The sequence below is a fragment of the Pleuronectes platessa genome, chromosome 14 (genome assembly GCF_947347685.1).
Source record: "Pleuronectes platessa chromosome 14, fPlePla1.1, whole genome shotgun sequence".
Taxonomy (NCBI): Eukaryota; Metazoa; Chordata; class Actinopteri; order Pleuronectiformes; family Pleuronectidae; genus Pleuronectes; species Pleuronectes platessa.
In genome coordinates this window covers 9,292,111-9,406,699 of record NC_070639.1, presented here as the reverse complement: position 1 = coordinate 9,406,699, position 114,589 = coordinate 9,292,111, and the positions used below count along the sequence as shown (strand labels likewise).

Sequence of the window (114,589 nt, the reverse complement as noted above, 5' to 3'; positions counted from 1 at the left end):
AACCGCCAGACTTACAGCTAATTAATCAATGCATTAAAGGCCAGTGCTCAAGATTTAGGTGAAAGGGATCTATTGGCAGAAATTTAATATAAAATAATGTAAGTGATTTGTTTGATAGTGTTTAATCATCTTAATTGTACTAAGTGTTGTTTTCTTACCCTAGAATGGGCTTTATATATTTAAATACTTTATATACAGATCATTTGCGGGGCCCTCTCTATGTAGGCCACCGTGTTTGTTTTTACAGTAGTCCAAACTGGACAAACAAAACAACCTTTTGAATTTGATAACAACTGAAGAATATGACATGTTCTCTTTCATGATTGGACGAGGAGGATGAGGTGAGGGGTAATCAGCTGCAACATGCAAATGAACCACTAGTCTGCACTAAATCCTACATACTGAACCTTTAAGTAATATTTTTATTCAAAACAACATTGTATAGTTTTTCTTATTATCTTTTGTTTTCTTGTTTTAAATTGTTCTCTTTTTAAGCACTTTGTAACTGCTGTGTTAAAATGCTGCTATATAAATAGAGGTATTATTATTATTGTCATTATTATTATTATTATTATTATTATTATTATTATTATTATTGTCTGGTCCTAATACAGGCTACATGCCTTTCCCTCGTTCCTCTGCTCAGTAGCTGACATATCTACTTCTGTCGGGAAGGAATCAATACTAATATTCATCCACCTTCCCTCCTTTCTTCCTTCTTCCCATCCTTCCCATCAGGCCCAGTAATCCACCTTGGTTTCTCACTTTGAAAAAAATAATACAAAACAATAGGTCCTCTCACCGATTTCGGTGCTCGGGCCCTAAATATCGGTCCTCCCTGACTCCGCCCCTCGTTTTCAGATGTGGATGTTAGAAGGGGGCTAGCAACAATGTGACAGACAACACACACACACACACACACACACACACACACAGCTCCGACCAGTGGATAATATCTTCACAGAGAACAGAGCGAGCCGAGGCGGACCAAACCAGGGCTGCATGCTCGCTCTGCAACCAGACGAACCGGAGCTAAACATGCACCGCCGGGCAGCAGCCGAGGAGCGACACAGATTCTAGGTAAGTCTTTGTTCGCTCTCCCGCAGCCTTTCCACTCAGATCTGCATGTTCTCCGGAGCGCTTCGTGCAGCACAGGCGGGAGGACGTGCGCGCACGAATGCACAAAACGACTCGGTGTTTGAAGGATGTTTTTTTTTCTTCCCATCACCATCTAAACCTGCTGATGAGAAAATGTGACAGGAAAACAACAATGTTTTGTCTTAACGGGATCACCGTGTCCATCAGAGGGAGCTTGGCAGATCATTGAGAGTATGCGCGGTTCTGCAAGGTTTGCACCTAAAACAAAAAACATGGGTTTAACCAACGTGAAGGGGCGATGGTGCCACATGGAGCAGAGTTCACGGCTCGGCTGCAGCATGCCATTGAGTAGCTTGCAAGAAAACCAGGTTCCTGCACACTGAGGAGTTCATTGACAGCGAGAACAGTGGAAACAGGCCTGCACGCTGCTCCACAACTTGAGGAGAAGATGCAGAGGTGTATTGTTCCCCTGACCCTTCTGTGTTTGGCTCCATGCACATGGTGAAGCAGGGAAACAGGAACCACAGATTGAAAGAAAACAGGCTCCAAGTCAATCAATCAATCAATCAATCAATCAATCAATCAATCACAATAATATGGTTTGTCCTTTTTGGCCGCCTACTTAAATTCCTGTTGCCCAATAATTTTGGTGTTTAATAGGGGATAATTTGAGTCTTCAGCTTTATTATCTGCTCCTGTGCTTGTAAAGTAAATCACAGCCGTGCTGCCGTAATGTTGACACACTGCTCACAGAAATATGTTTATTTTGCAACACTACACCTCTCATGTCTTCAGCCCTGCTTCACAGATGGAGCAGGCATTTTTTTTGTTTGCAGCAATTCGATTGGAAAGAGCCAGATACAATCTCGGCTACAACCCCTTTTGTGTTTTAAATTAAACACTAAGGTGTTACGTTCCCAATCACCTGGGCATCACACAATGGAGGAGAGTAAATGCTTTTAAAAGCAGAGAAGCGGATGAAAGTGTCAAGGGCAATTAAGTGTTTTCTTTTTCCGTGGGGAGTGTGATGTCTTTTGAAGTGCAGCGAGTCGTCTCACATCAGCTCAGGGAAAGTGGAAGTTTGTCACTCCAGAGCTGTCTGGGATTTTTCTGGCAGACGTTGAGAGGATGCTGAAACTCATTACAGTAAAGAGAACACACACACACGTATGCCTTCACACTTCTCTGTAGTCCACTTGATTCAAAGGCAGGTCTGTTCTCCTCTATTGTCTTCCCTGTGCAGGAAGCCTAAACAGCCGGGGAGGAAAATGGAAATCTCCTCTCTGGGTTAACATGACATTGCATCAGAAGAGTGTCATTTTTTGTTTGTGTGCGGCTGCTGAATAATTATGTGCCCACCGGTTTTCAGAGCTTCTCGGAGGTTGTTGGGAGGATGGAAGTTGAATTTGGTGAACACTGTTGAAAGTATGCACTTTAAACTAACTAAGAATGAATAATTAAACATTGTCAGCACTAGTAGTAAATTAATTAAATGGGACAAAGTTTAACCAGTATAAAAATGTATAATTGTAGAAACATTTACTTCTCAAAGATGTTTTTGGCACTTTATGCATAGTTCTTATCACACTGATGTTTGTTCAAGTTTTTCCAGGAAGTTTGGTTATTAGTTCAATCGATGTGTTAACAATGAGCGGAAACTTAATGACTGATAGCTGGGACTGACTCACAAATGCAGACGTGGGTATCGGCCGTACTTTGACAATGTGGCTCCATCTTCAGATCACTACTTCGCAGACCTTGGCTCCAAATGGCATCCAATGCACAACATGGCAGCACCCGTATCCAGGATAATTGAGCTTCATTTTTATTTTTCAGGATTAAGTAGAAATACATTTTCCGTCTTATATAAAGTCTATGGTTTTCTCCCATAGACCGTAGGGCTTCTCCAAAAATGAAAGTAAAAAAGACTATGTCTGCTCACTAATATTTTCAAGCTTCCCAAATTTTACGATTAGGAACTTGCATGATACAGGACATAAACCATTATTCCCAAAAATTATGAATCACTGGAATAATGCAACCCATATCAAAGAATGGACCCTAGACCATGCAACACTCTCCGAAAACCACCATCTAGCAGAGGGCATTGTTGTTATGCAGCTCAATATGCTGAGGATTTTGTTTGTCCTTCTTAAATTCTAATCCAATCATTATTATTGTCAACATTTTTATGATATGGACAAATAAAATGGCAAAAATGGAGCACTGGACAGTCCATTACAGTTCCCCGCAAACAGTGTGAGAATTTTCATTCTCACTTTGTTGCTCTCTTGTTCTAGTGCAAACAAACACGTCAGTGGGTTGAAAGCAACTGTGTGGAGGTTGATTTTCAGTTTTTAAGCAGAACAGTATAGCAGTGAGGAAGTGCTGCTGTTCTAAAAACACCAACTGATTTAATACGTAATTGCCAAAAGTGATGATGACCTCAGAACGGGGTGAAACCTAATGATTGACTGCTCACACCAGAGGACGTCCGAGAAGGAAGCGATTTGAGGAACGGAGTGTCATGAAGATACAGTTCAACATAAATCCCCATATTTAATGATTGCTATATTCATTCAATTCCTGCGTTCGCATTAGTTAAAATGATACTGAACAAAATATGAAAATGTGCAGTTGCTCTCTGAAGTCTCACAGATCATTGTGATGGAGTGTTACTATTTAGAGGATGAGTCCCTAATGTCTGTTCTATGTTGCAGTATGGGGTCCATTAGGAAGATCATTTAGTGTTGCCGGCTGATGTGTCATGTACGTGTGTGGAAATGAGAATGTATCTGATCCTGATCCTACAGCATTGGTAGTAGAGTGAAAATATATTAATAAAGAAGTTTTGCCTTGTGGACATATTTGCATGCGCTATGAATGTCAATAAAGGACTGATGCACAGAATCAGAGGTTGGTCTGTTTGTCAGCACCATATTCAAACATTTATTCTAAATACTGGACCATTACAGGTCCGGAGATCCCTAAGCAACTGCATTGATTTTACCATAGGATGAAATTATGTCTTGAAGAAGTGTTTTAATTGTCAATTAAAATTGTTTAATATCTGTTCTTGTTGTTGCATTGATTATTGTTAATGGCAAATTTTGGTCAGTTGTGGGGTGCTAAAAACGTAATTGGTCTAACAAGTGAATAGTTGCTTGTTTATTTATCTAGCAGTTAAGTTAGCATTCATTTGATTAAAGCCAAACCAATGTATCAGTTGGCCTGTTACATACTTGCTATACTTTTTACGGATATATCGATATTGGTATTTATGTTTGCTAATATGAATACTTTTACTTAAATGATACACATTTCTGTTCATATTTTCAATTAAATTAGTTTTCTTAATTCTAGTTCCATATACTGTATTTTGTTGTTTGTGTCCTTTCTAATTATAGTCTTTTATAATAAAATGCATCGTTAAATTTTAAACTATTAAACCCCAAACATTATAGGAATAAGTTTCTATTTAATATATGAGCCAAGATATGTATTGGTCAGTACATTGGTGTCGGAATAAAAAAAAACTCCCCGAAAATTCCTATCTTCTCTGGCTCAAAATTGTCATGTTTCTCGTCACCTGGTGAATCCAATTTGATTATTCACCCTCTTTTTGCTCCGTTTTGAGTCTCCACCAATTCGTTACACTTTATATCTGGCTCTTACACTGTGAGTCGCCTCACTACGTTGATGAGCTCGTCTCTAACAGTACAGTGGGTCTTTCAGTGCCTTTAGAGGCCCCAGAAACAAAGCGATGAGTTTGATTGAAAGTGAAGTTTGGAAGCAGACAACAAGACAATGAACTGAAACAAAGCTCTGTAAAGCTATGGGGGGGGCTGCATATTCAGGCGGTAATTATTCAGATGCACACTAACAGACCAGACCAGCAGTTATCTGAGCTCAGCCTTCAAACGCTGGAGCTCTGGAGTCATCTAGGCCAGCTGTGCCGCTCACTCCTGGCCGAGCGTGTGAGCGCTCCGAGGACGGGACCCTCAATGAGAAACACATGGACGTCCAGGGTAATTAGCTGTCTCCGCCAGATTGTAAACTTCCTGAGCGGAGACATGGCTCGGGGTCTTGTTTCTGTGTGTGCTGCTTTCCTCCCTTTGTTGTGTCTTTTTGAAAAGGGACTTGGGACGTTATGAGCAGCTTATTGTGGCATAGCTTTCCTAGTTGTGCTGTTAGTCTGTGATGGTGGGCTTATGTCAGTCTGTGTTTAGAAGTAAGTGACCAGAGTTCAGAGTGATTATAGAGAGGTTAAGCTGTCTGAAAATGGCTGCAGAGCTGTAGATTAGTGCGCATCTCTGCTTGGTCAAACATCATTTTCTTCTCCACTAATACACCAGACAGGGTGTGAAATACGAATGGATCTTACCAGCATTTTTTTTTTATGCATTAATGCTGCATCTTTCTATGGCACTGAGTTTCTGTATATGTTAATCCAGCTCACAGTTTTCTTGAAAGTTTCCTCGCAAGAAACTGAAGTTGACTCTGAATCCTCAGCAGGACACCCGACCAGTCTGAAGTCGATCTGATGAGCATTCTACAATGAAAGCATTGATGTGTCTTGTTCTTAGCTTGGTGTGTGGAGGGGGCGGGGGGGGGGCTGCTTACAATAAGCTCATAAACATTCAGTGTAGGCAACTTACATTACCAAGGAAACCCTTACAGAGTGCAGTGTGTGTGTGTCAGTTGTTTTGTTTCTTTTTGTTGGAGTTGGCTTGTCCATGCTGTTGGTGTCTGCGTGATTGCACAGAAAGTCCCGTCACAGTTGAGGTCCCCCTTGCTTAAAATCCTGGCATGTCAACAGTGGGTCCTGCATGAATATGTAAGCTGCTTTCACACATGCACTGAACTCCAGATAATCTCCTGCAATTATCCGGAGGGGCCCTACCCAAGAATCGAAATATCCCAGTTTGTTGTTGCGGACAACCTCTGGAGTTTCTGCTGCCAGCTCCCCAGTAAAAATTCAGGATAAAGTCCAAGTGGGTCGATGTGAGAAAGCAGCAGGATATTATCCAGAGGATTCCCTGTAAGTTTCTGAAGAATATAAATGTCTATGGATGAACAAGAGGAGATTTCGGTAATAAGTGCTGATGTCAGTGTTGATAAACTGTAAAGAAAAACGTGTGATCTCTGCGGCAGAATTTATACGTTGCATCCTGTTTTCTGCATACTCTACACAGACGCCCCCTCCCCCCTTGTCTGGATGCAGAATCTCCTGCTGTGTTCTTCATATGTGAAAGGCAAACTCCAGGGAAGGGCCGGACCCCACAGAAGTCATTTCAGAATTCATCTCTGAAAATGGCTGTTACCTCCTTTTTTTCCCAAACTTCACGTAACGTATAGAAAAAGCAGCGTTAAAAACTTTCTCTAGATATGTTCAACCAAAACAAATCAAGTGGATACTGCACTTCCTTGGGTCCTAGGCAGTGCAGCAGCCGCATTTGATCAGATGAGCAGTTGTTGAGGGTCCACACCTACCATCAGAATGCGTCTCCACATGTGTCTCAAGTGACCACTCGTCATCTGACCTTACTTCCCTGATTCATATGCAAATAAATCATCATTGCTGTTTGCAACCGACTGAATATGTTGCTGTTCCTCTCCAGCTGTGACAGATGGGCCTACTGTCAGTGTGGGTTTGTGTGTGCTCTACAGTGGAAAAAAGATTTTATTCATTTGAAATATGTGGTGCTAAACATTGTTATATATATATATATATATATATATATATATATATGGCGGTGGCCACAAATAAAGAAGTGTAAAACTATTTTGGGTTTATTGGCAAGCTGGAGGATATCATTTTGAGCAGGTGGTCCTTCAATGTGGTCAGGACACTTTTGCATCGACAGAGTTAAAGGTCAGATGTCAAGAACACCTCCAAACGTGGTCTGAAGTGATCACATCTCAAATGTGTGATTAAAGCATCTTGGTTATGTCCACACCTGAACTTGACACTGTCTGATCGGATCACCCAAGATGGATGTGGACGCCAGGTCTGAACTCGATCTGTATCTAGACCAGAGAAATGTTGTTGGTCTTAGCTGGTCGGAATGGATTGAAGCTTCTTAAGCTTTATTTCTTTATTTCCTAGTTGTTAATGGGCATAAATAATGTCTCTCAATCTCTTCCTAGTTCAGAAACAAAAGGAGTGATGGTGTCTGATCATACAGTCTGATGGATACAAGCGTTGTAACAGCCACTAGGCCTCAACAAGCAGTTGACCGGATAGTCGTATTAGCTTCAAGTGGACTTTCTTTACCTTCTCACATCAAAGTGTCTGCGCTCCCAGCTGTATTTATGGAGCATAATGTGAGGTGAAGAGCCTCATTTCCTTTACAGGACCTTGCAGGCTGTATTTGAGAGGCCTCCGCACCGTGAAAGCCTGTCATCAAGAACTGCTGTCCTGTGTGATTTATCACAATGCATGTGCTCACAGGGTCAGGAGGATTCAACTGCTCCTGGTCCTGTGTTCATATCAGATGTCCTTTTTCTTAAGGTGGAAGTCCTTTTTTTTAAATGATACATTGGCACTGCTTTATTTTTTGACATTGAACAGCCCTTTGGTGTCTGATTTCTGATATTTGATGACTGTCTCTTGTCCCTCATACACGCTGAATGAGTCAGAGACTTGTTTTCTCTCGAGGGTCTTGTCAGAGCTGCTGGTTTGAAATGAAATGTGTCCTGAGTTTTGGTAATTACACAGTGCATGAACACTTCACATGGTGCTGTAATAGAGGGAGAGAGAGGGGCTAATTGATAGTCAAGTGACCTTGGCCATGTCTGTCCCTGTACCTCCTTCCAGACATGCTCTGAAGTGCGGATATTGTGCTTGTGAGAAAGCAGCAAAAAAATGTCCAGAATATTTGCAGCGAATAAATGTCCCAGGATGAAAAAGAGGTGCCATACATGTAGAGGGCACAGACAAAGATGTGGACTTGGAAAGACATATAAGAGAGCTTTGGGTGATCAGAACTGACACCAGTGTTGTTGTGCTGTCAACAAAAAATATGATTCTCGCATCAAAATTCATATGACATGTCCTGCCTCCTGCAGGCTCTATCCAGCCGCAGCCCCTCGTCTGAATTCTGAAAATTGCTTGTTGCTGTGTACGTGTTGAGCGATGTCTCACTGCTGTCTTTGTGCATTAAAAGCAAATTCCATAAGGTTCGACCAGAGTTTAAGTCTGAAAACGGCTTGTGTATGTGTTTCCCAGGTGACCGTTCAGTATTATTGTTTGGATGTCTGACCCTGTTGTGGGATCAGGTGTGAACTTTCTACAGCAGACGGACTGTGGCCACGGTGTATGAGAGACTTCTATCTCCCTGCTCCCCTCGGCCATTACTGGATGTTGCCGCTTCTGTAGGACGAGATTAATGAGTGTCTAAGCACGTCTTTGCAAAAATAGACATTTTTTGTTCTGCTGATACAATCAGTGCTGTGAAGGAGGATAGCGGGGGACAGGGCAGACCTAATCTTCCTCAGCGGGATCAGTCTTTAATGGAGTTAGGACTTTCTGGTCTGACCTTGCTGCACCTGGTATTACAGCAGCATGGGACCATCCCCTCATGAGCCTGATCCCCCCCACCACCTACAGAGAAGTGGGATCAAAGATGCCTTGCTTGTTTTTCTTTGATCCTTTCTCAAAATCGTGTGCTTGTGCGCGTGTGCTTTTTTCCCCCCGGCAGCAATGGACACAAGCCTTGAAACTGACATGATACCAATCGAACAGTAGATACACCAAATCATGGAAATGCGTGATAAAAGTTCTTCCAAAAACAAACTTAAAGCTGCTCTAATAAACCTCAAACGAGGGTTGATTGTGGAATGGGTCACTTGTCGTGTAGTTTGTTGCTAACCTTACCTAACCTGACATGCCAGATGGTTTGTGGAACAGAACCATCTGGGAAGGCTTCGTTGGCAACTGTTTGGAACACGGCAGGAGCTTTCAAAGAAATACTTGTAAGGTGATTGGATGAACCATCTGTCTATCACGGTCTATCCTGTTTGCCAAAGGCACTTCTCAGAAGAGCGGAAACATCTTGTCTTCAGTGCCATTCTCTGTTCTTTGCTCTTCTTTCAATAAGCGAATACTTCCCAGTTCTGATGCTATGGCAACATCTATGTCGATGTATTTAGGAGCCACCAATGTTGGTAACACTTACAGGCCTAGATGTCAGAGACTACAGTCCTGAATGTTTTACGAATAAGCCTGTTTGTGTGCAAGCTAAGGTTGGTTAAGAGGAGTGCTCTTAAACTCACTGACTACCTTAAATTAGAATTTAGTCTGCATATATGCTGACTGACTCCTGACTGACTTTATATGACCAGGATCGGGGAGGAAAGAGTTGATGGGGAGAGCTACAGTCAAATGAAAGAAACACTCAAGAGGTGAAGAAGGGGAGAGTCTCCGACATGCAGATGAGACGCAGAGTTCACAGCTGCACAGTTTGTCTGGTAGAGCAAAGTGTCTCATGTCTTATACTCAATTAACTCTGAAATATCAAGTGAAAAATCTATAGAGGTCTCAGCTGGACTAAGATGAGTTGTGTCAACGCCTGGCCACAATTCAGACTTGCAGATAGCTGCTGGTGGTTCCTCCGTCATAGGACACTGATCCGTCTGAACCACCACGGTACAGCCACAATCTAAGTGCTGAAGACAAGAACAGAAAAAAATATAACTTCCTTTTCATTCTACTTGTGGTTAGAATGTGCACTTTTACTTTTGGTTTCAAACCTGGTCTGTGCTTAGCTGTGCATCTAAATGCGTGCATGCACTTATGCGATTGCATGCCCTTGTGTACGTGATTGGCAGGCGTTCGGATCTCTGGAACGAGCTGTACTGCCTGCAGTGTGTTCTCAGCCCTGCATGCTAGGTGCCAGTGGTGAGGAGGTGGTCGACTTACTGCTGGTAGTAAGTCACAATTCCACACAAAGACTGGCAGTCAAACAGTAGTACAGTATCTGCACTCTCACCCTTTCGTTCACATTGACAGCGATGCAGGAGTGGATGCGTTGTTTATTATATCATTTGTCGGTATGGAATAATAATTAAATGACCGACTTAAGGACGAACGTTCAGAGAACGGTCAGTGGAGCGGTGTCTGCGTTTACATCTGCATGCACAGCAGCACAGCAGAATGTAGGTCAGAGAATAAGGCAGATGTGGGGGAAGGAGAGAAGGTGAGCCTTGGAAGTGAGGGGAATAGGAAGCCTTTCATTATGTCATGTTGGAGCAGAAGCAGGATCAGGGCAAGAGATATAGTTTTTCCCATTCGTTCTCTGGCACTCAGAAAGAGTGACCTTTGGGTTCTTGGTCACCTCTCTTAACAAAGCCCCTCAATAACGATATTTGGCTGTGTGGTCTGATTGCCTATGTCAAGGTAAAATTTCAGTTTTTATATTTTAATCAATGTTTTTAACTAAATCTTGTAATTTTGAGATATTGGGTGGAGATTGATGAAGGGGTACAGTAACCTATTTTCATTTCAACAAAAGGTTGCATCATAATGTAATAGAATAAAAGTGAAAGTAAATTAATAGAGGAGAGCGTGGCCTAGGGCATAGAGCGGGTGTTCTGCAACAAGAAGGTTGCCGGTTCGAATACCACTCTATCCCATCTGCATGCCTAAGTGTCCTTGGCAAGATACTGAACTGGGAAAATGGTCCCTTTTTAGTGTTCTAAAAATGTAAGTCGCTTTGGACAAAAGCGTCAGCTAAATGACATCTAATGTAATGTGTTCTGCATGTTACTGGTTATACAGGGGGAGAGTATAACCCAGATTATTTCCCATAGAATTTACAGACGTCCCCTAAACACCTCATGTGCAGGCTATTGATAGACACTAGCTTGGCAGAGAGGGGTTATGCAACATAACATCAAACTATAATGATATAACTGGAATTGTCTCATCCTATATTGAATTTGTATAAATAAATCTTTATAATGCTATAATGCCTCAGCTCTGCCTCGCGCAATAACCTGATACTTTTGTATAAAGTTATGTGTTATTATTAGCAATGACAGACGTTAAAAACAGAACAATTAAACAATTAAACTGTTTAACTTGATTGTTTTTCACAGCAAGACTGCTTTATATGAGCTCAGGCTTCCGGTCGTTCAGTCGACTGGCTTTTCTTCACAGCTGCACTGTGGAGTTTCAAGATGTGATTTCCTCTGGAAAGTGCCGACACTTCGCTGTATAATTACACATGTGAATGCAACGGCTCACACAATTCCATTGCTACGATTTACACATGTTCCATGAATGCCTCATATGCATGATAGATGCTAGCTTGGAAGAAAGGGGCTAGCATGATAATATATAACTATGACATGAACGGTTTAGTCTCATCCTATGTCTCGACTGAAAATAAATAATACCTTTTAAAAAATGCTTCCCATAATCCCTGTCCATAATGTCCATCTTATGGATTTTGACTCTACAAAATTTGCAGTGATGACAAAAATTCTACTTGATTGTTTTTCACTGCAAGACTCTTTATATGAGACGCTTTATATGAGCTTATCTGTTTTAGTCGACCGGCTTTATACTTAACAGCTGCGCTATTGAGTTTAAAGGTGTGATGAAGTGCAGCGAATGCCGGCTGTATAATTGCACATGGTGAAGTTTGCACAGTAATAACCTCATTTCCTCTGGGGGCTCCAGCAGAGTGGACCTGCTGCAGGGGCTTCATTTAATGAACAGTTAGTCTGCACATATGCCTTTTTAGTTTGAGCTCAGATTTCTCTCTGCAGCCCTGGACTTCAGATGATGATTCTGATGCAGCTTCTCTGCTCTTGTCTCATGTAACCACTCAAGCTATTGTCTCTAGATATGATATATGAGAATGTACAGGTGGTGCGTGTTGTACAGTGAAATATTATACCTTGCATTTGCTGTGTTTGGTAGGTTCATATCGCAGTTACAAAAATGGATCAATATCTTTATCAACCGCTGCATTAAGCACAGTTTTGTGACTGGAAACGTCAGAACTCATATGACAGGCACTTTTTAAAGTCTGAAAATAATACTGTCTAAGATTATTTCTATTAGTCCAAATTTTAAGACCTGATGGTAAAAATGGTGAAATTAATTGCTGCTCAGCTGCCTTACAGGTTTACACCTTGATGTCTTGTCTTGACAGTAATTTATGATCTCTGGTACAAAACTCTGTGTTAGAACAACTTTTTATTCAAACTTTGTATAAGAAAGATTTTAAATGGAATTTGCTCATTTGAAGTGGAATGTGTCAGATTCCATTTGTGGAGCGTAAACTCAACCCTTAGTTGATTTTTATTGGAAGATGTGAAAATAATAGATTGGAAGAGGAAAAGAACTCCAGCCAGTTAATTGTTAGAATTCAGGAACAATCTTTATGTTTTGAGGCTTTTGTTTCTCCCAAAGTCAGAAATTCCACTTGAGAAGCCACATGGAGTTTAATAATGGAGCCAACTGGGCTCATTATTTATTTTATCCATTATTCAAATCTACATGAATTAATTAAGTTGCTTTTAAATATGGAGGCAAACGATACTGCAGTTGTTTTCTCAAGACTGCTGCTCAAATAAAACCTTTAAAGTTAGATCTATATTTGGGGAAGAGTACCAAAAACGCAGTATAATTCAGAAGACGCAGCTCAAAATGCATGGAAGAAGTCACCATAGTCTTTTTTTAATGTGAATTACCCATTTATTAATTCATTTTGAATGATTTTGTGCTACTTATGTGGCTGCTACTCTCTCGAGTCTGTATGTGTGAGCAGTGTAAAAGGGTCACACTCAAAATCTTTTTCATCAATGTTTGGATGCAGCCACTCCCAATTCCAACACTGGTAAACTTTGGGTGTTAGCAGGTTTTGATGGACACAACACACGCTTTGATTTCAAACATACTTGTTTTCTGAGTTGCAGTATGTTTTCACAAGTGGTGTTAACCAATAAAAAGCACTTTGCCCAAGCTAGAGCTCATAAATAACTGGGCCCCAGTAGTGAAAATACAAACACCCACCCGACACCCACCTCTGTTTCAGGCTACATCCTGTTTCTAATTGTGGCACCTCATGTTAGACCTCACTGGCAAATCTCCTCATACATGGAGCTTGTGCTGCTTTTGCAATTTCACCATGTTCTCCTCTCATGATCCTGCGAGACTTGGCCTGGAAGTTCACAAATGAATCCAGCGATCCAAAATTGAGCCTGACGTGATGTAATGCCTGGAATTCCTAATTTTATCAGCCAATGCTAGCTTATCACAGATACATCAGTAAAGACATCTGCGTTTTCTTATACATGTTGACCAGGCATGTTTACGATACAATTCTGCACACAATAAGCAAGTAATGAAGGCAATATTTGTTGTATTCTTTGTTTGTGGATGTTTTTACTGTCAATGCTCATATTGACCCCCAAACATCTGTGATTTGATTTGAGTAGTTGCCATTTCTCCTGAAGTATACGTTTAGTTACTGAGAGCGTTTTCACACCTTTAAAGTCCTTGTTTACATATGCTTGATGCTGATTGGTCTGAAGACAGGCGTGTGTCTGATATCGTCTTGTTGGCAGTTCGGTGGGTACCAATCTTTGAATGAAGAAAATGAATAAACTTTTTATTTGGTTAATTTGGTTGCCAATGTACCATCGTTATGTGCAGACAGAAGAAAATGGGTTCTTACATGACCTGTTTCAGTCCGAAGCTCAATGGCGAGGTGGTTTAACAGGCAGTGTTAGACAAATAGAAGCTGTTAATCAGGCAAAGTGACTCGAGTGGAGCCCCAGAATCAAATTATAGAGCTGGAAATCGTCACAAACGGTTCCCTTTAATCTCTATTAGCATAACCAGACTCTGCCCACTTATTGTAATTGACGTCTATTTTCTGCTTAAATAGAGGCAAGTATGGGAAACATGTTCCAGTGAGCTAACTTCTACATTACCAAAGCCAGAATCTGTATTTCCGACAGAATCCTCTGTTTGCTTATTTGAGAATATTTATCAAGACCCCCTCGACCCCGGATCCTCAGCACTCTCAGGTAAAGTGGACTAAACCATTTTCAGTGGGATGCTTTGCAGCTGTACTCTTGTGACGGCTGGCAGAATTTACCTGGCAGTAAAATAGTGAGAGTTCAATACAGTCACCTCCGGCAATGCCTGTACTATAGACACAATGAGAATCTTACAGCAGGGAGCAGCAGGGCATGCTGGGTCTCAAAGAATAGGGCTTTTCAAAAAGGAAAATATCTTTAAATATACTGTGGTGGAAATTTATCTCGAGATGTGAAATAAAGAGTTGCCTTTAGAGTTTTTAATAGTAAGCTCTGCAGAGGTTACACAGTAAGTACGGCTGCTCACAGTGGAACTCCCCCAAAGTCAAAAAAGCAGGGTGTGGTACACAGTGGTGTTTCAGGAAATGTAGCATGAAAAATATCTGTCTGTGGCTATTGGAACTACCTTTACAGAATAAGTGCATAAACACTGTTTGTGGTCACATGTAACTTGGTAAACAGACAAGCAATTACTGTTGCTTCTTTTGCTGTTGCACCCTTCCTCTTTTCTGGTTCTGTTGTGGTTTTTAATGTAGGGGTTGGCTTAGATCCAGTGTTATTATCGTCAAGTTCCTATTAATAACTTAATCTGCACTCGGTTGATGTTCACTGAAAAAACTGAATCAGAGTTTTTTGTAGTTTCCTGGACTCTATACTTAAGATTAATTGACTTAGAGATAAAACATTGATAGCAAACAACAGGCTGCTTGATTCCTCTTCCACTATATTCTCTTAAAATTATTACTCTTTTATCATAAAAGTGTGATTTAGTTCGCGAAATCTCCGATTTATTGAGCTAAGTATCGCTAATACTCCCTAGTACAATACACTGTGGGGTATTCTATCGTTGTCCACCCACTTTATATTGGCAAAGGTAGACTTAATGTAGATGTAGAATAGGGCTAGGTGTGTGTGTCACAGCTTTTTCACCTGGAGACATGTATTCTTTATGTTTTTTAAAGAAGTTTTTTCTGTCACATGTTAGAAGCTTCATCAGCCACCCCCCACTCGCTTGATGCGATTCCAGTGGGGGATTCTCCTGCGGAATCTCCTGCCTTTTTGTGGACTTTACACTAGGGGACGAGGCGTAAAAAGTCTGCAGATAATTCGGAGGCTCTCCCTCGGACATTTGTGTTCAAACATGGAGAAACTCACCATTTCCTACATATAAACAGGGCAGTGTCTTATTCTGTCTATTGTTTCAATTGGGTTGATAAGGATTATGGATGTCTATATAAACGTGTTCAGTCAGGGAGTCTGGAGAACACAGATTAAATTTCGCTAGACTGTAAGTGGACCAGAGAACTAGCACAAATCTCATAATCTCATCCCAAGTCAGTTTTATGTATCGGTTTCCTGGTGTATAAACTGTCAAAGCTGATCAAGCTCTGAACCCTTTGCCTGAATTGGTCTACACTTATTGTACTTGCCAAATCACTACTTAAGTCAAGTTTAGAGTAAAAATTACAGGCATCACCATGCGCTGTACCAGGTATTTGGCCCGACCGCATGTAGCCTGGAACAAAACGCCCCCCCATCCCTACTCTTCCAGTGTAGACGTCACATTAGGAACAGAAAAGTGTAGATCTTTGTCTTTACTAAAACTAAACTGTGCATTATTGTGATTAAGATCATTACTTTCACATCCTCTCACCGATCTTACTGTGAGCTACGGGGGATGTAGCTGCTGCTACTCAGAAACCGACCAGTCGATGTAAACCGAAGTTGTAAACACTACAAATGTTGTATTTTATGGTCACCAGAATTAAATGTGGATTGATCAATGTAGTTCATCGACGTATTTTTACAGCAAAAAGTTTTACAGTTTTAAATAATGGAACATAAACATTGTTTCACTATCCCATATTCACTGGGATTAAGTCATTTTTTTTGTTTGGTCTTTAAAAAGACAGGTGCTTTTCATTCAGTCAGGCTCCTTTTTGTTCATCACCGCCTCCTGCTCTCTCCCAACAAGTCGTTTAGTTGTCCTTCGCTGTCTGGCAGGCGCAACGTTTCTATGTTTCTTTTTTTGTACCGTTTTCATTGTGTGTGTAGAACCTCACAAGACTGTCTCTGTCCTCCACCCCCGCCTCTCCATCTGTGCTACACATTTATGTTGTTTCATTGCAGTTACTGAAGCACACATCCTGATTGGTGCCAGGTGAGGCAAGCTAACACACACAAACACACACACACACACGCACACGCACGCACGCACGCACGCACACATGCACGCACGCCACCCCTCAGGGCACACACACATGTTCTGGGGTGTGTGTGTGACACTCTGCAGTGGGTTTCTTTGGAGTAGTGGTGCATATAGATGACATTTGCTTTTTAAAAACGCTGTGTTTTCCTGCTCATCTTCATTGATTGTGTGTGTGTGTGTGTGTGTGTGTGTGTGTGTGTGTGTGTGTGTGTGTGTGTGTGTGTGTGTGTGTGTGTGTGTGTGTGTGTGTGTGTGTGTGTGTGTGTGTGTGTGTGTGTGTGTGTGTGTGTGTGTGTGTGTGTGTGTGTGTGTGTGTGTGTGTGTGTGTCAGACATGCTGTTATTATTTCCAGGTGGTAAATGGCATATTTTCCACAAAGTAACGTTCAACCTCAGTGTTGTAGACATGTCGAAACTGCTACCCGGGGGATTAGTGTCTATCACCCAGCCCACCTCTCAGCCCGGAGGCAAGAACAGCCATAAGTTTACCGAAAGTAATCAGATGTGTGTTTGTGCAGATGTGCGAGCGTGTTTTTTTCCCACACTGTCTCTTCTCCCTCTGGCCCAGTTGCCCCATGCTGTTCTCCTCCTGCTTGACCAGGGTCAGTGGATGAGCTTTGGCCTCCTGTGTGGCCTCGGGGAGAGAGAGGCCTTGGTGTTTTTAAGTTTTCATGAAGACAGGGGGGAAAGCGGAGGGCTTCTGAGATCACCTCGGCTACTCCCTGCAGGACTCGGCAGCTCCACACACAGGAAGCTGTAATAAGGACTAGAAGAGGCTTAACACTCAGCATCGATTTTCTTTTTCTCTCAAGAGAAAATCCTCCACGTTAAGAGCCAAAAATGTATAATTACACGTGGATGAGAGGGTTTTATTCCTCTAATGTGAGGCTATTTAATGCTTCATTTATTCACCTTGATTGCTGTGCATTTCGCTCTGGAAGATGTCAGTGAACCTGACTTGTTGAGCACTGGATTATTATCAAAGCTGCAGGAAAAAAACAAGTTGGGCTGATAATGATTTGATGGTGTTTAAGTGTTGTCCTTAATTATTGTGGCACAGCAACAACTCGACTAAGCTACTCGGTGCGTCTCAGTGGAGCAGTGGTTGTTGTTGTGGTGACGGCTACGTAGAACTGGAGATTAGAAAATTAGAAACAAAAAAACGAAATGCATACTTGAATACCTGATGAAATGAAAGACTATTTATCTACTTATTATTTCTTTATTTATCAGGGCCCAAGCACCGACATATGTATCATGACCGCCAAAAAAAAGTTATTTATAATAAATTAATAATACTTTTACATGTCACTTACCTTCATGCAAAGATTAAAAAAACTGAAATCTTAATATTTGTAGGAGTTTTTAATACCCCTCTCCTCTTCTTTTATGCAGTGGAAAGCAGCCAGATTCTACCCTGCAGATGTGTTTTCCTCTTGTGTGTCTATGTGGGAAGTGTGTTTTCATGCTCCCGCCGCTTAATTCGTCCGTCTGCACTCTTGACCTCACTAATTTGTAACACTCCTCTTCTCAGGGTCCTATTATATCCTGTTGGACACATGGACATGAAGAAATAAAAGCATCAGCTCAGGTGAGTGTTTCAAACCTCCGCTACAAGAATCCACATTTTCTTCTTCATCCCTTGAGCTGTCGCATTCCTTTTTTTGTATTCCAGGCCCTCCAGCTGACTTCTGGGCTAAGCCCTGGCTGTGGGGCTTGGTTGGTGGTTGGCCAGCTGAACAGGCGTGTATGTGAGTGAGAGGTAATGAAGTCCAGTATGAGGCAGTGGCGCAGGCTAGTGCTGGTGGGAATGCTGGCCTGGGCTCTCCTCTTCCTCGCCCTCCTCTCTTACTTCCTGGATGCCCGTGTGGACGAGCCCCTGACCTCTGCTGGCTCCTTACTCTCCCAGCACCCTGACACACGTCGCCTGGCCTCCATACAAGCATCCCACCAACATCACGCCATCATGGGCTCCCGACCTGAGCAGGCTTTGACGTTAACTACAACCTATCCCGGAGATGAGCCAGAGCCTTCGGCCAGCTCCATGACCCCCGAGTCCAGCCTGGAGGCGAGCCGCAGCCCCAACAGTGCTCCCTATGCCGTCTATGGCAGCCAGGAAGCCAGCCGCCAGGATTACCTGGACCCCCAGAGCCTGGCTGCCTGGTCCTCCTTTGGTACGGAGAACGTGGGCTCTCACTCCGACCCTGCAGTCCCGAGTCGTGAGAGAACATCTCAGCTCAAAGAGTATCAGAACCATATTAGAGCCAAACGCCACCGGGATGGTGGGGAGGAGGAGGAGGAGGAAGAGGAGGAAGATGCGAGGGAAAACGAAGATGAAGAACTGGGAAACAGAATTAGCAAGAGAGCACGCAGGCGGCCCGGTGGCGACTCCACTGATTTGGAGGAATATTATTTCTCCAAATCGGCATCTGTGGTGCAGCGGCTGTGGCGAGGCCGGGTCTCCTCCGGCATGCTGAGTCCTCGGCTGCAGCGAGCCATGAAAGACTACGTGAGCGCCAACAAACACCACGTTACCTACCAGGGCGACCGCATGGCTGCCCAGAGTGCCAAGGAGCTGCTGTGTCAAATGAAAGCTCAGGCCCGGCTGAGGACGGTGGACGGATCGGAGCAGCCCTTCTCCTCGCTCGGCTGGGCTCGTCTTGTGCCATCCCTTCCGCTGGAACAACTGTACAAGCAGCAGAAGCAGAGCAGCTTCAAGACCTGCGCCGTGGTCACATCGGCTGGTGCCATCCTGCGCTCCGGACTGGGCAAAGAGATCGGTGAGTGGACAACTCAAAGAGTCTGAGCAAGGCCGACATTTAAGGCTCTGTAGAGAGAAAGCAATTCACTTACAGCATTTCTGATTTCATTCATGCATTTCATCATCGTTTCTTTTTCTTTCATCATTTATTATTTTTCTTTTATCTATGCAAAACTCCACTTGTGTATCGGCCACATTTAACAATTGAGAAGTCTGGCCTCTCTGGTGAAATCCATAAAAGGGGGTTTGAAGTAGAACATGTTTTATATTCTTCAAAAGTAAGAAAGATGTGTTTTTTTGTATCCTGACTGAGACTCAAGCATCGTCCAGACTACACGGCCCTACAGTCGACAGATGAAGAGATGTGTAATGACAGACAAGACGGAAGGCTTAAAAGAAGATAAAAGTTGAAAGGCTGCACACAGACCTTGGACTTCATTAAAAATTAAAAGCCCTTCTACAGAAGTTACTCTTCCCCTTGAGGTGGAAATGTTCTCTCACGTTATACCGACTTTAAAATATACTTTTGCTGAATGTCCTGAATGCTCTTCTGAGAAAACACCATGTGGTCTATGATTTTAGAGGAACATTAATTAGCAGATTTCTTATCAATCTGCCTGTTTAATGATGATATATCAGCCATGTACAGTTGTTACGTAGATCAGTAACATGCAAGTAGAAAACTTGGTGTCTGAAAAACAAAGATTTTTCACGAACCATTTTTCTCAATAACATTAAAAAGCAAAAATTACAACTTTATTTATACAGCATCTTTCTTAAAATGTTTACAAATTGCTTAACAAGGAAGATACTACACCAGAGATCAAATTAAAAATATAACTTTTAGATTTCGAAATATGACTCATGTCAAAATTTCGTCATGCTACTCGTTTACACTCTAACCCAGGCTATGTGTCGTCGCGCAGTTGGTAATTGTCGTATGTCGAGCTCGCAAAATGCTGTGAAATCTCCAATTGGACGTTGTTAAAAGTTAAAGATGTAAACATGTCTACATAATGCAACAAAGGTCAGAATGGTCCACATATCGTAATATGGTTATTGCTTATTGGGTTAAGTTCGTCTTATTCAGATTATTGTCTAAATCAGGTTTATATCTGAATATTTGTCTAATGAGAAAAAAAGAATAATAAAACAATCGCTGTTAGTTAGATGTTAATATTTCTCATTTAGAATTAGACTGTTTGGTCCGGTAAGTGAGACTTGAATTTAAAACTGTAAAAGTGGTTTCTTTACTAAATATATTGTGAAATGTTCAACTCTTGCTGATAAGCAGGAAACCAATATAAAAAGAAAGATTTCCGTTCTATTAGAGCTGAGCAGATGAAAATGTGCAAACTTCCTGCTTTTTTAATCAGCCAGGCAACCGTGTGGAGAGCGAGCTTACGCAGGTCAGTTGACTTCACAGTGATGAAGAATGGCAGTTTGATAAGAAATTATGGACGCATCGAGTGGCTGATGAGTGTTGGCTGATGATAGTAAAAAGGCCAAGCTAACGTCATCCAACACTGTGGAGGGAGGAGGGTTTAACTCCTCCAGCGCTGGATTCAGGGTTGCTGACGTTAACATGCGGCTGCTGTTTCCTCAGATAAGACGTGTTCCTCAGGCCAACTTTGGATTTCACATCAGAAATATTGCAGAATGTTTTTTCTGAAGGGGATAAAAATTCAACTCAAAAAAGAGCCAGCTGGTCTATGGGGGTGGTAGATTACAGCAAGTGTTACATTTACAAAGCTGCCTATAGACAGTGATAAGGCCAACAACAGACAGAATGTTAGGGCCACTAAAAGGAAAAATTCATTAAAGAATTAACCGTAAATTTAGGAGAATATAGCCGTTATATAATGAGAATAAAGTCATAAGTATCAAGTCTTTTATTGGCCAAGTATATTTGCACATACAGGAAATTGCCTTGGTGTGGGTAGTGCATAGGACATAAAACGACAACATATACATGTATAAACAAAGCATTAACTGAAAATTTGCAAAAGAGGAAATATTATCAAGTGGCGTAAATAAAAATAAGAGATCAATGTTGTACGATATTTGGCCATATGCGGTACTAAGGTGCAGTGAGATTTGTCATAAATTTACCAGAAAAAAGTTGTGATATTACAAAAATAACATCATGGTATTATGAGGAGAAAGCATATTTACAAAAAAGGCAAAAATTAACATGACATAAGTCGTAAATGTCTGAGAATAAAGATAAAAACTCATGTTATTTTAGGAGGAATATCAGAAAGTCAGCCGTAAATATGGATCAGCTAGTTCATTTTGGTCCAGGTTTGAAAATGTAGTCTTGCTCTATAAAGCTTTGAGCACAGTGGATTTTAAAGTTGAACAAATTTCTCCCTGCACCTGAAGTGATTTGTATTCCACTGCTTTTGTTTTTCTTTTTTTTGTCATGGCGTTTGCTGATTAACTTGTCAGAAAGAGTGTAAGCTGGGTTGAGTGTGTGCCTAGTGGGCTATATGTCTTTTGTGTTCAGATGTGTGCGTGTGCTTGGTTTCGAGACTTTGGCAGCTCTCTGGTTAGCAGGGAGAGTGTGAACTCGGTGACAGATGGCTCACTAGAAGAAAGCAGAAACCCCTCTGGTACGCGATCAGGCGTCTTCACATCTCATATAGCTGCCTTGGATTTGCTTATGAATTCAGATGCTCTGAACATACATGAGAACTAATTAGGACGGTTTATTCCTTTTTTTAAAATGTCTAAATAGCGACATTTTGTATTTCCCTAGAAAGAGAGGCCTGACACAGAAAATCGGATTAACCATCACTTGATCCTTTGTCACAGTCAGTCCTGGGAAATTGTATTTACGTATGAGTACTCCTTCTTAAGTAGAAATAAGATCACTTTAACTGTAGTCTATTAGAAGTAGTGTAGTGGTCAGTTAAAATGAGAAACCTTTGCTGTGCAACGTTTAAGATGAGGAATGTTAATAAATGATACCGGATGAAACTACTGAATTAAATGCAGATCCTGGCAAATATGTATTTGTATTTCAATGCATCTTCACTTTTAATGGACTCTTGGGTAGATCAGGGGTTATGAAAAACAGCAGAAAACTGGTGCACATTTCACTGACGATGGAAGTGAGCTTAGATTTTCCAGCTGAAGGAATCTTCCTCTGTATTTGAGTATTCATTTATATTAAATATTTAGTTTCAAGCCATACCCAGCATGCACCTGTTAGTCATGTAACACGGCGGGTGTGTTGGATTTGGGACTAGCCTGCAGCATTGTTTCTCATGTTTTTTTTAATATATTTTTACTTTGTCACCATTTAAACTTTAAATATAGTGAATTAATACACTTGAGCTAGAAATATTTATGAGTAAAACTACTTGCTTTCAAAAATACTCCAGAAAGTACTAAAGAAACCAAACTGTGTTATAGTAACAAGAGCAACTGAATAATGTCCACACCTGGCCACAGTGGAAGAAACATCTGGTGCCGTGTCAATGAAAACATAAGCAACAAACTGATCCGTGCACTCGCTGAAAGAAATGTTCTGCTTTCGTGTAGAACATTTTTAATCTGATGTACAATGCTCAGTTTTCTGCAACGTCACATACAAACCCACAAGGTGACTGTGTTGTTTGACTTACTCAGTGTAACATTTGGGTATTTGTAGTTATATTCTTAGCACCGGAGTAAAAAGGACATTTGACTCAGAATCACAGAAAGAAACCAGAGTGGCACAGAGGTATGCACAGTAGGTGTAAACCTATGCAAGGCCCAACAGTCCCCTTATGAAATCACGGATTTGTGTTTGGATCTGCACCAAATTGCACACACTCATAAATATTAGTCTCCCAAACATGCCTGACTTTTTTCATCAAGAACCATGAATTATTTATGAGAAATCAATGAGTATGTCGAAGAAGAAATGCATACAACATAACCTCCTCCTGAGGAGGAAAGAGGCTTTAGTTTTGGAAACCAGACCTTGTGTTTAAACTCTGTTGGTGTATCATCGTCCTCCATCATTGTTTGGGGTTTCTGTCCATTTGTATGATCATAAACACAGGAAGTGAATGTCTGCTTCACATTTTCATACATTCTCGTTTTTCCAATTTCTGACACACATATTCTGTAAACCACAGACAAGAAAGAGGCTTCAGAGTCAATATGAGAACACAGAAATGTTATTAATGACTACCCTCTCTGGGGGCTGTCACGTATGTCTGTAAGTCAAACAGAAGCAGGGTGTTGTTGGGTCAGTGTCCTCGAGCTGTTCGGTCCTTAACAAAGATTTTCTTGAGGATACTTTAGAAACTTAGCAGCCTGATGAATGTGTCAAATGTAACAAAGTGGATTTAATCATTACGGAGCCTCAGAGCGTCAGGGAAAGCTCGACTTTGTCACATTAATTCTCAGTCTCGGCTTAAACAGGAAATCAAAGTGCATTGATCTGTCTGCAGACCGCTGTCCTTCCCCTCACACTGCAACACAACCCAGACCCACGTGATGCAGCTGTGTAGAGGCCACGAATTCACCTCCATGTGCCAGTGAGAGATTCATACCCCCTCTTTTCCCTGCCAGTCGCAGGTTGGCTGACATTTAGATTACAGGGTTTCTCAGCAGCTGCAGCTCCGGGCTCACCGTGTGGAACCGAGCGTTTGGTTTGGTTTCTGGATGTGTGATGGCGTGTGGCTGCCATCATGTGGTGAGGAGACTGATCTGCAGACTCAAAACACGGGCGATGGAGAAAATATATGATTGTGTTGAATGTCCTCCAACAAATATTAGTGATGGTATTAATGCTGAAGTAAATATTTGATCTTTGATTATTATTTCTGGGAGTGTGTAATCCTGGTTTGTGATGAGTACGAATCTCTGAGTCTCTGTGATTGAAACCCCTGACTCTTGTCTTAGTTTGTGTTTTCTGTAAACGTTGTGCTTATTATGGCCGATGGTAGAACTGAATATAACCATTTTGTGTCTGTTGACTTAGTGCCCTCCAGTGGAAATATAAAAAAATGACAGTGTGGATTTGACTTGGACACAGAAATGAATAAGTTCAATTTTACTGCACCAATTATTTAATTTGAGCAAAACTATAATCACGTAAATAGTCTTTCATTTCTTTTTTCTAATTTTCTATTAGTTTGTCATTGTGCTATCCAAATGTTCCACCTTCAGGCAGACAAAAAAAGCAATGTATAAACAAAAGCATAAAAAAAGGTAGTGTCGTCTCCTCACAGAACTTTCTGCTAGAACTTATACTAACTACTACATTTAATAATCAAACTAGTTTTACTTGTTTTAATGTGTAAGAGGCCAAAAACTGAAAAGTTGAGTAAATTGAAATTGTTTTCAATGTTCAAACCATAATCTGAAAACCTAGAGATTTTTATTTTTATGATGATATAAAGTCTGCAAAGAAATAAAATCCAATATATGACATTTAATTTACAGTTATGTAATGTCTGTAGAAATCCAACAATTGAGAGATGAAACCTGAGGGTTTGAATTAGCTGCTTATGAATGACCTCATAATAATTACTCCGTTATCAACATTCTGTTATGAGTTTAATTTATTCATTTTAATTGATTTGATTTCTCAGTGATGATAATATGTTTACAGAGCAGTAAGGTTAAAGGGAACATTTACATGCTGTAGACACATTTTCAACACAAGCTATGAATAAAAACTTGTCGTGTGCCTTATTCCATATGTAAAGCTGAAACCCTCAAAACTCTTCAGCATTTACAATTTAGATTCCACCAAGGCTTCATCTGTGGATATTGGTGACTCTCTGGCACAGAATAGGTTAACGGGTCAGCGATGTTATTGGATCAAGGCCATTTAAAACCTTCAGTCTGAGTGCATCATGGGAATTTATAACCCAACATCATGGGAATTTATAACCTAACATGAAGCCGGTGAAAGGAGGTCGGGTAAGAGATATGATACCGTAATAACTGGAGTCATGATTGATACCAGCACAGTGAATTATATTATATTCGAGGTCAAACCAAATTTATTAGCGGGTGACAAAAGTATTTTAATTTAAAAAAGATCTTTCTGACTTAGACGAAACATAACCGGACAGCATTCATCACTACAGACATCGACTGCGCTTTGTTGTCCTATGACACTTTTGAGACATAAAAAGTTGTCTAACTTTGAAGCAATGGTGGGACATGACGAAGCACACTCACTTAAATACTATACTTAAGTACATTTTCATGTATCTGCAAGTATATGTACTTTCTAATGCACTTCACTACATAACATTGCATTACATGTTCACGTTATGTTTTACATTTCTAAAAGTAGTTAAATAATAAGCGGGGAATTTTTCCACCGCTCCAATCTGATTGGGAATGTAAAATAAGACCCCGCCTCCTTCAACGAGAGCCAAGGACGTCTGCGACAATGGATTCTTCCAGCGATAAATAATTATGGCAACTCGATTTCAGAAGCATCATCTGCAGCGTTCTTTATTAATAAGACAGTGTTTGACTATTATTGTATAAAACCTAATATACAGTCTGTACAGTTGAAGTAGTTAAAAGAAACCGGCTACACTCTGCAAGTACTTTTACTTTTAATTAGGGCTGTGAAATGATTAAAATTTTTAATCAAATTAATCACAGGTTTCTATGGATTAATCATGATTAATCACATTACCGATTTTCTCGGAATATTTTTGTGAAAACAAGATTTATGACATTTAACTTTTCTTTTGTGCTGTAACTCAGCAGTTCTTCAGCAGTTATCATTGCTTTTCCATATGGAACATTAATATAATCTTCATCCTAAACAATATTCGGGCTCCTTAGCCATTGTGTGGTTGAATAAAACTTTTTTTTTAAAAATCAAACAGAAATTATTTGAGCTTCTTAGCCATAGGATGGTTGACATTTTTTATATTTTTTGTCACACAACCATTAACCACACCATGATACAATCTAATGCCTCTAAAGGCCCTCTTAGCTACTCGGTCTTTAGCCAGTTGGTGAGGCAAACTCACTTGTTCAAATTCTCTGACAGTAAAGCTGACCGCTTCTTTTGCACAATGTGTCCTGCGAGTGAGTCTGGTTTGGCGCATTCCACTTGAACGCCCCTCGCCGACCAACACATGCTTCGCGTTGCGGTGGTTAGGCGGGTATTGCTACGGTGAAACGATAACGTCTTCTCGCAGAGTGTGCATATCACCTTGGTTTTACTGAATGTTCGATCTTTGTTTTTTTGGAACACGATCTTCCCGTCCAGAAGGTCCTCAGGTTCATCAGAATTATCCATGTTGTTTGTTTGTTTGAATGGCAGCTGCCGTCTGACTGCATGACGCCGGGTTCACACCGGACGCGGAAGCGACGCGGAAGCGACGCGGAAGCGACGCCGAAGCGTGGCGTAAGCGCTAATCCCTGGCGCGCCGGCGCTTGGCTGGTCACACCGGACGCGGTAGCGACGCCAAAGCGCCACGCATTACTAATAATATCACATACTTCTGCTGTTATCAGCCTGCAGTAAAAACGGCATTTAATAATTTTTTTCAAGCATATACTTACTTGTTGCTCCAACATTAACTGCAACAGCGTCCCAACATGTGTCTTTTTTGCTGTTGTCTTTATACAACATATGCTGAGAATCAACAACTCAAGTTACTTCTCCACTTCAATTATTAATTTAATGTCATCCATGTTGAAGAACTTCTCCGCTGTTAGCTCCGGTAAATGTCGGGTGTCGAGGGTAAATTACGTATTCTCCACTCAAGCCTATGTGGAGAATACGTAGCCCCCCCCCCCCCCCCCCCCCCCTCTTTTTTATCTTTATGACTGCTTGTGTGGCTGTAGTGAATGGGCAGAGGGGGACATTAAATAATGTGGTTGGTAAAAGTGGTAAATTTAAAACTCCAAGACAACAGAACGTGAATACAAAGTATGGGATGCATATTTGATCATTTATATCATATAAAATATGTCATCTATATCGTTTAAAATCATTTTTCAGTGTGTTTCCTGTCGCGATACGCTCGCGTCAAGCGGAAAAAATAGACTCGACGCCGAAACGATCGCTTCACGGCGCTAGGCAGCCGCGGCACAACGCTACGCTTCAGCCTCCGGTGTGTTCAGCGCTGCGGTTTAACATGGGAGTGGATGGGAGCCAGAGGATTGGCGCTGCGCTTACGCCTCGCTTCGGCGTCGCTTCCGCGTCCGGTGTGAACCCTGCGTTAGAGCGGCAACTAGTGCAGAGGCGGCGGAATTGGAAGGTCCTTCTGCGCATGCGTTAAATGCGTTAAAAAAAAAAAACGAATTAATCCTGTAATTTAACAATAACGCACACAGCTCTACCGAACTTCATTTTCTGTTTATTGTTAGTACTTTTCCTGAAGTAAAATGTTTTTCTCTACCACTGCTTTGGAGTAAGTGAAACTAGCAGCATCTAATCTGTGACAGTTTTATTAAGTTGAAAGCAAAACTATCAACTATCAACTGCATCAAATGTATAGGAGATCAAACAATCAACATAACCTTATTTGATTATTCACGTCTTCTCCGAGTCACAGAGTGTTGTAAAAATGTTGCATCTCAGTCACGATAACTGTAAAATTAATTTATAATGTATTTGTACATGTACCTCAACATCAGCAGAGCAGCAGTGGGCTCATGCAGGTTTAATCTGAGTGACCCTGATGCACTGACCTTTTGCATCACCTTAATACATCATCCTCTCCGAGTATGAATAATGCTTGTGTTAATGAGTTCCCTCTCACGGGCCACTTACAGCTGGAGAAAGCCGCAGTTTACTTGCGGCTTTTCAAACACGCTGACGTAAATGCAAAGTCAGCAGAATATCCTAACCGGTGCCCGTCGTAAATATTAAATATGAGAGAAGTGAGCTGTTGACCGGAGATCAGGTCAGTTCTTGATTGGATGACGCTGATATGAGCTTTGTGAATACTTTAATGTCAGAAACTGTGACGGTTTTATGAAACTTCTGAAATGTGTTTTTCTGCAGGTTGATTTTAGTGGATTGTTCAGTTAAACTTTGTAACAGTAAGTGGACTGGATTTATATAGAGATTGATAAAATAATGAAATAAAACCTTTTTACCGTTTTATTTGACTAACCCAATTTTCTGAAAAATGAAAGACTTCAGAACACATTCAAATCTTTCAGTCAGACAATCTTATTCTGTTATGATGAGGTTATATCTCACTTTTCACTATTTATACCTGTGGTATTTTTAAAATTTCTCTTTGAGCTGCAGCACTTGGCAGGTTCAAACCTGGAGGGCTCATCTGAGACGGAATATAAAGAAAATACAAAAAAAATAGTTTGCCAGCCCACTACCTGAAAAATTTAATCTAAAGTGAAGCATCACTTTATTTTGAAGGGTTTAAAGGCTGACGGGTCTTCAAATGACTGACAAATATTCATAGAAATATTTTGTAATGAACACGTCAGAAAGGCTGGATGTTATTGCCTGATGTAAAGTAAGCAGTTAAACTGGAGTCTGGCATTTGATTTATTCACCACATACAGAATTTAAATATACTCGTTCAATAACCACAAATATTATTTTACGAGATGAACCAGTTCATATTAAACATGTCTGCAGTCTCCGCTGATTAATAAACATGTGAGGATCTTTTATTAAGCAGCGTGTTTGTCTCAGCACTTACTGTTATTATGTGAAACAATTGTAGGCTAATAATTAGCAATTGTAGTTGTGTGTAAAACAGACTCATCTCCAGACCATCCATACTAATCAGTGCAAACATCAATAAAAACAATATTAAAAATATATGCAAAAGCGAAATTAATAGACTCTGAAATTAGTTAAATGAAAAAATAATGATCATAAATAAATACAAAGAAGAAATAAAATAGAATACCTAAAACATATGATGGTTTATAAAAAGGAAAACACAAATGAAAACATCCATTGAATAATGCATGTTCATAAACAAGCTTTGCTTTTAAGGAAATTTGAAAATCCATTAAAGTGGCCGTCGGGCAGCAGACATGTTTACTGTATCACCATGGAACCAGGGAGGGCAAACTGAATGACAAGCTCAGGAGCGCATGTTTCCTGAGTGTTGTCAGTCCACAGTGTTGTAGTGAATGTCAAATGATTCTGTAACAGTCGACTGATGTCCGTGATGAAGGAGAATCAGATCAGAAGGTGGAGCATCATCTATTCTCGTGTCAGATCAATAAGGAACTTGGGGTCGATGGAGCTGAAGGATTGACCAACAGACTGGCAGAAATGACAAGTTCCTAATTATTACTACAACCATCCGTCAAGCCGACAAGTTCGAACTGTGAAGAACCTTTTATAAGAACAACACGTGGATGTAAAACACAGGGTTGCTTTGTAAAAACGTAGACAGGATATTAAAGACATAGCATATTTAATTTTAGCATTTAAACGCCTCCATCCTGTGCATTTGGAGCCACAGTCTGTGCAGTGGCAATCAGTGGATGGAGCTGCATGAGTCAGTCTCAGCTGTCACTTTTACTTTTCTGTGTGGTCCATTTCCCGTCCACTAATTTGGAGGAGTTGGGTTTTTCCGACCTTTATTGCAGCCAACCACCAGGAGACTATCGAGAAGCTATGGTTTTATATTCGGGGAACTGACAGGTCGTCCATCTTTATATACGATCTACGGTCCGGAGAGTGAAGCCAAATACGGAAGTGACTTGTATTCTCTTGAAGGACCAGTAAAGGTCGACTCCATTGTTTGCAAAGTGAAGTCAGTTTCTAAGAAGACGATGAGAAAATGACTCTTACTTGATTTGTTCGGTGACTAAACATTTTTCCTACAGAGGTTATGGTCTCCATCTCTAGTTTGAATTCTTCTTCGATACGACGTGAAGGGAATTTAGTTAATCATTGTACCAGATTATAAAGTATGCTATGGGGGTGTAGATACCGTATGATTGAGAGAGAGAGAGAGAGAGAGAGAGAGTGTTTGTGTGCATGTGTGCAAACAAACCGTGGGCAGATTTGAGAGTGAGCGTCAGTGCATCTTTTGTGAAAATGACCTTGCCTTGTAAAGGATCAGAAAAGCAGCGCCTGTAAAAGAGGGTGGTATCAGGACCTTGACGAACTCTGGCTGCTGCGGAACATTTGATTTACAGATAGAAGGTTTGACTGGGCTGCATTTATTAACACAAGGACTGACGCCAAACCTCAGAACTCTCTAAATATCAAACATATACTGACATGTTACGAGTGACAAATGTATTTTAGGTATCTTGTCGGACCATACCCGTCAGTTGTATTCATATTTCCTGTATGCTGTTATAATAATATGTCTAACTCAAGGTCAGTTCGTTACCTGCTTCAAGCGCCGCGGTCTTTGTTTTGCCTTTCAGACACTCACGATGCAGTGTTACGATTCAATGCTGCACCTACAGACGGATACGAGAGAGACGTGGGGAACAAAACCACCATCCGCATCATCAACTCGCAGGTGAGTGGGAGTCGAACCTTGTGTGATGCATGTTAATGAGTCATTAATTAATGCAGGGCCGTTGAAACACTTGCTGAATATGGATCTGATGGTAAATGATGAAGATAGAGGCGACTTGTTGACAAATGGAAACCTCTTGTTCCTAGTCCTTATGCTAAGCTTTGCTAATTGGCTCCCGTGACTCCTCCCAGATTGGTTGTTGTGAGGAGATTCTGGCTGTGACGCTGGTTCAAATTGAAATTGTTCACGTCGTATATCCCTTTCCAGATCCTGGCCAATCCGAAGCATCGATTCAACACAAGCTCCATCTACAAGAACGTGACGCTGGTGGCCTGGGACCCTGCACCTTACACTGTCAACTTACACAAGGTAGGTTGATGTGAAACCACGGTCATGGTGAGAGGATGGGAAGTGTTCTAATAATGTTTATTTAATTTGAGGAGTGTTTCCATTAGTTTGCCGCTGCGCCACCGGAGCACAGTGGTCATTCCAACACAAACATACTATCAATACTTACCACCACTATAGTTGACCCTGCTCCTCCAGCTGCCCCCTCTTCGTCATTCTCACTGTCTGCTCGTATCTATCTCTTCTTCCTCCTGCCCTCCAAATGCCTCTGACACATGATTGCACGCGTCTCCACCAAAGACTGTCCATACAAAGCTTTATTTTTTATCTCTCTGCTGCATCCGCTTCAATTTTTTTCCTCCTTACAATTGTTATTCAGGGAATGATATGCTGCCACTATCCATGATCCACGTGATCAGGTTAATAAATCAAAAACTACATATTGCAATTAAAATTGATTTGCCTCGGGCAGGTGGCCTGCTCTCTTAATGATTTGAATCATCTGGATAATGTATTGGAATATTAAAACTGACAAAAATCTGTCTTTTCTTTAGAACCTCCATTTTCGGAATAGTCCTTTCAAATCAGCACGACTGCAACTCTGAGATTCCCGGAGATGCGGAGGCCTTTAGCTTGTTATCTCATTTTTCTAAAGATTTCAAGCATCATCGCACAATACAGCTTTTTCAGAAGCAGGTGAAGCCCTTATATGCCACATGTTGTACAGCCAACTAAAGAAAAGAGTTCAACTCATTGGCTAATTAGAGTATAGATGGTTCATTGTGAAACTGTGGTGGGACTAATTAGATTGTTGGGGGTCGCAACAGTGGAGGTAATTAATGGGAGGGAACCTGAAGCTGAACAAAGCCTCGATGACAAAGCACAGGATAGGAATAGGTTGTTGCCGGGTGATGGTTTAGTTTAATATTCTTTTTGGGGTCAGTCTGTCTTAAGGACGTACTGCTCTCATTTAATCTTATTTAGGAGGCGTGTTTGTTTATGAAGGGATAACTAATACTTACAAATTATATATAACATTATAATAAAAACAGTATTGCAGTCAAAATGGAGAACAATCAAAATATATTATAAATATAGGGTTACCTTTAACCACACGCTAATCTAGTTCCAAATGAATATAATGTGTATTTAGTATAATTTTGTAAACTAACTACCATACTAAAATACAACAACATTATTGTATTTACTGTAAATGGTACTTCATTTGATGGTATCTATGGAAACATTTTTGTGCGCATCTGTGCATCTCTACTGTTGCAATAGAGGTGATATAATAGAGTTAACAACAGTGTTAATGTATAAGAAAGATACATTTCAGGATGGGATTGGAACTGTTATAACTGACCTTCATTTTTATTAATACACAACACACTATCACATCACTTAGGGTTTGATTCATTGCGCAGGATCATATATGTTTATACAACATGTCGGAGGGTTAGAAGCAGGATTAAGGCTAACTTATGCTGCGTTTACAAAAAAGAGATTACCTCAGTTTTAAACAATGTAATGCCCACATACCTCTAATTTGTGTTTACATTAAGACGTGTGTTAAGTTGTGATTGTTAAGCAATACATCCTCTAGAGTGCAGCGTAGAGTGGAGTTTGACAACAAAGAACATGGCGACGGTAGGGGAGGATGTGATAATATACCTCTTAACAAACTAACATCATATAGAAGTCTGTAGTTTCTTACCACCATTGTTGAAATTTCTACCTCATGTGATTTGGTTATCTCTCTTGAGCTATTCGCTACACTGCCCCCTACAATTTCTGGTGGCACTGCTCCGTACGTCCATACCTGTAACCTTTCAGAAGAAATTGACAAATGCGTACAAACTGAGCACACGGACCGAATGCTCAGTCCCTTTCCATAAGACTATCTAACTTTGAGCATAAATTAGCTTTTATAGAATACATATATATATATAGTTAATGCAACAAAGTAAAAAAACATTGGGCAATTTACAGATTTTTAGATGATGATTAGGTATAAATGTCCCTGTGGCCATGGAAGCAATGGCATCTGTTCTCCTATATGCCAGCAGGCAGGTATGGAACATTTTGATTGATGATGTCAATGCTTTGTGGGGAAAAAAGACGGAAATTCTTTCAGGACTGTTCGGGAAAAATGTTCTCGGCAGAAAAAGAGACGCAGACCATGGCCTTTGTCTGTTAGCAGACGTTTTTGACATGCACAAAGAGGCCATATGGAAAAATGAAAGGGAAACACAGAAAACGGGCAACAAGAAGGCCCCTTCATAGAGCAGAGGTGTTGAGTGTTGTCAGGCATAAACAGAGATTTTCTGTGTGCAACATTGTTTTAAGACATTTTTGTTACTGTTGACAAATCAAAGCTGCTTCTTTTTATCAAACCAAATTGAGACATTAAACACAAAGATGTTCTGGCAGGATAATAAAATACATTTTCTTGAATCTGTTGGGGAAAAAGCCGACCTTATCCGAGTGGATCAGTGTGGTGATTATTTTATTAGGTCTGTTGGGAAGAGGCTCTGACAACAGCTTTTCATTATAGTGAGCCGAGCCTCTATCTGCTCAAATCTGTTGGGGTTTACTGTTCTTTTAAGATCGCACTGATAAGTCTGTTTGTAACTCATCAAGGAGGAGGGGGAGCCGGCTTCAACGCTTCTGTATTCACATGTGAAAGCCCGGAGGGCAGCGACATAGCCTGGCCAACAATCTTCTACGCCAGGGCTTTACCAAATGGTACACTTCTGTAATGATGGCAACAGTAATGGGTGTGTCTCATAAATCACTTTATTCTGCTGTTGGTATAAAGCAACAGCTCCCAAATGTTGGGTCAGGACAGGAGATGATTTCCTTAAACCAAGTAGAATTGTTGCTTTGTGTAATGAGCCTGCTCCAGAAACAACAACAACAACAATGGCAGCTAAATATTAGTTTCCCTATACGTTTGGTTAGCACTGCTATGCTATATCACAATTTTGTGCCCTAATTTTGGCATCACTGCACCGACATTCACAGGTGTCTTCCTCACCCAATATGAATTGTGTCGCAGCATTCTTTTCGGTATTTGACGGATTGTTGATGTAGACTATGTCGCAACCTACTGGCCCGCATGGTTGTTTGAACTTTTGTAGCTGTTTGTGTTCTCGTCTATACGCACATAGATTGTAAAATAAAGGTAATTGAATGGGGAACATAATATCCGCAGTGATGTAGACGAGGCTAAAGAAAGCATCTGATGTCATCTCTGTTCGCCTGCAGCTCAGACGCTTACAAGCCAGAATAATAATGTCTGAACTTTGGGTTGACGTTTGTAGAACATGTTCAACAGGCTCCCAGGAGACAGAATGAACTAATGTTTTGTTGTTATTTGTATATTATTGTCTATTTTGGTACATTACATGAACTGTGTTTATTTCCATTTTGTTCTGTGCACGCCGGCAGTGACTGTACGTCATACATAATTTATTTATCTTAATCATATAAGAGTTACGACAAAAAACGTATGTGAATAAAACATCAGGCTACGGCTTAACTGTGTAACATGAATACGAATGAAATGTAAAGCAGAGCCACAGCGACTCTACAACCACTCAGCACGAAGAAATATTGTTCTTTTTGAAGAGGAGTTATGAAACTGCCTCTCGTGGATTTGTTCATACTAAATTACGTTGTGCCTCTCAATTTCTTTAAATCTTGGTTTTTTTGAAAGAACCAGTTGTTGACAAATAAAACACAATGTGGATATGTTAAGTAAAAATAAGACTTGTATAAGAGCTTTGTTTTAGACAAAGCAAATTTTCTCCATCAGCTCTGATAAAAGATCTCAAGTTCTTCAGAAAGATGAATAAAATATGTTTATAGAATCGGATGAATGGATAAACATAGGACTGATTGGTTTTTTATCTATTTCTTTTGTTGTGTTCACTGAGCTTCTCGCAGTGCATTTTCACATCACATTTCCACCCCACGATCAATTTGATTGGCTGGTTGACGGAGCAACTATATAAGAAAATATATGTTGTGTGTTTATTTCATGTTTTTTTCTGGTCTCGAGTTTTGCGGTCCAATTTAGCACTTTCTCTTACAAACGTCAATCATTCACCACCGGTTCAGCTGTCAGGGGCAATTTGGGATTACTACAGAGGACAATTGGACATTAGAAATGGGGGAGACAAGAATCGAACCGCCAACCAACGGATAAGTGGAGGACTCGCTTTGAGTTACAGCTGCCTCGGTATAAATTTGTTGCTGTTTCGCCATAAATATGCTTTGTTACTCATCTAGATACATTAATTATTCCCTTGGGAATTGGTGAAAATGTCAAAATACGACTTTCGTCATGTTAAGAATTTCCTGGGTCCGCTACTTTATTGCGATGCCCACTCAAAGTTCTGTCTTGGCCCATGTCCCAAACTTTCAAGTGTCACGGAAATCTATTAAGTAGCTTTTGTATAATCCTGCTGATTGACAAACAAACCAACACGCAGGGGCAAAAATAACAGCCTGTTAGGTTTGTACAGTTTTGTACACCATTCTGCAGAATGATGCTCAAACCTTCAAATCAAGCCTCAGTGATTAAATACTTTCTTGAGTTAAAGGGGAACCACCTCTTCCAATGACTCCAGGGTTGTGCTTCAATTTCACCTTACAATTTAAATTTTAAATCTAATTGTCTCCTCCTTGTCAGTGGTACACCAGTCCAGACTACAACCTGTTTGGTCCGTACGTGGAGCACCGCAAGCTCCATCCTGACAAGGCGTTCTACATCCTTCACCCCAGCTATGTGTGGCAACTCTGGGATGTGATTCAGGGCAACACTCAGGAGAACATCCAGCCCAATCCTCCCTCATCTGGCTTCATAGGTCAGTACATGCATTAATATACAGTCTGTATGCATGCTGTGTGCAACTGCTCTGTTCTCCAGCCTCTGGAGTCTTATCATTTCCTTGCCTGCTCCAGGAACAGATATAGGAGCAGACACACACACACACACACATACACATTTGGTAAGACATGATGACATTTTTATCTTCAGTGTGCACAGGGACATTATTAGCATTCAGCATGGCTTTGCAATGCACTCCAAAGCCGACCGTCCATGCAGGGGGTGGTGGAAATAGCACCAGTCTTAGAAACTATACAGCATATCAATATCGACTTTGATTTTCAGACATTTCAATATCTTTTACCCCTGAAACAGCCACATAACAGAAAGCTTCAATTATGGCAGGAGTCTTGCCTCCAACAAGTGGACAGTTAATATCATAATTGATCGACATATGTATATTTTCAGACCCGATGCTCACTCTAACATTACTCTGACATTTGTGTCTCATATACAGTTCCTCTGGAGAATTTTCTGATTTTGAACAAACTGTGTATTTTGTACAAAACAAACAACCTACTATACTTAAAGTAGATGGTCTCAAGTGTAAGTGTTTGCTTTCTAGGTGTTTTGTTTTAAAATTAAAAGCTGTTGTGACATTGCAGTACAATTACCCAGAAACTGCTTATTTTAAGGCTCAGCAATCCAGCAAGGACTAACCAATTGTAGAGTAGGTATTTCAGATTTATAGCAGAACAAAACCTTTACATTAGTCTAGATTTAAATTTGTTTTGACTAATGGTCTCTGAGGTTCAGATAATTTGTTCTAGACCTGCACAATAAGAGAAAAACCTGCAATGTGCAATAACATTGTTTAGTATTGGGATGACGATATGACTTGCAATAAATGTGCAGATATTGAAGTGAGCGTATAAATTGTGCTCCTCAGCCACCACAGTCACCACCACATTGACCCCTATTTATCTGAGGGAAGCTGACAGCGAATGGGTTTATCTGATTGGTCCAAGGATGTGACTACATGGTACAGGCATCCATCTGATATACCTTAAGTATGCAGGTTTTCCCCTCAGGCTCTAGAGAGCTTATGTTTAGGGCAACGCAGTGTAGAGGGTCATAATTTTTTTTCAAGGAACAGGGTCAGAACAGAAATAAACAAATAAAATAAGCAGCAAAGTCTCTGCAGGACGTGAACTCATTAAAATCTCTCTGAAAACATTTTTTTTCCCAATTAAATCGTATTCCTGACATGAAAACTGTAAAAACACAAAAATCTGTCTCTATCGGCCATCTCTTCCATCCTCCTTCCTCTGCTGCTGATGAGCATTAATTGGGCAGCTGATGTCTCGGCCTGCAGCAATTAGTATACACGAAGACAACACATTTGAAGATGTGTAACAAATGAGAGTTGCAGCCTACATGCAGACATCTTTCCTTTTAGTTAACCAGTGCAATGCCTGTTGGTTTTTGTCCATCGCCCAACGTTGCGGCTGATTCTCTGTAACTGATCCTGGATGACGACTCTCTGCTACACAGGCATAAACATGTTATTGAGTAGATGTCATGAATGAAAATCCTATTGCGTGGTAAGGCTTAACCGCCTACATACTCATTAATAATGTTCCCTGCTGGAGCCTTTTGTGTATAATCTTGTTATGTTACCTACATGTTAAGCTAAATGTACTGTAGATTAGAACACTTTCTGATTAACTCTGATTACACAATGTATCTCTAAATTATTTTGGGCCTGCTGTATGAGGGGTTCAAGTTATAATTAGACAGGAACCCCCCAGCTCTCGAGAGCTTCTTTTTTTCGAGATTGTAAATACTCTCAAAAATAATTAGTTTCTTTGGAATGCGACGTATTGTTGTGTCACACAAAGGCTGTGATGTCTCTCAAACACACATTCCTGTCCTCATTCATGTGGAAAATGACTTGGTTCAAAGCAGCCTTGTGAATTCAGCCTCCTTAAAAAATGGATTCTGACCTCTTTTAAATGTTGCATGTTTCTTCTGGCTTATTTAACAGAGTTGAATGTGTTATTGAACCCTTAATGTATTTTTTACATTCATTTTAAGTTACTGAAAAATATAAGTACAATCAATATATCTATGTTTTGATTTGGATACATTTATTTTTTGCAACCACTTGACATAATACAATTTAGTAAAACCAAATAAATGATTTTTACAGTGTATGAACAAGAGCCAAGTTCCGTTTTCCACAGGAAATGAATGGGGAAGCACAGGTCGTCAATTGCTCCTTCTGTTAGGGTGACATGGCAACAAGGCCGTCAATGATCTGAATATTTTTAATTTATTATCTAGGGCAGAGGTCTTCAACAGGGGGTCCGTGACCCCTAGGGGGTCGGCGGAGGTACTGCAGGGGGGTCGTGAAATGTTTGATTGATTCATTTTTTATAATTTTTGATTTATTTTCTAACCAATTTTTTTCAACAAATTTAAATGTCTTTAAATACACAGTTACATGCATCCAACATATTGAGAGGCTGATTTCGAATTAAAATATGACGTGATGATCATTTACATTTTATTTATACCTCGACCTGAACAAATTATATCAAATTCTACAAATGTAAACCTTAATGTTCATCACTTCTGGAGATTCTGTCTGGTCTGACAGTTACATCCAGTGTCACACAGTGACAGCCACAGGCCAGGATTCAATGCAGCAGCAGATGCAAATCTTTTTTTACTTGTGAATAACTGCAGCGTAATCAGTGGCTTCTGTGCTCTGATGACATCCATCTTCCATAACATATTCTAACCTCCCCCCCTCTCCTGCTGTGCTCTTATTTCTCTTCCAAGTTCTCCCCATTTCTCTCCCACTCTCTAAATTGTGTCCATTAACGTGGCTGGTCTGACTCCTCCATTGCAAACCGCTGTACCTTGTAATCTGTCTTACTAATGGATACTTGTATGGTAACATGTCATCTGGAGGACCTCAGGAGAATAGGGTCCGGACTTTCTCCTGAGGTGTTCTTCCACGCATGCACAACGCAGCGGGAGATTCTCCGCTCATTTAAATCAACAAATCCTCCAGAGGATTCAGGTGCCGGGGGGTGCTGGATGTAACATTTTCATTCCACTTCGGAGATCACACAGACTCTCTCGAACACTTCTTCATTGTCCTCTGCATATATATAGGGCTCTTTATTAAGCCGGAGAGAATCCGTTTTCTGTTAAATTTTTTTTATATTTGCGTCATTCCCCTGTTACAAACATCCTCAAACTCCTCATGGACTTCATCCTTTTTCGTCCTGAATAGGCTTCTTGTATCCCTCATACTACCTCAGTGAATTGGCTTAATAGCTGCCACCATTTGCCAACAAAGACAAATAGCTGTGTGCTTTCTTTCTCTCTTTACTACCTACAATGCCATTGTACTGTCAAGTGGATCTTCTGCTTATATGAAGTTTCTGTTGGCTGCTCTTGTCCTTGGGCGAGGCGTCACATGCCAGAAAAACTGCATGCAGCTCTCATTTAGTGGCGTGTCATGTGAAAAGGTCCATCTATACAGACATCTCTGTAACCTTTCATTATTGGGGGAGCATAGATATTCCCAGATGGCTCCTGGAGGGAGAGAGAATATAGGAAAAGACAAGACATGTAAAAACCGAAGGAAACAATGGAAAAACATCTGTGACCACCCTGTCAAGGAGGACAAAAAAAGGGAACACAAGTCTGAAGCGGTGTCCCCTGGAGGAAACAAGCCGGTGACAAAACCGCTCTGTTTGCGTATCCTCTTCTTCTTTGCCCTTTTTTGCGGCTGCATCTCCCGCATGAGTAGTGCGTCAAGAAAGGCATTGTGTCGTCCTCACATTTGGCCCAGTGTGCAACGACTAATCTGTCAAGAGCCTACGCAGCTTGACACACACAGGATCCAAAAATAGGTTTTGATCAACAACAAGAGCTGTAATGAATGACAGGAATGACAGATGACAAGGATATACACCATCTTGGGCTGTAGCTATTTACACCCATAGGTGTCAACACTTGTAGTAACTTATCACATTTTCACCCAACTGATCTCTCTCCTCCTGTGATAAGAGAAACTCAAAGTAGATGATAACGGAGTCAATTGGCACCGCACCCTTTCATGTGAGACCCTTCCTTTAAGCTGTCATGGGCATCGTGGTCAGAGTCGTTTCACAGAACTAAAGCTCCACAATGGAAGCCCAGTTCTTCCTCTCCCCAGTGACACTAAAGATGTGACCAGTCCCTGCTACAGAGGGTAGAGCTCTTTAAAGTAAATGTCTTTCTTGGGCCACAAAATCTGATGTACCCTAAAAAATGAATGCACGAAAAAAATCATGCAACACAAAGAAACCTTAGCAAAAGACTGACTAACACACACACAAATAGGAATAAAACGCATTACTGGCTACATGCAGAATGATTACCTTCACAGTAAGATACACAGACTTAAAGACAGCCGCAGGTCTTTATGGGAGAGCTTCTGGGTATTTACAGTCAGAGCGGTACAGATGTTCGAAGAAGAGGCAGAAAAGACGGACCTTTCACAACAAATACATCAATCCACTTAAACACTGATTGCAGCACAAATCTATGATTGACTAGCCTTGGCATTTACAGCAGCACATTGATGAATTGACTGAACAGCAATAGAGAATAAACATAGGGTTTTTGCTCTGTGGAAATAATGAATTGCAAACAAAACACATCCTGGATTTAAAGAAAAGAATTTAGCTGCCGTAAAATATATATTTGAAATCATAGAAATTATAAAAGCGTTGAGGTTTGAATGAAATAAAAACAAATTATTTGAAACCTGATGTGGTGCAACAGGATTAATCTTAAAAAAACAAAAGAATACATTTTATGAACCATCAAACCTTTGAAATGTTTATAGAAACACATTTTTGTACCCTGTTTCTGTTATATACAGTAAATGTGCTTAGCAGATACTAAAAAGAATATACAGGCAATTTCATAAAAATGATGAAAAAACTTCACGTGTATAAAAACTCAAACGGAAAAAAGATTCTGTACTGTACAACACAAGCTCACATAAATTACATTTACTATCTAAATGCATTCACATTCCACTTTGTTTCACGCTGTTCGTGCTTCATGGTGACAGTGTTTGTTGCCCTGTTGTATTGAGGATATCCGGGATCAGGTCCTAACCCCTGGGGGTGTGGTCTGCTTGGTAGCCGTCGTGCTGCAGCCCTGGTTGATGGCGTCGGTGGAGATCTGCACTGTGCAGGCCACCGTGTTGCTGTAGACCCTGCGGTTAAGCTGGATCACCGTGGTCTTTGAGGGAACAGAGATGTTGCCGTTCTCCGATGACCAGTGTTTACAGTGAAAAAGAATCAGGAAACATCTGTAGAACTGCGAGGGAGAGGGAAAGAAGGATAATGTGAGCATAATGTGCCGCCCCACCAGGGAAGTATTGGCCTATGTTTTGACCGTGCTAGAGAGACTGGTGCTGGTACAGGTCTGAGCAGAGTTATTTCAGGCAGAAATCCTCCCTTAGTGCACTCCCATGTCCTCAGTCCACAGGTAGTGAGGATTTAGCAGGGAGGTCCGTCCCCTAATGGCCTGTTGCACTGGCTGAGCTGAGTAAGTGGCCTTAAACGTTTCATCATCGAACACATTAGCTGGAAAGGCTTCTTGTGTTTGTGTCGATGTTAGGGAATGAGTCATGATGTCATTTTTTTTTTCTTTTTCGGGTGAGACCTTTTCATCACCGAAGACCTGAGCATACACGGGACACGATAGTGAAAACGACTAGAGTTGAGTTTTGTAGGGGCACCTCTGTTTTGCAGTTACTTATATTACTTGAGTGCTGCTGTGTTGTTGTGTTGGCTTATCCACATGTGCCAAACACCTATCTTAATACCATCTTCAGGAAACGGAATAAAAAATAATCCTGGAGCCGCCTGTTTATTGACATCAGCTCAAAAATTGATAAGGTTCTTCCTTAGATCGTGCCAGTCAACCAAAAAAAAACTCATGGAAAACGTTTTCGTATCACCCAGCTAACAAATGCAGATAAAAAAACAACGTCCTTGACCTAGTAATGCAAATTCTTCAAAAATAATATTCCCAAGTACAAATGTTTAAAGAACATTTTCAATTCCACTGGTTTAATGCGTCCGTGTTGTAAAGGCCAGCTGATATTTTTTTTTAACGTTTTTACACTCAATCATTTGTTACCTCAGTCAATGAGGATATATTTGTATCTGCATTTGTTTATCCGTTTGTTACAGAGCAGGTTTATGCAAACAACTACAGATCAAATTAGAGTATTGTTAGGGGATTAAGTTTTTTTGGATTGTGAAAAGATGTAATTGTTAGCTGTTAGGAGATTCTGTCTACATGGTGTATGTATTAAGATGTATATGCAACATGTGGCCACTCAGCCTTGTCTGTGCTACATGTACTCTCCAATGGCCATTCTGGTTGAGTTTTAGAAAAGAACAAATTATTTAATATCTTCAAGGAAACAGAACATGGAGAAGCGTCTAACAACACGTAACGCTTACGTGACTCACGTGCACATTGTGCAAGAAGCATTTTGCTTGGTGTTTTGTGCTGCATGTTATAACAAAGGAGGAGGAGGAGGGTTGTGAGCAGAATAACAATCACCAGAGAAACAGATAAACAGAAATCATCTGCAAAATACAAATAAAGGAGGAATGAAGCACAACAAAGGCAAGGAAATGTATGTGGGAGCCTTAACAAATATTTGTGCTGGCAACATACTATCAGGCTGCACCTGCTGAGGCAGCATAACTCACTGACTTCATACATTATGTATTCACTTCTGTTTTTATCCTTATCTGAAAGAGGTATTTCTCAACATGCAAGCTCCGTGGTTTTTCAGCACAGTTGAACAGTAGCACTTATATCCGCATGTGTACCTGTGAAATCCTGGTCTTACTGCCGTCCTTGTCTTTGAACATTGTTCTGATCCACTGGGGATTTTGTGATAAATGCTTTTTTCAGAGGATTGCCTGTAGCAGATGCTGAGAAAAACTAATAAATGTGAAACCTGGGCAAGAACTCAATAAGAATATTAGCCAAATTGTTGAAAAATTCCTGTAACTCCCAACTACTCTAGTAGAGCCACAGCAGATCAGACTATGGTTGTGTTGGGAAGCTTCCAGGTGTGAATGTGAGCACACAGTTTACCCTTAAAGTAACACTCTAACATTTTTACCTTTTCAAAATAGCAGCTTCAAAATTTGTTTGATGCTTCACTGAACCTAAACTGCTGTTCTAGCTCTATGCAACTTTTGTGTGAGAAGAGTGGAACTGAATGAATGCCAGAATCAGGACCAGCAAGTTGAGGAGGGAAGCTGAACTGTAGATCAGTTAAAAATACCTAGAAGTCATTCAAAATCTGCTTTTATCTCCAATAGTCAGAGAGGAAATGTGAGGATTTATGAACAGGGTTTGGTGGATTTGTTACATCAGCAGCTCTTCAGGTTCAGGAAGCCGGGGATAATGGGTTAATATCCACTGTTTAGTTGTGTTTCAATTAACTGGGCTGGAGTTTTTTTTTCTCTACATAAAAAACACTTAGATGTTCAGACACCGAGCCCAACAGAATAAATAAGGGCACTGTTGCTCAGTAAAAGTTACATAATGTTGATTTAAAACAGAGGATACTACTCTGATGAACTCAGGTGGATTAAAGGGAAAGTTAAGAAATGGAATTCAGAGGCTGATGGATTCAGCCATCAACGAGTTTTAATGTAAATCATGAAATTATTTAATTAAATGTGAACCTCTGTCTTCACATTGCAGGAATCCTCCTGATGATGTCCCTCTGCGAGCAGGTGCATGTGTACGAGTACATTCCCTCCATGAGGCAGACGGACCTGTGCCACTACCACGAGCGATACTATGATGCAGCGTGTACACTGGGTGCCTACCATCCCCTTCTATATGAAAAGAACCTGATCCAGCGGATCAACACGGGCCCCGAGAGTGACCTCCGCAGGAAGGGACGGGTCACTCTCCCAGGCTTCAGCACCGTCAACTGTGACATCTGAAATATGAAACCTGAACCTCTTTCTCCTACACACACACACACTCTGGCCTTTTCTGGCTGACTAAGGGAGAAGTGCAATAAAACCACTGGAGACATGGAGACTGAAGCTTACAAGATTCAAATTAGACCCACGAAGAACATAAGCCATACCACTCCAGGGAGGGATCAATGCGGAGGCTTCAGAAAGAACTTGTCTTTTCATCAAGATGGTTTACTAGACCAGAGACTTCCAGGAAGAGTCTCCAGAATGTGGATATGAAAATTTTTCTCTGCTTTAGCTGAGCCACGTTAGCTGTGGAGCTGACTAGGGTAGCAACAGATCAGTGTTTTTAGATAGACACGTGAGTTTTCAATAACTGGGTGTGATTCAATGGTGTAAAATGTGTGTTTTTTCAATAGTTCGGGTGGTTCTCCACTTAGAGGAAATGCCACTGTTTATAACGGCGGATACTTGTGATTTATTTTTCCTTCTACTGGTCCAAAGGGTTGTGAGTAAGCTAGGACGTCATCCACACTGAATGTCACGAATGCAGCATTGTTTTTCAGACACACACACACAAGCGCCGCAGCAGCACATGCAGAAGAACGCGTCTCCAAAGAGACAGTCATGCTGTCACATCAGTCATGGTACTGTACATTGCTCTGTAGCAGCTGTTCCTGTTTGACATTCCTCTGGTATCGTCCTGTGCAATCAGAAGTTGTGCGTCGTCCTGAGGGGTTAATTTCACACTACTGACATGGTTACGCTTAATAACTAAACCACATTCCCGTGCATGTTAACTCACAATCGCCAGGTTGTCACTTCGGGCTCACGTGTTTCGGACGATTCCTCAATAGCCTGTCGGCCAGTTAAAAGCTCACTGGAAGGTGCCGTACTTCTGTTTCTATTCATTCTACCTATCGTCACATATTTTACTTTCTCTGAGGGCGTTTTTGAATCAATGTAGACAGGGCTGAAATGGATCTGCAGGAACAAACAGGTGCTCAGAGCCGCCGTAAACCTGTGCCTAGTGCTTAACTGACCACTTCCCTCGATTTGCCTTGTGGCTGGATCGAATACAGGCAGTACACACCGTGGCAGGACGCCGGTACCGTGGAGACTGGCTGCCATGAGATGTGCGAAGCAGTAGATATTGTTGAATTGACCTGTATCAGGGGTCTCAGCTCTGCCTCAGCAATCACCACCTGCCCCTGTTTTCTCATCGTCTGTTCACTCTTTTATTGAATGTAATTTTACCACTGTGTGGCCAAGCCCTGGGTGGCGATCACCACTGCAGTACGGTCTCTGTGTGCAGCTCGCTGCAGGGATATTTATTTGTCATGTAACAGCATGAAGCTCTTTTCCTAAAGCTATAAATGTCTCATATTTTCTGAATCCTCTAATATTGGTCCGAACCCATCCACAGCTCATAGCGGAGATGAAAAGAGGAATTTGAACCAGTATCATCACCAGATTTGCTTTGTCTCCAACTAGGACTTGTTGTATTTTACAGTGAGGCAGTGTCACACCTGCGACGAGCTCCAGAGATATTAGTTCAGTGTGGAAAAGAGGCTTGGTGGAGTTTTTCACTGCAAATATGCAGTCGGTCGGTCAAAAATCTTGCCTAATACAAGAGATTTTTACTACTAAGTGTAATATCTTACAAAATGTGCTCGTGCCATTGGTTGTGGTTTGGTGAAAGATGTTAAAACTTGTCACAGAAGTGTTGCTTTGAATAGTTGTATGACTGTTGAAGAAGGTAGGTATGTGTTGTAGCATGTAGATGATTCTGGGGTTGGTATCATCCAAAATCTGGCAGTATCAGTACGAACGCATTGTGCTGATACTTGAACTGTTTTACAAGTCGAGTCAAACCTGATTAAAGAAAAGAAACAGAAAGTTGCCCAAATATTTTTTGCCAACTTTTAATAAGTATCTTTCGGGGTGACTATTGAAACACTGATATTCTGTGTGTCACGATCTAGTAATTTTCTTTGGAAATTTGATTGAGAATCTATTTGTATATGAAACAATCGGACAATATTGAATAATTCCGTGAATTACATACCTGGCTAAAGATCTCATCACATTGATGCAAAATTCTGCCGATCAATTATTGCCAAGAAAGCTGTTCTTATTGATTTGGAGCATCTTCGATAATAATGTTAATGATCAAAGATGAAGCTGCTTCAGTAGAAATCGTGCGGGAATACAGTTGGCACAGTATATACAGTATAGAGGGTATAAACAAGTGTATATCATTATAATGCTTATAGGGTTATATCACCCTGGCCCACTTTTCTGAATGATGAGTTTGTCTCATTGTGATCAGAGTGCAATAAGTACAAAGGTTTGATACCCAGCCCCATTTTCATGTTAATTATATTATTAGGCATGTTCTTAGAAGAAAAAAAGGGCCAGACTAAAGTCAGCAACTGTCACAGAGGTTTCAAAAGGACAAACGGTTTAAGACAGATTTCCGCCTTCATTCACAACCATGCAGGGTCTCAGCTCTGCTGTAGGTTCTGAGATTAATATCCAGATGTTTTAGTGCTTGTGATTGTAACACACTGAAGGTGCATAAACCCTGAACATATTGTACATGTGTTTTTCTTAATAACTTTGATCACTTTCTGATGCACAGAGCATGCACGCCGAGATCAGGGCTAAGAGTCTTAAACTGTCTGTGCTGTACTGTGCTGCGAGTAGACACCATTGTCATTAATGTCGTGAGAGGAGATTGTACTATAAGATTTTTTTTTCTCTTAAGTGGTGTTTTACATATTTCAGTGCATGCTTTTGGAAAAGGGAGGAAGACGTTGCCAGTTGGGAAACGTTGAGGTATCCTATCAGAGGCGTAAAAGGATCGGGTTATTGTACTATTTTGTGACAAATTATTATACAAGAAAACAATAACGATACCTAAACAATAACCATGTTGATTATGAATAGGTGATTATTTCATAAATGAGCAAATATTAGCTGGAAAGACGTCACCTGAGTTGACAACACGTTAAATCAGACGCATGATCGATATTCCCAGACATCATCACAACAAGTGTAAATACAGACGTAGGGTCAATAGCCTTTTTACTGCAAGGATTATAATAAACTCCTACCACTGTCACACAAAAATTGAATTGTGTTCATTATGGAGAGTATCGATCATGCATTGCTCAGAGAGTCAAATTATGGTAAATCTGGCAACGTGGCGGTGGACTCACATCCAGCTGCAGGTAGAACTAGTTCCTTTGAAGCAGTTGAGTGAGTGGGATGCCTCCTGGCAACTCCATCACATCCTGATAAGGTGCCAAATCCTTTATTAATTATGTTTCAGCTGAGCAAGTTGAACTCAGAATGAGGTTTTTGGGAAAGCGCAGTACCTCTAAGGTGCTGCCGCTTCTCTCGGGACGCTTAAGATGGCGCGTAATTGAATTTTGATCCTCGTTACTGCTAGTATTTAATAGAGGACATGACATTAACTTTGACAAGTGGGGAAGTGGCGAGATGAGAAAACGCATTCGGAGACACTGTATTACATTTCTCTCTCTCTCTCTCTTTTTCTCTTTCTCAGCCTCCGTCTCTCTGCTCTTTACCCATGAGGCCTATTTTTGTGTTGTTATTATTCAATATTGTGGGAACCGCTGCACCACACACTGCCTCTGTGGGATTGTTCTACATCTCAATTTTTTTATTTTCTACATTTCCCTGCTGGGGCTTTCTGCGGTATTCCTAAAATGAAGAAGAGAAAAACAGAAAAAAGAAGCATCCATATCCGAATATGGTAAGAGTGAAGGTTGTGTTTCACTCCGAAAAGCCTTAGGGTGTTCTTCTTGACCTTGATTTGTCAGTGAATTCTCTTCTAATTACACTTGAATTAATATTTAAATAGACCATTTGTATGATTTCAGCTGTTGTAATTTGTCTTTTTTTACAGTGTAAATAAAGCTGTTGTTCATGTCAAACTGTCCTGGATTTTCTAAACTTTCTTTGAAAGATCACAGCTCTGCAGTCGACTCACCTGTTTATTCATAAGTATATAAATGAGAGGGTTGATGACCGTGCTGCTCTTGGCCAGTAGCGAAGGCACCACGCTGGCCACGGGACTGATGATGTTGGGTGGGCCGAACGTCGCCATCATGGCCACGACACCATAAGGCATCCAGCACAGCATGTAGCAGGCGGCCGTGGTCAGAACCATAAACAGTATGTGGTACTCTCGCCTCCGGGCCGCTGTCTTACGGACCTTACCCACCTGTGGACGAGAGCGTGAGAGTTTTCTTTATCAGCAAATTAATATCCATACACCGCTACCTTATTCACATTAATAATATTTCATGTTAAAATGCACATGGACAAGGAAATGTTTGAATCAAAAATCTTCAGAGAGGGTGCGAGGCTGGATTTGTTATTTACGAATATTGAAACAGATGGTCGTGTGATATTTACTATGTGCATCACATTATGTGACCTGGATACTGGATTTCAAAATGGCCCTCGGTGACATGAAAGAAATTTGCTTTCTCAGAGCATAAGCCAAATATTTTCTCCATCATCTGGGTTTGCCTCTACATCGTTGGCCAGCTGAACATTAGTGTTTCTAATTTTGGCCCCCATCAGCTCACCGGCTTTACATCGGGGTGATGTCACCCATAAACATGACTTTTCTAAGCTATGGGGAAGTTACAGTTACGATAAGAACTTCACTAAGCAAACACGTCACAACTCGGGAACTCAGAGCTTTAAAAAAATTCCAAAATCCGAGGTTGTGGATAGCACAAGAAGGTGATGTTCATACGGTCTACTTTTGTGACCATTGTGAAGACAACCCTTTTTAAAGTAATCATTACATCCAGCTTCAGTTCAGACTCAGCACTGAGGCTGCGCTTGCGTTGGCTGATTGCATCCTTTGTCTCAATCTCGTTAACATCTGACTATCATGCTGCCTTTAAAAACAACCTTGTGAGTTCCATTTGAAGGCAGCAAGAATAACAAGGTTGTGCAGTCTAAAGTCTAAAGTCAGGGGTGTAGAAGACAATCGTTATTCTTCCACAGGTGCTAACATGCTAATGTTAAATTAGCATGCTAATGTTAAATGCTAAAATGAAAACATCTTGTGTGCCTTGATGTCCAAACTCATAGATGTAAAAGTTTGCAGATTAGTCTTTTTGTTTTACCAGTCGATCTGGAGGTAATATCTGGTCTTGCGACATGTGTTTTGTGCTCGTTATAAATCTTAAGAGTACATGTGAATGTTTCGATTTGAGACACTAAACAGCTCAGGTGTCCGCTGCGTGTTTTATAATCGTACTGATAGTAATCTTCTTAAGTTATGAAGCTAACTTTTTTTGATGTTCATGTATTGCATGTATTTGCTGAGGGGGGATTAGTTTCCCTACTGCCCAACAGAATCCTTGGAGCTGCTCGGAGGAAAGAGCCTTTTGGCTTAATGTAAAACCACCCGCTAACATTTTGATATAGATGTTTATCTGTGAACAAGACAAATCACAGGCCTTGTTCTTCTATTAGCATAATAATGTAGAGCTGAGGTGTGACACAACATTTTTCAATTACTCAATATAGAAATGGACACGACTTTTCAATATTCTACTTGTGATTTCAACTCTTTGTGTTACTTCTTGAACCTGCCACACACTGTCATTATGAGTCAACTGGCAAATTTGAAGTACACTTGATTTGTGTAACTCCAAGAAGTGAAGCCTTTAAAATTAGTGTTGGTAGAACCTCAACCTGAAAATACATTTGTGTACAAAAAAGGGCCTAAAAATGTTATGGCCAAACAAAAACTCAGTGTCAGTATACATTTGAAAGTGGATGTTATTTTAAGCAAGCTTTAAAATAATGTGAATCTGACCTTCAAAAATGTAATATAATGTAAATAAATGAATATAGCCGAGGACCAAGGCTCTATAACATTCGTTTGATATTTCTGCAGGAATGTATAGTCCACCCCCCTGTGACCCGTAAAGGATAAGCAGTAAAGATAATGGATGGATGGATGAGCAATAAATGGCGGCTATGAGGGGAATGCTTTGTAGTATTAACCATGGTGTTTGGGCATATACTGAATCACTTTAATCATCTGGGCCTGGTGTTTGCAGAGACTTTGACATATTGAGATATGCTTTATCATATAAAGAAATTGCTTTCTGCCTTGTTTGTTTGTTGGTCAGGTCTATCCAGTTTGAATGGGCGGATCCTTTAAATCTGGCTGTTTCATAAAGCAATCAGAAAATGAAATCATCTTCTCAAACAACTGGTTGATGCACAGTCTGTTGACAGCAGTGATGTGATTCATTTCTCACCCGGCCCCTTTCAGCTTTTGATTTATTCCTTTGCTCAATGAAAATAATCATGCAATTTTAGGTTACTGATTTCCTCATCTGACATGACATTAACTAATTAGATTCCAAAATGTACTTCTGACAAAGGAGGGGTTAGTGTGTGATTTGTTTTACTCAGGTAATGAAAATGAACTAATTCAGCTAATGAGACTTACAGAAAAACTTCTTACTAATACCAGTGGCTACAAGCTGCAAGTGTCCGGCAACATGTCCTCTTCTTTCTTATAATTTGCAAACGTTATTTATTACGCTGTGTTTGTGTCATGTTCTAATAATCTCCAATTTGTATAACCCTTTAAAACTGGCGTTTAAAAAATAAACACTGGATTAAAATGACAAAGAAACAAGAGGATCTTTGAGGGGTTTATGTGCCTTGTTTGTGGAAAGCTGTGATAATCCCCTGCCCTGCTAACCCTCTCGGCTTTAAGGATTAAACAACCTAAGTCACATGAGTGCAGAGGATTTCACTTTCTTAATGCAAGCAAATTCATTACTTAAAACTCAAAACACTATCACAATGCCAACTCTAAATGTATGTGACAGAGTTTGGCGAGAGGATGTCTAAAAGTCCAGTTCTATAATCTCTTGCTGCCCACTGAGCTGGATCCACTTACAAAAAGATCATTCTACTGTGTCCAGGTCAGTCCATGGGTTATTATGTGGGGAACTGATGAATGCCACTGCATTCATTTTGTGTGTTTAAGATATTTTGTGCCTCAGTTACCATCATATGGTCCATCTGCCTCCGCAATCTCCCTTAAGCTAATAAGAGCAGCGACATCCAACCAACCAACATCCTCTGCAGCTGAGCAGTCTGTGCAGGAACAGCCACAGCTGCAACACTCTTTCATGCTCTTTTGTAATATATCAAAACGGATTATGTAACGAAGAGCTCAACGTTATTAAATACTTGTTTAATTGTTTACCTTCATTGAAACAGGTCTCTTGATGTGCATATTTGGGACAGACACAATATCATAGATAAATTAGTTGTACATTAACACACACAGTAATTTGGTCGTGGCAAGGGGTCGCTCGCCTGTAAAATACACAGAGCGCACATTGATTATGTATTCAATCTTCAAAAAAGTTGGGGAATTGCTCAGTAAAGGACTATTGGAAAATGTAGATGTGTTGTATGCTGTTAACCTCTATCTGCTCCCCTTTCTTCCAGGGTGTTCGGGCAAAAGACTTCCCCAGGGGGCACGAATACCTTTTCAATAGTTCCGGGAGGGTTAGACCAATCAGGAAGTGGGCAAAGGGGAAGTAGATCCAAACTATTGTTTTATGATATTTATTGGTATTTATCTCGGGATGGTTTGGTGTATAAATATTTCTTCACTGTAAATGTTTATTTTGGTAAGGGTTTATGTAAATATTTATTGTATATTTATACTGGTGGCTGAACTAATTGTGGCTGATTTAAATGTGGTGGCTGAATTAATTGACCGCAATCTGTATATGAGGCAGCCAGTCTGAGGATGTGGGTCAATGCTGTATCATCTGTGCACAAGGGGGAATAAAATAGCTTCAAGCCTGATTGAAGCGGTATCGTTTGTTTTTTCCTCTCTGGACGTCTCGACCACTCGGGCAATCTAACAGATCGAATAAGCACATCCCTTATCGAAAATTTTGATAAGTAAAGTCTAAATTTTACAGGAATAAAGTCTGCTTTTCATTTAGAGGGGGGATAACAGAGGATCAGTCTATTGCATGAACTAAAATAAGGATTGTGGAGCATTTTGTTCAGATATACTTTTATTTAACTTAATACTTAAAAAAGTAATTTGGCTCTTCAGCACCACATTATCGTAACTATTATAGGACTGTGAAGATATTGCTCAAGAAAATGTGTCGGTGGTTATAGAAACATCATATGTCTGTGAATTTGTTCTGGCTGCGCTGCATTCAAGTCTAATAACTGAGTGGATGAATGGCAGGTGTAACTTTTCTGTGATGGATCGCTCCTTGATTCATAGTCTGTCATCCAAACCCGACATTTGCTGCTGATGTATTGGCCTGGCAATCACACTTCATTATAACTGTGCTAAAAAATATCAATGATGTGGTGTCATCACATCATGTCACCTGTCAGCTTCTCTCACATCTGTGTGGGAAATGGTGTCTGAAGTGTCCCAGAATTTTACTATGATCGACAAGCTCACAATAACTTTTCCCATGTGGCATATAATGGGCCGAATGGCGTATTGGTGTATATATTCTAGCTTGAAGCTATTTCAGTTAGTTGCATGCACCACTGCAGTTGCATCAGCTTCCTTCACTGTGTCGTGTGAGGGACATACATTTCCTCCCAGGAGTGGGCGGACTCTCCCTCCAGCAAAGACACAGGGGCTTGTGCAGAAAGGAGCTATTTCTGTGGGCCTGGCAGAGGACTGGAACACCGTGCCTATTTTCTGAATATTTCCTGGTCCCCAGGAAGACCATAGCTTTCTTGAAACTCCTCCTCAGCCTGTACTTTGAAGAAGCAGGGCCAGCTGGTAGGGAGAGGCCAAATTCACAAAAACCTGGATGGTGCTCTTGCAATTTCCTGAGGGCATGCAAAGACTGTGAGGAGACTAACACTGTTAGAGATCTGGTTACATCACCCCTCAGACCAGCATCTGGTGTGTAGAGTTCTCCTCCCAAATCAGGCATTCATGCATCAGGCTTCCTTTTCTCAACTCATAGACCTTTGTGAAAGTGTGAAGACTGCGTGTAATACATTGATGATGCGTTTTATAATTCTGCTTCTATGGACACTACCCTGCACCTCACTAGGCACTGGAATTCAGAAACTGCAGTGATTTATGCAGGCTGCCTATAGGATCATTTAGATTTTGAAAATGCTCTTGCTTTTTCTGGAGTTGAACTGGGAAGTATTATTAAAGTATGACAAAATGGCATGAATCGCATTATGATCTCACAATATTGAGTTCAGTTGTGTCCAGGAGAAATAGGCAGGACAAAAAATAGGGATAATGTTTTATTCCTCTGGGTTTGACACCTTTTTGGACGACTGATGTGTTTCGAACTTTTGGTTCTTTAATTTTAATTTTGATTCATTGTGTTTATAGTCTTTGAACTTAATGCTTTCTTTGTTTGGTTATTGGATTTATTTCTTTTCACCATTATTTCCTGTTTTATTTTGAAAGTTCTTCCCTCTAACTTTACTTCCCTCATCTTTGTCTTGTTTCCCTACTTTGTTGATGACCTGCCCCACCTCCATTATTTCCCCCTTTGTCTTGTTAACGCTCTTGGTTCAGGTTCAGTTCCCCTCGTCAGTTTCTTTTTCAGTGTTCCAGTGGTTTCCTGGTGTTTCCTTGCAAGATTTTTACCCATTTATCATTTTTGCCTTTGACTTTTGGATACCTCTGCATTACTGACTGCATACTAGTACGTCAAATTATGGCTGTTCTTTGATGAAATACATTAATATTTTGTTTACAAATCACATTTATTCCTAAATTTATAAAAGAAATATCTACTTTCTACTGGTTGAACATGGCTCATAACGCCACCCAGTGTCTGAAACCGTCTCGGAACTTGCAGAGCCAATACTTGCATAAAGCCATTCATTTGAGATTTGGCAAAGATGTCAATGGTCTTGGCCACCATGAAACTCCTGAGGCAACAAACATCTACTTCATGTGACATTTCTGTTTCTGTGTGCTTTTAGAGTCCTGCAGAACCGAGATGACTTTGCTTTAGCAAGCTAATTGGTACGTTTGTGTGTGTTTGCGATGTGTGTGTGTGTGCATTTTGTAGCGATATGGCGGGACGTTTTTGGTAGTCCTAGCTCCACTAGCCTGCAACCGCGTTCTACAGGCATTTTTATAATTTTCACAGAGAGACCCTTCAGTTTAAGATTACAGGTGAAATCACACTTTAAAAACTCTTCATTTGATCTGGCCTTGTTGCGCATCTGCATGTTGCACATGACACATTTAGAGAAAAGTGGCATAAACACAAGCACACACACTGTCACTGTCTCTCTACCTGTTTGACTGCCCAGAGCAGCCTACCATAGCAGTAGATCATCACCAGGATAGGTAGACCCAAGCAGAAGGTGAACAGACAGATGATGTAGGCATGTGACTGGACCGTCTGAGACGTCCAGGATACAGAGCAGCTTGTCCCTGCCCCCTCAATGCCATAGCTGCTCCAGCCCAGTAGAGGGGGCACTGTCCAGAACAAGGAGTAAAGCCAAGAGCCCCCGACAGCCAGCAGGGGTTTGCGGTAGTTCGGCCCACGCTTGTTGTAAACTGTCAGAGTGCTATAGCGGTCGTACGAGAGTATCACCAGAGAGATCAGCGACACGATACCTGAGAAAGACAGAAAGGAGGAGTGTTAGTGGGCAGCAATGTTATTTGGCTCACAAGACACTGTACACCAAATTGCAGCACCGAAAAAAAGACTGTACACAAAGATGGAGGATGTGAAGGTTCCCCAAAGAGAATCCAAAGCATCTCAATCACCAGCTGCCTCCTCCATGTCACTGGACAGGACAAACCAAAAAGCCATAGAACACGTTTTTATCTAAAAGAAGGTTTCTGTAATTCCAGGCAGACTAGTTATTAACTAGTTCTGACATTTGGCTGTAGTTAATTAACTTGTATCTTGTAATGGCAGGACTTTGATACCACGGCTCCATAGCATGATTCCTAATGCATAGACTCTGCACAAGATGGCCGCATTCGTATCAGGGATGTTGGCTTCATTCCTGGGCAGTGGGAGGAAGTGGAGACGCATCCTTCATCTTTAAGTACAATCTATGGAGTCAACAGCAGCACTAGCAGTTCCGTAAGCTTTGATATTAATGCTAACAGTAGCATGCTAACATCTCTACAATAGAGTGTGGATACCCTGCCCCTCCATAACTAACAGGTTGGGCTGGGTTCATACAAAATCTTTCAAATGATATTCAGACTCTGGTCAGGTACAATCACATTTTCGGGGCCAGCAAGTTCATTTTTATACTGCCCATGCCTGTAAACTGTAAATTGCTTCTCTCAGGCTAAGAGGCTGATGCTCATAAGTTATAATGTTGACTCATTCAATTTCAACTTGTTGATAACGCCAGAGAAAAATTCAGGGGAAATGACCAAATGGATTACTACTCATTTTGAGGCAGATATTTATAAATAGCCCAAATTCAATAATGATAAATTTTGATTTTGACTTAAAAATTGAAACTGAGACTGAATCATGAACCATGAGGTTCATGGTGCTTAACACAGATTAGGAGGATCATCAAAGTCAGGGCATTAAGGAGCCATTCATTTCATCTCAAATTCTATCAATCAGTAAAATAATTCACGAGATTACATTACACTACACTAACTTTCATTTAGCTGACGCTTTTATCCAAAGCAACTTACAATAAGTGCATTCAACCATTAGGGTACAAACGCAGAACAACAAGAATCAAGAAAGTACAATTTTCTTCAAGAAAGCCAAACTACAAAGTACTATAGGAAAGTGCCATATAAGTTTTAAGTTTTTTATTTTATTCACGGTCAGAATTAGTCAAGAAAATCGCTGGGAAAAATGGGGAAAATGAATGTCCAAAATGTTGTCAGTGCATTAAGAGGATGTTGCGATTTTGAACTTTAACTTGCTGGTGTTGTACAAACAAAAGTCATGGGATCACAAATTATTCGGAATTCATCTTCAAGGGATTAATATGTCACTGCAATCCACCGGTTAGTTCTTGAGCTATTTCAGTCCAACTATGTAACTTTTGTCGTGGCAATAATTCAATACCACTCTGACAACGAGGAACAACATACCACTCTGTTACAGTATTGCCACACTTTAATTCTCAGAGTATGGTGCACAAGATAAAGGTTGGTTTGCAATATGCACATCGATGGGAAGCTGTTCTTTCGCTTTATACATTTAGCTTCTTCCTCCCCCTCTGGTTGAGGTTGTTTCTAAGCCAAAGTGCAGGATCTTCTGACAACATCAAGGCAACAATATGCCTTAGTTTTGGCAATTAGGCCAAGATTCATTCAGTTGTACACGCTACAGCATGATCAACTTACATTGTATAAGATTCAATCCTATTCAATCAAAGGAGAAATGAACATGATTACATTGTGCATGATCAAAATGTTGCATTTCTGTTACACTTCCCAAACTCACTGAAGTAGACGGAGGTTTGTGACATTGAATTTCCATCAAAGTCTCTGAATGTGTCTGATCTACAGTAAAAATCTGCGATCAATGATCCAAGTTTATGGATTATCATTATTTTGGACAATATTGAAATGAGGATTATTCAAACGTTTACTTTGAGTTTGAAAACATGATACATTCATTCAGTATTTCTCTCCAAAAAACACTTTGTAACTGAGAAGTTTGAAATGTCCTCTCATTATTAAATGTGCAAGTCAGCTGGGCCGCGTTGAATGCTTTATGGGAAGGACTGAATTGCACATGCGTGTCTCTTTCAGAAAATCTCTAGGCCTACTGTTCAACTAAAAATTTTAACTCGATTATATTAGTTTGGAGATCGTTTGACCCAAAAATCGAAATCGCGATTAAAATTCGGTTATTGCACAGCCTTAATATATATATATGTACTGAAATGATCACACTTGTATTTTGAATGAGAAAAAAGAAATAGCATTAAATAATGTGAAATATAATATCCAGGGAATCGGTTTTAGTACCAATTTCAGATAATTAAGAAGGACATATTTACTGAGTACCTCATTATGCACAGCATTATGTTCTTTAACCTACCAAAAAAATCTACATCATAAATAAGGTGGACACTTCCATTAAACGCAGAAGGCTTCATAGACGCAGGATTGATTGAAACAACCGGCACTAAACCCAAAGCTGATTAATTCACTTGAAACATTTTGTTCGAGTTGTAGCAAAGCCTTTACTGCCACTTTGTTTAATAATTGATCATTGAGTAATTTATTTAATTTGTTTCCTCATTGCTACATATGCAGCCTTAAATATCATACTCCGGAAACTCCACAGAGAGAAGCATATACTTGGGAGATGGCTAAACTGTCTCTGCCACACACTCGTGTTCAGCGCTTACACAACTCTGCAAGCTTGAGGAAAAAAAACTTGAGTTCACAGAAATGCACATTCAGGTCATTAAGACCATTATGTAAGCATCACAATTCTAAAGAAAACCTATTAAAAAGCAAAGCTGAAAATCTTGTTCATAATACATGCAGTGCAGCACATACTGAACATGTCACAGGGTGTTTGATTTGTCATTGCCACATGTAGTAAACACAAGTCGCCATTGTACAGTAGCAGTTTTGTGCTAATCTTGGCAGTGGAATCACTGCTTATCCTGAAAAACCGAAGCACTACAACCCTGTGATGACGTAGTTATTACACCACATTGTCCACGTAGATTGAAAATTTAAATTAGAGCTGCCTAAGAGCAGGCTCCAGGCGATGTTTAGCCTCAGGCTGGTTTTCCTTAGGCAAAAATATAATTTGAGCTTTGTTCATCCTAGTTTTAATAAGTGATATAAAGATGCGTTCAAATTTACCCCCTCTTATCTATGACTTGGATAGTTAAACCTCTCCAGCTCTTTAGCACATAGACAAATCTTGGAATAAAATTAAAGAGCTGTTTAATTTGTTGTTATTGTTAGCTGATAACATTGTTTTTGTTTTGAGTCATGTGTTCTAATTGCTTATTTTCAATTATTTAATTACAATCATGTGTGGCTTACACCATGCAGCATGTTAGTTGTTTGCACACAACGCACATTCATTTTGATGAAGCTGCAGACACCACAGTGTTTTAGTACTGGTTCTTGTCATGTGAGACTGCAGGCTCTTTATTGTGTTTCTGCTTTATAAGTTAAATACAACACAACAAACCGATTGTTTACGGCAGCTACCATCAATTTCAAAGAGGACTTATGCTCCCTGAAATAGCCCCGGTCAAATTCATCCCTCTGACCCTCGTGCCACTTTATATATCTTCCTCCCTGGATCTCTACCATGATCATGAGTGCCATGATCCCATGAAAAATTACCATTATCTGTTTGCCAATATTGACAAAACCTTTGTACTGGAGTAGTCATCTTGGATGTGATATGATGCTCAACTTCAGTAGAGGCCATAAAATCCTGGATCTCTTGCAGAGGAAAAAAACATGGTACTTTGAAAGCAGGCAGACCACATGAAGCATGACAAATGAAACACATGAAAGTCTCTTTTTACTGTTGCTCGGAACTTCTAATACAGAAGGAATATTCAAGTAAACTCCAGTAGAGCAGAAACACATTTTTTTGATGGTAATATATAATGCCTAATGGAGAGATGCATGTTCATGTAATGAAATGAATAAAACATACATTCTCTACAGTGGGCCAACACATAGCCCATCTGCATTGAGGAACAGCACATGAAGGAAACTAAGACAGGCTCAAAGAAAGCCGGCAAATTCCACAAGTCAAATCTCCAACTTCTGCTCAAACCTTGTTGCTATGATATACAGAACCTACAGAAATCAAACTCTTCGCATTTTAATGTAAAACATTCAAATTATAAATTTAAAATCCCCAACAATTACTGGCATGAGATCAAAAAGTGTTAGCGAGGCAGTGAGTTGGCTGACTTAGCCTCTCCCCATGCAGAAGTGTAATGAGATAAATTCAATAAAATACAGACATGTCCCTTTATATCTGTTTGTGGTCTCATTGAAAATCAATTAATCATATTTAGTTTTTGTTAACAAGGATGAAAATAATCATACATGGAAAGAGGTGGTCCTGTGGAGATGACCTAATGGGATGAGGCTGATGAATCATAGCTGACATCCCACCAGTGTCCCGGCCCGTTTTACGCAGAACATCCACTGTGTTTATCACATCAAGAAGCATTTATACCGCAGAGCAAACAGTGTGAGGCTTGGTTTGGATGGATCTACTAATTACTTGATTTGTATTCAAGAGACATGCATGTATCTGACCAGTTAGATGTGCTGGTTCAGCACTTCGGTCCAGACCAAAACAAAACTAACTATTGGATTGATTGCCATTTAATCTAGTACATGTATTCAAATACTAATAATGCAAAACGCGATCTTGTCTTGACCCGTCTCCTTTTGACACTCTCCAATAGAAAAAATCTCTGTCTAAAGACTTTGGTGCCATACCACCAGCTAGACAATCTTTACTTTGCCTCAAAAAGAGACAATGGATCTCAACATTTACCCAATTATCACTTCACTGTGTCATTAGTATTAAAGCCTCACAGAGTTGCCAGAGAGACCTTGGACTCCTGGGAAACTGCAGACCATCTTTTCTGTCAATCCGCCTTTGGTTTTTTAAAGAGAAGCGAATGCCAGAAACCAACATGATGCAGGAGGACTCGAGGATGTTCGTTTGTCAAAGTAGTTTACTGTTGGTTTAAGGATGTTTTTTGAGTGCTGACTTTTGACATACAAGAGGAAGATTTGTAATTGCTTTGTTGATCCTATGACTTTTCTGGAAGCAGCTGCATTTTATTGCTGCATGCCTTTTCCACATTCTCTCCTCATTTAAAAAAAACTGTAGATCCAACTTGTTACCTTGTAACAGAGGTTCCTGACACTGAACAAAAGGGGAACCAGAACAGAACCTAGAAGGATAAGTCAAACATTCTATATTTTTCACGGTCTACTATTCCCATGAAAGCAAAAAGTGTTTCGACTTGCTGCAATGAGAAAATTCACTATGATGCAAAAGAAAAAGGGGTGTTTTATTGTGTTGGAGGGAAACAGATCAGATAAACCACAGCGGGGGGAAATCTTAAGCCCCAGCCCCATGTTTCTCTCTGTGGACCACTCTCTGAGGATTACCACAGTGAAGAACTGAACACTTCGACTCGCATTAGAAAATGAAGATTATAGGATTTTACACTTGTAATGCCAATGCAGCATTTGCAATATCGTGATTTTTCAAGCTCCCAATGGTAAAGCCAACTTTAACACATCATCCACCAGATAAACACGAGGCAGAACGCCAATAATATTACACAAGGGTGATAATCATCTTCATTTGCAGGCAGCATGAATCCTATTAGTTAGTCTAACTGGAATTAATATCGATTGATCCAGATGTTAGTAAGCATCCTATTAACCTTTAAGAAATATGAAGATTTACATTTTTATCCTCCACTAATCATCTAATTCGGGGAGAATTTTTTTGACAGACTGCCCAGCTAAAAGCATTTCTAATGACCCTCCTGGGTTTAAGACTCCTAGGGATTCTTGTAATTCAACCCCATAATGCTTGTGGTAAATAAACCAATTTGAGATGAAAACTATTACAATCCTGCAGTTGTATGCCTCCACCAACCACCGCAGTTTCAGTCTGGCACATTTTATTCCAGCTTCGTATGAAGTCAACATGACTTTTGGCCACAGAACTCTAACAGCTCATCTCTGAGTCAAAATATGAAGAAAAAAATCCCTACAGGTAGACTGGAAATAACATGTTCAAGGCGCCCAAGTAGTTTTGTCAGGCCACCATTAACTTTGATCTTTGCAGACCAAAATATAATCCGTTCATCCTTTAGTCCAACTGAATGTTTGTGAATTTGAAGAACTTCCCCCCTCTGGTGTTGTTGAGATATTGGGTTCACAAGAATGGGACAGATGCCCATACAGACAGATCATCCAAAAACGCACTGTGGTTCTCCTTTCTTAACTCCTTACTCCTTATTTGGACTTTCAGAACCCACCCATGGACTGTTAAACTAAGATGGACAGCACGACCACTCCTAAAGACCTAGCTACTTTGCAGGCTCTGGCTCCAAATGTGCCAGATGGCGCCGTTCATATCCAGGATATTTTGGCATCATTTTTGGATAGTGGGAGGAGGTGGAGACGCTTCTTCTATCTTTTATATTCTGTCTATGGGCTGAAGAGAATGTCAAATACCTTTCAGGTTCATCTTAGATAAACGAACATGAGTCATCCTTCATCATCACTTTTCTTTAGAAAACCAAAGGCGGATTGACAGAAAAGGTTGTGTGCAGAGAATATGACACTGAGGTGGTAAATTGGACATTTAGAGGACCCAGTGGGACTTCTTATGTTGCTGCAGTCTCTAATGTAAATGTCATTCATTCCATGTTTTTTTTTTTCTAAATTGATCCTTGTTTGAAACCCGCCCCGTACTGCAGCCCGAGAGCAACTGGTGATCAATCATGGTCATACATGTGATGTGTGAGTTTGTGCTCCAGCAAGGACGTATAGAAGCTGTCCCTCTGCCATCTCATTTGAAGGAGAGACAACAGGATGGAGACGGTAGCGGGAAAACTTATAGAAGGAACATATAGCGGTGGATAAGTCCGACAGTAATATCTTCGCAGTTTGACCAAAGCTGTTTGTCTTTTTCATACAAATTAAAGCACAAGCATGCATTATTGGAAAGTGAAATTTGTTATGTTCAATTGACAAGGCCACAGCTGGGAAGGACATGACGTACTGAACAATGTGAGTGTGCTGGATACAGACTGTGAACATGTAAAATGTCACAGACTTTCAACAATATAAATCACATTGAAAAAGGAATAGAAGTGCAAAGATGGAGAATGTGTGTGTGCGTGTGTGTGTGCGTGTGCGTGTGCGTGTGCGTGTGCGTGTGTGTGTGTGTGTGTGTGTGTGTGTGTGTGTGTGTGTGTGTGTGTGTGTGGCGTCTTTTCATAGACCAAGGCTTTCATATCTCCTGAATTGGGTTAATTATCTGCAGGTGTATACTCATTGTATATAAGCTATTGGCAGTGTTGCCATAGTTACTTTGAAAAAGTAACTTAGTTACTTTACAAGTTACTTGATTTTAAAAGTAACTAAGTTAGATTACAAGTTACTTGATTTTAAAAGTAACTAAATTAGATTACAAGTTACTTTATTAGTTACATTCAGCAGCTGCCGACAACACCCCCGCCGCCTCAACATAAAAATGACAACCGGTTTGGCCAACACTAACTTTATTAGACACCGCCGGAGGCCCCCCCCCCCGCGCGAACGGAGGGTTCCCCCAACGGGCGCTGCAGCTGAGGTGATCCGCGAGAAGAGCCCGACACACGTCCAGAGTCGCTGTCGCCGACCGTCGTACCCGGTCCCCTCCAACCGGTCCCCGCCTTCCGCAGCGCCGACGGACACCGCCCCGCGGCATACTATAAGGAAAGCCCCCGCACCGCGGATGAGCACCTCCCCCCCTAAAAAAACGTCGAGGAGTGCCGCACACCGAGCCTCCGGCGGCGTGGTGAGGAGGGCGACGGGGCGACTGCTCCCCCAGCCGCAGGACGTGCCCAGCGGGCTAACCACAAATACCGAAATAGTAACGCAAGGTGACTTGGACAAGTAACTTTAATCTGATTACTGGTTTGGAAATAGTAACGCGTTAGATTACTCGTTACTGAAAAAAGCGGTCAGATTAGAGTAACGCGTTACCGGCATCACTGGCTATTGGCTATAGGACTGATCATTACTAATTATGCACCATCTCCAACATAATGACAGGCCTGAGGGGAAAGGTCAATAAAATACCCTGACTTAAGTGTTTCAATTCAATAGAAATTCCTCCAGGTAAAAAGCATCTTTATTTAACCAGTGAGGTAGTGCAAAACAAAGAAAGTGAAAACATGTAGGCGAACACAGGGCATTAAGTTTCAGTTCTACTTAGAAGAGTGGCTAAGGATGGATAACAGATAAATTAAAGACATTCAGATCATTGACTGTTTTTTCTGTCAATGATTCATTGTCGGAAGAAGAGACTAAGAAGAGAATAGAAAGAAAACAGAGAATTTGAAAACAGAGATCCGCCTCCTCCAATGAAACTCTACTTTAGAAACTTCTTGTGATCACATTTGCGAATATGTCAGATTCATCAATATTAGTGGTTGATTACATGAAAGAAGTGAGAAGATTATTTATGATCATAGAACCTGAGGGAACAGTAACAGCGCTCATGATGCCGCTGCTGTGTGTGTATGTGTGTGTGTGTGTGTGTGTGTCCCTCTCTCTCTCTCTCTCTCTCTCTCTCTCTCTCTCTCTCTCTCTCTCTCTCTCTCTCAGCCTACGTCTGAGTCCCTTTATGTTTATTTATCGCAAGTCATATCGTAATCGCAATATTAAACAACGTTATCGCATATCGCATGTTTTGCTGCTATCGTGCAGCCCTAATGTGCATCAACTCAGGCATTCAAAACCACGCCACCCCAAGTCAGCAACAATGAATGGAAAACCTTATGATTAAGGCATAAGCTCTCTGCACGTCCAACAAATAATTTGTCTTATCTTCATTTTGAGGTCAAAGGTTATGTGATGAAGGCATTATGAAGGTCTTTACATCACTTTCATACATTATCACACCGCCTCCTGGTGGAAATAATTAACAATAAACCTCGAGTCCTCCACCCTGCGCAATCATACAAGTCAACTGTCACATTTCTCTGATAAAACCATCACGAGTCTCTACAAAATAAAGCGCAGCAGGTGAACACCAGTCCATTAGCATGAGTTGCTCTCGTGCTAATGGATCAGTCCTGGTTTGCTTGAGTTCAGGGTTAGGGAAAGTTTTTGGTTGTTACTTTTTTACAGTTGGAGGAACTCTGCCATGGAAACAGTAATAAACACATGGTTGAAGTTGTGGCATGGTCCTAGTTAAATGGAACATGTGGGACTATCGCTGACACAGGGATTGAACCGGTCTCCCTGAAAATGTTTTGTACTTTGTCAAACAATCCATCCATCCCAACCTCCTCCAAGGGCAGATGTGGTAATCAATACAGCCACCAGAGGCCACTTGACGACTAAATCTTACTACCCGGCATAATAAACTGTTTGCACATACTACCTATACAGTCATTTTTGAGGGAAAAACACAGAAAACCCCTGAAAAACCTCTGTCTGGACTGAATAAAGTCATGCAAATGTATCTTTGTGTGACCCACTCTAAATCACTCAGGGAGTTTCAGTTGTGCAGGCAGCCCTTGCAAAAAACAGTTCATTCACACAAGGTATATAAATACAAGGACATTTGACCAGACCATTCAATAACAGAGCTCACAGACAGTGTAATGCTGCTACACTGAACTAGACCCTAGTCCCTGTTCTGTGTTTTGTTTTACATCAGGTGGAAAAGGTACGAGCGCAGAGTAGAAGTAGAGCAATAAATCATCTGGGCTGATATGTCAGTCAATGTTATTGCAGATATATTGGTGTGTTTGCCGTTCGGTGAAAAGATAACAATTTCTAAGTTTGTCCACCAGAGAGCAGTGACAAGCTTTTCAACTGTACCATACTGCTCGTGTGTATTTAGAGCACAAAATTATTTAAAAAATAAATCTAAACAAAAACATTTAGAGGACCCATATCACGTCTATTAGTTTCTGTTGAGTTTCTATGCTGTGTGTCTATATTCCATATATATATATATGATGTATGTGTATATTGTGTCTATTTTGTGTATATATTTTGTGTATTTTTTTTCTATATGATGTATGTGTCCAGTGTATCCATGTTGTGTGTCTTTATTCTGTGTGCCTATAGTGTGAATATGTTGTGTACCTATATTGTGCATATATGTTATGTATCCATATTGGGTGCATATGTAATGTTAAATATATTTTGCGTCTATATGTCATGTCTGTATGTTGCGTATGTATTTAGTTTATATGTGGTGGGTATAGGTTTTATCGATATGATGTGTATGTTGTGTGTATGCTCAACCATCAAGAATCTTAAATGTGTTGGCTACATTCATTTCACAAATAGTCAATAAAACCTCCATCCTCAGCTGGACACAAAATACATGCATCCTTTGCTTTTTTTAATGATAAACTCATGAGTTGTTGATGGTAATGATGATGGGGACTGTTGTTATTAAGACTCTGGGACCAGATAAAATACAACGCAACAGAGATTGAACTACAGTTGACACTTTACATTCTATTTAAACTGAGCAACCACAGCTTTACCTCCTATCTCAGGTGGGCAATTGTGCGAAACTGCAAAATCCCACTGTACTTATCGATCTATAATGTGCTGTTTCCAGAAAAATGCACATTATGGTGGCACACTTCACAACTCAGTCACCTCCTCGAACATATCAGCTGATACTGTGTTTGTTTTATTAGGCTGAGGTGAGAGAGAATTTAAAGAACCTACCAAAGCAGGAGTTGATGAAGCCGTACCAGCTGCAGCCGCTGCGCCCCAGCAGCCACTTTCCTCGAATACTGGAGGCGAAGCTGAGGGTGGTGCCGAATACGCACACCAGCATGTCACTGATACTGATGTTGAGCAGCAGCATGTTCACCGGTGTCCGCAACTTCTTGAATTTGCAGAACAGTAGCAACACGACGAAGTTGTTGAGGAAGCCAAAAGTCATGATGAAGCCCAGCACGACGGAGAGCACCACGAAGCCCGTCGGGGAGAGGGACCCTCTGACCGCCGGCGGGTCCAACAGCTCCTGGCCATCGCTCAGGTTAAAGCTGTAATTCAGACCAGCCTCACCAGAAAACATTCTGCGGTCCATTCATCGGAGCTTGTCCTCACCCTGGAGCCGCTGGGGCACTTTAGAGTCGCTCGCATCGCTCACCTGCAAAGTTCATGGATGGCAGCTTCTTTCTCGAGTCTATCTCCATGCTGGTTTCCCTCAAGAACGCGCGACCTGCTGCGCTCAATGCGCACATTCCCCCAGTGATGATGAGAGCATGTGGCTGCTGACTCCCTCCTATAAAGCTGACACGAACACACACATCGCACTGTGCCACCTGTTACCTTAACGCACTGCGAGTCTCTTCTCCTCACCAAATTCAGCGCGCACCAGATCCTTTCCTCACAAAACTGTCATTATTCATCCCACACGACTCGACTATTTTCCTGTGGGTTTCTTTGTGTTCGTGGTGTCTGCCGTGTCCAAGTCGCTACTTTTGGATCGGTTGTAAATCCGCGCTCACGATGGAGACGCCTGCGAGGGGGACTGCGTTGCGTAAAGTGCGCTCCGCTCTGCTACCAGGCATGTTTTAAAGAACACGGTTACGTCACAAGGCACTGGGATGGCAGGGGCTTTTAAGGGGGAGGTGTGTATATCTCTGTGTGTGTGTGTGTGTGTGTGTGTGTGTGTGTGTGTGTTTGTGTGTGTGTGTGTGTGTGTGTGTGTGTGTGTGTGTGTTTAAGTTAGGGTGAAGGGCTAGGGAATGTATTATGTAAATAAGGCTCGCTTTAAACAATGAATGTAAATCAATGTATCGTGCTGGATAGTGGCAACCTATATGTATGTGGGGGGGGGGGGCTCATTTTTGATACCTTTATAGAACCGTTACCAGTGTAATCAGTGACCTTGTCAGGACCAGATGACTTCATGGGGACCAAAACCTGGTCCTACTGAGGCAACATTTCTGAGGTCATGGTAAAGGTATAAGGGAATGTGAATTGTTGTTGGGTTAGGGTTAAACATGAATTGGTCATGGTTTAGGTTAAGACTTAGGTTTTGGTTAAGCTGTCCACAATGAATGGAATTCTATTTAAATTCCTATCAAGGATAATTGAGCAACAGGTGTGTGTGTGTGTGGTCCAGGTATTAATCATGTTGTGAAGACCTAACCTTCACACACTTCACATTTTAGGGACGTGTCTTCCTTAAGGTTAGGACTAGCTTTAAGTTTAGGGTTAGGTTAAAGTTTAGGTTTGGCTAAGGGGCTACGGAATACATTATGCCTATAAGTGTCCTCACAACTACGAGGAGACGAGTGTGTGGGTTATGTAATAATACCTTAATTGCCACCTAGACATTTAAATCCATTTACAGTAAATGCAGCATTGGTCACAGATGTTTAGGCCATTATATAGCCACCTTATCATACATAATGAGTCCACACTTTAATCTATCAGTTTTGGAAACATGGCAAGAACAAATGAAAGTCCAGACAACTTTAGAAAGATTTGTTAGGGCGTTTAAATTTAAAAAAGCTTTTTTTTTTCTCCTACTGCTATAGTTTTTAAACACAAAGGACAACATTCTCTCATCCCATGCTGACAGAGAGCACAGGCAACAACAGAAGAAAGCCCAGTTTGAGTCATACATTGACACAGCATTCAAAGTAATTGACCAGTGAGGTTATCTTGCTGGATAACATACTGTTCTGCTGCAGAAACAGGAGCCACGTTCTGTTTTATTTACAATTAAACAGAAAATAGCGACAACAGTGTGTGACCTTCTCCAAGGGGGCCTATTTGCCTAAAGCGGAAATAAAGGACAAAATTAGATTAGCTCAATACATGCTAATCTAATTTTGTCATGTATCGACTGCACAATAGATAAGCTCAGGCCTAACTGTACCACCATTGCCTGTGAGTATTGTAGGGGGATGGACAGGGAGGTAACCTCCATGACTCATATCCCAACCTCCTGCAGGTGATTTTTCTTCTTTGCTTGGAAAACATTGTACGGGATTGGGTCACACGCTTTATGACTCAATTCCAGCCTCCATTGTGCAGGGACCTCATCTAATCACTAGGAGTCCCTGGTGTAGCCATCATTTTTCTACCCATGAGCCACTTGCAAATGTATACAAAAAAAATCTGACCCAAAAAGACAACCAAATAATACGAGACTAATAAATACTGTTACTTGTTAGTCATCACACAGAGTGGATATTAATCTTAAAAATGCTGAGAATATATGTCAATATGTCATTATCCTTACGATTCTTGTCATTTAGTTAATATATTTACGAAAACAATTTAATATATAAATATTTATGATTTTAATCTCATCACACTTGATTATTCTTGAGGATCATTTTGAATAAAATATAAGTGTGAAATGAAAGCTGTCATATAGTGAAGGTTATTCTGAGAAATGTGTGGGTTTCTGAAAACGCCTAACTGCTTGTGGTAACTTTAAATAGGAATGTAATATGTTTGCTATTCCAAATCATCAGTGTTAGACAATTTAAAGTATGAGAGCGCCACTTCCTTAAAGAAGCAGTATCTTTTGATGTTGAGGATCTCTTAAAGCACAATCTGAACATGTCTTTGTGAAGAATCCAGGTTAAACACTATAGGGCACGGATCAGCAACCTGCAGCTCCATAAGCCGCATGTGGCTCTTCAGCCTCTCTGCAGTGGCTGCCTGTACAGTTTTAAAAGGTTCATATTTTTCGGGAATAACATTTTATATGATGAACGTTTAGGTTCATTTTTTAAATCATTATCGTATCAGGCCATCATGTGAAATATCATTAGCGAGAGAGAATCTGTGTGTGTGTGTGTGTGTGTGCTCCCAGACAGCAGACATTTTAACTGTTTAAATGAGCGGAGCGACAGGCAGACATGATCCGACACAATCAATTAATAGCTAAACACATGATCGTAAGTTTGTTACATATATCATTCCAATAAAAAATAGAACAAATGAGTTCATTTTCATCTTCATGAACAAGGTGAGCTTTTTTCTCCAACAACCATAACAAAAGCTACAATTGATTCTTGAAACAATTGTGTTTTTGTAGAACATTACACATTATCACAGTTTTTTCATAACCCATTGTTTTCTTCTTCTGACCTAATTTACTCCAAAGAAATTTTACTCTATTCTCACATCACATCACTATGGAAGCCCATTTCCGCCGCTGTGATGAAGAAAATAGAAATCCTGTATCTCATTATTATGAGATAGTATCATAATTATGACTTAGTATCTCATAATTATAGTTTGTTATAGCTCCACCGACATACGGTTTTATCAAGATAAACAATAAAGTTTTGTTTTAAATCAATGACGTGTGAGTGAGACCTGAGTGAGGATGTTTTTATTTTTTAATCTTGTCTCTGTCATGTCTCTTGTCATTGTGATTTTCTGCAGTCTAATTGGGTGTTTTTTTCAAATGTTTCCAATATCATTAGTCCTGTTTCATTACAATAAACATGGAGATCCCGTTGTTGATAATTGATTGATGTTCATTTATGCATTTTCACTCTGAGTCAGTTTAGTTCCCCAAAGAAGCTCTGTGTTGTCTGTTTTCATCTTGTTACCAGCAATTGACATGTCAGACGGTACACACCTCTCCAGACAGACGGGTTATTCTGGAAATCACCTATGACAAAAAAACAGAGACATTACAGATGAATGCCGTTTCATGAATGTATTTGTTAAACAAAGAAGATAACCTCTGTAATTGTTTTACAGTGGGTTGCATTTACTGAGCATGTTTAAGTCTTCAAATGAAACAGTCAACTTGGAAACAACATGTTTCATCACTGCGAATATTGTTCTTTCATGTCTTCTCAGGGGGTTAAAGTGAGCAGCTTGAAAACCAGATGAAATTGATCGATGAGCAATAGGACATTATGGATAATTCCCAGCTGATTGCTTTTGTACCTTCTTTTCAAGATTGAAGTACATAGACAGGGCGGAAATTAACTTGAGTTCATTGCATTGTGATTATCCTCAGGTCATATTTATATAGCTTCCCACCGATAATGCATCCACGTAAGGCTCGCGGGATTGTTTGATACTGACGTCATTCTACTGACCATTAAATGGTCTCTGCTCATTGGCTGTGAAGACAATAATGTCGTATTTTATTTTTTGTGATGCAACGAAGAAAGAAACCATTATGTGGAAATTAAAATAAATCCAATCCCAATAATGAATGATGCAGACGACCATGGGAAAAAGAAATATGGCATGCTGAATAATATTTTCCGGTTATATAATATGTAAGAAGAATAAGCTGGTAATATAACAACACTTGAATATGGACTGGCTTTGTTTATTCCTCAGTTGTCTGCATTATTCAATATCTATAGAGTCTTGGGATGTTGTTTTGCTGTGTTTCCAGCTGCTCACTGATGACCAACTGTTGGATAAGCCAGAGCTTCTGTCCTCTATTGTAAAGCAGGAAAGACAAACCTCATTGGGATCGAATCTTTCTATTGCTTCTTCAGGGTTGAGTGTGTATTGGGATTTATTGATACATAAGACGACAAACAATTATCTTCTGGTTCATACAATTCAACCTAGCTGCGGCTAGGGACCAGAGCACCCTTGTCACTTAGTCGGACTTGGGTCAATGGCACAGAACAATGGAATCACATTTGATTTATATTAAATAAGCCCCTCCTTTCACAGAGGTACAATGTTCATCCAATCAGCTCTCTGCGTGTTGTCTTAGGATAAGACAACATATCTTAGGATATTACATTCTATATATATACACTTGTCAATCTTTCATTAAACTTATCCATATACAAAATGTCCCATCACAAGTGTTTTTTCCTTCAAGGTCTTTGTTATTTATAAATTACACTCACTCCTGACCATCTGCATTTAAATGAGTGATGCTTAAGTCTCTGTCTCCTTGTTTCAGAATGAGCTGTAACCCCATTTAAAAGAAGGTGAATGGAGTTTTTAATGTCGTTGTTGTATTATTGTTATTGGACTTGAATGAACAGCACTTTGTTGCACAGAGGTACAGTTAATGCTAAGTCAAGGCATCAGATATAACAGTTTCTCCTACAGGAAACGTCGATGTTTGTGCCAAATGTTAACAGCAATTCATCCTACACTTCTCAAGACATAGATTCATCTGCCAGACAGCACTTGAAATCAATTATTATTATTTATATTTTTATTGTAATGTTGATTGGATTGATTTGATTTAATAAGTTGTTTTTGGCGTAACAGTGCAGTCGTTTCATAGCAAGAAGATTCCCAGCTTGTTTGGGGTCTTTCTGTGTCGAGTTTGCATCTCTCTGTGTCTGCGTACGTTTTCTACGGTTACTCCAGCTTCCTCTGACAGTCAAGAAACATGCAGATTGCCATTAGATTAGTTGGAGACTCTCAACTGTCCTGAATGTGAGTCTGAATAGTTGTTTGTCTCTATTTTCCAGCCCTGTGATACTCTGGCGACCTGTCGTGGGTGAATTCTGCCACTTGCCCAATGTCAGCTGAGGTGATTGGCTCCAGTTCTCCCTCCTATTTCTTTTCGAACCAAGTTTTTATTTATTCTTTCATATCAAACTTTTATTGATATACATTCTGGCACTGGTCCTTCCTTACTCCTCTCTACACTCAATATGTTTTCACATCACAATTTTTTATATTTATACTTTTAGAATTGTATCAGTCTTTGTGCCCGTAACTTTGGAGCCTGATCTGGCAGAATGATTTTCTTCAGGATGGATAAAGCTCTATCTTATTATATATTCATTGATCTTGAGTCTGTGATGAATCTGAGAAGAGGAAAGTGCGGAAATGGACTGTCTTACTATCATGGTCACCAGGTGTGCTTTGCAGTAATGTTTGAACGTCACATCTCACTTAATCTTAGGATTAAACATTTATTTGCGTTAGTGACGTCACCATCGGCTGAATTCACAGCCAGCTGGGAGTTAAGCCGTAAGAATATTTACTAAGTGGGTTGATTGTCTTCATGTTTATTAGTTATTGTGTGTTGTTCGACATGTGGAGATTATACATTTACAAGAAAAACATTGGTTTGGTGCCCGAATTACCTCTTGCAAGCTTCCCTCTAACTTCAGATAATGAAGCTTGAAAATCGGAAAATGTTTAATTCAACGTTTGGATTTATCAGCGAAATCCACACAGTCCCTTTCAGCATATCTGAGCCTGTTTCTCTTTGGTCCTAAAGCTGGTGATGAACTTGCCGTGCTGTTTAAACGGAGTCTCAGAAGCCTCCAGCTCTAAACAAACATTTAATATCGCCCTTTGGATCAAATTTAATTTAATCAACACCGTGACAAAAGGACACCGCAGCTTTAGAAGTAGATTTCAAGTCAAATCTAACCAGTGCTCACTAGCAGGTTATTAATGGGGCTCAAGATATGATAAGTCATCACCGTAATAAACATCTGGGATATACCCTTTATAAGAAATTCAGATATCAGTTTGGACCACTTCAGCAGTTCGAAAAAAAATAATCTGGTAACCTTTCCATCCCTGTTTATCTTCCAGTACGTGCGGTGTTTGTGATGATTGTCTGTTTGAATTTGTTCACACAGAACCTTCAGAGGTTATATATGAAGATATTAACAATCTAGAAGGTGAATTATAGACCTGAAGGCCACAGCTAGGCCGGTGTATTAGCCACACCAATTTAGAATCAACAGTTCCTACTCTGGTTTAGTTATAAAGTGTTTTATGCATCAATGCTTGGATTTTTTATTAAATGCTGGTTTGATCATCAAATCAGCTTTTAGTTTTTATGTAAAAAGTATTTTTTCCAGTGAATGTTGAGCTGAAGTATAGGATACAAAGACACAGGCAAGTTGAGTACAATTAATTTAAAATTGTAGGGAAAGTATGGTATGATATTAGGGTTGCTAATATTTGGTAGTTGTGAAATTATGTAGTTGTCCATGTGTGTAAAAGCATTTTGACGCTGTTTCAATATTTTGTGCATGTTTGACATTTTTGTGCTTATTTCTACACCTCCAATTAGTTTTACACATTTTTTCACGCTTGTACAAAATTGAACTACTGCTAAAAAATATAACACATTTAAAATGCATTTCAGCTGCTAAATTTTCCACATGTAAAAAAAGCTAAACTTTTATTCATGTATGAAATATTTATAAAGCAGCAGCTTTTTACACATGTACAAAATATGTCTACAGCAACACTTTCTTTACACATGTACTAACTAGATCTCTGTGCACATAATCTTCACACATGCTGAAATATGTCCACAACGTCAACTTTATAACATGCACGAAAAGTTTAATGTTCAAAAACAACATTATTTAACAGGCACAAAATACCAGTGATTATGATTTGGTCCCATATTATGGAGGACAAACATGTCTGCGCTGAGATTCATCGAGAGGATCTGATTACTTTATCCTGAACATGAAGCCCCGCAGTCCAGATTCCTCTGGTTATAAATAATCTCAGCAGGAATAGAACATGCTGTGCACATTTAGCAAACACAAACACACTTTAGAAGACAACGCGTTTACAGTGTCAGGCTGAAGTGGGAAAATCAACAAGGTGCGTTCACTGCACCGTGGAAAGTTTCGCTGTGGAGGAATGAATGAACCATTGTGTCAGTGTCGAAAATCCTTCCCGGACTTGAAGAAAAATAATATAGACGAAACAGAATGACTACAACGCTATATCACTCTATTAAAACTACACGTGACAATTAGGTCGATGGTGGCTGGAATATTACTGTTAATATTATTGTTATCATTAGTAATATTGTTGTTAGAGGTTCGCCAAGGCGTCACAGCGGCGCTGCAGGAAAAGTCAGGCTGCTAAATCGAGCACTGACTCATCGCTCATGTGATGTTCCCCGGCCCGACACAGACTGGAACAAACCCCGACATGCGTGTCGCTGACAGGCGAGATGTTTCCGTGTTTCCCCCGAAGCTTCACTGGGTGTTTTTTTGCCTGACAGAATAAGCCTGTGTTCAGTTTCCAGCAGCCGCCATGAAGGGAAGAGGGACGAGGTTGTAGCCGCTCGCTAGCTGGCTGTAGCTACCTGCTAATGTGCTGCTAACGGCTTTGGATTCCGCAGCGTCAACACGGTTTCCTAATGTGCCTTTCACATATCAATAAGAAAGAAGTGGTGTATATTCAAGCTGGCTTCTCAGTGGGACGATGAGTGGCGCTGATAAGTAAGTTCAGGTGCGGTTGTGAGTGTTGACGGTGACAGTGTAGCTCGCCAGCTGATAGTGTTGTGCTACCTGTGTGCGCCGCTAGCCACGTAAACTGCTCCTGCCGGTGTTGACGTAGCAGCAGCAGCAGCTAGCTCGTCAGTCTGGTGTACCAGGTGAGCTAGCCGGGTCGGGACTAAGCTAGAACAACGCCGAGCTCCACAGAGAGGGGAACATGAGCGGTGGCAACTCAACATGCGTTAGCTGGACTTGAACGTGTGGCTCGTTTGGTTTCTCCTGGATGATGAAGCGGGTCATCTGGCTCATATCAGGATTAAATCGAAGAATGATGAAGCTACTCTTTGCCCTCGCCTTGATCGCCTACATTGCCTGTAAGTACATAGGTTTGTCCATGTGAGTTTAATTTTAGTTAGTTCAAGTTGTCACGTTCCCTGTGACATTATTATTATTAGTTCTAACACATCCAAACTGTGAACTCGTGATAGGATTTGACTTTTAAAATCTTCATGTGAATCACAATAAAACAGTTTATAAATCGGTAGATGCATTATGTGCTGTGCTTGCACAATGCACAAATTCAATATATTAGTCCTGTTACTATTGATGAAAATTGTACTTATACTATTTTACTAAACTATACCACTGTTGATATAGTTGTATTTCCCACCAGTAACTCCTGAGTGAGTAGTTTAATGTGTTACTGGATAAAACATATTATGTAGTTAAATCCTTGCAGAGTACCCTGCCAAACTGGTTGGGCATGAAATGATGGATGAGTCACTGCTGAAGCGAGCAGGCTGATGGTTTGAACAAAAATGTATAAAAAAAAAACTGTCAAAATGAACTATCAAATCATCAAGAGTAGGTAATCACATAAGGGAGAGAGTGACTTTAATCCAGGGACGTAATACAGATAGTTTAGATTATCCAATTGAGGTTTGCTGGTCTTTTATTTGCAAGAAAATGGAGAAAACTGCGAAATCCACAGATGCAGGTTTCAGTTTCCCAAATGAGAGGATTTGTTTATGTAAATTGAGTAAACTTAAATTAAATTCAACCAGTGCTTGACTCACTGTAACCTATTATATGACTTAAGAACCTGACCAAAAGTGATACGTAGTTTATGGAGTAAATTTGTTCTAATATGTCCACCATTACTTTTTTATTTTACATCTGTGTGTTCATTGGACTGCAGACAGTGGAGTTGGAGAAGGCCCTGGTGGACAAACTATGTGACCATCAACAGTTTAATCAGCAGAATTGTTTATTGCAGCTATGTTGTTACTAGACGTGAAATAAAAGGACATCGCTATGCACTGCAAAATTATCAAACTACACATTTTCCATCCAAATGTTTCACTTCTCTGCTTTGCCGAAGAGTGGATGTATTGAGGACAATGCACAGTGAACATGTTTTCTGTAAAACCCATGTTGTCTTCAAAATGGCACAGTGGCAGGTTATTTGATCAAAAAGATAATCACAATTTGTGTGATTTGTATTGTACAAAGAAATTATGTTGAATTGACTTTTTAACTGTGGAAAAGTGGCTCATTTGTAAGAATAATACATTCATTTGAACAGGGCTGTCGTCATCAATTTCTGTATTGGTATAACACCAGTCAAAGTCAAGTTTAGGCCCCTTTATTATTTCATTCTGGGGTTGTCTGAGAAACAAATTAGTGGTCTTCAATCTTAAACATTGGTATGAGATCACACTTTGAGTCCAATGAAGGCAGATTTGGAGGTTTTGTGGCCAAATATAGCAATTTTTGCATCCTGTGCTGAAGTATTCTGACAGTGTCAGAAATTAAAGATTTCATTCCCGGGGACTGCTGCTGCGAAGACTCTTATCTAAAAACCAAGGAAACTGAATAAATCATGAAATGACACAGAGTAGAACTTTATCAGACAGTCTGGTATCGTTGGATGTGACACTGCTCTATACTTCGTATTTACTTTGTATTTACTATCCTGCCATTTTCATCACAAGATTTCTCTTTCTCTATTCCAGCTGTCTGGGGAACATACACAAACATGAGGTACAGTAATTGATTTTTTAAATATATATAATTAAAATGTTTAATTATGCCATTGTAGCTAAAGCGTATTGCTAGATTCTCATGATAAACTCTGACAGGGTCTCACTCTCTTCCTGATCAGGTAATTGCAAATGACTGGATGGTAATTACACATCCCTCATCCATCCCTTATATATAATAGGCGTTAGGTTTATTCTTTAAGAGTCGGAGGGGCTGGAGCTTGTAACATACTGTACGTACAGTGTATACCTTATACAGCACAGTGAAGTTGCTCTGTCTGGGATAGCGGAGCTGTGACGACTGTTGTGGCGTTGAAAACCTGGAAAGAAGAAAAAAAGTCAAAAAATTAGATTTTCAACGATGAAAAATGCACTTCAAAGTCACTACAATGAATAGGGTAAACATTTAAATTTCTCTGTGAAACTTCCCCAGTAGATAACAGCAGTTAATGTTCATTTAGATACCTGCAAATTAATATATTTATATTAAACATGGTTTTGCAATGCTTTTATGAAGGAAATTGTTGTCCCTTATATACTACATTATTGAAAGTTACAAATCAGTGAGAATGTAGATATTTTATATTATCTAGCGTTACTGTTTTAGAGTAAATGAGTTAGCAAAAAGTAAACATTCCTCTCTGGTTATTTTATCCATTAACAGCAAACAGTATATCAACTGTTGGGAGCCATAAGAAAATAGACATTGTGTTCTAAAATGTATCCATACATCCCTCTGGATTTCAGGTGGTGGGTCATTTGTTGCTACCTAATTATGTTCATGATGTTAAGTGCTGTTTTATTTCTGGCCTTGTGATTATGCCTGCCATGGCCAGCCTTTTATCACCCTCCCCCTTGTCTTTGCACTTCTCAGATCAATACAAGAACACGGAGAAATGAAGATTGAGCAGAGAATTGATGAGGTGAGTTTAACCAAGATAACAGTTGTCACCCTGTAAAGCTTTCTGAAGAGCTCCTCTGTGTGTTATTAGCCGGTATTGAAATATCATTAAATGTTTACAAGATAACCCCTTTGTAAAGCCATGCATGTTAGGATATTCTTTAGCTGCAAAAACCAGGTTTTGGATTGGTTTTAAATGATCTGCTATAGCTTGGCCTAAATCGCTCTGTGGCCAATGTGTACTGACACGAATGTGTTAACATTGCCATCAAGAAACACTATAGGATTCCATTTTATATTTGCTAAGAATTGAACTGTGTTCTTATCTTACATACAGTATCACCAACTATGTATCTCCCTTTAGGCTGTGGCTCCTCTCAGAGAGAAGATTCGTGATCTTGAACAAAGGTGTGTACCTGTGTTTTATTCTTACATAGATGAACATGTACTCAAAATTTGTTGGATTCATTTGCATGTCTTTTTTCCTTCTTTGTTGACAGATGTTTGAAAAGCGATCTAATAAAGCACATTATAGTGTTAGAAGTCACATGATCCTTGTGATCGTTTGACAGTTAATGAAGAAGATAGTGACCTTTCCATTGCAGCTCCTGCTGAAACCTTGTGCTTTAAAATGTTAATTATGTCTGTCACCCTCTATGTCCTGAATGCTAACGAGGGAAGAAGGTCAGATGATTTCATCCAAGTGAGCATAGGGATGGGAATCAGAAAACCTCTTCAGACGGAGATGTAGTTTCAAAATTGTCAGAGCCTCCTAAATCATATACCTGGTATACACATCACTGCCAGAATTGTTTTCTGACACTTACATGTGACAAAACAGAGGTACTGGAATCTAGAACTCGACTGAGTCATGGCAGAGCAGAAGAAATTGTGAGAAATGTCTTTATTTCAAGAAGAAAGATGACAACAGTGCTAGTTATAATGCAGTGTTAAACTAATATCGTATTGCACTTTCTCAAGCAATTGTTTGGCAACAAAGACGTCTGAGCTGCATATGTTGTAGAAGCCTAGCTGGGACTGCAGCCTTCTCTTTGCACATCTGCCGAGCCAGTAGCCAGCATCTACCAACTGCCTGGATTTTGGGTATTTTGCGAACATATTTAAAAATGAAGAGAAATGTTCTTAATGAACATTAATAACTACACTCACCTCCCTTTTGAAATGCAGTAGTTTCTGCCGAATCAACAATGTGATCTGAGTGATCGAGATCTCAAATATTTTCTCAGTGCATCTTAGGTGCATTCATACCTGAATTTAGAGCTTTGTGATTTGATCACCCGGTTGATGCTGTAGTAGACCTTCAGGCAGTTTAGTTTAGCTGTGATAAGATCACCAGAGACCGATGTTGATACCTGGTCTGACCAGGGCCTAAGAAAACCTGCATCAAAATAAATATTACATTTTAAACAATGACACACTGTTGCAACAAATAGCTCTAATGTTACAGCCTTTTTATGAACATGGAACATGCCACATACTCTTTTCAATGTCAGTCTTCTGAAAAGAAACTGTGGAGAGTTAAAGGTGTATTCCGTGGAACACTGTGAATAGGCTTGAGGCAGGCGTATAATTATGATATTAGTGATTTAAAAAAAACTTTAAAGTCTGGTTAAATACAACATTATTCTCATAAGTTTAGCCATGTTTAATAATATTTTACTCACAATTGTCCATTTCTGAAACGTATGTCTCGATATCATCCTTCAGTCCAAATCTTTATTTAGATTTTCTGATTGTAGTAAAATAAAGGTAATTTCAATATATAGTTAGAAACACTTCATTTCTGTAAGTCCATCTATTTAAGTTAAACACAGATCAAGTAAGAGGCCATGTTTCCTCAGTACATTTTAATCAGACTTAAGTTCTTAAAGACAAATCAGCTATGTCGTAGCCCTAGTTCTGTTCTGTTTTCATGTAGTATTTCCTCCAGATGTTCAACGCTAAAGCATTCGTCTTTTCTCTGCCAGTTTTTCTCAGAAATACCCTCCTGTCAAATTCCTGTCAGAAAAGGATCGGAAGAGAATTCTGGTAAGAATCGTCTTATTTAAAATGCATAGTCATTCAAGATAACCGTGAAATCCTCATTTTTTAGTGAAGCACATCAAGTGGTACGCTCAAAGGTAAAGGCTCCTGAGAGGGTCAGTTCTGGACTAGAAAGACCTTCAGGTATCCTTGAGACACTTTCCAATCTTTCACACAATTCAAAATGGAAATCAGGCTTTCTGCAACCTGTATTTTATTTTACCAATCATATGACTACAGATGCACAGAACACTGCTCTGTCTGTCTATCCGTCTACCAACATAATTTTCAGACAGATCCTTTCTTTGTTAATTTTTCAAATTTATATAGTATTAGTATACATGATATATACAGGGTGCAATACCAATCTACATTTTGACATTTTGCAAATCATCACATTGACGAACAGTAAGTATTCATATCCTTTCCTAAATGCATAGTTGAACACATTTGACATTGATCATAGCCTCAACCCTCTTTTGTATGATGCAGCAAATTTTGCACACATTGATTTGGTGGTTTCGTGTCATTTTCTACGGATCCTCTAAATCTCCAAAGAGACTTTCAGTTGGGTTTAAGTCATTGCTGTAGCTGGACATTCACACAGTGTTCTCTCAGCCACTTCCATGTCTGATTTCCTGAACTCTCTTATATTGCTAAAATACATGTGATCTCCCTCCAGATTACTGGAGGTGCTGGTTTTGTTGGTTCCCACCTGACTGACAAACTGATGATGGATGGCCATGAAGTGACTGTGGTGGACAACTTCTTCACAGGGAGGAAAAGAAATGTAGAGCACTGGATTGGCCATGAGAACTTTGAGCTCATCAATCATGATGTAGTGGAGCCGCTCTATATAGAAGGTGAGCAACAGAATACTAATTGGGGTTGAAGACAATTTTTTGTGAGAGAGAGAGCTTGTTCAGTAAATTATAATTTTTTGCTCAAGGAAACATGAGATTATGCGTGGTTTGGCCTTTTAATAGATATTAAATACACTACATGCACAAAATTATTGGGACAAACCTCTTATTCTTCAAATTCAGGTGTTAAAGTAATAGTTCACCGAAAGATTTTAATTCACTCATTATATACTCGCCACTGGGCCAATAGAGGGGTGGGTAAAGTGTTTGAGTCCACAAAACACTTCTCGAGTCTAAGAGGTCAACTTTGATGCAGTAAAAAAGTCAATTGTTTCCTTCTTCAGACGTAATAAAACAACAACTGACACCACACGAGCAACAACTACTTGTTGTGTGATGCACCTCGTAGGAAGATATCAGAGGATAAATGTGTTTTTGAAAGGGGTATTTGTTAATATAGAAAATATTTCAGATTCACAAATTTACTTTAATTATAGTTAGAAGTTATTTTTGCTGCTTTTGCTCTACTTGCCTTATCTATTTGACAACAGCCTATTCTTGTATATGGTCATCTCATTGAATAATTTCCTGGCGGGTGCTCACAGTAAGCGTTTGCTCTGGAGCGGGCCTATAATGCTCAGAATGTCATGGGCCAATTCCAGCAATTTAGTATTTTGCATTTTAAAGCCTGATCCATTTCTGATCTTTTGTATTTTCAAGTATTCAAGCTGTCAAAAAAACCCTGTCAAGTTCAGTAAGACTTTGACATTACATTCCTATGAGGTAGTGGAAGTAGAGTTCCTAAAACACTGTATAAACAGCATTTGCATTAATTACAGCAGAGTTTTCCGATCAGAAGCAGCAGGCACTTCCACCCCCTCATCCACCTGCAGTGTTCAAGTCTTAGAGAGCTCCACGGGGTGTCATGTCTTGGTTTGTTGACATAATCAGAGAACCGCTGTGTTGAACAAAGATTTTGTAGTAAGAACAAGACATTCACTTCACCCACCCACTAGTGATAAAGAGTGTGATGGTGGCTATTTTTAGATGATTATTTCACAACCACAGGTAAATTGACCTAGATAGATCTCTGTATTTATTAGTAGGATGAGGTGCATGGACAATGCCAGAGATGCACTGATTTTATGTGATTGATTGGAGTCATTCACCCATGTCCAGATCACATTGAATATAGTCACTGATGTAAAATTCGGTTTCACATAATATGACATGCCAGTTGCATATTGATTCGGACAGACAGCCACAAGCTGTGAAAACCCCAAACCCTAGTGAACATGTGGCTCTTAAACATATGTGTTTGTCAATAATGAAGATTTTGTAGTTTTGTGCATTGAAGAAGAATTCAGGTCATAGTAGTCTCAAATTTTATTTAAGTAACTGGCCACTGATGTTCCATGTCTGTCCTCAAGAGTTTTGTCCATTCAGTTGTTAGACAAAACATTTTGAAATATAAACTTGAGAAAGCGAATCACCACCAAAGAAATACTAGAATAGAAACCAGACAAATCACAGCAGGAGATTTCCTGCTGTCTTGCTATTTCATGAGAACCTGACGTCTGTGTCTCTCAATTTCATGGCAGAAATTAAGCAGTACAAAGAATAGAGAAATGCTTCTTTTCTGAACAGCTGGAACGAGCCATGAATGTGACAATGTTTTGAGCCATGAATCATGAGGTCAAGACTGCAAAAGATCTCCTTGAAAAGATGAGAAATTAATGGAAGGGTTTAGAAAATGGAACAATAATGAAGAGTTGCAGAGAATGAGTCACAGGTAGCGGTAGACAGTATTACTGATGCCTTGCAGTACAGGGAGATTTGACTTTGTTGAAGATGAGGTAAAAGCTTGTGAGCCTGACCCAAACTTAAGTGTAAAAACAAAAGGTTCCTTAATCTAATGATTAGTTTTATCTGTGCTAAAAGTCACTCAATAACTATAAAGTTGTTTTCCTTGATGGTCAATAAGAGTAGAGATGTTGCTTTACCAATACAAGCATTGGCAATACCTCAGAAACCGTCGAAAAATACCAGGTTGGGAATGGACGTGAATCTGTGAACGGATTCTATACCATTTGTTATGAGTATATTAGTTTCACTCAGATGAAATTTATTTTTACCAAAAGTCAATTATTCGCAGCTAACCCTTACCCAGTAGCTTTGCTATACTGCTTCTGGCAAGAATTGTTTTTAAAATGGCAAAAAAGACATGATTTCTGGTAGCGTAGCGGAAGCCAGAGCCAGATAAATGTCTGCAATTTGGCAATATTTAACTTTGAAAAGTCCAATAAGTAAAACAGTGATATTTACTATATGCAGCACTTGTGATGTGTATTCCTAGATTTAGTCATTGGTATTCTTTTTTACTTATGACTTTCAAACAAGATAATGAAAACAATTGTATGACATTAATTCTCTGTATATATTTGGTTATCTATGGGTTTAGCCAGCCCTTACAGCAATGATTGCAATTCATCACTTCTATACAGAGCTAGTAAAATACAGCTGTTTAATATATTAGATGAGTTATTTAAAAAAATACTAGTATCGGATCAGTACTTGCTATTAGCCGATGCTATTGGAATCAGCAGCGGGAAGGTATAAATGGTATGCTACATTAAAGTGTAGATTAGTTGGCTCTTGCTTTTGAGTTGACATGGGTCACAGTAGACAGGCACATCCTTCAGCTTGAATTTGCTCTGTTCAACATTTCTACTTTAAATTTCAAATGTCTGTTCTCATTATGCTGCACTTTGCATCTCCAAGGCTGGTTATGAGTGATACAAGGCCAAGTGTCAAAAAAGCAGCCACATTGAACAAATAAAAACAAAGGAAATCAGTTAGTTGACATTACATTAAATTATATATATTTTTTCAAGGTAAGATGATTGATGTTTTTTCTGTTTTTACACAGTGGACCAGATCTATCACCTGGCATCTCCAGCCTCTCCCCCCAACTACATGTACAATCCCATCAAAACCCTCAAGACCAACACCATCGGCACTCTGAACATGCTTGGTAAGTATGGAGGATCATTTTAATTTATTTTGCAGTTTCTTTCGAGGTTTTCGTGACCGACCAGTTTCTCGCAGTTGACCTGTTGGTTACCTCTGAACTAGGATAAATAAATCTGTCGTGGTTTATCAGATTTATAAACCATGAGATACTATGAGTAAGCTGCTTTCAAGCACAGACTGTAAATAAAGGGAAGCCAATAATAATAATTATTGCATAATAAGCTTTGCAGAGTTTATACAACAAGCACGGGTGCTCAGAAAGGTACTGGCCGCAAGTTCACAAAAGCCAGAACTTTTACATAAGACATCATATGAAAAAAAGAAGACATGAAAGACATGAGATCATCATCTGTGTCTTATCTGCTGTGTCCGTCTGTACGCGGTACCAGTTGGAAGAAAAACATCACCAAATAAGGGTTCCATCCTGTCAGGTAGAACGTATCACAACAATGAGACACATACTCAGGGGATTTTCACTGCTTTAGACACTGGTCTGTGGAATTTTCTGCCACACAGACTAAACATTAACCCCAAAAAATTCAAAGATGGTTTCTGTCATTTAAGTAGTTCTTATCATACTGATGTACTGCATGTCCAACTGTTCATGTGTCTGATACACTTGTTATTTGATGCTTTAAAAATGGAGTGAGCCATCACTATCGACAGCTGTGACTGACTCATGAATGGTCAAGTGCTTGCATTAACAGGACGTCGCTATCGTGGGTCGATCTACCGATCACGACTGCACAGAATTTTGGCTCCAAAAATGTAAGATAGTGGCACTCGTATGCAGGATATATTGACTTCATTTCTGGATACTGGGAGACATCTTTATATAATGTCTATGTCAAGGGGATTCTTTGGTTCTTTTAGATTTAGTTTGTAAAGATTTTTAATCATGAATGGTTTTTCTTCACCTTGTCGTGTGGGGCAAGAAGAGTAGTAAAAGCGATTCTTAACAGACCATTTTCTTCCCTTTTCCTCTCCCTTGTCACATTTTCAGCTTGTGTACATGACAACTGTCTAAAGTGTAAAAATCAAGCAAAATATTTTGTTGTTTTGTCTTGGTGCTGGAAGAATATTCAGAGTTAGGCAGTAGAAGCTTACTGAAATTGATGTGAAGATTTTGTGTGATAAGCGAAAACATTCTTCCATCTCACTTAAAATGGTCATTAAGCTTTCAACAGCAAAACAACCTTTAAAATCTATAATTTATACCATCTGAGAAAATGAAAACTCTCTGCTTCCTTTTGTGTTTTTATTTTACATCACCCCATTTTTCATCAGTGCGGTTGTGTGCCAGATAGAGCCATTGTCTAAGAGATCTGTTTAAAAATTGTAAAATAGTAATCCATAGTACCAGATGGATGAAGCCAGCAGCTTTAAAGATGCCATGTGTGAACTGCAGTGTTCATTCTTATCTTCAGTCAGTAATAACCATTTTAAAGTATTACCAAACCACTGTGTGAATATTGACATAAATTCAGATTATATTCAGAGCATTGTGTGATCGACAATACAATCAGGTGCACTGTTTGTATTTACAAAAGAGACACTTTTTGTGGATTGTGTGAGCTCAGCAGTGGTTCAGTCTATTCCCAGGCAAGGTAAGTGAACTTTGGGTAATTTATGTAACAATTGAATCTAAATTACATTTATGACCAAACCTATCTGATCATCTTACCGCAAATAAATCCTTGTGTTGCTCTTTTCCAATTCAAAAAAACATCCCTCAAACATTCAGTGTCAGTTGGAAAAAGTATTTTAACTTTTCACGTTCCTTCCTCATTTCTTGTTGACTCTATATTTTGCTCAAAATATACAGTCAACAAGAAATATAATATTAATAATAATAATCTCATTATTGTGATTTACAATCTCATTATTATGAGATACTGACTGTTACTACTGACTGATACTCTGACAGCAGCAGAGCAGGGAAGCCATGGCTGAGAGACTGCCGTCAAGCAAACTGCCTCTTGTGTTTGCATTTTTTCAGAAGAGCCGACTGTTGTTTCTCACGTATGCAATTGATTGCACATTTACGCTCATGGTTGTGAGGCGATTCTGAGGTTTAGAGGAGCTGTTTTTGAGTAATCCTGTGTCATAGCCCCTTCACAAAAAATGAATGAGCTTATTCTGCTATATTAGATGAAGGATAAAAAATCTTTTTTACCATTAGGTCTTCGTGAAACTGATATTGATGGAGTACTAGTTAGAATACTGCCACGAATACTATGAAGTACTCAAAATGTGTCCTTTTTGAATAATCCTCTGTCAAAAGGACTGTGTGTGTGACACTATCTCATAATTATGAGATACATTATTTTTATATTCTTCGTCACAGTGGCGGAAATGGGTTTCCATACTGCAGCACGTTGACTATTGTCTATCCTGAACATTTTGCAGGTTTGAGCTGCAGCTACAATTATTTGAGGTTGTTTGAGGTTATTGCTGCCAAAGGAGCTTTTGACATGCTACTAAACCCAATGTTCATTTAAGCACGAGCAAGGTCCCGTCGACTCATGTGCTCGAACAATTACGAATCAATCTGAGCATTTAATCATGAAATTTCACTTCAAGTTACTAATTGAAACCAAACCTTGCAGAAAAATTAAGCTCTTGAATAAAAATCAGTGTGAAAATAAGTACCTAAAATGAAAGAATCCATCTTAGAGAAAAACTTATTTGACTTGTACATTGACTTTTTTTGTTTGGTCAGGTGGTGCTCGAGAAACCTCGGCTCCACCTGAGGAGCTGTCATGTTGTCCATTTTAAAACACAGTCTATGGGATTTACTCAATAAAGACACAGAAAATTACAATTGGTTGTGCGTAAATAGCTTCAGGACATCAGGATTATATTGTGATTGTCAGAAGGTGACTAAAGATGAAGTTCAAGTCACAGTTTATGACAAAATAAAGCAGAAAACCTGGTAATTTCATAGGGTTCACACTATGTGCTGTTTCACCTTCGTATCTGTGTATTTTTCTCAGGTCTAAGGCCACGTTTTTTTCTGGTAAAAGAAGACTGATCTGATTGTGTTGTTTGGCTTTTAGGTCTTGCCAAACGTGTGGGCGCCAGACTTCTCCTTGCTTCGACCTCTGAGGTTTATGGAGGTAAGAAAGATGCCTCGCACTCATATCGAAGTGTTCTTTAAGTACACAGATGACTTTCTGTGTAAAAGGTCAACTTTAAGAACTTCTTTGCAAATAGTACTCAATGGACATGTGTGGACAAAAATATTTTTTATGATTTCTAGATCCAGCAGGAAAATACACTCTTATTTTTTTTAACACTGAGTATATATCATGTGCAAAACCTTTCACAAGCATGGCCTGCATTACATTTTTACACATTATGTCTTTTTGAACACGCTGTCTGCTCCATCAAGCCCAGTTGTTTACTTGTATATCATTGGATCCAGTCACAACTGCATCGTATTTTAGCAGAAAAACATTTACTAATCATTTTTTTTTAAGAGGCAGCATTTATGACACTCAGTCCCTTGGAATAATCTGACAATGCAAATTGAATGTTTGTGCCAAGCAATCACACACAGAGTATCAGAAATTACTAAAGAGAGCTGTTTCCTGAGAAACCAATCATGTGATTGAACTTAGCCCTGCAGCTTTGTATCGTAACCAGCGGAGGAATTGAAGTCAGAGAAATCCAGTGAATGTGTTCAACTAAGCAAGAACGGAAGCATGCTATGTCAAATTAACCCTGCCTGATTCTCTATACAGAGCACTGAATCCATTCGTTTTAAAAATGTGTCTGAAAGGTTACTGAAATCTTTGTGTTCTAGATCCAGAAGTGCATCCACAAAATGAGGAGTACTGGGGTCATGTCAACCCTATTGGTCCTCGAGCATGCTACGATGAGGGGAAACGAGTAGCAGAGACCATGTGTTATGCCTACATGAAGCAGGTATTATCACTGAAACTCTACAGCACACACACACACACGTTGCTCCACCTCCTGATGCAAGTCCTCACGGAAATGTAAATTCCCTCCCTGACCCATACAACATCCTTCCACCAAGCTTCATTGTACTGTGTCCAGTAGTTTTGTGTAATCCTGCTTACAATCAAACAAACTAACAAACCGGGCGAAGGTTAATAAATCTATTGATGTGCCTTATTTTAGATTTGTACAACATTAGCACTAAGAAGATGTGTCTATTGGGTCTGAATAATTAAGTAGTCTCCAGCTTTTCTCATCAGGTCTCTAACGATATTGGTTCACATGCTGCTAAGTGACCTCCTTTGAGAGGATAATTTAGTATAAGATATAAGTCATTTCAGTGAATATTGTGTTGAGTCTGGGTTGAGTTTTGTGCCGGAATGGGAAGCCCTTGAAAATGTCACCCGATTCCATTAATATCCAAATGATGTTTAGACTGTGATAATTCCCCCCCCCGTTACGCTTTGATTGACACCAGCCTTTGATGATCAGATATGATTGACTCCTCTTGCCTTTCCTTCAGGCAGGTGATATTTATTTATCTGCCACGTCTCCACAGCTGCCCATTATTTTTTTCACACTTACACGGAGAATTCTGGGAAATGGCAGCCTTTCAATATCCCGCTGTCAGTTGTTTGTGCAGAGGAACAAAAATATCTCGTATTACATCTGTTGCCCAGTCATGTAATCAAATTTCATTAACCTTTAAAAAGTGATGAGTTGAGGTTATGCATGGGATGAAAAAGCATTTCGTACCTACTTTTCAGACAGAGGGCAAACATTATAAACTATGTATCAGTGGATTTCGGATGCATTGATTTACATGATGCTTTTAAGCAGAAACTGAATCTGATCATGCTCCTTTAAAAGATAAGCATGCTCCTCCATTTTATCATTAGGACGTACAGTGCCTTGCATAAGTATTCACCCCCCTTGGACTTTTTCCCATTATGTACTGTTACTAACTGGAATTCAAATAGACTTAAATAAACTTTTTCCCGTTTGATCAACAAAACATGCATAGTACTTTGGAGGTGCAAAATAAATGTTATTGTGACACAAACAATAATGAGAACAAAAAAGTTGACATCTGTTGGGTGCATAAGTATTCACCCCCCTGTGTCAATACTTGGTAGAACCCCCTTTCGCTGCAATTACAGCTGCAAGTCTTTTGGGGTATGTCTCTACCAGCTTTGCACATCTAGAGATGGAAAGGTTTGTCCATTCTTCTTGGCAAAAAAGATGAAGCTCAGTCAGATTGGATGGAGACCGTCTGTGAACCGCAATCTTCAAGTCTTGCCATAGATTCTCTATTGGATTGAGGTCTGGGCTTTGACTGGGCCATTTTAAGACATTAACATTCTTTAATCCAAACCATTCCTTTGTAGCTCTGGCTGTATGTTTAGGGTCATTGTCCTGCTGGAAGATGAACCTCCGCCCCAGTCTCAAGTCTTTTGCAGACTGCATCAGATTTTCTTCAAGGATTTCCCTGTATTTGGCTCCATCCATCTTTCCCTCTATTCTGACCAGTTTCCCTGTACCTGCTGAAGAGAAGCATCCCCACAGCATGATGCTACCACCACCATGTTTCACTGTTGGGATGGTGTGCTCAGGGTGATGGGCAGTGTTGGGTTTTCGCCACACATAGCGTTTTGCATTGAGGCCAAAAAGTTCAATTTTGGTCTCATCTGACCAGAGCACCTTCATCCACATGTTTGCTGTGTCTCCCACATGGCTTCTGGCAAACTCCAAACGGGATTTTTTATGGATCCCTTTCAACAATGGCTTTCTTCTTGCCACTCTTCCATAAAGGCCAGATTTGTGGAGTAGACGACTAATAGTTGTCCTGTGGACAGATTCTCCCACCTCAGCTGTGGATCTCTGCAACTCCTCCAGAGTAACCATGGGCCTCCTGGTTGCTTCTCTGATTAATTTTCTCCTTGTCCGACTCTTCAGTTTGGGTGGACGGCCTCCTCTTGGTAGGTTTGCGGTTGTGCCATATTCTTTCCATTTTCTTATGATGGATTTTATGGTGCTCAGAGAGATGTTCAAAGCTCTGGATATTTTTTTATAACCCAACCCTGCTTCATATTTCTCTACAACTTTATCCCTGACCTGTTTGGTGAGCTCCTTGGTCTTCATGATGCTGTTTGTTCAGTAATGATCTCCAACAAACTCTGAGTCCGTCACAGAACAGGTGTATTTATACTGAGATTAAATTGCAGACAGGTGGACCCTATTTACTAATTATGTGACTTGCAAATGTGACTTGTGAATGCAATTGGTCGCACCAGATCTTTGTTAGGGGTTTCACAGTAAAGGGGGTGAATACATATGCACTCAACACTTTTCAGATTTTTATTTGTAAATAATTGTGAAATCCATGTAATATTTCCCCCCACTTCCAAATGATGCACTATTTTGTGTTGGTCCATTACATAAACTCACGATGAAATAAATTTTAATCTGTGGTTATACCATGACAAAATGTAGAAAAGTCCAAAGGGGGTGAATACTTATGCAAGGCACTGTATGTCATGTATGGGTTACGTTTTAGGATTTAATTTTTGCTAATATTCATACTGTACTTACTGATACCAATAAAGGGACCATTAATTATGTTATTTTGTGGTTTTGCTGTTGATCTATTGCAACTAGAATAAATCAAAAATAAGACTATAGAGGAGCTGTAGCCAGTTCAAAGTAAAAGGCAGTAAATAACTGGATATGCCACATTTTCGGGGGCCAATTTTAAATACGGCCGGACCTAAATGTAGATGTAATAATCATCATAATAACATAAATGAGTATAACACATAAATAAATGTGTTTTTTTATTGTACTATTATAAAGTTCACTCTTTCTTAAAAGAACATTCGTTTTTAAGCATTAAACATACAATATCCCCATGATGCAATACTGATAAGTAAGTGATTATTAGTGGAATTATTTAGTAGTCATGACTAAACAAAGAGATGCACCACCTTCACTAATGCAAATTTTCAAATGTGGATCTCCAACAATGGCAAGTGTTAATTTTTTCTAGGCTGCGCAGTTTATTCTATCAAATCCAGCATTTACATCTACATATCGTATTTGTATCTACGTACAACAGCAGCCTTGGCTTATTTACAATTTCACACCTCATCTTCAAAAAGACGCATCGATCTTTTCTCAAGCTTTTTACAGAATTGCAGGTTAATTTCGATATTTCTTTGCCCTCATAGCTATAAAATGTCCTGTTGTTTTGAAAGAACTCAAGTTCCACATGCTGGTGAGCCTTAATTACTTTTCAGATTTTCCCTTGCACATTAAAGCCTTGACATGTTCATGGTTATATGATGACACTAATGCTGGTTTAATCTGAACCTCGGCATGAAGAGCAGTGATCACTTGTTGCGGCCTCACAGCAGGGAATGACTGCAGGCACTGCACTTTGTTTCCCCTTATAAATGCTGCTATAGATGGAGATGTCAAGAAATGAGGGAGAAAGGCGACTTAGTTTCCTAGACAGATTCAAAGCGGGAACGCTGTGGCTCATGGTTGGAATCATAAACTCTAAACCACGGGATTACTCAAAGAAGTGAAATTGGTCGATCATTCCAATGTCGTTGTATAAATATCCTCACACATATCGGTTTCAAGTGTCCGCCTCTCTGGGTGTAATCTCTACTTCTCCATCTGTACAGTAGATTTCCATTTTATTATTAAAATATCAGCACAACAAAAACACAGGTTGTTTTGTTGTAACATTTACACATGTATGGTTTAAAGTATTTTTAAAACCATACTATTTTCCTTAATTTAGTCCCTAACACTTTTCCCATTTCGCGGTTATTAATCTGATTTATGATAGTTGGACTAATAATTTATTCATGACACATTAATCAGGACTAAAGTGATTGTCGAATGTGCATTAATTCACAGTGTTTTCAACATGAATTAAGCTAATTCCTCTCAGCAGTAAAGAGTATCAGGGTCCAGCTCTGCATGACCAAATATTTCCCGACCTAACTGTACATATACCCAACACACACACACATTTCCCAAGGCCTCTTTTATCATTATGTCCTCATTGTGTCCTTGTGCCTCATTGTACTGAATATATTTGCAGGTAGTGTCAATTGAAATTCATGCTCCACATTTTCAACAGGACATTCAACATAATTTTTCATGTTTTTATTCATATTTTCTGAGCTTAAATGTGTCCACATCCCATCCAAATAGTCTGTACTGAAGCCTGATGCTGGTGTAAGAAGGCCATGGGTTTTCAAAAAAGCAGGAGGGTTTTCTACCTCTGTGGGATCAGTGTGTGATTCCATGATGTAGTTGGCCTCATTTATTCATTCTTTGTCAGAGAGTGTGTCCAAATGTATGGAAAGGGAGCTTTGTGTCATACTTGCCTGAAGGGTAATTTGACAGGACGTCAATTTAATTTGATCCGACACATTCTCACATAATGCTGCTAATTATGCTTCACATGCAAACAGGTCCAATTCATCAGCACTTGATGATCAACTGTGTGTAGGAAAGGTTTTCTAGGAAAGTGAACATGCATGATAACGTATGTATTAAATGCTACACTTTACAGAATAGTTCAGTCTGTAGAGACATGCACATTGATCTAAAGGGGGGGGGGGGGGGGGGGATCTTTCAAATATAGCCACTCTTTTAGCCAATGTCTAACAATTTTCCCTGTTGTCTTAGGCCACATATTAAAAAGCAATTTACAGATTAAATTTAAAAAAATGCACAGTATAGACTATAAACTGCATTGGATTGTCAAAGTGGCAAATTGAAAATGTATTCTACTATTCTAGCTCAGAGAGATGCATTTTATTTTTGAGTCTATTGGACAGATCAGAGAATGGATTTTAATTAAAGGGTAGCTTTTAGAGAACTGGTTGTTGGATGCTAGAGGCTGAGGTCTATGATTTTACTGGAGTTATAATAAAAATATTTCAGGGAAGCTGTGACTTACACACCTCTTTAATTCCTTTAAAATTTTGCATGAGTTTTACTATGGCAGGTACTGATTATGTTTCACAGATGTTGACCTAAAAGGTCGGACGGCCTCTGCAGAAACATTTAGATTAATGTTTTATGTTTTGGTAGTTGGCACCCCGTCTCTGGGTTTGTGATTAGTTGGACCTTGACAGTCTGTATCTCATGGGGATTATGTCATCTTGACATGACATATGGTGACCTTCACACTGCTCTCTGTCCCCTCCCATATCGTATAATACTGAAGTGCTTCTATTGTACTTCAAGAGTTTTGTTTTGACTGTCGGTAAGAATCCTCTCCATGATGACAGATCCATGTTGTAACAGCCTCATATTCAAGAAAGGGCAATTCATTATTTTATTCACCACTGTGAACACTGTAATTCAGCCATCTTTCATCAGACATCTGTGCAGAAGATTGTTCTTCATTATACTTGAAAATGGAAATTCAGTAAAAAGGTAATTGAAACACGGGCTTCAGTCTCGCTTTAGCTTCCTCGGCAGCTGATGAATAAATCTTTTTGCAAGTTCAGTTTAGATATTAAAGGCAACGAGTCTTGTGAGTGACATGTGCCGGAAGAATGTGTAGTTATGATATATTTCACTGCCAATCAGTAAGAACTTCATGCTGCTGATTTTTTAGAGAGTTGATGATTTTCATCTCCTTACTACACTTACGTTGTTTGAGACATTTTGAGAAACTGCTGATTTATTGCTGCGGTCCGTATTATCATATCTAAATGTTTCAATGTGTGTGTGATAATTGAGCAGTCTAGACTTGAAGGTAGGGAAACTTTGAAAATGTAATACCTGTCAGGCTCTGTATATTCCACAAAGATGAATTATTAAAGTACACAAGGTGTTCAGTTTTTTTACCAAATCATCTAACACAAAGTCTCAGCAGGCAGTTTGAAAATCATTAATGACTCGCCCTCTTTCCTCTTTGCTCACAGGAAGGAGTTGAGGTGCGAGTGGCGAGAATCTTCAACACGTTTGGGTCCCGGATGCACATGAATGACGGACGTGTTGTCAGCAACTTCATCCTGCAGGCTCTGCAGGGAGAACCTCTCACTGTACGCATGTTAACATTACCACTGATCATGTGCTTTCACCTGCTTTATTAGACCGAAACCTCTGTACGCATCAGTCTTGTTTGAATCGCTAGCATTTTCAGCATGTATGTTCCAGGTAAGCATCAGGGAGGTAATGAGTGATTATTGCTGAAGTTTGCATCTTTAATTAATATTTCAGATACATCTGTAGATTTTTAATCTGTATCTAGGAGTTTTTCATTCTAATCATAATTTATTTACAATTTGATTAGAAGCATTTGATTCTTAAACCTGATAATGAAAAGGGAAATAGGTAAAAGAAGTACTGTGCATATCTTTTGATTGAGTTTAATATGAAAACATAATCATGACAAAAATGATCAGCTCAACTCTGTTGTCTCGAAACATGTTTAAGACAGAGAAACACACATCCACTTTAGATATGAGTATTTTACAGGAATAAAAATCTGTTTCCTTTTGTTTTTGTCTTTGCCTCAGGTGTATGGTACTGGTTCTCAAACACGAGCCTTTCAGTATGTAAGGTAAGACGACGAACTGTAGTTTATGCTCGTATTTATATAGATTTTTACATAGAACTGCTGTCTACCCCCTGATAAGGAAACTAAGACATAATTGATTACCTTCTCGTGCTCAGACATTGACAGGTTAAAAGAATATTTATTCGTTTGTGTGCATGTGATGAGATTAGTTTGATCAGTTTAGAGAAGAGACATCAGAGACTTTGAGCATTTGATGCTCTCATATCTCTATAAAGCACCTTCTGCCCTGTGTGAGGTCAGCAGAGGTAAACAGTTAAATGTCAAGGTCTTTGAGAAACATCTCCATTATGTGAAACTCAACGACCAGATTATTTTCAGTTGTAGTGCATAATCTACATAAATCCTGTACAGTCTAATACCAAGGGAACACTGTAAAAAATGTCGAAAATGTCTTATCTCACAATGTCCAAGGAAGTGGTAAAAGATTCCTGGTTTTGTCCCCTGATATGGTTCTGCAGTAAAATGTAATTGGTTCCTCCCTGACTCATACCACAACCTTCCTCCCAAGTCTCCTGGCATTCCGTCCAGTAGTTTTTACGTAATCCTGCTAACTAACAAATTAACAAACTAACAAATAGATGAGGAAAACACAACCCCCTAAGTGGCAGTGACAAATATATCAGCTTCGATCTGCTTCTGGTTGAAATCCACTTTGTGTACCACTGCCCACTGAGAAACAAATTTTACGTTAGCCACAAAATAAACACAATTTTCTTCTGGAACAATGCACATGGGGTTCAAGAGAGAATCCACATTAAATCTCTGGTTCTGTGTTTCACTTTCGTTTTACAGCGATCTGGTGAACGGCCTGGTTCTGTTGATGAACAGTAACATCAGCAGTCCCGTCAATCTGGTGAGTTCTCCTTGCGTGTCTGCGTTTCACAAATTAAATTAGAAAATTAAGTAAACAAAAGCAGAGAATTTACCCACGAGTCTGTGTTTTCTGTCTCTTGCTGGTACTGATGTGTTGACTTGTTTGATTTGTCTGTTTGTAGGGGAACCCAGAGGAACACACCATATTGGAGTTTGCTCGTCTCATTAAAAGTCTCGTAGGTAAGTTTGATAGATTGACAGTTATTATTTAGTGTTGCGGGAAATTCTTGCCTATGGACGTCCGTTCCAGGTGAAGTAAAACGCTAAATGATGCATGTAGTCTACTCATTATTGTGGGTTCGTGGACAAATTACAACCTACCCATGCCCTCATTATAACTGAACATTAACACACTCTCCCAGTGAGCCGGAGTCAGATCCAGTTCCTCCCTGAGGCCCAGGACGACCCACAGAGGCGAAGACCAGACATCCGAAAAGCCAAGATGATGCTGGGCTGGGAGCCGGTGGTACGTTCAACACAAGAAAGACTCCAACTCCCACATACTGTTCTCCAGAATCTCAAATTGTTATTGTTGTTGTTCCTTGGAATTTTTTGGGAGATACAGTCTGAAACACAATATTTGCTTCACTGCTTCACCGCTATTGAATGTTATCGCATTGTGAAACTAAAATACCTGTTCCAAAATACCAATGGAGTTCTTTGCTTCCGTGGCTAGTTTAGACAGTATTGTGTCTACTATGTGTACTTAAGTTTCTAAAGAATGTTTAACATCTAATGTCTATATTTAACATCTATAGAGCAGATAAATTAACCAAAAAATATCACAAATATATTTAATATTTTGAGATGTTTAAAAAAAACATATCAATACTAAAAGATGACAAATATGAATTAGTAACAATATGAAACCCATCACCACCAAAACATATATTAATGATTTAGTTTGGTCATATTTTGAGGTGAATCTGTATCATCAAGACAGATTTATCCACATCAGTGAGTGAATGGCAGAAGAAATTATATCATCAGTAGATGATAAATGGTAAACTAAGTGTGACCGTCTTATTTATAGCCAATAGTTTGAGTTATATTGTCTACATCTCAGTTTTTATTGGTGTAGATGGAATTGTTAGTGTATTTTTGAAGTGGTGCTGAGTTGTGCGTCTTTCGGACCAGGTGCCGCTGGAGGAGGGCTTGAACAAAACCATCCATTACTTCAGCAAAGAACTGGAGCATCAGGCCAACAACCAGTACATCCCCAAACCTAAAGCTGCACGCATGAAGAAAGGACGGCCCAGACACAACTGAGCTGGTGTTTCCCTCCACAGACTCTCCCAGAAGGATGTGAACACTCCTCAGAGGACAACTCTTTAAACTACACTGCTGGCCACAGCACTCTGGGATATGGATTCTTGTTTTTGAGAAGCAGAGACCTGTTGTGAGTCTCTTAAAAACAATTGCGTTGCCTTGTGTTGGAGCTGCAGCTGCACTGCGTGTGTGGGTTTCCTCACCTCACCCTAGCCTGCGTGTTTGGATGGACAAGCCTGACTCAAAAACAGCTATTTCAGACAAACAAATCTGATACTCAGCTTATTTTTTCTTTGTGAATTTGTGCTTTTGATATTTAAATTGCAGACATGAGAATCTCTGTGCTTTGTGTTAATCAGTTTCATGGCGTTTTTTCTCCAGAGCTTGGTTGCCTGACTTTTCTTTTTTCTGTCCTGGATGTTTTGTCGTATCAGTGGCGTGCCGGCTGCCTGTTGACTGCTCGTGTGGCGCGCAGCAAGGACGGCTCAAATGTTCCAGAAAGAATGTTGCGACATCTTTATTCATTGTGTTTATCAGGACTTCAGTGTGATCTACTTTGTGAAATCTCATTTCAGGATGTGCATTATCAATTTCAGGTGAAGATGCTATTTTAATAAAATATTTTCAATATTTTGCGTTTGAGATCTTAAGGGTAGAAGACATAGTGTGTCTGTCTGTCTCTCTCTCTCTCTCTCTCTCTGTCTCTCTGTCTCTGTGTGTGTGTGTGTGTGTGTGTGTGTGTGTGTGTGTGTGTGTGCGTGCATGTATGTAGGTGTGTGCGTACTCGTTTTTTGTTAACTCTTTCAGACCTTTTCCCGTTTATCCCCTATGTGGACTCATGGAGACCAAAGCTCAGTTCTCAGGGGAAAAATGTAATTTCTGAGGTTGTGTGTGTGAGACGATACACGATTCTACAATCCTTTTTAGTGGAAGGAAAAAAAGCAGGAGATTAATTTAGTGCGGAGCAACATATTTATTTACAAAAAGCCGAGACTTTGTATATCTTTATTTCTAATATGTGTTGATAGTACGAGAACAGGTTACACTGAAGGATGCACTGAACATCAGGTTATGACTTAACAAACAAACTATCAGAGACAAGGCTGAGGACTAACATGCATGAAGAAACAAACCCTTCACACAGGCTGTGGCCTGTGTTGTGTGCGACTGGAGTTAATAGTAGTCGTAGTTGACATTGGCTCCGTATCTGTACGAGCTCTGGTCTCGGGGGCCAATGGGGGCGTTTTCGTCGTAGTGATGCTGACGCCCTTGATCGCTGGAGCGTGCCTGGTCCATCCAGTACAACAGGTCAACCTCCAGCCTCTGGGGATGGAAAAACACCACAGACGTGACTCGTTAGGAGAGTCGGCCTCAACAAATCTCAAGCTTATAGATTTAGAGCAGCTGATAAGGCTCCTACTGTGACTGTCAGCCGGCACAGCTGTGCCAAATAGACGTGCACGAAAGGAAAACATTGAAAAGGCCAATGCTTTGACAGCTTTGGCCTTTTAAGGAAGCAACAGCAAATGATGTAAGACTGAGGTGTGGTGCATGGGGCTGTTTGAGAAATACTGCCTTACTGGCTGAAACGCATATGCTGTCAACTGTCAGTTACAGTGGGGACAGAGAGTTGTTTTGTGCACTCTGCTCCCTCTTTTCTGTCTTGTTATCTGTTCCCCCCCCGCCCCTGATAAATTCTGCATGACTGTCTCAGACCTCAAAGAAAATTGACACTGGGTGTGTGGGTGGGCTTATGTTTGTGCATGAGTGAGGAAGTTCATGAATTGTCATGTTCTTACTTCGCTGTATTCATTTATTCGGTCCGACAGCAACATTTTTGAGGATAAGTGTGCCACTTATCTTGTCACTACACATATTTGTCCCCGCCGCACTAAAAGATCCACGCTACTCTAGTATCTAAAGTTAAACAGAGATATATTTTATTTTGACAATTCAAACCCCCTGAAAGTGGATTATAAATTGATCAAATGAAATATTGTTAATTAACTACTTATAACACAGAAAAATTCAGTTGATGTGTCTGGTCTGGACTGTGTGGGTGCGGTCTGATAAACGACCTGTCAGCTGTCATTAGCGTGATGCAGATGTTTTCTTCAGGGTGTGCCCGTGAGTGCAACACAGCGCCTCTTCTCACCACATCTGTCACATCTGGGTTTCTGAGTGGAAATCCAACACTGCTCCTCAGCCTGCTGTGACGCTACAGTCCTGATTGGTGCACAGACTCGAAGTGCATAACATCCACTTTTGACAAGCTTACACCCTGCTCACTTCAACCCAGAGAGAGCATCATGGACGGAAACACGGATACAGATCCCTCTCAGGTCAAATCATCCAGTGTTCTTGTTTCAAACATTCTGTGTTTGCACACAACTTGTTTGCACACAACTTGCACTGTTGTTCATATAAGAAGCTGCGAGTAAGTGTGCAGGAGTTTTGAAGCATTTCAAATCTCTAATATATTGCATAGATGTCTCCAGGTAACTGAGCACCACTGCTCTTCACCAGTTTTACATTTCACAGTTGTCGTAGAAAAGTTATATATAAATTCTCCTGAGATTGGAGGAGGAATTCCATCAACTCTGACGTTATCATGTTTTTTTTCAGTTTGACAAAGAGGGGTGTGGTTTTTTTAAAGACACTCGCATAAACAAGGCAGCAGGGAAATATTATTCAACGCGACTTGCATTGTGGGAGGTGAAGGATCAAGGGTCTTTGCAGTTTGACCCACATATGGGATATTTCAGCATTCAAAGTTTCCATTTTGACCATTTTCTTATATTCTGCTCTGTACATTACAGAAGTGTAAAGCTAAATGTCTGTCTTTGTCCCCTGGGACAACATCCAACTATATCTTTTTCACATTTTCTTCAACACACAATCTGAATATGTTCTGTTTCTGGGCTGTGTGTTGTTATGTCTCAAAATTCTCCGTCTTGCTGGAGACCTGTAATGTGGCTCCACTGTTTTTTTTAAATTCTGTTTAATTCTGATTCCTGGAACAGACTCAACTCACCTGCTCATCATAACCCATGTACATAAACTGCATGATCCACTGCTGCACGTCGGGTCTGCTGCGATCCCAGATGTTCCTCTTGGTTCTGCTCAGCTTGGCCAGGAACTCCTGAGCCTTGGAGGGGGGGACGGCAACCGAGGCCTTTGACAGGGTAGTACCAGCTCCTGCCACTGGGTGGAAGAGCAACAGGAGACAAATAATGAAAGAGTCCCTTTAAGAGTCACTCCACTGCGGTGGAGTTCAATTATCTTCATATCTTACAACACTATTTGTTAAGGAGATTACCGTCTCTTTTCCTCAAGACCTTGTACAAGCTGCTCTCACCGTTTACATCTGTAAATGTGAGACAACAGAGGACTGATGAGCTGCAGATTGTATTCATCACATTAGAGAAGATAATCAGCTGTTACTCATTTCTAAAATGCAGGTTTATCCTCAATTATTGAAAAACAGAACACAACCAAAGTTTATTTTAAATGATAGATCCTCTCAACTTGAGAAATATGTTTTGATTGCTTTTTTTCGTCAGACAATTTCAGTATCAAACTATAACAGAAATTATATAATGATATCATTTTCTGATTACTTTCTATTGTTTTTCAATCTAAATTCAATCCTCAATCTGAGTTAAACGAACCAGTTTCCTGGATGAGTTTGATCTCAAATTGCAAAGTGGAACCATGAGTGGAGTCAAAGGAGAAGTTGTTGACTTACATTCAGGGATTTTTTATTTTAAATATATTTACTAGAACCGTCTCATAAATATAAAGTACGTTAATGAGGAATCTTGCTCTTTTCTTCAGTCCGATCACCACTAATATCTGCTCTTTAAAAACATTCCAGTCCCTTGTATCTGAGCCACATTTCCATTAGTAAAATATTGGTTTGATTGTTCACTTGCTGGAGCACGAGATGCAGAATCTGCCCAGGAATCCAGTCCACATCTTCAGGTCGACTGTCTTAGTTTGAGTGGCTGGAGGCGGACGGATACAGTTTGAGAAAATTGCTTGCATGTGTTTTTTCTTCACGCTTGTTTTCCAAATAAGCTCTGAACAGCAGATTCCTGCAGAACTTTACAGTCTCAGTTTAACACATGTGCTCTTTAAATCATTCACAGCTTTTGCATGGTGTCCTTAACCATTGTTAGAAAGGAGTGAACTTCCTGACGTCTGTGTGAGCGCATTCATCATCTTGTCTGTGCATTTTAATGGCGGAATAATAACTTATCGAAAGGAAAAATCATAAAATGATGAAGGGATTGAAAGATTAAGTGTAATATGCAATCAACCTCAGACCTTACTGGTCCCCAGATGTTATGTCCTCTTTTGGTGATCCCTGACTTTCCCTCAAAAGCTCCATCAAATTCAAAATGTCAATTTATTCTTCATATGTGAGTAAAATCTCTGCAACACCAACGACAGCACAAATAACCTGACATGTACTTTGTGTTGAGCTAAAGTTTCCCTCTAAATTAGATGGAATAGTGTTTAATGACTGCATGTAGTGTTGGTAAACACATTTCCGTATATCCTGGAGTGAAAAGCAGACACGGAGATTGCAATTCAGTTAAATTCAATGGTGGATAAACAGTTATAACTATAAATGCATCTTTTTAGAATCAGGTCTCTCGTCTATTGGTAAATGGCTTTGTATTAGGGATGCACCGATATGGAAATTCTTGGCCGATACCGATATTTAAAATAACAATCTGGCCGATAGCCGATATTTGTTTATTTTCTTTTTGTTGTTATTCATTCACCCTTTTGTGCCAGAAAAAGAATTAAATCATTATTTAGAAAGCACTATTTAAAAAAAATTCAGCCCTTCATCACTCTTATCTTTTAAGTAGCACAGATTGAATCAGATTTATGAAAAAATCTTTGATTTAACAAAACTTTATTTAACAGAGACATATTATGCCCATTTTACCGCAAGTTGAAATGGTTCCTTGGGATCTTAATGAAATGTCTGTAACATATTTTGGTCAAAATACCACAAGGATAATTTAAAACAGTACCTTTTTACCCTGTCTAAAACAGCCCTGTTAAAGTATCATTATAGAGAACGCTCTTCTCATTGATTTACGGTAGCAGTATTGCCCGTTTATTAGATGTGTTACGGCTTCTGTGTGTATAACGTATGTTGTCAGTTCCCTTGTTACCTGTGCATGAGACGGATGAATAGAGCCGGTGCACATGAGAATAAAATACTTAAACAGACGCTACGCTCATACTTTTTACACCAAGTTACACTGCGTGAGTCAAGATAACTTAACAAGCCCTCCTCAGTTTTACCTGTTTTGAGTGTCGGGCAGAAATCACATCGCGTCAACACCCACCGTGGCCCTTCGCGATGCTTGTTTTAATTAAACAGTCGGATTCCCCTGGTCCGCACCAGTTCTCAGTCAGCTGCTAGGCGCCAGCCGGAGGGTTCCCCCAGCGGTCGCCGTAGCTGAGGTGATCCGCGAGAAGGGCCCGACACGCGTCCAGAGTGGCCGCCGCCGACCGCCGTACCCGGTCCCCTCCAACGCCTTCCGCGCCGCCGATGGACACCGCCCCGCGGTACAAGAGAAAGAAAGCCCCCCCCACCAGTGACGCCGTGAGGTGCCTCCGGATGAGGACCTCCCGGTTCCGCACACTGAGCCTCCGGCGGCGCGGAGAGGAGGGCGACGGAGGGACTGATCCCCCAGCCGCGGCACGTGCCCAACGGTTTTACCACAAATATGAACATCGGCCAATGATATCGGTGAAAGTCAAGTTTATTACCGATAAGCCGATATCAGTAAACAAGGCGAATATCGGCCGCTACCGATGTTCGGCCGATAAATCGGTGCATCCCTACTTTGTATTTATATGGCGCTTTTCTAGTCTTTATGACCACTCAAAGCGCTTTACAGTACAGTTCTACATTCACCCATTCACACACACATTCATACAGAGCATCTATTCACAGCACTTTGTTGTTCTATGGGGGGCATTCAGGGTTCAGCATCTTGCCCAAGGACACTTCGGCATGCAGATCGGTCAGACTGGGGATCGAACAGCTGACCTTCAGGTTGGAGGACGACCACTCTACCCCTCAGCCACAGCCGCCCAATTGATGAGTCATTTACTCTGTGCTGTTTCCATTAATCTCATCCTAGGTTCTGTGTATGTGTGTGTATGCAACAGTTAGAAAAGAAGGTGATGGCGACAATGAAAATCATCAATTTTCAAACATTCTTTTAGAAAAGCTCTCTCTCTCTCTCTCTCTCTCTCTCTCTCTCTCTCTCTCTCTCTCTCTGAAATGCAGTAGTTCATCTTTTGTACCTGTGAATGTTAAAATCTCAGCTCCCACAGAAGCGTATATATCTAAATGCAAGGCCAGCAGGTGAAGGACAGACTAACGCGTGAACTAGAATGCATGATTTTAAAAAGGCAAAGCAGAAGTGAAGCAGCAGACGAGTGAAAGAAAACCATTTGATTGAGCTCACCTCTCAGGGCCAACAGCATCACCACCAAGGCCAGCCCTGTTAACCTCAGATAGAGCTGCTGGGATGCCATCTTTGTCCCCGCTCTGAGTCTTTGTAAAGCACTACTTGACAAGACTGAACTACTTTTCCTTCTAGGGAAAGACTCTCCCATCCACGACCTGACTATTAACTTTGACAACTCTGTGTTAACCCCCACTCAGACGGCTAGGAACCTGGGCGTAACACTCGACAGCCAACTCTCCCTCTCTGCCAACATTACTGCAACAACACGGTCCTGTAGATTCATGCTGTACAACATCAGGAGAATACGCCCCCTTCTCACTCAGAAGGCGGTGCAGGTTCTGGTCCAGGCTCTGGTCATCTCACGTCTAGATTACTGTAACTCCCTCCTGGCAGGTCTACCTGCTACTGCCATCCGACCTTTGCAGCTCATCCAGAATGCAGCAGCTCGACTGGTTTTTAACCAACCTAAATTCACTCACACTACTCCTCTCCTCCGCTCCCTTCACTGGTTACCAGTGTCTGCTCGCATCCGGTTCAAAACACTAGCACTTACGTACCATGCTGTGAACGGATCCGGTCCAGTCTACATCCAGGACCTGGTCAAACGTTACACCCCAGCTCGTTCACTCCGCTCTGCTTCGGCTAATCGGCTCGTTGCTCCCTCACTGCGAGCTAAACACTCATCAAAAACACAACTGTTTGCGGTCCTGGCTCCTAAATGGTGGAATGAGCTCCCCATTGACATCCGGACATCAGAAAGTTTACACATCTTCCGCCGAAAACTAAAAACACACCTCTTCCGACTTTATCTTGAATAAAAAAAATTAAAAAAAAACACTAACAACTTTTTGAAACTAACACTTTAGTAGCACTTAGATGGCACTTACTTATAGCACTTTGTAGTTTTGCTTTATTTTGAAGAAATTGTACTTTCTTGATTCTTGTCGTCCTTGGTATGTACCCTCGGGTTTGATGCACTTATTGTAAGTCGCTTTGGATAAAAGCGTCAGCTAAATGAAATGTAATGTAATGTAAAAAGCAGCCTAATGGGGAAAAGTGGGCGGCAACACACATTTTCCAAGAGGAAACTGGCCTGCGGTATAGGAATGTCTTTTTACCTCCCCGCCTGCAGAAACAAGACCTGCAACCTGGGGCTTCTGTGCTCTCAAATGAATCCTCTCTGTACTTTTCCATTCCCCATTCAGAAGAAAAAGTTCCATTTTTACTTTTCAAAGAATCGCTGTCGTAGAAATGTGATTGAGGCGACTGGCTATTCTAAATAATATATACACTGTGAGGATTTTTATGCATGTTGAAGTTTCTTTGTAGTATTTATGACAGGATCGTGCGTCTCTTGCGATTCTGAAATTCCTGAGGAGAAAAGTGAGCAGAGACTAGAGCCACTTGAAATGAATTGCAGCAGTAAATCAGCGGCCAGCAGTGAAATACCTGAGGACGTCTCTGCTCTTTGTGTAAGTCATCAATCACTCAGCCTGAGTGAATGTGGGTCTCCTGAATGGGAACAAGTCCTAATTCATTTCAATGCTGAAGTGAGAAATGGGAGAAATGCAGATACAGTAAGAATCTGAATTTAAATCGTTCAACCAGTGAGATACAACCCACTTCCCCCAGTATTTCATTTGTTCCTATTGTTTATTCCCTCTTTATCATTAGATGGTCCTTGGAGCTGGGACGTGACAAAACAAAAAACATCTCATGTTTACAACTTTGCTTCCCGGTAACGATAGTTCCCTTTCGCTTGAGTGAATATTGTTCAGTGAGCAGCTAATCCAAAAAGCCTTTCTAACGTCCCAGGTTTGACTCCATGTTGTGTGGCTCATGGCTGCATGGGCTTTAGTGATTTTTCCGCAGGCTCCCCCCTCGTGTTCCTGCTTGGCACAAACTTTACACTGGGATTCCGTCACGCACGTCCTGATAAAACCAACTTTTCTAAACTCTGGGAGTTTTATGAGTTGAACTTTACATGATTTGAATTTTTTTTATATATAGATAACTAATTTACTATTACGATATATATGGAAAATACTAAAGTGGATGAAAGAGCTCAATGCACTGCAAATTAGGGAAACACGTGCAAATTAAGAAAACACGGGACATTGTTTGGAAGTGAGATTGAACAAAAAACAGCTGAATGGATTTTCAGGACACTTGGTGGAAGAATGTGGTACGGGTCATGGACGAACCCATTACAGCAGGGCTGGTAAGCCTGGAAAAGCCAGGAGCAGATTATACTTGCAATTAATATACCCCCCCACCCTAAGATCTCTCCTCAACGCTACCCCCGACAAACACATCAACGTGCACTTCCTGACACCTGCTGGAAGTCGGCTTTTCCATGAATTTCTGACCATCTCCTTCGCTTTGGTGGTTTCTGTCGGGTTTATTATAGTCCTGCAAGAATTTAAGGAGGCTGTTGGGCCTTCTTGGAGGTATCTGCTCTATTGTATCTATTCTTTACTCTATGTCCAAACAGGATCACGCAAAAACTACCCGAGCCAATTTCCACCACACTTGGTGTAGCTAAGAGTCGTGGGCCTGAAAGATCCTGTATGATTTAAATGTGGATGTGAATTAACTGTGTCTTATGACAAATCATTCAGGTTATCACACCACTTCATATATCTACTATAAGAACTAGATGGCCATGGCTTATGTGTGTCATCTGTGAGTGGAAGATGTCACTTTGTAAAGTATCTTTAATGACTGTGTCACTAAAACTGTGATTCCCCAGTGAACTACAACTCAAGAATAAATTGCCAGTTTGTAGAGATTTAATACAGAAATTCTATTTAGCCTGGATGTCTGTATGTTGTGTCTCAGTGTGTGTGTGTCAGTGTGTGTTTGTGTCAGTGTGTGTCAGTGGTTGGTTTGGAACAAGGAACAGTCTCTAAGACTCTCACGAGTGGAGCTGGAATGCAGGAAACCAAAAGCTGGCTGAGGACTGAACTCTTTTTCACGACGGGCTTTTAAAAAGCAGTGAGAGTGAGGAACAGAATCCAGAGAGAGGAGAGAGATGATCACAGCCGAGCATGAGTGAGGATGAGTATCTGCTCTGAACCTCTCTCTTTCCTTCTCATTCGGGCTCTGAAAAGTGGCTCTGTGCGCTTTATGAAACATGCATTTCACCAGCTGTGCACCCCCTCACCGACAATTAGGATTCCAATATACGCACTCACTGCTGCGACTGGCACACAGCAGGCGTACCTACAGATACTGTAGATTTCCCAGAAGCAGGAGGGTGAATCCCTGAGGCCTCCTTACGCTGAGTCTTATCGAAGGCCCACGGTCCTCAGGCACAAATTTCCATTGCAGATGGAAAAGGAACGACTCGGAGGGAAACAGATGTGTGTGGATGTCTCCGATTCACACACATCGACGCCGCAGCTGAGGAGGTTGAGGAGGTTCAATCTACTCGTCAAAGCAAGATCCTGAGTCCCAATTGCCCCCTGATGATACACAATTCCTATGTCAAGCACTCTTATAAATGTCACTGGGCAGATGATGTATAAATTAATGTGCCACTGTCTCCTGCAGAGAAACCCACTTCCAACTGTCATAAGGACTAAATATGCGGCATTTAAATGCAGCCACCGATTTTCTCGAAAGTCTATGAACACATTGTGACTCGCACTCATCGCTCACATCACCTGTTTCCCTCAGGAGCAATTTGTAATTTAGTTCTCAGCCATGGAGCAGGAGAGGGGGATGGGAACTAGGGATGAAAGATGCAAAAGAGCAAAGAGAATATGGCGTTTCGAACAGGATGAGGAGTTTCCGGTTTGATCTCACCCATCCAAACATACCACACACTGAGCACACTGAGCTGGAAGGAACTGAGAAGCGTTTGGGACATGTGAGCCTTATGACTCAGTTCCAGGTACAAAGCGCGCTCTTTTAATTTGCCCACGAATCTGTGAAATGAGCACAGCAGCATCAGAGCGCTGCTGGACAAAAATAAAGCAGAATGAAATAATCCAGGGGATTTTTGAGGAGGAATGTTAGAAGATCAGAAAAATATGTTGAACTTTGCTCCAAAACACAATTTACTCTTTTACTCCATTCACTTCTAACACAGGGGCAGCATTATAGGCCATATAGGGGCCAATTACCTATCTAACAATCCATGTACATTTCCTGAATCAGCAAGGTGCACATTGAAGTTATTCCTTAGTGTGTTTTTCAAGTTTCCCAGAAATGTATTCATAGCCTGACATCAGTGAGTGGGTGCTCCCCTAAAGAGGCATGATGTTCTTCTCCTCCTCCCTCCTGAGGTTGAAGGTCAGACCCAGCTCACTGCCGATAAGGAAGCAGGCCCAGAAAGTACAATCCCTGTCCTGATTCCTGTCCTGAGCTCCTCCAACCAATCAAAAGGCCTATCCTCTTCTCCCTGGTGGTGATATTTCCCACATATTTCAGAATCAAGTCCGTTCGCAATTTATATCATATACAAGGTTGCTGGTGCACCTATAGAATGCGGGAACCGAAGAGAGCAGACACATACCGAGCATGCTTGCTCTCAGGAACTGAATGACAGAACATAAAAAGGCTTGTCCCTGCCGGAGAAATATGTCTATCAGTGAATTCACACCTGCGTAGAAGATCTTTGCAACACTTGCACCTAAAGATCCCAATGCGGAGCTGAAATGTCAATAAGAAGATTAATCCTCCATGTGTTAATATCAGCTCTGCTCCATCAAAGATGTCCTGCCTGATCAGCAGCAGATTGAGTTTCTCCTCGTCCTTCTTTATTTGGATGGAACACACTCCTGTATATCAGTCATCTAAATATGCCTGATATTTTCCTTCAAGATCCATGAGTTGTTCTCTGAGAGATTCATGAAAATGTTAGATGTTTCGCAATGGTAAGGAAAGTAAAGAAAATCTCTCTTGGGTCACCCCATCTGGAGCGAGCTGCTCTCCTCTCGTTCGCCTCACAGATTGGGCCCTTGAGCTGTCTGTGCTTCCTTCAGACGGATACAGCTGTCGTGTTCCTATCCTGTGCTGGAGCTCGGCAATATGGCCCAAAGAATTCAATCAAGATAAAAAATTTCAAATTAGCCCATATTGAAAAGTATCACAACAAATGTCACAGACTTGTGTTACTTAGGTTTAAAGAATGATTTTTGCTCCTGTTTGAAGGCTTTACATTTTTATTTATAACAAATCTCAGGTGAATTCGTTATGTTTTACCTCGTATGTGTATGTTGTATAATTTCGATATACATATTGGACTTATGTTCTTGTTATATTGCTACTGATGAAATTATACTGAGATAGTATTTTAAATTGTTTCCTTTTCCTGCCTAATCCAGTGCCCCTATTGTTTAAATGAAAAATGCACTTGCACCCATACTATGCAGAGCACCGTTATTTTTTTTCCACTTTACTCGAGGAAAAATCCACCATTCCAAAAACATCTGTCATTGTACAAGTGTAATGGCTTTTAATGGGAAGGGAGATGACACTGACTGGTTTATTTCATGTTATGCTCAATGTTCAATCATAATGGTTTAACAAAATAAAAGTCTGAACCTTTTTGAACCGGATGCCTCCATGTGCGCTAGACCTATTTGCTTAGGTCGTTAAAACAGAGCTTTATTATTTCACAACTCTACACCTTAGTGTGTATTTTCTTTTCATGCTGAACGGAGTGAGAAAAGCAAAGGAGAAATGGAAGAAAAGAACGACACCATGGGATTTTCACACCTGGTATCCAGACAGACAGTAACAACATTCGAACATCCATTAGTTGTCGCTCTCTATGTTTGTTTTGGTCTGAAGACAGAGAGTAAGGCAATCATGACCACCGCTGTTCAGAGAAAGGTGTCATTTAGGCTTTTTGGTTTTCCTTCTTGTCTGTGGTACTGAAAGCAAAGAATGTTTTATTCCTGTTGAACATTTAAAACTTAAAAGCCCTTGAATCGACTGTTATTAAGTGGAAAAGCAGTAATGACACTAAAATTATCTTTCATGAAAATCCCGGTTGAAAGAAATGCAGCAAACAAACCATGAGATTGATGAAATAAACCAAACACACCTCAATTAGAAAGGATGGCTCATCCGGAGACTTTTTTCTCTGTAATTCCCATAACCCTGCGATGTATAGTAACACTCAACGGCAAATCAATGGGGAATCGAACCTGGTCATCTTATAGAGGTGATAGTTAAACAGCAACTGAGCCATCCACTCACCAACGCAGAACCCAACCCCAATCCCTTCACCCTAACCCCTTACCCCTAACCCCTAACCCTACTCCAAAAAACACAATGACTTATAGAAACAGACAGAGGCGATCATATCGGCCTCCGATAGACATCCCAGATAATCTGTCGGGGGCCAAGCGCATGGTCCCGACAAAAACAAAATCAATATAATAATAAAACCAGTGGACAAAGGCTCCAAATCTGTCATCATGGACAGAAAGCAATATCTGGTAGAAGCACACAGACAGCTCTCAGACACCCACCACTTTAGACCAATCCCGGAGAATATACAACCCAACACACAGATCCAACTCAGGAACATACATTTTATTTTTTATTATATATTCGTATCATTTTGTACAGCCTCGATTTTGATTTCGATTTGCCTCTGTTTCCATCTGTACAGAATCCAAAAGTTCTTGGGATGCAAGACAATTTGACAGGCTATTTGAAAGCATGTGAAATAAATAATGGATAGCATATTCTCACATTTTACATATCCAGATGTCAAACCTGGTTCATATTGCATTAAAATGCAGACACCAAGCGGATTCCATTGGGAATTTTACACACATCCAGTATTTAATTTTTTCTATAATTTGTAAAAAATTGCTTTATTCAATATGAATGTAACCCCCTGGAGTGAAGGAAGGAATTTGCATTTGTGTGTGTGTGTGTGTGTGTGTGTGTGTGTGTGTGTGTGTATGTGGGGGGGGCACCAATCTGGAAGCTCGCCTAGGGCTCCAACATTGCCAGGGCCGGCCCTGACTGCCACCACCTACGGAGGGCAGAGATGGCCTTTTCCTCCGTAGGAACCCGACCCTCCAGGATCAACTGATACATTGCAAATTCAGAGATCACAGACCCCCACCTCAGTTACAACACAACAACCACTACAGAAACAGAAAAAGTCATACACAGCTCGCACAGCAGCACAGCCTGCCCCTCCCTAGGCTCATTTTCTAAAAAACATTAAAAACATCAACTACATTATAACATGCTCCCTCTGCAAGATTCATTATATAGGTGAAACTCAACACATAATACTCACCAGATTAAAATGGCACTTGTACAACATAGGCAAAGGTCAATTACAAATCCCCTTGGTCAAGCATTTCCAATCACACTCATCCAGTCTAACCTTTTAACCTCTGGCCTGTTTTAATACATATTTCTAATATTAGATAGCGAGCACTTGTTTGATTGTACAGTTTTGTTTTGTGGTTCATATTTTTGCTATTTGAATTTACAAATTTTGCACCTAGTTTATTCTAGTGGACCACCCAACCCCAATCCTCACCCTAACCCCAGGAGTCCCTGCCCTAACCCTAACCAGTTCTTTCTAATCCTAACCCTAACCAGTTTATTCTAATTCTAACCCTAACCAGTTTATTCTAATCCTAACCCTAACCTAAACAGTTTATCCTTAACATAATCCTCAATTCCAAATCTAACCTATAAACATTGATCTTTTCTTAAGAGTCTTGGAAATAGATTATATTACAAAACTTAGTTGGACACACCTTGGGGCTTGATCAACCCTGGCGAGGCCTTGCTTGGGTGAGGATGTCTCGTAATAATGGCCAAAACATCTAATGATCCTGGGATCCACTACTGATGATGTGTCCCATAATAGAATATTAGGAACCTATAATAATACTACAATCCAAACAACATTGCCAAAAATTTAACGCAAAAAACAAAACATCTTTTTATCAAATTTGAACAAATCAAATACTCCATACTCCAGACAACTGAACCAAAATCGAGCAATCATTAGACATCAATGCAGAACCTAAAAAAATACAAACACATATATACAAAATAAAAAATGTCAGTAATACTTACACTTACTTTTGAAAGAAGCTTATCCAAAACCAAAAGTTTCTTATAAAAAGCAGATCCAGCTAAGGGGATATGTGAGAATGGAGAGCTTTGATAGCAAGATTAGTTCTTTCAAACACATTCATGTCAGTGTAATTATAGATTTCTGTCTTTACAAAGTTAGAACAAAATGTGTGTGAAAAAGGAGGGTCAGTGTTTGATTGACAGCCGATCTCTGTGCGTAGCAGAAACGTCACAACGACGAAGTTTGAGCAAACACGGAGACAAAAGAAGTAAAAGATTTAAACACAGAAGCTAAAACACTGCTTTTATTGGCTCAAGTCTGTTTGAGTTTACAGAACTCAGTTGTGGATAAAAAAAAAAGATATACTCCAGCATAGAGAGGCTGAGTGAATGTGGTCTGGACTTATCATTGAATCCAGATCCACATTGATTTGACCACAATGCTCTGCTAACATCCTTGTATGCGACTGCTACATGAGATACTCCTCCTCTCCTCTCCACCTCAACCTCCCATTAACAACGACCAGTCAGACTCTCTCTGCTCAGGACCTGAGGCCAAACCATGAATCTGTCTGGTTGATTCGAATAAGATAGTTCTTCTCTCACGAATGTTACATTTCTGTTTCCCTCAGATAATAACAGACGTTTGTTTAATGTGTTTGGATCCAGTGTGATTTCCTGTGAATATTTTAAGAAGTCAGCTCTGGTCTTGGGCTCTGGATGTGACAGTAAAACATCCACTTGAAACACAATCTGTAAAATCTCTGTCTCTGTCTCACTCAGAATGTCCTGTAGTCGACCTCTGACCTGTGATACGTGGCCTAGGGGATAGGCCACGCAACAAGAAGGTTGCCGGTTCGAATCCCACTCTTTCCCATCTGCATGCCTAAGTGTCCTTGGCAAGATACTGAACCCCTAAATGGCCCCTCATAAATGTTGAGTGTACTAAAAATGTAAGTCGCTTTGGACAAAAACGTCAGCTAAACGTCATGTAATGTAATGTAATGTAATGATACAGATGCTGTCACATCCTCAGAGTGCCTCAGAGGACGGACACTGATGCTGAATGAGGGTGTAGTTTCAGTTTTGTCTTTCCTCTTCAGGTCTGTGATCTTCTCCTCCAGTCTCTCCTGAAGCTCTTTGTCTCGACTCACTTCAGTTTCCTTCTGGGATCTGATCTGCTACTTCACATCGGAGCTTCTTTTCTCCAGCAGACGGATCAGCTCAGTGAAGATCTCCTCGCTGTCCTCCACGGCTTCATCAGCAGAGCCATTGACGGCCTCTACCTCTGTTGAAGCAGCTTCACATCTTTCTCTCCGTCCTGGAGTCTCTGCTGGATGTTTGTCTCCTCAGCCCAAACTCTCTCTGCCCCTCTCTTTCTGCTGCAGCTTTATGTTCATCCACAGGGCAGAGATAACAGATACACTTCTGATCAGTTCGGCAGAACATCTTCATCACCTCATTGTGATAGGTGCAGATGTTCTGCATCTTCTCTGAGGGCTCCACAAACTTATGCTTCTTAAATTGAGGCGATTGAAAGTGAGGCTGGAGGTGTTTTTCAAAATAAGAGGCCAAACAAACCAAACAGGACTTGAGAGTTTTCAGTTTTCTCCCACTACAGAAATCACAGGCCACATCTTCAGGTCCAGCATAGCAGTGATCAGCAGGAGCAGCTTGGAGTCCATTTTTATTCAGCTCCTCCAGTAAATCAGCAATCCCGTAGCTTTTCACCAGGACAGGCCACGGTGTGAAGCTCTGTCTACACTGGGGACATCTGTAGATTCCTCTCTCATACTCATTGTCCCAGTGTTTTTTTTTAATACAGCCCATACAGTAGCTGTGTCCACAGAGAATAGTCACCGGATCCTTCAGTAGATCCAGACAGTTCGAACAGCAGAATCTTGCTCTGTCCAGTTGATTTTCTTGCTGCGCCATTTCACCTTGTGCCAGTAACTGTAAAAAAAGTAACACTTCCTCTGAACAGAAACTCTCTGCATGTTTTAACACACTATGAAGAAAAGAGCAACAGTATTACCTCACCTTAACAGTATTGCCACACTGTTTAGAGGCAGATTCCTCTGATGCCACACTGTTGTTTTGATAACCCTAACCCTTATAATAAATAAAAAGACGATTGATAACAATATTTAAACAGCTGATTAATAACAATGAATAATAACAGCTTGGAGACACAACTCAGAGCTGAAAAAACTTAAATGACTGAAAAATGCCTATAGAAGCATCATCATAATATCAGACGAAACTGTTGCTTTTCAGAATCTGTTTATTATTTAATCAAGAAACATAAAACAAACTTATCTCAACTTAAAGGGTCCAGCTATTTCTGCCGTTTCTCTCAAGTGTCCCTTGCGTGTCCCTGCGTGTCTCTCTCTTGTGGCAGCTCCTTTTGAATCCAGAGACAGGATTGGCCAACTATAGGCCTGGGTCACCTGGAGCTGCTCCCTGAGCATCCTCCACAGCATGAATGAAACATGATAAATAAATTAAATGTATACAAATTATTTTCATCAGTAACATTACTATATTACGAATTTTGTTATCATCATTAGGTCAAGTCAAATATCTTGTCTTCATGCGTAAAGGAGTAATCAATGGAGGACAAAAAATGGCTTAAGAATAAATAAATAAAAGAATAAATAAATATAAAAAACTGAAATAAATACGGAAATAAATAAATAAATGCATGAAAAATAAACACATGCTGAAATAAATAAACAAATGTTGAGAAAATAAACAAAAGTAAATAGATGAATGTCTTAAATTTATTTCCACATTTATTTATTTCTGTATTTCTGTGTCCATATATAAATGAGGTAGGAGGTCCTAACCTCAGTCTCGAGCAGGATTGGTTAACTGATCCAGAGAGAAGCAAGCTATTCCTAGCTGTTGAAGAACAGTGGAAACAGTGAAAACACAGTTTCTCTGGGCCCAGCTGCTCAGAGATCAGAGCAGAGGCTGCAGGTGGTTGGGACCGATCTGGAGTTTCTGTTTCCTCCTCCACTCTGACCTGCTCTCACTTGAACTAATAAAACTAATCATCAGGTTCGATTCTCTCCAGAGTTTGAGACTGCATTTACAACCCAGTCTCATCAGAAAATGTTCAATGGCAACGTTGGTCCACTTGGACCGACGTTACCATCTCACAATCTGGCCTCTCAGATTGTGAGATGGTAACATTTAGTCCTCCCATTGTTTTGCATTGGCGTGTTCTCACGTCACGTGACTGTCAAGCTCCCGTCTGCGGAGAGGAAAACATGGCGGAGATTCCTTGTTTTTTCAGATAAAAATATAATTTTGTAACTTAGTTTGGGCATAAAAATACATTCTGACACCATTTCTAGCGAGAAATGTGGTCTTTGCTTCCACAGTCTTCAGCCAGTTCGTGCTTATGATAAATATTTTAATAGTTATCACGCATGTTTTTATCGTTGCTATGATGGTTGCCATGGCACCACAGGCGCAGCTTGGTGTTTAAATCACAGTCCCTGCGTGGTGTCCTTCAGTGATCGTGAATGTTATTCATGTTATATAATAGTAATATTTGAGGCTAGATTACATCTCTAATGAGAAGGATCATGCGAGTCTGTTTATACCGAGGCCGGCCCGAGTGCGCGACCGGCCCGAGCGGCGCGAGCCGAGCGGCCCGAGCGGCGCGAGCCGAGCGGCCCGAGTGCGCGAGCGGACATGACGTGTGGCTGTCGTAAAAACCCTATTTGTAAACAACCAGCCCTTTAACTCGGGGCTGCGTCATAAACACGGCGCGCTTGGAAGACCACGATGTCATCTTCCTTCTGTCAGGTAAGTAGTTTATTGTTTTTAAAGATCGTTACGATCTAGGTTTACAGTCCGAGTGCGGAGAGAGTCCGTCAATCCACACTATGGACGCTGTTCATCAGCTAATACGCCATTGTTAGCCACATGCTTCAGCCCACGGTAGCCTGTGCTACCTGGGAGGTGAATACATGGTTGTTGAAAGCAGTTCAAGACGCTTAGCTCATCATTGAGGGACGCTACAATATAAATATAAACATGAATTTGATTTATGAATGCTTTAGATTAATAAGGAGTGTATTTGTCTACCATTACTCCACAATATCAGGTCAATTTGGTTTAATGTATAGTATGCACTATGACAATAATGTTTCCATGTTATGGAGTTGCGATTCATTTTATAAAACAATTGCTATGTTCTGTTTTTTAATCAAGGAGGATCCAAGTGAAGCTACAGGAGTTTCATTAACGTCAACAACTTGGACCAAACAGTTTGTTTTGCTTGATGAAGAGCAGGAAGGGCAGCCTGGAGAGAAAGAGAAGCCGGGTTGAGCCCACTACCATCATCCACGTACCACGAGGAAGATGAGGGAGAGAAATGATCCTACCATTAAAGAGGTACTTTTAAGTTACATACCAGAAAAAACATTTGATATAATTTGCCAAATATACATTTTTATTAAATCCCCAAAGTACACTTGCTGAAATACAAGTTAATATCACACTGAAAGAATTTTGATCAATCATGCTTCCCTGCTGTGATTGTTTAACTAGGAAAACAACTTTTTCCACAGGAAGGCAAG

At 40.3% G+C, this 114,589-nt stretch overlaps 4 protein-coding genes and 1 pseudogene across 6 annotated transcripts; 2 read left to right on the top strand and 3 right to left on the bottom strand.

The window, feature by feature from the left end:
* Positions 1-869: 869 nt before the first annotated feature.
* st6gal2a (ST6 beta-galactosamide alpha-2,6-sialyltranferase 2a) lies at positions 870-47,780 on the top strand. Of its 3 annotated transcripts, XM_053439454.1 has the most exons (8): positions 870-1,080; positions 16,288-16,318; positions 17,900-17,956; positions 18,041-19,145; positions 30,488-30,585; positions 30,853-30,954; positions 35,633-35,807; positions 43,589-47,780. In XM_053439454.1, exons 4-8 carry the CDS (start codon positions 18,131-18,133, stop codon positions 43,834-43,836), a joined length of 1,638 nt encoding a protein of 545 aa, XP_053295429.1. In that variant the 5' UTR covers positions 870-1,080; positions 16,288-16,318; positions 17,900-17,956; positions 18,041-18,130; the 3' UTR covers positions 43,837-47,780. The 3 variants fall into 3 exon arrangements, with proteins under 3 accessions (XP_053295429.1, XP_053295428.1, XP_053295430.1); XM_053439453.1 differs by lacking the exon at positions 16,288-16,318 and having other exon boundaries at positions 871-1,080; XM_053439455.1 differs by lacking the exons at positions 870-1,080; positions 16,288-16,318 and adding an exon at positions 17,020-17,247.
* tmtops2b (teleost multiple tissue opsin 2b) lies at positions 40,949-65,699 on the bottom strand. The gene is made up of 4 exons (XM_053439456.1): positions 65,333-65,699; positions 54,177-54,502; positions 47,837-48,070; positions 40,949-41,164 (listed from the first exon to the last, which is right to left on the bottom strand). The coding sequence occupies exons 1-4, from the start codon at positions 65,697-65,699 to the stop codon at positions 40,949-40,951; spliced, it is 1,143 nt and encodes a 380-aa protein (XP_053295431.1).
* Positions 65,700-73,424: 7,725 nt separating this feature from the next.
* Positions 73,425-96,042, top strand: uxs1 (UDP-glucuronate decarboxylase 1). The gene is made up of 15 exons (XM_053440249.1): positions 73,425-74,180; positions 75,822-75,849; positions 76,723-76,771; positions 77,114-77,157; positions 78,738-78,798; positions 79,475-79,655; positions 82,585-82,689; positions 85,748-85,807; positions 86,497-86,618; positions 92,612-92,731; positions 93,209-93,252; positions 94,063-94,123; positions 94,266-94,323; positions 94,506-94,609; positions 95,281-96,042. The coding sequence occupies exons 1-15, from the start codon at positions 74,090-74,092 to the stop codon at positions 95,410-95,412; spliced, it is 1,260 nt and encodes a 419-aa protein (XP_053296224.1). The 5' UTR covers positions 73,425-74,089; the 3' UTR covers positions 95,413-96,042.
* A 473-nt stretch (positions 96,043-96,515) lies between these two features.
* Positions 96,516-102,430, bottom strand: ecrg4a (ECRG4 augurin precursor a). The gene is made up of 4 exons (XM_053440218.1): positions 101,919-102,430; positions 98,732-98,779; positions 98,447-98,616; positions 96,516-96,735 (listed from the first exon to the last, which is right to left on the bottom strand). Exons 1-4 carry the CDS (start codon positions 102,067-102,069, stop codon positions 96,586-96,588), a joined length of 519 nt encoding a protein of 172 aa, XP_053296193.1. The 5' UTR covers positions 102,070-102,430; the 3' UTR covers positions 96,516-96,585.
* An 8,544-nt stretch (positions 102,431-110,974) lies between these two features.
* On the bottom strand, positions 110,975-111,936 carry LOC128456234 (tripartite motif-containing protein 29-like; annotated as a pseudogene).
* Between the last annotated feature and the right edge of the window lie 2,653 nt (positions 111,937-114,589).

Coding starts and splice junctions, on each gene's coding strand:
- st6gal2a (XM_053439454.1), top strand. CDS start 18,131: ATGAAGTCCAGTATGAGGCAGTGGCGCAGGCTAGTGCTGGTGGGAATG. Junction 19,146..30,487: donor CGGACTGGGCAAAGAGATCG/GTGAGTGGACAA, acceptor TTTGCCTTTCAG/ACACTCACGATGCAGTGTTA. Junction 35,808..43,588: donor TCCCTCATCTGGCTTCATAG/GTCAGTACATGC, acceptor TTCACATTGCAG/GAATCCTCCTGATGATGTCC.
- tmtops2b (XM_053439456.1), bottom strand. CDS start 65,699: ATGGACCGCAGAATGTTTTCTGGTGAGGCTGGTCTGAATTACAGCTTT. Junction 54,503..65,332: donor CTTCATCAACTCCTGCTTTG/GTAGGTTCTTTA, acceptor TGTCTTTCTCAG/GTATCGTGTCGCTGATCTCT. Junction 48,071..54,176: donor TGCTCTGGGCAGTCAAACAG/GTAGAGAGACAG, acceptor TCTCGTCCACAG/GTGGGTAAGGTCCGTAAGAC.
- uxs1 (XM_053440249.1), top strand. CDS start 74,090: ATGATGAAGCGGGTCATCTGGCTCATATCAGGATTAAATCGAAGAATG. Junction 92,732..93,208: donor TGCAGGGAGAACCTCTCACT/GTACGCATGTTA, acceptor TCTTTGCCTCAG/GTGTATGGTACTGGTTCTCA. Junction 94,324..94,505: donor TCTCATTAAAAGTCTCGTAG/GTAAGTTTGATA, acceptor ACACTCTCCCAG/TGAGCCGGAGTCAGATCCAG.
- ecrg4a (XM_053440218.1), bottom strand. CDS start 102,069: ATGGGAGAGTCTTTCCCTAGAAGGAAAAGTAGTTCAGTCTTGTCAAGT. Junction 98,780..101,918: donor GATGCTGTTGGCCCTGAGAG/GTGAGCTCAATC, acceptor TCACATTTACAG/ATGTAAACGGTGAGAGCAGC. Junction 96,736..98,446: donor ACATGGGTTATGATGAGCAG/GTGAGTTGAGTC, acceptor TTCCATCCCCAG/AGGCTGGAGGTTGACCTGTT.